We start from the raw sequence: 144,179 nt of genomic DNA on the forward strand, positions 1-144,179 counted from the left end.
AAATTTCTGATTTTTTTGTAATTTCAATGGCGGTTGCCGGGGTTGCTGGAGAATTCTGGCTGGGGAAAACCCGAGTCCTACTTCGCCCAGCAGCAATATCAGCAAAGGTGCCAGAAACAGATTCTCGGCCTCTCATTTACATATATAGGGAAGGTGATGGCCGAGTGATAGCATCACTAGATCATTAATCCAGAAACCCAGCTAATGGTCTGGGGACCTGGATTCGAATCCCGCCACAACAGATGGTGGAATTTGAATTCCATAAAATATATCTGGCATTAAGAATCTACTGATGACCATGAAACCATTGTCAGAAAAACTCATCTGGGTTCACTAACCTCCTTTAGGGAAGGAAATCTGCCGTCCTTACCTGGTCTGGCCTACATGTGACTCCAGAGCCACAGCAATGTGGTTGACTCTCAACTGCCCTCCAAGGGCAACTAGGGATGGACAATAAATGCTGGCCAGCCAGCGACACCCATGTCCCATGAATGAATAAAAAAATGTAGGGGGCCATTTTAGACTATCACTGATGGCACATAGAGCATAGAAACCCTACAGTGCAGAAAGAGGCCGTTTGGCCCATCGAGTTTGCACCGACCACAATCCCACCCAGGCCCTACCCCCATATCCCTACACATTTTACCCGCTAATCCCTCTAACCTACACATCTCAGGACACTAAGGCGCAATTTTTAGCATGGCCAATCAACCTAACCCGCACATCTTTGGACTGTGGGAGGAAACCGGAGCACCCGGAGGAAACCCACGCAGACACGAGGAGAATGTGCAAACTCCACACAGACAGTGACCCAAGCCGGGAATCGAACCCAGGTCCCTGGAGTTGTGAAGCAGCAGTGCTAACCACTGTGCTACCGTGCCGCCCACCTTATCCCAATCAATTTAGCAATGGCCTGAACATAGACGTAGATTGGGTGCGGGTAGTCTTACTGCTAAATTGTTCACTGTTGCTTGTCCATGTATTTCAATCTCCTTATCCTTCTTTCAGAGCCATAATAAAACCCACCTCTTTGACCAAGTCTTGGGTCACACCATCTAACATCTCCTCCTTGACAAAATGAAATTTTACATTGGGTTATATATTTGGGAATGCCTTGGGACAGTTTACTACATTAAGGTGCCTTTTGACTGCAAATTATTGGAAAGAAATCATTTAAAAATTAGATATTTTGCAACCATATGACAGAGAGCACGCTGAGCTCATCTCGGTGTCAAATATAGAATCCATAGAATCACAGAATCCCTACAGTGCAGAAGCAGGCCCATCGAGTCTGCACCGACTCTCCAACAGAGTATCTTATCCAGACCCTATCCCCGTAATCCCACACATTTACCCCCCCGTAACCTACACATATTTTTAAAAGTTTAATTATTAGTGTCACAAGAAGGCTTACATTAACACTGCAATGAAGTTGCTGTGAAAATCCCCCAGTCGCCACACTTCGGCGCCTGTTCGGGTACACTGAGGGAGAATTTAGCATGGGCAATGCATGTCTTTCAGACTGTGGGAGGAAACCAGAGCACCCAGAGGAAACCCAAGCAGACACGGGGAGAATGTGCAAACTTCACACAAACAGTGACCCAAGCCGGGAACTGAACCCAGGTCCCTGGCACTGTGAGGCAGCAGTGCTAACCACTGTGGTGCCCTTAATTGGGACACTAAAGGGTAATTTAGCATGGCCAATGCATGTAATCTGCACATCTTTTGACTGTGCGAGGAAACCGGAGCACCCGGATAAAACCCACGCAGACACAGGGAGAACGTGCAGATTCCAGACAGTCACCCAAGGCTGGAACTGAACCTGGGTCTCTGGCACTGAGGCATCTGCGTGGGTTTCTTCCCACAGTCCAAAGATGTGTAGGTAAGATGGATTGGGCATGCAGCATTGGACTGGGGTGGGCACAGTAATAAGTCTCACAACACCAGGCTAAAGTCCAACAGGTTTATTTGGAATCACGAGCTTTCGGAGCGCTGCTCCTTCATCAGGTGAGTGGTTTTGAGGAAGGAGCAGTGCTCCGAAAGCTCGTGATTCCAAATAAACCTGTTGGACTTTAACCTGGTGTTGTGAGACTTCTTACTGTGACCTCCTGTGATGATTGACAGGTGAGCCTCTGACGTCACAAAGGGACTGATGATTAATTGCACAAGGATCAACACCTTGACAGAAGCTATACTGAGTAGGAAAGATCTATAAACTATGCTAAGTGGATACAGTTGGATTGTATCTTTAAAAGGATACAGGCAACAGACACAATGCAGCAGCACGGCCAACCGCTGACGTCACAAAGGAGAGCTGATAATTGACAGGTGAACCCCTGACAAAGGGGCTGATGATTGACAGCTCTGACATCACAAAGGGGGGGCTGATGATTCACAGGTGAGCCCGACGTCACAAAGGGAGCTGATGATTGACAGCCCTGATGTCACAAAGGCGGCTGGTGATTGACAGGTGAGCCCCTGACGTCACAAAGGGGCTGATGATTGACAGCCCTAATGTCACAAAGGGGCTGATGATTGACAGGTGAGCCCCTGACGTCACAAAGGGGGGCTGATGATTGACAGGTGAGTCAATGACCTCACAAAGGGACTGATGATTGACAGGTGAACCCTTGACGTCACAAAGGGACAGATGATTGACAGGTGAGCCCCTGACCTCACAAAGGGACTGATGATTGACAGGTGAACCCTGACATCACAAAGGGACTGATGATTGACAGCCCTGACATCACAAAGGGACTGATGAATGACAGGTGAGCGCCTGACATCACAAAGGGGGCCTGATGATTGACAGGTGAGCCCCTGACGTCACAAAGGGGGTTGATGATTGACAGGTGAGCCCCTGACATCACACAGGGACTGATGATTGACAGGTGAGCCCCTGACGTCACAAAGGGGTTGATGATTGACAGGTGAGCCCCTGACGTCACAAAGGGGGTTGATGATTGACAGGAGCCCCTGACGTCACAAAGGGGGCTGACGATTGACAGGTGAGCCCCTGACGTCACAAAGGGACTGATGATTGACAGCTCTCACTTGCCTCCAACAAGCCGCTGTCCCTCTGATAAACGGAGACGAACTCGGAGCCGCTCCACACGCAGAGGCGGCCTGTAGCGGCCAGAGGCTGCAGCCCTCCCCGGGCCGGCCCCACTTTAATCTGGTCCAGGTACCGCACCGCTTTGCAGCTGGATCCCGCCATTCCCGAGCGGCGCGCCAAAAGCCTTCGTCCCGCCAATGGGCTGGAGATCCGCCCTACGGGTCACCGCGGAGGACAAAATAATGCAATAAAAATCAGAATAAAAATGCAAAGTGTTGAACTGACGGGGTTCCATCATCCACCCAACCCCTCAAATAAACATCTAAAATCAAAAGCAGCTGCAAATGCAGCCAGTCTGCAGAACTGTGGATTTTGAGCTTGTTCCATTATTTTTCTTTTTCCCCTGCATTGGTCAGGATATTTTATTCGCTAATTATTATTAAAGCTCGTGGCAATCTTTCACAAAGGAATTGGAGTGAACAAATTGGGATATTTTGGAGGATCAAGTTGCCTAGAACCCCCCCCCCCCCCCAAACCACAAGACTCCAGAGTCCCACCATAGAGTATTTGGAATTTCTATGTATTTATATAACACCTCCCTCAGTGCTCAGTAAAGTCACTACCTATATGCTCAAGTCAGTTTTAAATCATCCAAAAATGCTCGGTTTTTTTGGCTGATTTATCTTTCCTAAATAGATTTTTAAATTAAATCCTTTAAAAAGTTTGTTTTGTGACAATGTGAACAGAGTTCGCCCTAGCCTAGGGTCTAGCCAGCTTGACAGCCAGAGACAAAACTCAAAAGATGCCAATTTCTTTGTGCCAAAAGCAAAACTATTTTATTTTTTGTGATTTTCTTTCCCTCTAAATTTCTGGATGAAACGCTCCATTAAACCCTTTGCTGGACAGTTTTCCAACAGCAGATATTTGACTGAAGAGGTGAATGTGTGTGAACTTAAGTCAGAGAGCCTTTTTTTGGTACTCTATTCCTAATCAAAAACGCCAATTAAATTCAGAGTCCCAACACAGGGAACAAACTGGATCAAGCAGACAAGACAAGAATATACATCCTTGGGCTTGATCAAACAAGATCCAAGCTGGCAGGATGTGGCTTACATCCCATCCCAGGCTTGATCTGAGCTTCATCTTAGTCAAAAGGCTGAGATGGCTTTGAAAAATTGCATCAGGTAAAGCCTCGGCTTAGCACTGCTGCCTCAAACTGCCAGGGACCTGGGTTCGATTCCCGGCTTGGGTCACTGTCAGTATGGAGTTTGCACATTCTTCCCATGTCTGCGTGGGTTTTCTCCGGTGCTCTGGTTTCCTCCCACAGTCCAAAGATGTGCTGGTTAAGTGGATTGGCCATGCTAAATTCTCCTTCAGTGTACCCAAACAGGCGCCAGAGTGTGGCGACTGGGGGATTTTCACAGTAACTTCATTGCAGTGTGAATGTAACTTGTGACCAATAAATAAACTTTACTTTATTGGCTACCCTGATCGCTTGCTCTACCCTAGCACAGGAAAACCATGATCGCAGGCATCAGCACACCCCCTGTGCAATGGGCTAGCCACGTCCCTGCCTGATCTGGTTTCTCTCCTGCCAGGTAAGTATGCTTTTGGCAGGATTTGTTGCAAAATGCAGCAGTAAGACCTGGGTGCTTCAGTTTATAATGTGAGTGTGTGAAGCCATTAAGTGGCAAAAATTGTCCCTGCCTGAGGGTGATGCGCTAAATTATTCTCCAAGTGCCTCTTTCCTAATCCAGAATGACATTGCAGAATCCTGAAAGTGGATCATTCTCCCACTCAGCTGCAGATGAGTGGTGAGGAGAGAGACACAATGCAGAGAGAAGATAGACTACTTAGTCCCTCAAACTCACTCTCTGCCACTCATAGGTCGCTGAAGAGAAAATATAAATATTGAAACAAAAATTATATTTTCTAACAGCAAAAAAACCATGCATCAAAACAGTTCAGATTGGTGACCAATCTGGCGTGGCACGGTAGCAGTGGTTAGCACTGCTGCCTCACAGCACCAGGAACCCGGGTTCGATTCCCGGCTTGGGTCACTGTCTGTGTGGAGTTTGCACATTCCCCCCCGTGTTTGCGTGGGTTTCCTCCGGGTGCTCCGGTTTCCTCCCACAGTCCAAAGATGTGCGGGTTAGGTGGATTGGCCATGCTAAATTGCCCCTTCGTGTCAGGGGGATTAGCTAGGGTAAATGCATGGGGTTATGGGGATAGGGCCAAATGGCCTCCTTCTGCATTCTATGATTCTATCACTGTGTGAATAATGAAATGTCGATTGCAAACTGTATCCACAGTAGTACAGTTTCGGAGATTTTCTCAAACTTATGCAGAACCGGCATTTTGAAAGCAATTTAACAAGATGTATTGAAAACTGGAAAATACACATCCAGTTGTAAAGCTGCATATCTTAAAAATCTGATCAATTGATTTCACAAAGACAAATAAGGGATTTGTTTGGAGTTCTTTGGTTCTGATAAAAGAGAATTAAATGTTTAAAGGTCCTTTACAAGAAATGCTATAATTTACTTCATCTAAATCTTTCTGCAGTGTTCTATAAAACCACAAGGCATAGAAGAATAAGTAAGTTAAATAGAATGAAACCTCACTGGGAACAAAATAGTTGTCTTATTTTATTAGTCTATTGGGTGGAGGGGAGTGACTGAGAAGGCCAACATTCATTTCCCATCTCTAATTGCCCTTGAATAAGTGGTGGTGAGCCACCTTCTTGAACCATTGCAATCCTCATGCTGTAGGCTCACCCACAGTGCTATTAGGAACAGTGATATATTTCCAAGTGGTGGTGTTCCCATGCATCTGCTGCCCTTGTCCTTTTAGGTGGTAGAAGTCACAGGTTTGGAAGGTGCTTTCCACTTTTTTTTATTGAATTCAAATTCCACCATCTGCCGTGACGGGATTCAAACCCGGGTCCCCAGAACATTAGCTGAGTTTCTGGATTCATAGTCTAGCGATAATACCACTAGGCCATCGCCTCTCCTTAATTGTATTAAAATCATAATTATTTGGCCTTTTCTACAAATTTCAGCTGAGTGGAAAGTAATCAGTGCAAAAATGAGAACTGGAAAAAACCTGTGGCTGTGGTTTGTTTTTCCACCAAGGCATAAAAGAATGATTTTATTCAAAGCACCGTCACAAAATAGCACTTACTCAATAATTTATTCATTTAAATATACTTTCAACATATGTTTGCATTCTTAACTGGACACAAAGGATGAAATGAACACTCCTCTGGCAAGGGAAGTTTAAAGAGAAATTCCTTGCCTTATCATTGAGCCAAAAATAAAAAGAATATATATATTTTTAACAGACATTTTGCTTCTACAGAGGGAGTATTAAAGCAGCAGTTCTGAGCTTTTGTGATGGCGATCAAATATCTTTGGTTAATACAATGAAGCATTTTGAATCTGTTAAGTTTTCTTTTGCTTTTTTCTTGCTAGTTCATCACACACATGTGCACATACACACACGCACACAAACACGCACACACACATGCACACAGTTAATTCTAATTTCTACAAGTCATCATAACCCAACCTGGTTCCCGTTGAACAAAAAGGAATTCAATATGTTTATCCAATACAGACGAGTTGCTGGAAGTCAATTTGTTGAGTAGTTTTCTCAGTAGCCAGCTATCCAATGAGCTAATTTACAAATTATTCAAACATGCTGCGTAATGGATTCAAGGGAAAAGATGAAAGTCAATAAGACCATAAGATATAGGAGCAGAATGAGGCCATTTGGCCCATCGAGTCTGCTCCGTCATTCAATCATGGCTGATAAGGTTCCCAACTCCATTCTCCCACCTTTGATCCCCTCTCCAATCAAGAACTTTTCTATCTCTGTCTTAAATACACTCAATGACCTGGCCGCCACAGTCTTCTGTGGCAATGAATTCCATAGATTCACCACCCTCTGGCTGAAGAAATTCCTCCTCATCTCGGTTCTAAAGGGTTATCTCTCTATTCTGAGGCTGTGATTAAGGAATGGAGTAGTTGATAGAAAGGACTGGGCATTAACATTAAGTTGGGTTTCGCAGGTCTTGGGGTTTAGACCATGATTGGTTCTAATGACTTGGGACTGAATTTTCCCAATTTTGGACTATCTGGGTCCTGACGCTGCTCATTGCCGCATTGTGCCCACTAGCTTATAGTTATGGGAGGTGGCCAATTAGCAGGGTGTTGGGTGTCACTGTCTAATTAGGAGGAGGTCCAGAGCGTCCAAAGTGAAGAGTGGCCCGTATGGGAGTTGGAGTCAGCTGTTAGCAGGTGGAAGTGTGGGTCTGCTTGATCAAGCATAAGTAAGTATTGAGACCCACGTCTGGGTGCGGTTTGTGGTTAGGGAAAATAAGGATGCTCACATAACATTGTGTTCTAAAATGTCAAGGACTCTGTACATCTGCGTGTATAGCGATAAATATGCAAATTAGGGATTGAAAAGATGCTGAATTGTATTGGTTGAAAGTGCACACCAAACTGTAATGTTATTGGTGTTTTAACTGGCGTGTATTGGCTGCAAAATGTTATACTTGAAACTCTTTTATGGAACCTGGTCAGAACATCATAGTGAGACACATTATTTTGTTCTCCTTGTGCACAAGAAATAAAGGTGTCGTTTTTGAGTACTCACTCTGAACCGTCTGGTTAATTCTTGACACCAGTAGGCCCGTTGTGATGTCCATGTGGGGCTGAACTGCACCAAGAAGGAGAGTACAGCACACAACAGAGGTGTGATATTGATGATAACACTGGCAGTCATTCCCTCATGTCCAGCACTTATCTGCTGGATCCGGTTGCAGGTGAAACACATCGATTTGTGAGTCTTTGCAGGATCTCTTGAGAATCTGGTCCCTCAAAGTGAACACTGCATAAGCATCTCATGGAGTTCTGAGTGCCAGCTGTGCTCTGTCCCATTGTGTGAGTAGGTGAGCTGTGGACAGAGCGGGGGTCCCATACATCACTGGTAAAATTCAAATCCCTTTACAAAATGCCCAAGAATTGGCTAAGTTATGAACTCCATTGGCATCCTGTTGCTGCCAAGCGGATGGTTGAACCCGCAATCAAGAAAATCGCAAAGAGGCGAGATGCCCCATGCTCTTTGCCCCAAACCTCCAAATCCCTCTCCATAAGGCTGAGAAAAGTCTGCCCTTGGAGTCTGAAACCCAATGCAAATTGATAAAGAAAAACACTGTAGACGCTGGAAATCTGAAAGGGAAACGGGAAATGCTGCAAGTACTCAGGAGGTGTGGCAGCATCTGTGGAGAGAGATACAGGGTCAACATTTCAAGTCAAATATGACTTCTTCAGAACTGAAGGAAGGTCGGAATGTGATGGGTTTTATGCCTTTGGAAGGAAGGAGGGAGAGGGAAAGCAAAGGGAAGGTCTGGGATTGGGAAGAGAGACAGTCAAGAACAAGATGTCATAGATACACGCCGGAATTCTACCGCCCTGCCCGCCATGGAATCGAAGCGAGCAAGAGGTGGAGGCCGTGAAATCCCACCCATAGAGTATGGGGAGGTAGATTCAAAACTGAGATGAGGGGAAACTACTTCTCTGAGAGGGTTGTGAATCTGTGGAACTCACCAGCCCAGACTGCAGTGGAGGCAGAATCAATCAACAGATTCAAGAAAGAAATAGACATGTTGCTGATGAAAAGCAGGATAAAGGGCTCTGGGGACAGGAAAGTGGAGTGGAAACCAGGATAAGATCGGCCATGATCATGTCAAATGACAGAGCAGGCTCAAGGGGCTGAATTGCCGACGCACATTCCTAATTCCTATGTTGCTATGTCAGGGAACAAAAGGCAAAAGGAGTGCTAACGTTTGCAGTAAAGAAACAAATCACTTGTCCAGAGTAGGTGTGAATGACAGAATAGTGAGCAGCTCTGTCTAAATGTAGAAACATTCAGACTGGCACATAACAAAAAAGAGGCAGCATCAAAACGGGGACAGCCTTCATGGTCTGAAATTGAAAACTTAGAGTTGTGTTCAGAAGGCCTAACTGGAAGATGAGATGCTGTTGCTCGAGCTTCATTGCAGTATTGCAGCAGGCCAAGGACAGAAATGTGAGTGTAAGAGAAAGATGGTGAATTATAACATATTAATATAACATAATAAAATAATATAAGTTATATGCAGGGCCAGGCTTGCAGACTGAGTAGAGGTATCCCCGTAAAACTGTTACCCAGTCTGCGTTTGAATCATAGAAGCATAGAATCCCTACAGTGCAGAAGGAGGCCATTTGGCCCATCAAGTCTGCACCAACAACAATCACACCCAAGCCCTATCCCCTTAACGCCACATATTTAACCTACTAATCCCCCTGACATCCCCCTAACACTAAGGGACAATTTAGCATGGCCAATCAACCTAACCCGCACATCTTTAGACTGTGGGAGGAAACCGAAGCACTCAGAGGAAACCCACGCAGACACGGGGAGAATGTGCAAACTCCACACAGTCACCCAAAGCCGGAATTGAACATGGGTCCCTGGCACTGTGAGGCAGCAGTGCTAACCACTGAGCACCGCCCACCATGCCAGATAAGAACAGCACCACCTTTGTCAAGAGATTTGGTAGCAATATTAGGGTTAACCTGAGAGAATGGAGAGCAGCAAGTTCAAAGGACAGGTTCAATTGAGTGAGGGAGCAAAGGGGTTAAGATGGCTGGTGTCACATCAACACTTCTCAAGTTCTGCTTATTTGAGTGGGCTCAATAATGGCAGATGCAAATGAATGAATTCTTCCCAAATCCTACCAGAGCCTTACCTTTTCCCTCTGCAGCTGGGAGATGTGATGGGGAGTGTACAATGGAAGCTACCAGGGTTAGAATGTGAATCCCAGTATGCAGCAGGGCCATCAGCATCTGAAGAAAGAGAGAGAGTTGAATATTTTATGTTGAGACGTTATGCAGTTCTGTCTCCCGATCTGAGACATGGAACTCTCTCTTTACAGACCTGGCCTGCTGCATATTACTAGTATTTCAGCGCTAGCGCATTTTTCTTTATTTCTTGAACAAGAGCCAAAGCTGGGATAAAATATTGATGTTCCTAATTGAATGTACAGTATTTCACTGCAAAGCTACTGGGCATCTGAGTAATTTGACTTCCTGAAATATGGTTTTGTTTAACTGTGAAAACTGCAGGCCTGGCTATCCAAAGCTATTGAGTTTATTAGCGTCAGGAAAAAAAAGAAAAAGTGACCTTCTTCTGCACTCATACTGCAGAAATAACACATGTCACATACCTTCCAATGAAAGAAATGACTGTTCTGTACAGATAAAACCATATGAAAATAGATGTACTGACATAAATGATGAAAGGCCATGAACAATATTCACAGCCCATCCATAGACTCTGTCTACACTTCCCGCTGCCTCGGCAAAGCAGCCAGCATAATTAAGGAGCCCACACACCCCGGACATTCTCTCTTCCAACTTCTTCCTTTGGGAAAAAGATGCAAAAGTCTGAGGTCACGGCTTCTTCCTTGCTGCTGTCAGACTTTTGAATGGACTTACCTTGCATTAAGTTGATCTCTCTCTACACCCTAGCTATGACTGTAACACTACATTCTGCACTTTCTCGTTTCCTTCTCTATGAACGGTGTGTTTTGCCTGTATGGCGTGCAAGAAACAATACTTTTCACTGTATACTAATACATGTGACAATAATGAATCAAATCAAATCAAAAAAGCTATCCCTTACGTGATGAGTAAGTTCTCTACATTGCCATGACATATACCAGTTGCCATTCTTGGCAAAACGTGCCAAAGCTTTGAAAGCTGACACCCAAAAATATTAACTTAATGCTCATGCGCCCTATTACTCACAGAACAAGTACTTAAGAATAGGGAGCCGAGAACAAAGGAGCATCCGCGCAGATAGAATAGTGAGAATTGACCCTGCATTTACTCCCATTACGTGTTCCTCTTGTGGGATCGATCCCCTTGTTTAGATTCAGATATCACAGATGCTGTATTGCAGCGACACACTGTGCTGAGACTGCGAGGGCCCAAAGCTAATTAATATCGGGATCTGCTTTTACCGATATTATAATTATTCCGATTTGGGAGCAAAATGGGATGTTTAGCAAATTTTCAGCTTGGAGCAGTGGTAAAACAGGGGCTGCTGGTGGATGGAGGTTCCAGCAAAGAAAGTTAAGGAATGTATTGAGTGCGGGGGCTGGTGGAGGGGAGGAATCAGAATGAAAGCTGTACAATGAGGCAGTAGGAATGATTGCGTCTTGCAGTAGCAAGACTCCCACTGTGATTAATGGATCGATGTTTCCGTAGGAATATCTGGATACTATCTAATTAACTCCAGCCCTGGTGCTAGCCTATTCCCTTGTACTCACCCTACTCCGGTCCCACACAAAGCAAAGGAAGATAATATTTCTTTCAATGTGAATATACATCTTGAAAGATGCTTCACATTTCTTGATACACAATGCTGGTTTTTTAATATATACTCCTGAAATTGATTTTCATTGCACCCACATTACAGCTACAATGAGGTCCAATCTCTACAGATTTAGCCTCAGAAGACGACCAAACAGGTTGATGAGCGTTTGCCATAAGCCAAAAAAAGGATGGATTCTGTTGTGCTGATGGTGAACTGAAGGAATAGTACAGAACTTGAGTATTGCTGAAAAAGAGACATGTCGTCGAAGCTCTTCATCTTGCACTCATCAGGACAGATCCAAAGAGTACTGACAGTGAAGGGAACAACAACTTATACTGCATGACAAGAGAGTGCTAATCAGCTGTGTCAATCAATGAGCACTTTCTTCTATTGGATATGAGTGGGACTTTTCTCTTTGTCGCAATTTTAAAAGTACACATTTATTATATTTTCATGTGGGACTCAGAGATGTTACTAGAATCCTTTGATGAGGTCAGGGTAGAACATAGAACATAGAACAGTACAGCACAGAACAGGCCCTTCGGCCCACGATGTTGTGCCGAGCTTTATCTGAAACCAAGATCAAGCTATCCCACTCCCTATCATCCTGGTGTGCTCCATGTGCCTATCCAATAACCGCTTAAAAGGGTAGAATATAATAAAGTGCAGAATCACATTATACCCTGTGTTCAAAGCTAATGTGTATTTTCTTCCGAATTTTTGCATTGTTTTTTTTTTAGACTTTTTGTTCATTAAAGTAACCCCTGTTTGCCTGTGTACTGGCTTGTTGAAAATGACGGCAGATTAACCTTATCAGACAAAGGTAATAACGAAAGCAAATTGCAAGATAACAACAAAATGATGGGTTGTTCAATTAAAATGTGACTCCTCGCTGGGAACTCTACCTTCTTTGGCTTACTTGTGCCAAAAACAGCCTGCGATCACACGTTCCTTTGTGATTCATTCAGTGACCTTAGATCATGCTGCAATTATTTAACTACCTGAGCTTTACTTGTGCTCCGACTCCATCTAAGTACATCCAAAATCCTGTTACTTTGCTCTTTGAGGAAGGGATGAGAGTACATGACTAGGATGGGAATAGAGGGATATGGTCCCCGGAAGCGTATGGGGTTTTAGTTCAGTCGGGCAGCATGGTCGGTGCAGGCTTGGAGGGCTGAAGGGCCTGTTCCTGTGCTGTAATTTTCTTTGTTCTTTGTACAGAAAATGTTACTGAGAATTGAAAAACTATAGAATTACTGTTTAAAAATCTATCTCTCTGGAAAACTAAATGATTTCAGTGTTTGGGTATCTTTTCCAGCTGCTAACACCTGTTACTTTCACTACATTTTTTGATCTATTGGAGGTACAAGTTCTAATGAAGAAATGGAGGGCCAATTTCCGACTGAGTGGGTCCAATGCCTCATCAGCGACTGGAAGCACCCTGCACCATTTCAGGTAATTCTCATTAGATTGTGGAAGTCGGGCGGTACAGTGGCACAGTGGTTAGCACCGCTGCCTCACAGCGCCAGGGACCCGGTTCAATTTTAGCCTTGGGTGACTGTGTGGAGTTTGTACGTTCTCCCTGTGTCTGCGTGGATTTCCTCCGGATGCTCCGGTTTCCTCCAGAGCTGTGCAGGTTAGGTGGATTAGCCATGCTAAGTTTCCCCTTAGTGTCCCAATATGTGTAGGCTAGGGGGATTAATGGGGTAAATATGTGTGGTTACAGGGATAGGGCCTGGGTGGCATGCTCTGTCAGAGAGTCGGTGCAGACTTGATGGGCCGAATGGCCTCCTTCTGCACTGTAAGGATTTTATGATTCTAATGAAACGTGTACCATCACATTAGTTGTCAGCAGGATTCAGACATGTTGCACTTTAAACCATGGGATTTATATTAACGTCAGTGGGTGGACCAGTAAAATGGTTCAGGTCATTTACCCACCTTCAAGCCAGGAGGAACCGACTTGGTGACTTTTCATTGCCGGCATCCAGGGCACCATCCCAAAGCAGAGTCCTGTGCAGCTGTGTGGCATGGTGGCACAGTGGTTGGCCATGTTGCCTCACAGTGCCAGGGACCCGGGTTCAATTCCAGCCATGGGTCACTGTGCATGTTCTTCCTGTGTCTGCGTGGGTCTCCTCCGGGTGCTCCAGTTTCCTCCCAGAGTCCGAAAGACATGCTGGTTAGGTGCCTTGGCCATGCTAGATTCTCCCTCAGTGTATCCGAACATGTGCCAGAGTGTGGCGACTAGGGGATTTTCACAGTAACTTCATTCAATGTAAGCCTACTTGTGACACTAATAAATAAATCAACTTTATTTAGGTGGATTGGCCATGCTAAATTGTCCCAAGGTGTGTCGGTTCGGGGGATAAGCGGGGTAAATATGTGGGGGTTACAGGGATAGGGCCAGGTTGAGATGCTCTGTCAGAGAGTTGGTACAGACTCGATGGGCTGAATGGCCTCATTCTGCACTGTAGGGATTCTATGATTCTCATGATGGGTCTTGGTGACGTCACTGGGACCAGGCTGCAATTCTCCCTTATAGGCCTAAGCGAGAAATGGAAACAGGTTTACTGTCCTGTCCTGTCCTGGCCTGGCATCAAATTGCAGCAGGAAGAGACTCCAAAAAAATGTAAGTTGATGATTTTACTCCTAATTACTTTGTGAGACCAGGAGAAACAAGAATACTTCTGTGGCTCCCACCTGGAAATATAAGACCTCCACAATCTTGCCCTGTAGTCATGCAGACCACCACAGAACGGCCCAGCCGTGGATTTACTGGCTTTTCCCAGTTGATCTTCAGGCTGAGTGAATTTTTTGCCACTTTGCTGTGAACAGATGAGACGACGACAGGCCACATTTAGGAGATGCCGACAGGCCATATTTAGGAGATGCCGACAGGCCACATGTAGGAGAGGCCGGTAGGCCACATTTAGGAGATGCCGACAGGCCACATTTAGGAGATGCCGACAGGCCACATTTAGGAGATGCCGACAGGCAACATTTAGGAGAGGCCGACAGGCCACATTTAGGAGAGGCCGGCAGGCCACATTTAGGAGAGGCCGGCAGGCCACATTTAGGAGAGGCCGGCAGGCCACATTTAGGAGAGGCCGGCAGGCCACATTTAGGAGAGGCCAGGGACACTCAAGGCCTTCTTAGCTCCAGCGGGGCAGTTTTGAACTGAAGTCAAAATTCACCTGGCCAGAAACCAAATACCGTTAAAACCTGGGCCATGACTTTGCGAACAATGTTAATAAAGACCAAAGAAACAGAACCCTGATTCTCAGGGGAAAATACACGGCTGCAACGTTGAGCATTGACCACGTATCCACTTATTCTATTTTTTTAAAAATTGTTCATGTCAACATTAAACATCTTAACACTGCAGACAGAGCCTGGGAAATCAGGCATAGAAGGAGTCACTCGCAACCAGCAGCTGATGTCTATTCAACAGCAATGACAGTAGATTTATTGACTGTATATGATACAATGAAAGTATGTTGGTAGGACTAACATTGGCAGAGGAACACAATACTTCTTGGAAGTGTAAGAGGCATTCTCGCTTTAAGTAACTGCAGCTGAAGCCAGTTACATTGGAATATTCTGGCAGAAATAACATCCATCTAGCAAAGCATTCCTTACACAAAATTTATTTATACTGAATGCATTAAATGATGGATGAGAAAATGCCCAATTTAGAGGAACTTCCCATTGATCAAGTCTCTGCAAAAGATGCATCAATTGTACTAACACGTGATAGAACGCACAAAGAAACTTTAAAAGTCCGAATAGTTATTTGTCAAGAATCAGCAGCGTCTGGTTTTAGATTGACGGAGTTTAGGTGCTAGGTTTGACAACTTGCTTCTTCACTTTACGGACCACGACTCGTGTTCTGCGGGGCCCATCGCTGCCCAGCTTCTCGTGTGTGGACTGGACCCGCCTCTCACCAATGCGGGTGGCATATCGGGAAGCCTTTAGCTCATCCACAAACAACTCGACTCCCTCAAACTTGTTGGTCAGCTCGATCAGTCTCTCTTTCAAAGCATTAAACTCTTTGTAGAGGTCATCAAGTGCTTCGGAAAGTGTGTGAATCCTGCTCGGGAACAAAGGAAAAGGGGGAAAAAGTGTTGTTACTATTCTGAAAGAGACTGAAAACACAACTCTGGATTAAATCAATGTTTTAATCTTTGTCAAAATGAACTTGAATTTTGTTGCAATATATTTAATAAATTAGTGCTATTTGCCCTTTCACTTATCAGTTGTATTATTGCTGGATGGAAAAGGAAAAATATACATAAAAGATGGACTGACTGTAGACTGGGCATCATTGATGACAGTGATTAATGATTTCCAAATTTGATTGTCAATAGGAATTTCAGTTTCCAATAAATTAAGTAAAAACGTAAGCATAGCTCCCTCAACTGATTGGTAGATAACTTTTTTAAAAATTCTTTTGTGGGACATGGTGTCCCAGCCACGGACATGGCTAGCCAGCATTTATTACCCATCCCTAGTTGAGAAGATGATGGTGACAACTGAATGGTTTACTAGGCCATTGTAAGTGGGCATTTGAGAGTCAACCACATTGCTATGGCTCTGGAGTTACACGGAAGCCAAACCAGGTAAGGATGGCAGATTTCCTTCCCTAAAAGGACATTAGTGAACAAGATGGGATTTTCCAACAATTGACATGGTCTTCAGTAAATTCTTAATTCCAGATTTTTTTATTACTGAATTCAAATTCCTCCATCTGCTGTGGCAGGATTCGAACCCAGGTCCCCAGAACATTAGGTGAGTTTCTGGATTAATAGTCTAGCGTTAATACCACTAGGCCATCACCTCCCCTTCAATGATGTGGTTCTAATCCAAACAGATAATGCCAGGTTCAGTCCCTACTTTAGGCTCAATTGGTCAGATTAGTTTCCGTACACTCAGACTAGGAGTATACCAAGGATTAGCTGGGGACCTGCTCCTATTTATTCCTCGAGCAGTTCAAACTGTGTGGATCCTTAATGAGACCAGAATCATGCTCAGTCTCCTGCTGTGCTCCAAGCCGCTATTGGGTAGCCAACCAATCCTGGCTGCCTGGGCTCACGTGCACCCAGAATGGACATTCATGCACCAAAGCCCGGGGCAGTCTTGAGAACAGTGCCTTCAGTGCGAGGAGAAAAGATAAAGGAATATAACCGTTCAATAATTGTATTGTAACTATTTTCTCGATTATTTGTTCATGAGACCTTTTTAAACAAAAATTAACCACCGCTATAGTTTGACAAGATTTAATAAGGCATTTCCTGTAATGATTAGGCAACACCGATGCCCCCCTCATGGAGTACACTCTGGCAACGACACATCTCTAATAAATCTCAGGCATGCCTGTTCACCATGTGATTAATGTGCACTGAATTTTTGAATCCAAGCTTCATCTTTTGATTTGATTTGATTTATTATTGTCACGTGTATCAGTATACAGTGAGAAGTATTGTTTCTTGCACACTATCAAAACATACCGTTCATAGAGTACATAGGGGAGAAGGAAAGAAGAGGGTGCAGAATATAGCCTTACAGTCATAGAAAGATCAGCCTATATTGCGAGGGGGATAGAATATAAAAGCAGGGATGTCTTGATGCACCTGTACAGGGCATTGGTGAGGCTGCAGCTGGAATACTGTGTGCAGTATTGGTCCCCTTATATGAGGAAGGATATATTGGCATTGGAGGGAGTGCAGAGAAGGTTCACCAGGTTGATACCGGAGATGAGGGGTTTGGATTATGAGGAGAGGCTGAGGAGATTGGGTTTGTACTCGTTGGAGTTTAGAAGGATGAGGGGGGATCTTATGGAGACTTATAAGATAATGCGGGGGCTGGATAGGGTGGAGGCGGAGAGATTCTTTCCACTTAGTAAGGAAGTTAAAACTAGAGGACACAGCCTCAAAATAAAGGGGGGTCGGTTTAAGACAGAGTTGAGGAGGAACTTCTTCTCCCAGAGGGTGGTGAATCTCTGGAATTCTCTGCCCACTGAGGTGGTGGAGGCTACCTCGCTGAATATGCTTAAAGCGCGGATGGATGGATTCCTGATCGGTAAGGGAATTAAGGGTTATGGGGATCAGGCGGGTAAGTGGTACTGATCCACGTCAGATCAGCCATGATCTTATTGAATGGCGGGGCAGGCTCGAGGGGCTAGATGGCCTACTCCTGCTCCTATTTCTTATGTTCTTATGTTCTTAGTATAAGACAGGTACATTCAAAAGTCTGATGGCAGCAGGGAAGAAGCTGTTCTTAAATTGGTTGGTATGTGACCTCAGACATTGGTACCTTCTGTGGTAAGGGCACCAGGAGATATGGAACCAATGTGGGTAAATGGAATGGAGATACGGCTCACAAATGATCTTAGTGAAGAATAGGTTCAAGCAGGGCAATCCTGTTCCGAATGTTTAGCCTCCATTACAGGCACCTCACAACAGAGGAGAAACAGCGCAAAAGCATGAATAGATTGTGTAGTGATAGAGGAATTAGGATTCGAGAGTGGGATTGGTGATTTTACTTGTTGTAGCTTTCAAATTGCCATGTCAGACAGACAAATCTGCGGTGCCAAATAAATGGGAAATGTGATTGTGACCAAATGTGAAAACAGCTGAATATCTTTCTAGATGTTCGCATGTTTGAATGATGCTGCAACTACGTTAGCCTTCCGGGATCCACGGGATCCATTGGTAAGTAAATCAGATTGAACCAAATAACAACAGTCAAAAGCCTGGCCTTACACTGGTGGAATTGACAAAACATATATTAAATAAAGCAGTCTATAATATGAAATCAATAATCTGTAAATTTAAATATTAGTAGAAATAAATGTGGAGTACGATACTGAAAGTAGTCCAACTGTTTCAAAATGCTATTGGAAACACAGGCGGCGCAGTGGCACAGTGGTTAGCACTGTTGCCTCACACCGCCAGGGACCTGGGTTCGATTCCCAGCTTGGGTTACTGTCTGTGCGGAGTCTGCACGTTCACCCTGTGTATGTGTGGGTTTCCTCCGGTTTCCTCCCACAGTCTGAAAGATGTGCAGGTTAAGTACATTGGCCATGCTAAATTCTCCCTCAGTATATCCGAACAGACACTGGATTGGAGCGACTAGGGGATTTTCACAGTAACTTCATTGCAGTGTTAATGTAAGTCTATTTGTGACACTAATAAAAAAACTACGATGTTCTATTGAAGTGGTGATACTGTGAGGTTGTCTCTTCTTGTGGGGGAGACTAGAACTAGGGGACACAACTGGTGAATAAAATGTTTCCCTTTTTAGATGGAAATGAGGAGAATGTTTTTCTCCTAGAGTGTGATTAATCTGTGGAATTCTCTTCCCCAGAAAGCAGTGGAAGCTGGGTCATTGAATATCTTCAAGACTGAGTTGGACAGATCGTTGATCAATAAGAGAAACAAGGGTTATAGGGGAGGCAAACAGGAAGGTGGAGTTGAGACCACAGACAGATCAGCCCCCATGATCTTATCAAACAGTGGAGCTGCCTCAAAGGGCTGAATGATCTAGTCCTGCTCCTAAGGATCTGTTCCTATGTATGTTCCTATGTTTGCCAACCTGTGACATGTAGCTGTATTTTGACATGTGCAGTACTGAGAAGTGTAAGAATATAAATGTCTATCATGAAAAACAGATATTTAACATAAATCCAGGAAGCTGAATTATTACTTCCATTCAACACTTCATAAATATTGGAACTGAGCCTTTTAATGTTAACGTCATCAAATTGATGAAGTGAAAGTCAAAAGGCCATCCTGAAACTCTCAAAAGTCCTGACTTTACAAGGTTGGTTTTCCCTTTCATCTTCCCTCCTACTGCGCCTGTTCACCAGCTCATCTCTTTTCCTGTCTGCTGTGGGGCACACGCAGCCTCCACCAGAACCAGCTGAAATGGCCCAAATGGGACTGAGTCCATTTCTCTTCCTTTCCCTTAGTGATTCATCACAGTAGTGAACTTCGAGTGTTCCTCTAGCTGTCCCAGGACAGCTACTTTGCAAAAAACTTGGCTGTCCTGTTTCCCTGGTCGGGGTGACTGGTTAGCCTTCAAAAGTACCTCATTGGCTTTGTGAGCTTTTGGGGCAGGGGTTGTGAAACGTTCTACAAAAATGCAAGTTATTTCTTCCTTTGCTAAACACTTACCGTCCATAGTCTGGCAGCACGGTTTGATGATCGTACAGGAGCAAGTCTTTAATCTGGGTCATGATAGCAAATTTCCAGTTGTCCAGAACATTGGTGAGGTTTGCACATCCTCGTATATTCACTTTCTTGGCTATAGATTAAAAGCACAATGTAATTAGAGTTTCATTATTTCTCACAAGGTCACTAAGGTCGGATCCACTCATTCCAGTCTCCCATTCACTTAACGCAGAATCAGAGAACGGTTCTGTGATCTAAAGCCTATGTGTAGAAAATATGATCAAAAAGAGAGACTCTGTCAAGCCAGACAGATAATGTTGGGGAAAGGAAGAAAAATCCTAGTAGGTTAGAGAAAATTTTAAACTATTGGACATTTAAGATACTGACAGAACTCCCAGCATTAAGGTAAATAACAATAGGCTAACAAGGGAGCAGTTTGCACACATGTGAAATGCAGTAAGAAATTTAAACAAGAGGTAATGATTTAAAACATATATGTTGATATTTTGAATATATTAAATTACTTTCTAAACGTATTTTATAAAAATCATTGTTCACTTTAGCCAAAGGCAGATTGTGGCGAGGCATGATGGTAAAGGGCATAAGGACAAGCACCACATTCTAAGAAAACAATGAAACCTTTAAAATGTGCAAGCTTTATCAATAAAGTTTCTAAAGGCAGAACATTCAAGGCAACTTCATGAATAGGACCAATTCACTGCCCAGATAAGATGGACGCAGGATCATGTGTTAGTCTGGTGTGGCAATGACCTGGAGGGGAACTTGTGGGAATGTTAACTTTGAACTTAGTGGCCAGGCATCTGGTTGCTAAGTAATACAGGAGGTTGAGTTAACCAAAAGGGAAGGATAAATCCAGATTCTATGGACTAATGAAATACCTTTATATCAGAGGGTAAGGTGCAATTGGCTGAAGTATGTGCCAGGTTATTTTAATGATTTATGTATATTGAAGATGATTGATTCAAAGTTAATGAAAGGTGAGAGAATTTGATAAGAAAAGTATATAATTGATCTATCTTGAACTGTATACATTGGAACTTATTGGAGATGTCTGTCTGCTCTATGTCTGGAGGGGTCCAGGACTCTTCAATAATTTCTCCCAGTGATCGCTGGTCAAATAAAAGATACATCTTTGAAGTGGGACACTGGCTTTTGTGAGTCTTGTATTGCCTGAAGTTTCGGTGATACCCAGCCATACTTCGCTACAGGTAACCTGGTGCCAGCACTCCTGCTATACTCCTTTAGGTTGGTTGCTTGGTGGTCACGAAGAGAAAGTCATCTTTCTCTCCCTGAGGAAGCACTTTGGGATTATGTGGTCGAGCTTTCCAATATCCTGACCCAGAACAGGACTATAATCCATTTGACCAACCAGGTTTGGAGTTCAAAACCAGAATAAATCCTTGCTACCTGAATCCCTCAACTGATTTGCTCATTAAATGCCTGCCTAACTCTTTCTTGTTATTGGCCTCAATTACTCCCCTAGATAGCCATAGAATCACAGAATCCTTACAATGCAGAAGGAGGCCATTCACTCCATTGTCCAGTGACTCTTCAACAGAGCATTTTACCCAGGCCCTATCCTCGTAACTCCATGTACTTATCCAGATAATCCCCCTAATCTACACATCTTGGGACAATAAGGGGCAATTTAGCATGGCCAATCAACCTAACCTGCACATCTTTTACTTTAGAATGGACCTACCATATATTAAGCCGATCTTTCTCTACACCCTAACTGTGACTGCAATGCTATATTCTGTACCCTCTCTTTCTCCCCATGTACTCTAGAACAGTATGTTCTGTCTGTATAGCGCGCAAGAAACAATACTTTTCATTGTATCCCAATACATGTGACAATAATAAATCTAGTCAAAAATCAAAATCTTTGCAATGTGGGAGGAAACTGGAGCACCCGAAGGAAATCCATGCAGACATGGGGTGAGCGTGCAAACTCCACACAGTCACCTGAGGCTAGAATTGATCCTGGGTCCCCCGTGTTAGAAATGGGTTAACTGCAACCTTCCACTTTGGATCTAATTTGTATGTTAATTGTTTAATAATACTCATTGGGATATATAAAGGGGGCACTGGGTGTTGGGTTTGGCGTTGTAAAAGTTGTGAAGAAGCTGCACTTGCATCATCTTTTATTACTGGACTGCAACTGAGAAACTTAACACCTGGTGCTGTGAGGCAGCAGTGCTAACCATTGTGCCACTGTGCTGCCCATACCAAATGTTCATTCCAAACGTCCACCACACTTTGTATGAAATAATGATCTGGTTCAATCCATTGGCCGACCCTCTTGAAGCTCCATTTCAGACCCCCTTTGCTGTCATTCTGCGAGAATCTCAGGGTTCCGTTATGGAGAACAAGTAGGGTAGATAGAGAGTAAGTATTTTCACTGTCTGGGGTGTCTAGGGCCAAGGGAGCAGAATCTAAAAATTAGAACCAGACCTTGCAGGGGTGTAAGTCTGAAACCGGTCTGCACACACAGGTAGCTTAAAGTTTGCAACTCCCTTCCACAAATGGCGATTGATGTTCAATCAGTCGATAAATTCAATCTGAAATTGATAGGCTTTTGTTATCCAACATTACCAATGATGTGGAAATGCAGGTGTTGGATGGGTGGGCACAGTAAGAAGTCTCACAACACCAGGTTGAAGTCCAACAGGTTTATTTGGAATTACGAGCTTTCAGAGCGCTGCTCCTTCATCAGGTAGCTCCGAAAGCTCGTGATTCCAAATAAACCTATTGGACTTTAACCTGGTATTGTGAGACTTCTTACTGTGCCCAACATTATCGAGGGATAAGACCAAATATGATTATAATTATACGAGGGATAAGACCAAATATGATTATGTAACAACTCAAGATAGATATGTAGGCAGATTTTGGCAAGGTGTAAAAGTAACAGGGTTGTAGTGGTGGGAGATTTTAATTTCCCCTATATTGACTGGGACTCACTTGGTGCTAGGGGAGTGGATGGGGCAGAGTTTGTAAGGAGCATCCAGGAGGGCTTCCTGAAACAGTATGTAGATAGTCCAACTAGGGAAGAGGCCATACTGGACCTGGTACTGGGGAATGAGCCCGGCCAGGTGGTCGATGTTTCAGTAGAAGAGCAGTTTGGGAACAGTGACCACAATTCAGTAAGCTTTAAGGTACTGATGGATAAAGATAAGTGTAGTCCTCAAGTTAAGGTGCTAAATTGGGGGAAGGCTAATTACAACAATATTAGGCAGGAACTGAAGAATGTAGATTGGGGGCAGATGTTTGAGGGCAAATCAACATCTGGCATGTGGGAGGCTTTCAAGTGTAAGTTGATAGGGATTCAGGACCAGCACATTCCTGTAAGGATGAAGGATAAGTATGGCACATTTTGGGAACCTTGGATAACGAGAGATATTGGGAGCCTAGTCAAAGAGAAAAAGAAAGCATTTGTCAAAGCTAGGAGGCTAGTGTGGAATACAAGGAAAGTAGAAAGAAACTTAAGCAAGGAGTAAGAAGGGCTAAAAGGGGTCATGAAAAAGCATTGGCCAGCAGAATTAAGGAAAATCCCAAGGCTTTTTATACATATATAAAGAGCAAGAGGTAGCCAGGAAGAGGGTTGGCCCACTCAAGGACAAGGGAGGGAATCTATGCGTGGAGCCAGAGGAAATGGGCGAGGTATTAAATGAGTACTGTGCGTCAGTATTCACCAAAGAGAAGGACTTGGTGGGTGATGAGTCAGGGAAAAGATGTGTAGATAGTTTGAGTCATTTTGAGATCAAAAAGGAGGAGGTATTGGGGTTCTTGAGAAACATTAAGGTAGACAAGTCCCCAGGCCCTGATGGGATATTCCCCAGAATAGTGAGAGAGGCAAGGGAGGAAATTGCTGGGGCCTTGAGAGAAATCTTTGTATCCTCACTGGCTACAAGGGAGTGTACCATCCACCAGGTACACGGTACATACTCTTGCAATTCGGCCAACGTTGTCTACCTGATACGCTGCAAGAAAGGATGTCCCGAGGCATGGTACATTGGGGAAACTATGCAGACGCTGCGATAACGGATGAATGAACACCGCTCGACAATCACCAGGCAAGACTGTTCTCTTCCTGTTGGGGAGCACTTCAGCGGTCACGGGCATTCAGCCTCTGATATTCGGGTAAGCGTTCTCCAAGGCGGCCTTCGCGACACACGACAGCGCAGAGTCGCTGAGCAGAAACTGATAGCCAAGTTCCGCACACACGAGGACGGCCTCAACCGGGATATTGGGTTCATGTCACACTATTTGTAACTCCCACAGTTGCGTGGACCTGCAGAGTTTCACTGGCTGTCTTGTCTGGAGACAATACACATCTTTTTAGCCTGTCTTGATGCTCTCTCCACTCCCATTGTTTCGTTTCTTAAAGACTGGATTAGTTGTAAGTATTCGCATTCCAACCATTATTCATGTAATTTGAGTCTGTGTCTTTATAAGCTCTGTTTGTGAACAGAATTCCCACTCACCTGAAGAAGGGGCTAAGAGCTCCGAAAGCTTGTGTGGCTTTTGCTACCAAATAAACCTGTTGGACTTTAACCTGGTGTTGTTAAACTTCTTACAAGGGAGGTCCCAGAGGATTGGAAAATAGCCAAAGTTTTTCCTTTGTTTAAGAAGGGTAGCAAGAATAATCCAGGTAATTACAGGCCGGTGAGTCTTACATCAGTGGTGGGGAAATTATTGGAGAGGATTCTTCGAGACAGGATTTATTCCCACTTGGAAATAAGTGGACGTATTTGTGAGAGGCAACATGGTTTTGTGAAGGGGAGGTCGTGTCTCGTGAACTTGATCGAGTTTTTCGAGGAAGTGACGAAGATGATTGACGAGGGTAGGGCAGTGGATGTTGTCTACATGGACTTCAGTAAGGCCTTCGACAAGATCCCTTATGGCAGACTGGTGCAGAAGGTGAAGTCGCATGGGATCAGAGGTGAGCTGGCAAGGTGGATACAAAACTGGCTCGGTCAAAGAAGACAGAGGGTAGCAGTGGAAGGGTGTGTTTCTGAATGGAAGGCTGTGACAAGTGGTGTTCCTCAGGGATCATTGCTGGGACCTTTGCTGTTTGTAATATATATAAATGATTTGGAGGAAAATGTAACTGGATTGATTAGTAAGTTTGCGGACGACACAAAGGTTGGTGGATTTGCAGATAATGATGAGGACCATCAGAGGATACAGCAGGATATAGATCAGTTGGAGACTTGGGCGGAGAGATGGCAGATGGAGCTTAATCCGGGCAAATGTGAGGTAATGCATTTTGGAAGGTCTAATACAGATGGGAAATATACAGTAAATAGCAGAACCCTTAAGAGTATTGATAGGCAAAGGGATCTGGGTGTACAGGTACACAGGTCACTGAAAGTGGCAACGCAGGTGGAGAAGGTAATCAAGAAGGCATACGGCACGCTTGCCTTCATCGGCTGGGGCATTGAGTTTAAAAATTGGCAAGTCATGTTGCAGCTTTATAGAACCTTAGTGAGGCCGCACTTGGAATATAGTGTTCAATTCTGGTCGCCACACTACCAGAAGGATGTGGAGGCTTTGGAGAGGGTACAGAAAAGATTTACCAGGATGTTGCCTGATATGGAGGGCATTAGCTATGAGGAGAGGTTGGAGAAACTTGGTTTGTTCTCACTGGAGTGGCGGAGGTTGAGGGGAGACCTGATAGAAGTCTACAAGATTATGAGAGGCATGGACAGAGTGGATAGTCAGAATCTTTTTCCCAGGGTGGAAGAGTGAATTACTAGGGAGCACAGGTTTAAGGTGCGAGGGACAAGGTTTAAAGGAGATGTACGAGGCAGATGTTTTACACAGAGAGTAGTGGGTGTCTGGAACTCGTTGCCGGGGGAGGTAGTGGAAGCGGGTACGGTAGTGACTTTTAAGGGGCGTCTTGACAGGTATATGAATAGGATGGGAAGGGTAGGGGGTTTTAGTTAAGTCAGGCAGCATGGTTGGTGCAGGTTGGAGGGCCGAAGGGCCTGTTCCTGTGCTGTAATTTTCTTTGTTCTTTGTTCTTTTATATGCTTGGTCTTTTTTTAAAAAAATCTTCACCTGCTTCCCCAGTCTTGCATGAAACTGCTTACGGTCCATCAAAATACTTCCATTTGAATCTGGAAACACAATGTACCTCTGCTACTGTCGACCTGATTATCTAAGATTGAAGGCAGGGAGCAAGCTTTCGAGAAGAAAAGGAAAAGCCTTTTTGAGGGGGACAGAATGAAAATCAAACAAGGTATTTAGCCTCCTGGATTTTCCATGACACACAGGAATGTCACATGGATGTGATTACAAAGTGTAGGTGCAGTGAATGGGTTAGAGCAGCTTCAAGGATTCAACTTTTTTTTTTAAACAGATGTTGAAGAATGATGGTCGACTTCAGACATAAAGCACAATCTTCCAGCTGCACTATATTAAAAGCGGAGGCAACTTGGCCCAAACGAGCAGTTTATGCACCAACCTGTCCCAGAAAAAGATCAGCAAATGCAACCTGAAATGAGATTAAATTCCAGAGAGCTGCTGGACTCCTTTTCAGGAATGTGATATTCTGTTTAGCCAATAGGTCCATCTTCCTTCTTTAAAAACTAAAAACAACCCAGGTAGAAATTGAAAGCATTCCCCTCGTGCACTTTAACCTTTTCATCTATTCAAGCCATCTGGAACTTGCATTGCCTGCTACTAACTAAAGCAAAAAGCAAGGGCAAGCTTCAAGTCAGTCAGACTGTGGGACAGCTCAAGTCCTGGTAGAGACATTTTCACTTTTCAAAGCATTCACCTCTCATCTTTTCGGGAAGATATTAGCCTTTCTGAAGGGGGCAGGAATCAATCAGAGCTAGTGAAAAGTGTGGAAAAGTTTATAGAGAAAGGTTCCACACAGAGGGAGAGATTCCCCCCCCTCCCCTGCCAGCAGCATGTATTCTCATGGTGGAGATGGCTCACCATGGCTGCTGGTGGGATCTTCCCATTCATTGAACATAGAATAGAAGATCATAGCATCCCTGCAGTGCAGAAGGAGGCCATTCGGCCACCAAGCCTACACCATCAACAATCCCACCCAGCCCCTATCCCCGTGACCCCACAAATTTACCCTGTTAGTCCCCCTGACACTAAGGAGCAATTTAGCATGGCCAATCAACCTAACCTGCACATCTTTGGACTGTGGGAGGGAATCGGAGCACCCGGAGGGAACCCACACAGACACGGGGAGAATGTGAAAACTCCACACAGACGGTGACCCAAGCCGGGAATTGAACCTGGGACCTTGGCGCTGTGAGGCAGCAGTGCTAACCACTGTGCCACCATGCTTTTATTTCAGTGCTTTCTCTGCTCCAGCGGTTCCATTGATGTTTACGCCATTTTGCGTGGCTCGCCTGGCCCACCACCAGCCACAGAGGGATTGCCTTCAATAGGACCCGAACAGCATCAAGGACTGGGAAATGCCACCCTAAATGTTTATGTCTTTCAGATCCTGGCTAATTTGGTGTATATTTCTACGTTTGACTATGGGGGGAAAACATTGTAGAATAACGAGTTAATGGTGATGTTAATAAGGTCATGATGATATTCATAAAATTATGGAATTCCAACAGTGCAGAAGGAGGCCATTCAGCCCATCGAGCCTGCATTGACTCTCTGACAGCCTCTTACCCAGGCCCACTCCCTGCCCTATCCTATCTCTGTAATGCCACACATTTACCCCGCTAATCTCCCAACCTACACATCTTGGGACACTATGGGGCAATTTATCATGGCCAATCCACCTAACCTACACATTTTTGGACTGTGGGAGGAAACCGGAGCACCCATAGGAAAACTACGAAGACATGGGGAGAATGTGCAAACTCCATACATACAGTGACCCAAGGCCGGAATCGAACCCGGACCCTGGTGTTGTGAGACAGCAGTGCTAACCACTGGGCCACTCCTTTAACAATGTAACTGTGACATCAGGGCCATGATTTTACAAGCCCTCTTGCCCAGTGGGATATTACAGCCCCACTGAAGTAAACCGCAATTTAAATGGACCACCCCATTTGCCCGAGGGCGACACACCATGGCGGGGCCAAAAGATCCTGGCTCCAGGAGTTATGTGACTAAGAGGCTCAAAGAGAGATAAGCACAGAACAGTCTGTGTCCTGAAGACCATGTCTTTGTAAATTGTTCTTAATAAACCATTTGCAGTTCAACTTTACCGACTATCTCAAGTGTGCCATAGCAGAAGCAAAGCCTCATCAAGGCACAGTAAGCCAAGAGGACATGGTAACAGTAAAACCTCACTCAAGCTCAGCAGCAACACCGAAACTAAGATTTTACTCCCATCCGTAGAAAAATACTAAAGAATTACGATCATACTCCAGGTGTCAGGAGGTGAAGCAGTTTGTCTCGCTATCAGCCCATGTCTACAAACCAGGCAATAACAAAGGTGTGGTTGCTTGTTTTAAAAAAAGCAAGTGCTCAAACTTGGCCACTTTTAAGCTGGATTTGTTTGTTCTTTTGAAGCAAAGACACTAGAAACTTGAATCAGAATTGACTCATTGTTTCAGTGGAATGGCAATCAATTAAAATGATTTAAATTTAAACCCAATTTAGTGGCATGGGGTCGATACTCATCAGATCCAATCGAATATCCAAGTTAATGACAGACTGGTTCTTCCTTACTGAAATAATGTCACCTCAGCTTTAAATTAATTGTTAAGTTTTAGACTTACAGTGCTCTGATAAACCATGGCAGAGTTCTTCTGCAGTTTCAGAGATACTAATAGAATTGTCCCTTCAATCCTCAAGGTCCTGGCCAGAACCACCTCAATCCAGGGGACCACAAAGCTCTTTCTCACAGAGTAATAGCCTCCAACCATGCTCTGCTGCAAGACTAAAGCCACAGGACAAGAAGCCCCTACCCTGGGTTTGTTAATCTCTGATGAAACTTTACTTTGTTTTATGGAAGCCTCTGCAAAACTGGAGTTCCGGAGTATTCAGATCCTGGTTTAGCTTGTGGCCGTTGCAGTCGACTGCTGTTGAATTTAAGTTGCGTTGTGCTAAATACAAGAGGAATTTTGGCCTCTACATTGTTCAGTGCTTTTCTTCTAATTATACTGGCGAAATAGAGGTTGCACTCTGCAGATTAAGTGAATGGACATTTTCTTCTAGGAACTACTTTATTTTTTTAGGTATGGGGGTTGTTGGTTTGAGTGATGTTTTATGTTAATGGACCAGGCCGTTAAGGTCCGACATGTGTCAACCTACACCTTGTGGTACTCTTATACCTGCCATTGGTTTCATTGCATTGACAAGCAGTGGGGACAAAATTGCTCAGTCACCTGGCTACAGATGGGGTTTGCCCCATCATGAAGTAAAGTATTGGATTCTTCATGTGGTGGACTCTGAACTGATGATGCCAAGGTGACCTGTGAGACTTTCACATTACGCCATATTGTTTTACAATTTGATTATAAAGGATTGATTGAGCCACTACCTCTGCCTTCACATCATGACCTGACCCTGGGGGTTTTCCTGTTTTACACACACATGTCAAACCATTAAGATAAAACTTGAAAGCAGTGAAACTACTCAGATTGGTCTTTATACATTTTTCCTTGAATAATCACATAAAGGATCACAATTAAGGTTTGACTTTTCCTGCATGGGTTGCACATGGAGTACTTCCAGATGAAAAGAAATAAGAAAGATTTGAATTGGTTTCTGTGGCTTGTTTGAGAGCCTCAGGGTTACGGACAGAGGTATCGCATTCATCTTCGAGTTAGCAGAAACCCCACTTCCAAAACCTAAGCGCACAATCCATGCCAACAATGCAGTGCAGTGCAGTAACATTTTGTTATCCGTCTCTCTCTATTAACTGATATTTCGAGGTCGGATCTGTTCTTTGACCGGGTTTGTGAAACTCACTGGCTGGAAATCTTATCACCGTTCATGCCAGCGGGATTTTCCCATCCCGCTGCAGTGAACGGAGATTTGGCTGGCCACCAAATGTGCCGACCTTGCTGTAGCCGGAGTGTGGCATGAACGGCAGGTAAGATCGCGCCTACTGGTAATGGTTATGAGCGACCTGTCCTGGTGCCCCAGCCTCAGCCTCCCATTGTTCTACAGTGCAATCTCCCCTCAGCACCACTCACTAGATTTACACGTTCATGCAACTCTCGAGACCTCAATTGCTACACGATCATCCTGGAGTTTTCTCACTGAATGAAAACGGGGAAGTCACCTTACATCTCAGTTAGCCAACATATTTTGATTACCCCGCACCCCCACATTCCCAGAGCATCGGGGGAGTGCTGCAGTCTTGGAGGTGTCATTTTGCAGATGAGGTGTTAAGCTGAGTCTGCCCTCTCAGATATTGTAAAAGATCCTGTGGCACCATTTGAAGATGAAAAGGGGATTTCTTCCAGTCTTGACCAACGTTTATCCTCCAACCAATACCCAAAACCATGATCATGCCAGCCAGTGCTCTCTTCTCAGGCAGTATAAATTGTTGTTTCCTTTCTCACCATGGGCGGCACAGTGGCACAGTGGTTAGCATTGCTGCCTCACAGTGCCAGGGACCCAGGTTCAATTCCGGACTTGGGTCACTGTCTGTGCGGAGTTTTCTCCCTGTGTCTGCGTGGGTTTCCTCCGGGGGCTCTGGTTTCCTCCCACACTCCAAAGATGTGCGGGTTAAGTGGATTGGCCATGATAAATTGCCCCTTAGTGTCAGGGAGAGTAGCAGGGTAAATACGTAGGACTGTGGCGATATGTTCTGGGTGGGATTGTTGTCGGTGCAGACTTGATGGGCCAAATGACCTCCTTCTGCACTGTAGGGTTTCTTTGATTCTTTGAGATTTGGTATTCTTGCAAATTTGTCCTGATGAGTACAAAATTGAAAGCTTCGACAGCATGTCTCATATCAGAAAATTTCAAATACTTTTTAGGGATGGAGCATACATTGAAATGTATTTTTTTATTACTGAAAATTTCCCTGAGTTCAGGATCTAGAGGGGTGCAAAATTAGCATTGGACCTGCTGCCAGATAAATAGAACACAAGATTAGAAATTAATGTAATAATATTTCACACACCGTGGCATTACATGTCAACTCTTAGCTCCTAAAGCTTTGAAAATCCAAATCAAAACAAATCCATTTAAAAAAACAAATCTGTTTTTCATTCTGTACATGTTAGACAACTTTCTAGCCAGTTGGTTGCTGGGTCTTAACTCTCGACCGAATAAACATTTAAACACATACTTAAGAAAAACAAATTATGCAGCCATAACAAGTAAATCCGAAACAAATTTAAATGTTAGTTCGTGATCAAAGAGTTTATAATAAATGCTGCAACTATTACATTTCAGGCAGCGGTGTGGGGTTTATTAAGATCAACTCAAAAAAGGTGATTTTAACAGGAATAACTTTAACAAAACCACGTGGACTTTTAAGTGCAAAGTTTTGTTCAACATTAAAATACCAGGAAAACCATAATAATACTGTTGATACAGCCAGCTTGACTCAAAGTTTATTTATTAGTCACAAGTAGGCTTACATTAACACTGCAATGGAGCTACTGTGAAAATCCCCTAGTCGCCACACTCCGGCGCCTGTTCGGGTACACTGAGGGAGAATTTAGCCTGGCCAATGCACCTAACCAGCACGTCTTTTGGACTGTGGGAGGAAACCCACGCAGACACGGGGAGATCATGCAGACTCCACACGGACAGCGACCCAAACCGGGAATTGAACCCAGGTCCTTGGCGCTGTGAGGCAATAGCTCAGATAATATGAATTAAAATAAAGTCTAATTGTAATTATTTATTTTGAAGTAAATTGTCTGCCAAACATAACTCACTGGAAGGCTTATCCAACAAATCTACTCTCCCAGTTCAGTTAAAGAAGATCCTCACCTCCACTTGATACCTCTTAAATTCAGTATGTGGGTAATCAGAGGGGAGAACCCACATGCTACCAGCCTGACATTCTGCTTAATCATATTGATGTTGCATTAGTCTATGTATTGCATACTATGGGGGTTATCCTATTAAGTCCTAAATATGTAGCAAATTGGAACTGTAAATGATTTTTCACTTCTAATTAGCATCACAGTTGGCAATAAGATTAGCATTCGCCCCTCAAGGACTAAATGAGCAGACACATGGTGTTTTTTCTTCAATGTGTGAACTCCCTCCCGTTTTAAAAGGGATCCGCATAAAATTATGAAAATTATGCAGATCTGGATATTGAGATTTTAAAGATATCTAATTTATTTTAATCCTTATCGTAAGTGCCCAATCCCTATCGAATAGCATGGGGAGTGCAGAACAGTAGTCTGCTAAGACACACTTGCTCTAACCTCCTCAATGTTTATGCCAGTAGTCCCATGTTCAATGTTCCCATTCTGCTCATTACTAAACTACAATAACACAAAAATAAAATACATTACATTTTGATTCATTTTCTTGGTATTCCAAAGCAGACCTGACGAATGACCCCTCTTTAATATTTCTTTAACCCTATTTCGAAATCCACCCACAGGAGGAATCCTTACATTAAAGGATTTTGGTGATACCAATGTTACCAATTTCCAGTTCCCTCCCACAGCGGTGTGAGGGTGAAGTTATTCAATTGCTCGTGTCTTTTTGTTCTGGGACTAACATTTCCGCTGCACAGAGTCAGAGGAAAATGACTACCCCCACAGCACTGCCACTGCTCTGTAAAAGTTGACAGTGAGATGTCTCTTACCATCTGATCTGTAGTCCCATTCTCGGCTCCTTCGGGCGGAGGCGACTATGGCCAACAGCAGAAGCAGGAATAGCAACTTTTCCATCTGTCCCTGTGTGTGTGTGAGAGAGGGGGGAACAGCTCGGTTCAAACTGTGTCTGATCTCTCTCTCTCAATCGCTTCGCCACACTCATACAGGATCGCCAGTCAGCAAATTAACATTGACTAAAACCGAGCGCCTCCCCGCACCGTGAACCGAACTCAATCACCTTCACCTTTCAGAACTCCCCCGAAAGTCTGCCCTTTAATTATTCCACCTTTGAAATTTTTTTTTAAAGAAAGGGAACTTATTTGAATAGCACGGTTCTGCTCTGTAATTCTTCTCTCGCCACCACTAAACTGTTTTTTTAAAAACAAAATAGCTGGCAAATAATGACAGCCCCCTGCAAGTAAATCACAAACAAACCCCGGCTCCCACTGAGAAGATGTCAGGGAGTTAATTGCAGATCTCTTTCCCTGGGGCTTCTGTGAGCTGCACCAGTCCCGGCTCCTCTCTGCCCGAGTCAGGCACTCCCCCTGCTTTGTTTCCTCTATTCAGATGGAGGGTCGCCAATGTTAATATACCCACTGGAAAAGAGATGAAACACGTGTCTCCAAAGGGCCAAGTACCGAGGCAATGTTTCTTACAGCTCTTTGGAAATTAATTCCAGCATTAATAAACCGTCCCTATAAACCAAGGGGGAAAATATAATCTGAGCTTGGTCAACAGATCTGAAACATGCTGTGAGGTAGCATTAAGTTTGAGTTTATTTATTAGTGTCACAAGTAGGCTTACATAAACACTGCAATCAAGTTACTGTGAAAATCCCCTAGTAGCCACACTCCGGCACCTGTTCGGGTACATTGAGGGAGAATTTAGCCTGGCCAATGCACCTAACCAGCACGTCTTTTTAGACTGTGGGAGGAAATCGAAGCACGCAGAAGAAACCCGCACAGACATGGGGAGAACGTGCAGACTCCGCACAGACAGTGATCTAAGTTGGGAATCGAACCTGGGTCCCTGGCGCTGTGAGGCAGCAGTGATAAGCACTGTGCCACCATGCCATCCCTTACTATTAATAAAATCCTCATGACTCAGAATATTCAATACAATAGGAATAACATCAAACTCATCGATCTATTGCTTTTGTTACCTTTAGACTTGACTATTCCAACATACTGCTTGCTGATCTTATTCAGCATGCCCTGTCGAAAACTGAAGTCAACCCAACACTCTGCTGCCCCTGCCCTCGCACCATTTTCACCATTCACTGCTGTGCCCACTTACTCCTATTGGTTCCCACTTAAGCAGCACCTCAATTATGAAATGATCATCCTTATTTTCCAATTCCTCAATGGCCACATCCCTCCCTATCTCTGCAATCTCCTCCAACCTCCAATTCTGATCCACATCCTGAATCCACTATTGGTGACTTTGCCTCAATTTGTGATTTATGATATCCTAAGCACTGGAATTCCCTCCCTATCTGTATCACTCTTTCCTCCTTTTAAATCCTCCTAAAATCCTGCCTCCTCTGTCTGCACTTTTGATCATCCGCCCTATCATCCCTTTACATGGCTTGGTGTTAACTTTTGCTTTATAATGTTGCTATAAAGTACCTTGGAATGATTTATGTTAAAGGTGCTTTAAATGAGAACATGCTGATCCTGTTGGACTTGGGGAAAACCCCCTGAAGTAACTTTTTGGAAATCTCTTTTGATAAGAATTTGTGATTTGCTTTTGCTTGATTTAGCCTCATGGTTCCTGTGTTCCTGGAGAATATGGAAAAGAATCCTCACACACTGCAGCCAAGGAAACAATGCATTAAAGACATTATTGTTAAGGTTCGCACTTTCAACCGATGCTCTTTGCCTTCAATTCATAGTGAAAAGCACACCTGCATCTCCTGTGTTCAGAAACTTACAACCCTATGACTCTGGCACATTGAAAAAAATTACTGCTCTTCACCTTTTCATTTAGTGTTGAGTAGTGGAAATCCAGCTGTTCTTCTCACCATGTGCTCCTGAAGGGTAGAAAACATGAAGAGAACGTGTTCTTCAGGCTAAAACTGTCAATCGTGTTTATATAAATTTATAGAGAAGCAAATAATACAAGTATATAATCTGTTGTCAGCTATTTGACTTACACAACACTTGCAAGTGTCCTCATAATAACAAAAGTCCAAAACCTTAGTGTCCTTTCCAAATGCCTTTAACAGTCTCTTTATGAAGGGAAGTCAAGGGTTATGGGGGGCAGACAGTAGAGTGAAATTGAGGTCACAACCAGATTAGCCATGATCTTATTGAAATGTGGAGCAGGTTTGAAGGGCTGAATGGCCCACTCCTGCTCCTAATTCCTATATTCCTATGAACATAATGCGGGTAAATTCAGGGATAAATTAAAAGAGTCTCCCATTGCCACAGCACACGTGCAGGCAATGAGACGGGGAACTGGAGAGCAGGGATAATTATCACCACTTGCACTAATCCAAGAAGGCTGGAACATGTCACATTCAAAGCAGTTTGTTCTCTAGACAGGGAATGTTCTTGTGATTATTAATCAGTTTAACCATTAGTCAATGCGGCAGACTTCTGGTCATCTCGGTGGGCTGATTGCATTTGACATCTGATTTGGATTCCAAATCGTGTGGATCCATCAAGACCCTGGAATGTCTGACAGACATCTGGAAGATTTACACGCCCTAATATTTCAAAGATATGAGCATATTGCTGAAGCGATTAACAAGTAAGTATATGTAATGACTTCCCTCCGTGCCACTGGCTAATCACTTCCTTTAAAACAGGTAGCCATCTGTCGGCAGATTTGTCTGATGATTTACATTCCTCACATAAAGCTGACAACATACAGCTCATAGAATCCCAAGCATAAACTTAATATGTTGACACATTTTAAATGTCATATGAAAGAGAGAATGTGTATTAAGTTTGTATCTTTCACAGCCTCAGACCATCCCAGAGCACATTACAGTCAATGGAATATATTGCATGTATTGTCATCGGCAGTCAATTTGCACTTAGTGAAGTACCACAAGCCGCAATATGATAATAGCCACATAATCTGTATTTTGTGATATTGGGGATAAATATGGATCAGGAGAACTCCCCTGGTTTCCTTCAAAATCGTGTCATGGGATCTTTTACACCCACCTGAAAAAGCAGACAATGTCTCAATTTAAGATCCCACCTGAAAGATGATACATCTGACAGTACCATGCCCCTTCATTACTACATTGACATGGCAGCTGCTTCATATTATTTGAAGGAGTTATAATGCACAGAGTTATCTGGTTTTGTTATCCATTTTACATCAGGACACTTGAATTAACTTCCTTACCACACTCTGTATAAACTCTTGCCCTAAGGATATTTCCATAGTTCTTGCTTTCAAGGAGAAACGATAGCAACTGTAATAACATGAAATAATCTAGATAGTATATTAAAAAATCTAATGCCTGCAGCATGTCTTGTCATTTTTGTCTGCAATGGTATCACCAATGGAGAGTGTAATTACAGAATTACATGTTTGTATAGGTGGTTTTTCAAAAAATAAGATATGCACATAGTAATTTGTAATAGCAATGTACAAATAAGGACAGAATGTATTTTTAAAATGGGCACTAAATTATTTCAGTGTGTTGTGGGCCAATTATCCCCTCTCTTTTAATATTACTTCACCTGAAGACAACACTTAGTCGTAACTTTTCAAAGCCAATTTCCATCTCCTTACCCTCTCGGTTAGCACGGACAGGACATTAGTGAGACATACATCTTCCAAGAATGTGTCAACTTTCTGCATGATATCTGTCCATCGTGAATATCCAATTCACCATAAGACAGTCAATACTTCCACTCAGAGCCTGGCGAGTGCCCAGTAAATGTGTTTGATTGAGGTCCTATGACATTGTGAAGACCCAAGTGCTATTTTTGTGTCAACCAGCTCTTCTTCCTCAACTCATTCACAACTCATGGGTGGATCGGAATAAGCCTTAATTAATCACTAAGTACCCACTAACTATTTATAGCTTAGAAACAGGCCATTGAACCCAACAGGTACATGCTGATGTTTATGCTTCAGATGGACCTCCCCATATTCATCATTCTTTCTATATGAGTTATAAGGAAAGGCTGGATGGACTGGGACTTTTTTCTCTGGAGCGTAAGAGGCTTAGGGGTGATCTTATAGAAATCTGTAAAATAATGAGAGACATAGATCAGCTAGATAGTCAATATCTTTTCCCAAAGGTAGGGGAGTCTAAAACTAGAGGGCATAGGTTTAATGTGAGAGGGGAGAGATACAAAAGGGTCCAGAGGGGCAATTTTTTCACACAGTGGGTGGTGAGTGTCTGGAACAAGCTGCCAGAGGTAGTAGTAGAGGCAGGTACAATTTTGTTTTTTAAGAAGCGTTTAGATAGTTACATGAGTAAGATAGCTATTGAGGGATATGGGCCAAACGTGGGCAAGTGGGACTAGCTTAGTTGTTAAAAAAAAGGGTGGCAAGGACAAGTTGTGCTGAAGGACCTGTTTCCATGCTGTAAACCTCTATGACTCTAACCGCATCACCATATCCTTCTATTCCGTTCTCCTTGTGTTTTATCTTGAGCTGCCATAAATGCTTCCAATATTCACCTCAACTACTCCTTGTGATAGCAAGTTCTACATGCTAACCAAGCTCAAGTTAATGTGGCTTTTCTTGAATTCTCTTTGGAATTTGTTAATGATTATCTTATGTTTCTGGCCTCTCATTCTGGTTTCCCCAAAAGTGGAAACAACTAATACATTATCGATCCCGTCAAACTATTCCATAGTCTTTAAGACATTGGATCACCCCCCCTCAATGTATCTGAATATCATGGGTACCCTACCTAGCACTTGGCATTCTTGACTTCCCATGCAGCAGTTTGTTTCACTCTCTATACATTAGCCATTGCACAGGAACCATCTGAAGAAAACACTGTTTACTGTAATGATACATATGCTTGAACATGATGCTTCAACAGCCCGAATTCTCCACCTCACCCGTGGCTGGGATTCTCCAGTCCTGTTGCAGCGAATGGAGATTCAGCTGAGCACCAAATTCTCCATTCCCGCCAGCAGCGTGGCAACATCAGAAATTTCCAGCCAATATCTATTTCTACACAGTGATTTTAAAAAAAATCCTTATTTCCTTTAGTCGGTCTGCATGTAATAGTAAGGGAAAAACAATATGGATACGAGGTAACCACAAGAGACTGAGTGGGCAATAGGCATTATTTTAGGCACGCAGGATTGGAGTTTCATTTTCAGCCCAGTAAGGTCCCAAATTCGGAGTTGCTTCAGAAGTCAGTCCAACAACATGAGGTGAATCTCTGCAAACTCACAGACCTGGCTCATATATTCAATATTTCAGAAGGATGGATTCATATAAAGGCCTCTCAGTCTGATGCTAATTTGGAATATTAAATTCATCAGGAATTCCATTCCTCCCTCCACAATGTACATAATTATAGGAAATGACAAATCTGGAGAACAAGGGCAGATTATCAAGTAACAGAGTGAAAAGAAGCAAAGTTTTAAATTAACCTTTGCAGCGATCAGAGATGTTTAAATGCAATTTGCATTAACATATAGATCTTTTCTGAAGGAAGTTGAAATATAGACTTGATGGTTCTATCTGGGCAAAGTCCATTCATTAGTCACTTATATATTTCTATTGTTGTTTTGTAACTATCTCCTTTCAGGGTGCTTTGGTACATTTCCAAACTCTTTGGCACCCATTCTTCATAGAATCATAGAATCCTTACAGTACAGAAGGAGGCCATTGAATCTGCACCGATCACATCCCACCCAGGCCCTATTCCCGTAACCCCACATGTTTACTCTGCTAATCCCCCTGACAGCCCACATTGTTGTGGGTCTGGAGTCACACATAGACCAGACCAGACCAGGTAAGGACGATAGATTTCATAAGACATAGGAGCAGAATTAGGCCACTCAGCCCATTGAGTCTGCTTCACCATTCAATCATGGCTGATATTTTTCTCATCCCCATTCTCCTGCTTTTTCTCCATAACCCCTGATCCTCTTATTAATCAAGAACCCATCTATCTCTGTCTTAAAGACACTCAATGACCCGGCCTCCACAGCCTTCTGCGGCAAAGAGTTCCACAAATTCACCACTCTCTGGCTGAAGAAATTCCTCCTCATCTCTGTTTTAAAGAATTGTCCCTTTAGCCTGAGGTTGTGCCCTCTGGTTCTAGTTTTTCCTACTAGTGGAAACATCCTCTCCACAGGTCCATTCTATCCAGGCCTTGCAGTTTCCTGTAAGTTTCAATAAGATGAATTCACATTAGTGAACCAGATGTGCTTTTATGACCGTTGACAATAGTTTCATGGTCATCATTAGACGTTGAATCCCAGATATTTTAAAACTTAAATTGGTGGGATTCAAACCCAGGTCCCCAGAGGTCTCTGGATTACTAGTCTGGTGACAATAACACCACACCACCGCTTGCCCTATACTGGATGATTGTTAAAAAACCCCATCCTATTGGGGATAGATGTCTGCTGTCCTTATCAGGCCTATATATGGTTCCAAAGCATGTAGAGAAGACTGTTCACCACCATATCCTCAAGGGAAATTAAGAATGAGCACTAAATACTGGCCTTGCCAGCAACACTCTCATTCCATGAATGAAAATATAATAAACCTCGCTAAGGTGTTTGGAGGCTAATTGCAGCTCCCAACTATTACTTCAGCTGGGATTAACTGATTTAGAATAGACCAGGCACTGAATTTGGGACATTCTGATGGAAATGACTGATGGCATCTACTCAGCCTTTATGCACTAGGCATGGCATGCTGTAACTTTTCAAACTATTTTAGTATTGTGTCTTCAGATTTCACTTCTAGCTCTTTCCCACAGAATGGATGGAAATGCTTTTCTAAACCCAGTGATATGTCAGTATTGTGTCCAAGCTGGGACCAATGGTAGGTTATATTCCACTTTCTGGAAATGTGTTTAAAAGATACTCTAAGAGGAGCATTCAGAAAGAGATTGACTCTCAAAATCTCATGTGACAGATGGGGAAACAGTTCCAAATAACAAATTACTTGCAAGGAACTGTGCCAGGGGGAGGAAGAAAGGATGAGGTCAATTCACTCTGCTCAGAAACAAGAAGCTGCAGGAACACTGGGAGCCAGGCCAGGCTGGAATGGAAGTCTCTTCTCACTGTTGACTAAAAAAATCTTAGGCAAAATGAGTTTAGGAAATATGGTTTATATGGATTTTAGCAAGGCGTTCGATAAGGTCCCCCATGCAAGGCTTCTCGAAAAAGTGAGAGGGCATGGGATCCAAGGGGCTGCTGCCCTGTGGATCCAGAACTGGCTTGCCCAAAGGAGGCAGAGAGTGTGTATAGATGGGTCTTTTTCTAAATGGAGGTCAGTGACCAGTGGTGTGCCCCAGGGATCTGTTCTGGGACCCTTGCTGTTTGTCATTTTCATAAATGACCTGGATGAGGAAGTGGAGGGATGGGTTGGTAAGTTTGCTGACGACACAAAGGTTGGTGGGGTTGTGGATAGTCTGGAGGGATGTCAGAAGTTACAGAGGGACATAGATAGGATGCAAGACTGGGCGGAGAAGTGGCAGATGGACTTCAACCCAGATAAATGCGTCGTGGTCCATTTTGGCAGGTCGAATGGGATGAAGGAGTACAATATAAAGGGAAAGACTCTTAGTACGGTAGAGGATCAGAAGGACCTTGGGGTCCGGGTCCATAGGACTCTAAAATCAGCCCTGCAGGTGGAGGAGGTGGTTAAGAAGGCGTATGGTGTGCTGGCCTCTATCAATCGAGGGATTAAGTTTAGGAGTCCGGGGATAATGATGCAGCTATATAAGACCCTCGTCAGACCCTACTTGGAGTACTGTGCTCAGTTCTGGTTGCCTCATTACAGGAAGGATGTGGAAAAGATTGAAAGGGTGCAGAGGAGATTTACAAGGATGTTGCCTGGATTGAGTGACATGCCTTATAAGGATAGGCTGAGGGAGCTCGGTCTTTTCTCCTTGGAGAGACGTAGGATGAGAGGAGACCTAATAGAGGTATATAAGATGTTGAGAGGCATAGATCAGGTGGACTCTCAGAGGCTTTTTCCCAGGGTGGAAATGGCTGCTACGAGAGGACACAGGTTTAAGGTGCTGGGGGGTAGGTACAGGGGAAATGTTAGGGGGAAGTTTTTCACACAGAGGGTGGTGGGCGAGTGGAATCGGCTGCCATCAGTGGTGGTGGAAGCAAACTCAATAGGGTCTTTTAAGAGACTCCTGGATGAGTACATGGGACTTAATAGGATGGAGGCTTATAGGTAGGCCTAAAAGGTAGGGATATGTTTGGCACAACTTGTGGGGCCGAAGGGCCTGTTTTGTGCTGTAGTTTTCTATGTTTCTATGAAATGGTTTGGAATAATTCATAGAATCCTACAGGGCAGAAGGAGGCCATTCTGCCTGTCGAGTCTGCACCAACAACAACTCCATCCAGGCCCTATTCCCAGAACCCCTCACATTTACCCCACTAATCCCTCTAACCTCCACATCCTGGGACACTAAGGGTCAATTTTAGCATGGCCAATCAACCTAACCCACACATCTTTAGACTGTGGGAGGGAACCGGAGCACCCGGACAAAACCCACACAGACATGGGGAGAATGTATCAACTCCACACAGACATTCCTCCCCTAAAACTGCAGACTCTTGCTGTTCGAAGTTCCACAGGCACTGTTTGGCTTGAAGTGCCTTCCACCTCGCAGTATGCCCGGCAATAGATGGAGTTTCAGTAAGCTGTTTCACCATGCAGGCAACATAGATCAACCCAATCCTGTTCCCACCTGAACAACCATACAAGGTATTTTTCAGCAGAATGCCACTGAATGGCAATTGGGAGCAGTGACTCAAGTTAATTGTCATTCTGCCCGAGCCAGGAAGTGCTGTCAGTCATAATATCCTGCCAGCTTAGTTGCACACAGGCACCTGGGACGTTCTGTAGCTTTGGCACTACAATGGACAATGAATGCCTTTAGTCAAAGAGGACATTCAATTTTTTTTTTAAATGTCGAAGAGCTAAAAATGTTCCCATTTTTAAAGTAATTTCTCTGTTTTTTAAGCTTTGAAATTCCTTATAGACAATGAGTAAACTCTCTTGTTTAGCCCACCTTTCCCCATGAACTCTCATTTACAGATTAACCAGGGAGACATAACAGCAAACCTGTTGCTGTATTTAATCTGGAAATATGGCCAGGTTACGGCTGGCAGAAACAAGCAGCTCAGCCTCCATGTCCTAGAACAGTATGAGGTACTGATCCTCAAAATATTTTCTTTGTAAAACTCATGACCAGGCATGTAACATGTACAAGTGCTGCTGCTGTCTTTTATATATATATATATATATATATACACCATGAATTTTTTAAAAAGAGTCGAAATTGACCTGCTCATTCAGGCGACGATCTGAATTATACATTTGTCTTTGGCCCTTGGCTGGATAGGTTAATAAAGCTGGAGCGCTACAATAACTTCAAAATTAAATCAAGATGTTGATCATTGAGAAAACACACAAGTTTAAAAATAAAAGAATGATACTTGTGCATGTTATTGTAATGTAATGCGCCTGTTTTATGTGGTGAAAAACACATTCTTGAACTTAATCGTCACAAACTTCTGCCCATCTGCTTGTTGCATGATCTACATACTCCACTTGGCTCAGTTGGTAACATTCATTCCCTGAAGCAGAGGTTTTGCATTTAAGGCCCACCCCAGATTTGAGTATATAATCTGATGCTGACACTCATGCAATAATGAACAATGGGCTAAATAGCCTTCAGTGCTGTAGTTCAGGAGATTTCAAACAAAGGATCCCATTACACTGAGAACAGCACAGACTTCTTCTGTTCTGACTAACATTCTTCCAAAATCAATTTGTTCTTCATTCAAACCTCCCTGCCATTTGTTGAATCTTTGCACACAATGTCTATGTAAGGAGGGGAGACAGTGGCATTGTTGCCCAGGGTAATGCTCTGGGGACCCGGGTTCAAATCCCACCATGGCAGATAATGAAATTTGAATTCAATAAAAATCTGGAATTAAAAGTCTCCTGACGACCACAAAATCATCGTCGATTGTCATAAAAACCCATCTGGTTCACTAATGTCCTATAGGGAAGGAAATCTGCCATCCTTACCTGGTCTGGCCTTCATGTGACTCCAGACCCACAGCAATGTGACTGACTCTTAAATGCCCTCACGGATGGTCAATAAATTCTGTAATAAATGGATGCCCACATCCCATGAATGAACTTCAAAAACAATTATATAATTGACCTCAGCTGAAGAAAGTTAATAGGCCTATATGCACTCATCCCAATTGTTGCTGGATCACATGCTCATGCACCAACTTTTGCCTTCCCCACCTCCTGGGAGGGATGAAAAAAATATTTTGAAATGATAAAACATTAAAAAGTCAAACCTTTCCCTTAAAAAGTTGGGTCTCTTATGGGTAATAACCAGAATCGCTTGCATAACTATTTTAACCAAATTAGTTCAGAAAATGCAGCCAAGACCAGTCCCTTTAAAAAAATTACTGCATTGTTTGAATAAGCATAAAGGTACTTTTTTTGGGGGGGAGCCAGTATCTAAAAGAACTGAGCAGCAATTACAAAACTGCACGGTTAAAATTGAGGGCGATTTTTTAAGAGCTAAAAATCTGCATACAAACCTCATCAAATCAGTCAGGGCATTGAACAACACTTCACACCAGTTTAATAAATTATTTTCTGAAATAACTTTACATGAATTAGGCAAACGAGGCATCCATTTTGCAGAGTAACATTTCACAAATAATTTTAATGGTGAGATAGGTGAACTCCCTCCTCTTCAAATCGCGTCTATTCATGTTTTATATCCACGGGAGCAGGCTGAAGACTTCTAACAATGCTGCAGACTCTCATTGTGCACCGACATGCCAGTAGAGGTTATGTGCGCAAGCCCTGAAGGTCGGTTTAAACGCAGACTGGTGTAACACATGGACTAAGAGCTATGTCATCAAGACCAACAATTAAGAGGAACAGAACATTACCTAGCAGCCACGTTACACTCCTTTTTGGGATGTATACATAAACGTTCATGTTTATTTTAAAAAAGAAAATGACACTGAGTGGGATCGGTCTATCCCTTAGCAGTTCAATGATTGTCGCATTATTTCCAATCACATAGTATACGTTGTGGAGGAATATCAAAGCGATTCTCAGTAAAAGGTATATCTCAGGCAATAGTTTCCCCTTGCTTCTGCTGTACTCCTAAGTTCCATTCTTGGGCCCTTATTGCCCAACGATACAGTGCTTCCTTGGCAACGTTGTCAGTAAGTATGAGGCTGTTAAGCATAGACGTGCTGAGGGCAGTCGGTTTTACCTTTCCACCACCACTCAGTTCGGATTGCTGCAGTCCTGTCTTAAATTGAGGATGAGTTAATACCATCCTCCACTAAACACTGGGAAGTCTAAAGCCATTTTATTCACCTCATACTCTCATCGTACAGGAGTGCTTAAACCCCCTCCCCGTTTCACACTTGAGCTAAATCCGACTCTGCATAATCTTGGTGTCCTAAATTAAACTTTAAAGCCAACACCCTGTCGCCAAAGCCGCCCGTTTTCCATTTCATTAAATTGCCTCCTCTGTCTCTACCTCATGCCAATCATTACAACCTCAGCCACGTTTCCATTACCTCAAAACTTGGTAACTGACGAGTATGATGTTTGACCCAATATAAGGGCATCTAAAAAAGAGATACTGAACTTCAAGTAGCTCCTTAATCCTCTCCACAGAAAGATCACCCCATTGTAGAACTCTACATGATAACCAAAACTGCCCAAATTTATCCGAGGTTGTTGGGTATAGGATCAGTCAGTGATTCAAAAATTCATCTCTCACCCATTATTGTATATCTTTAAACGTTAGAGGCACAGTTATAATAAACATAATATCGCAATGCGTTTTGACTACTGCTGTCAAGGACAAGGTGACTGCAGCAGACCTGGCCACATTAATGGCAAAATCTTTACATCCTGCAAATCTCATTTAATAAATGAAACTGGCATTTGGGGCTATTTTCCAATATTTCTAATGTGGTCACCCATCTCTAACTGGCGTAATAGTGCAGCGCAACCACGGCAGGGACTTGTGCAATCAAGGAAGAACACGCAGTAACCTATAAGGCAATGGACGACCAAGAGTTGGAAAGTGGGGTCAGCTTGAAGGCTTGTTTAGCTGGTCCAAACAAAATGGGCTGAATGTCATCCTTCTGCGCAATGAATTTGCTGTTTCTACGTACAGGATTTATAATGTAACCATACATTTTGTAATTGTTATTTATATATTTATTAGCAATGAGGAGACAGACTGGGAAAGTGAAGAGCATAGGGAACACAAGGAAGAGTTAAATATTACATGTGCATTAAGGTACAACTATTAGAAGCCATTTTATGGTGTCATTTACATTAACTTTAGCATCACTGGAAAAAAAATGTTGGTCCCATTCAAATTGATGGCATAGATCCCATGGCATTATTTCAGAGTAGAGCATTTCTCTCCAGTGGCCTGACCAATACTTATCTCAATCTAACATCACTGAATTAGATTATTTGGTCATCATCCCATTGCTGTTGGTGGGGGTTTGCTGTGCAGAAATTGGCTGCTATCTTCTATTCTACAAATATATATCTCTGGCTGTAAACCACTTGAGATGTTTTACAGGCTGTGAAAGATGTTATTTAAGTGCAATTTTTTTCAACTAATTGGCAGTCTAAAGTGTAATAAAGACAGAAACCATCGAAGGGAAACTTCATACTGATTTTTTTTTATTACTTTGTTTTACACTCAGTCACTGCAGAAGCACAACTTCAGGTGGCAGTGTTAAATACACCTGGGTGCAAAGTGAGAATGTCCCCACATTTCATTAGAGAATAGCAGTGTCCAACTTTACAGGGTTTTATGCTTCAGATCATGTTGTTTTGACACTTTCGCTAGTTGAGAGATCACTTTAATTTTTATTGCGCATATCCAATATTTTAACTGCATAATATAACACTCTTCACTCCAACCCTACAGTTGTTACTCGGAAGCAGTCACAATTTATTGCACCCTTAAACATGCTCAGAGGGTTAATAGCAGAAATCCATTCTGGGTCCTTGACAATCCCCCATACTGCCTTCTCCTACTGAAGGTTCTTGACACTGTGCAACTGCCTTTGTTTGGCAGGACGAGTAACATCATTCAATCCTCAGGAGATGAGGGCAAATATTTAACTGGACATTCAAGTCAAAACCATCCATTCACAAGTAAACTTTTGAGATCCATATCCTGGATGAGATTTTGCAGGGCAAAATTGGGTTAAAATACATGACTAGACAATTTGTGTCCTCAGCAGCACTGGGATTTGTGTAAGCACCTAAACATTTAAGTTGATCTTAGAAAACTAACTGATCTCCAATGTTACTCACAGGGATTGGCGATAGCAGGATGCCAACATGTTGGTGCTCGTCTCTGGCTGCAAGGGCCTATATCTGCAGAGGGTTTAAAGATCATGAACAGGGAAGAGGGCCAGAAGATCTCTCAGATGAAGATAGATTAATAGGAGCTCCATGATCGAGAAAAAAAATCCAAGGGTAGAACTTCTAAGGGGATGGAAATGAATTAATTGTCAGATGTAATGAAAAACTGCATTGGCAAGTTGTGCAGAGCTAAAATGTTACATGCATTTACCATGTTTCATTATTATTTGTGGAGTTACTGTCTATTCCATTTCAGTCAAAATTGCTAAACTCAAATGAGGCTAATTTAGATTGAAATTGGACAAAGATGCCCATGGCACTGTTCAATTAAAAGTGCTTAAATTGTACATCTGGTTAACGCTCAATTGTCATGAAAAAGATAACTTTGAATAGGAATAGAGCGTCCAATAACATGGATAAGCAACATGACCACTGGTAATTTTTCCAGCACCTTCAAGCAAATGAGTTATCTGGAAGTGCATCATATTTTTGGATCACAGATATACCTGGAGTGTAATGAATGCAAAGCTTGTAATTATATAGGCAGATGAGCAATTTATACTTAATTTTCTAATTATGCATAGAGATCCCTCAAAATTGCGCTGCAATTAGAATGAGAAAGACATATTTGAAATTAAAGTTGTTATAAGGGGGGAGGGGGGTGTGGTTATGAAGATTAACTTCAACTGACCAAAATGGCATTATTTGAATCAAATGAAACTTCTACCTCCAGGATATAGGTACCAAGTATACAGTCGTCAAATAAAACAATGACACAGTGCATTATTATAAAATGGATCCTACTTAAATCGAATGCTGACCTCTTAAGTGTTAAAGTACTGTTCTTTTTCGAAGAGGTTAAAGTTTCAGCTCCACACGCTGACAATGGAGTGAGGGCTGATTTATTACTCTTGTAAATGATGGACATTACTTTTTCAATAGATGGGAAGCTCTGAAATACTGAACTTATCCCTAAAAGCCTGCGTACAATGGAAAACTTCCAAAACAAAAGCTGGAAACACACCTGCCATCAACTTTATTTGAACTCTTAGTTTCAATTTGTTGTTCTACTCAATGTCTTATACCTGCAAGCAAGTGAATTACCTATTAGAGGGTGTTACTGACAAAAATATACAAACTAGCCGTCAACTATCACTGCAACAGATACCATCTATTGTGCCAGTTTTGTTCACAAACAAGGAACTCCCACAAAACACAGGCAAATATCCCATTTCTTGTTCATTTTCCACATATTAATTATTGCAGCCTCAAATCATTTTAAACACCGCATACTGCACCCACCTCTTCTTACTGGTCTCAAATAGTACTGAAAGTCGAGCAGTGATCGAAGGGAATTTCAATCAGCACTAGAATGGAGTCTGGAGGTAGCCAATGTATTTAACATATTTTAATATACATGTATTTATTGAGCCTGCTAGAGGCTGTACCAATTTGGAAGAAAACGCTAAAATTCATTTTCTCTGCATGTTATCTATCAATGCTGGGGGAAAAAAAAGTGATCTTTCTCTCCACCCCCCCCCTCAAAAACAAAACAAAACCTTCCGTTTACCCCTCATCCAAGAGGTCTGATCTAATTTGTATCAGTACTGATTTTGGAAATCAAATAATAATCCTCCGGGAAAACATCTACTGCCTGAGCACTGAAACTGTCAGACCACTAAATACAGCAAAGTTTGGGAATTGATTTTACCCTCACGTGTCCATCTATCCATTTCACTCTGCCTTTAAAAAGATATTCTGGTTAACCTTTTTCAGCAATCAGCAAGGAATGCAGGCAAGAAAGGTTTCGATGCGAATGCCACAATATCTCAATTGACAGGCACCCTGGTCAAAAAGTGGCAAACGATGGTTCTCGAACTGTAAGGCAAAATATTTTGTATCCTGAAATGCAAAACAAACTAACACAAGGGTAGAATCTTACCTTATACAAGGTGGCCCTAAGTCTGACATGGAACATCATCCCTTTCTATACTCTTGTCAGTGGGAAACATGCACCGTAGCGCATCAAATTTTACTCCTCTGGAGATATTTGCTATACATGAGTCTACCTGTCTGAAAACTCTCTCAAATCATGTGGGAAATGGATTGAAGTGGCAGACACAGTCAGGGGTCTATAGCATCAGGGCTGTGTGTAGGGAGAATCTTATCTACCACTTTACTGGGCCAGATTATTAAAAATAATTTTTATCCTGCTGGGATATTAAAGCAGCATCACACTTTTTTTTGACATCATGCTCAGATACAGAATTGAAAATAAATAAATAAAATGAAGTGCAGGTTCATATCACAGCTTTAAAAAGCTGTAGTCTCCATGAAACAACTAATTTGTTACAAACCCCTTAAAAGAAAGCCAACACTGAAGCTAATTTATAAAGCATGCTTTGGCAGGTGAAAGTGTAGGGAAATACAAGTCATATGGCTGAATTGAAGTTTGCAATGATACATTTGTACCATTATTTGTTGATGTGCATTCTAGTTGTAACAAACAATATTTAAATTCTTCTTGTATTTGAAGTTGTATCCCAACACTCTCAGTCCAGGTCACCGGTACAGTATAAAAATGGATATGCATCAGAAGGCAATTGGACAGATTACTTTAAAGCAATGCAACTAGTTTGGAAATACGAGTTAAATATTTCTCATATTTAAATGCCACATCTTTGCAAGTTCTATTCCACAGAAATACATTTATCTGCACATACTCTCAGACAGCCATTTGTTTCTTAAAACGTTAGTTCTCTGATATTTGTCATGGGAAAAGGAGGGAAAAGGCATGGTCACAAAACTAATTATTGGATTTCAAGTTGCTTTAAAATTCATTGTCTGCTCCAAACACTGTGGTTACCTCAAAATCATAAAGGCCAACATTCAATTGCAAGACAGTTTTAAGACCATCAATGAAAGGTGCTAATGTGAAGGCTGGGGAACATGTCGCAGATTAGCAGAGTAACACGTATGAAGTAAATATCTTCAATGTTTAACCTATCTTGCCACTGCCCAAAAGGACAGCAGTAACATGTTCACACAGCACAGAATCTTCAGCGTGCTGGGCCTTATCCTCAGAGATAACATTTGACACAGCGTAAAGCAAAACCTGCCAAACTCAGCAACTTTTGTTTTTGGTACTGTTTTTGGGGGCGGTCACAGTTTTACACCACATATTTGAGCAACGCAGGTGACTGGTTAAATTCACCTCATTTGAATCCCTTCACATTTGGTGAAAGCTAATCTTCACCAGTTGTTCCCAAGCTGGATGCGAGATTTTGCTCTCCAGAATGAACAAGGCAAGTGTTTCATTATTACCCTCCCCACCCCCCCAATAGAATTTGTTTTGTACAGAGTGAAATTTTCTCAAAAACCATTCAATTAAAACGTGGAAGAAATTAAAAGTCCTTGAAAATAAAAGGTGTATTTAGTAATTTTTTCATTTTAATCTCAATTAATAAAGTCCAGGCAGATCTCAAGAGGACAAGTTCACTTGTAGAATTTTCTTGCTGCATCCAGAGTGCCCTGGCAGCCTCCTTGTCTTCCCAAATGGACAAAGGGTCAAACGGTATGGCCAAATCCGGCTTTCCTTTGCTGCTGGCTAGGTTCTAGGAAGGTTGCACATCTCACATTGGTCGGTGCCTGGATGGTTCATAAAGGTGCAGTGTCTACAGGACCACATAGCAGTGGGAGCAGACTGCTGAGATCCCCCCAATGCACCATATTCTGAAGTACTGTGTGGCTGAACACCCACTGTACCTGTAAATAGAGAGCAAACGGATCAGTATGTAGGCCTTAAAGAATAAAAACACAAGTGTACATGAGTAAGTGCACTCAACGTACAAGTTCATTTTGGTGAAGTTAAGCATGAGTAAGATGGTTACGATGAGAGACAGTGTGACACAGAAGCACACCAACCTCCAGAATTGGTCACCAGCAAGTCAGGAGAAAAAGACCCAGCCGTCCCACATTAACATTGTGAAAGCAATTCGGATTCTGTTCTCTTGTTTACTTTCTGTTACCAAGCAGCAGTACAGAATCTATGAGGAGGGTTATTGTTCCATATTCAGCAAAAGGGGACATGACTGGACATCAATATGAATCTAATCATATGGCACCGATTTTAGCTTTGTGTAAACTGAATGTCATATAAATCTTAAGGGAAGTAGTGTGTTTAAAGTTTGGTTAGGTAAAACAATATTTAGACTTTTGGGTATATTCATCATATTCTAACATATCTACTGTTACGTGGAGAAGACATTAGCACTCAGAAAGTGAGGCAAAGTTTATACAGAAAATTCCTGCATGATCAGCTTTGCAAGACTTCCATCAATATCAGACTTACAAATAAATCTGTGCTTCAAAAGATTTACTCTTGGGCTGAAGTAACTCTGCATTGGAAGAACATATCCATCTCACATCACACCTACAAACTAGTTCACAGATATATTAAGAATTGATAAGTTGCTGATCTGCCATCTCAGTTACAGAAAGTATTTAAAGTGAGGTCCACAAGAAGAGAGATCATTTTGGAAAATAAAAGTTAATTACAAATGCTAATGACCACTGGTCATTCTCTCTAACTAGCAATTTCCCCTGTTATCAAAACCCTGACCCTATGTTAATGAGATTTTAAAAATTTAAATGTGGGTAACAATGGCAAGGTTTCTATGTTACAAGTGTTCCTGCAATGTGAGCATCGCTGGCAAGGCCAACATTTGTGGTCCATTCCTAAATGCCTTTTTCAACCACGGTAGTCCACGTGATGTAGGGACATCCACAAAGGGAATTCCGGGATTTTGATCCAATGGCAGTGAAGAGACAGCAAGTGCGCGGCTTATAAAATACTTCAATGGTTGTAAATGGCTTTGGGGAGATGTTGTAAAAGGCGCTACATCAATGCAAGTTCTTTCCTTCTCTTTTACCATTTATTGCCCTTCCCTAGTTGCCTTGATAATTAGCAGCAATTGTTTTTAAACTGAGTGGGCATTCAGCATCAACTATGCAATGTGGGCCAAGAGACAGGTGTATAACAGGCTGGGTAACAGCGGCAAGTTCATTTTTCCTAAGCAACACCAGTGAACTAGCTTTTCTAGCAATTCTTTACTTACAGGCCACAAATTAAAAGGAATTGGTGAATTCAAGTTCACAACTTGCGATTGTGGGATTTGAGGATCTAACTTTTGGACTGCTAGTTGGGTACTGTAACCACTATACTACCTTTCTCACACCTTCCCTTATCCTGAAGGCATTCATTCTTTTGTGAAACCCTCTGAAATCCTTGCCTGGCAGACATTATTTAAGTTTGAGTCTCACCATTGGGGGAAAACGTTCTGATTCAGTCAGGTATGGCTCTCAATAGATCTTCACATTCAGCAGTGATAACATAATTATTTTTCCCTTTCTCATTTAAATGTGTCAACTGAGATCAGGCTTTTAAGCGGAGACCAAGGATCAAGCCTATTAGATGCTTGCTTCCAAGTACTCAATGTCCAACTCACTAGTGACATGCTTTTTTTAAAAAAAAGTCTATCGTTTAAAATTAGGATTCAATTGCTAAAACATCAAGTTGCTACAACACATGTTATATTCACAAACTATTATTTACAGGCCTATTTTAAATGCAGTGTGTCAGGGGCTAAGACCTCACTTTATATTTTTTATTAAAAAATTATATAAATTATGGCTAATTTATACATTTTAAAAACTGGACAAAAGACTTTAAGACGACTGAAGCCCTGGCTGGCCCTAACTCAAAACAAAAATAAATTTCTGGTATTCAGAGAAGCTGATACCTCGTTATCTTTGAAGAGGCACTAATGACCCCTGTGACTACAGAGATAAAATTCAAAGGGAATAACACAAGGGCCATCTACATTTCCTGGGCCAAACCTGGCCAACAGAGATGGCCAACTTGCTAGGACAAAGGACTCTGAAACCTCTTTCGAAATTCTTAATAGCTGAAATATTAACAACCTTAGGAATCCAGACCCAGGAATATACATCCTTTGTTAGAGTAGCAGGAGTCATGTCACACCCCCCCCCCCCCCCCCCCACCGGTTGGGGAGCCAGTTACCCTGTCTTGCTGTACTGCCCTTCAGTTTGCCATGTTCCACCTAGCTAGCAACAATTCAGAATCAGAGCTCTGTCCAAGTTTAAACACCTGACTCCATTGACACTGTTTCTACTGGAACCTCTTAATTTCTACACAGAATTTTTGTGCACACAAGACAAATTTATTTCTTTGTGCCTATCCCATCGTGTAAGTCTCGACTGGAATAGTGAATTATCCAGCAGTCTTCTGCCCGCTGACTCCGTGAAAGACTACACCATTGGACTTTGATTCTAGACTCAGGTGAAACAATAATTCTTTACTTTGTGATTTTTGCCCAGTAAATCAATATTTTTTGATTTCCCCTCCTTTTATTGTACATGTAAAAAAAGGAGGCCAAGTTGTATGGTTGAGTGAGTTTGAATAAACTACCCATCTCAAATGTGTTTCTGCAAATCTGGTGTCAGTTGTTTGGACCACACCAAAATTGAGGGGTTGAGAAAATATACCACCTACAAATGAGGAAATCAAAATTCTGCTATTGGATGGGTGATTAACCTCCCTCCTGTCCATAACAATTGCTCAATGTGAAGACTGGGCAACAATACCAGTAAAGACCGCTGTGTAACTGAAAGTATTCAAGAAGTTGGCGTTCTATATGATGGCTGCAGACATAATAACAGATATCTAGCTGCAATGTCCGAGTGTTAACTTTAAGGTCTACTATTAGTTAGCAATAGTTTGACAATTCATATACTGTTTTACATTACTGTTTAGTTGCCACTACCCATCCCCTCTTTTTCTCCTTACTGCAGAGCTGTTCAATGGTAGCCCATTGCTCCGATCTCTTCCAGGTCTGGGCGAGTTCCTCATTCCGTGTTTTCACTGCTTCCAACAACAAGTTGATACTATCCTGTTAGAGATAAGCAGTGAAGGTTACATGAGAAGATACGTAGAATGGTCATTTTGCAGATCATTTGGATGCAACCTATTGCACAAGAATGAACACCTTTGAACAAGAGATGAGAGAGGACTTTAATTAGGCCGTTCATAACAGCTTCAACAGAATCCATTTACTTCAAAGCCAACTTTAGATAACCAGTGGAAACTAGCTTTTAATTCCAAAGTGTCATTTGAATGTTATTTTTGAACGGAAGATTTGATCCAGCTGATGTGTTCATGAGGTAATAGATTAAAAAGAAACAACTTGGGACTAAGATAAAGCACATAAATAACAGCACTGAGTCATCTATTTGTCACCTTCATGCCAGAAATTCTAGTTTACACAAGTACTCATTGACATTCGAGCACGATCTCTGCTCAGACTCTTACATAACCGTCCCTCAGACCTCTAGCAATGGGACCACTTCATATTTATCAAAAACACATTAATTTTTTTTAAAATACAAAGGATTATTTGTGATTTGAAGAGTTTTATGAATGTGTATATACACATAAGAATTGTACAGAATAGATATGTCCCAGTCAGAATAATAATTATTTTGAAAAAAGGTGCTGTACCCATTTCTGTATAAAGGGCAGACTTTGAAGAAAATACAACTTGACACTTTTGACATAATGGCTCAGTTACTGAAACGTTAGTTAAATGTAGTTCACATTAAATAAAAAGAGTATAAATATTTCATTTGAACATCAAGAGATTTTCAATACGACAAATACACTTTGTAATGCCTTTCAGTACCTCACACTCCAGGTAGATGTACTCAGGCTAAGACATCAATGTTTGGATATTTTGCCAAACACTCAATAGTGTGTGTAGGATTATGGAAAACAATTTTGTTTTTAGATGGCAAAAACTATAAATTCATCAAGACCACCAAAATAATGTATTAATCTAAAGGTAAGAAAAATCACATTATTAACCCTTTCATTCTTAGGAATGAATAGTTAGATGACGAGGCACAATGGTTTTTATATTGACACTAGATTTGCAGAAACAAATATCCATACTCAGGAAATATAATACCATGATTGGCAGTAGTGAACATCAACTCGCATTACATCCAAGTTTTCTCAGTATATTTTGGAATATGGCTCTGTTAAGTCTTTTACTAGGTACAATTTGCATCTCCTCGCATCTGGCTCTCTGTGATGGATACCGAGCTGTAAAAGGCTTGTTATGAGGATTTCATAATGTGTAACTAAACCCATTAGGATACTATAGCCCAATGCTTTGAGAAGTATCAGTGGTTAAGAAAGACATGTCAACCCTGCTCCCAAAATTAGGGAATGTCCCAGTGGTCCAAAAGCAGCCTTATCTAGCATTGCACCAGTTAAGGGAATTTCTTGCTTCAAGCATGATTTATTGTGTTCTGATATGTTTCTTCATGATATCCTACTTCCTTAGGGGAAACTTACTTGTGGCTGGCAGATGCCAGTCATAGTACATTTTGAACAAAACCCTTGATTATATCAGTATACAACTGACATCTTTCCGCAATGAGAATTAGTTTTCCTTTTTGCTTTAAACACATCTGCCTTCAATTAAAAGATATTACTTCCAGATATTTTCAGTATTTAACACTAATACAAAAGGAACTTTCTGTATTCCTTCATTCACTGTAGTCCCTCAATAAATGAAAATGACTTTTATCTTCAAACGTGCAATAGTTACACTTTTATGCAAACCCAACTTGAACATAGTTCTAAGGTGTTTTTAAAGGGGTTTATTCTACAGTTGAACAATTTGGATGACAGGTTAAAAAAAAAAGAAAAACGGATTTAACTGCTGCACAAGATGTATGCTCGATCTTAAAATAATTATTCGACACAGCATTTCCCTTATCTTGGTGATTCAGAATATTACTTGCATCATTTTACTAAATTTCAAGAATGCTTTGCATGACAAAATAAATCTGTTAACAATATTCCAAACTATTGATAGCTTTCCAAAATCAATGCTAATTTAAGTTTGGCAAAATCATAATAAGGCAAAATTTACAATCTATATTGAGAACGTTAAATTCAATCCCAAATGGGATGATACATCTTGAAATATCTTGTATTGTGGCATTTATTGATATACAATTGCACCCTTCAGTGTGCCTGTCAAGGTTAATATTTTAAAATGTGATTCGTATTTTTATTGCTAAAGGTGAAAATTAACATTAATTGTAATATTCATCACGAGATAGAACACATCAATGACTGATTATTTGAAAAGGAAGACAAGTACCGAGCCCTAATCAAATGCATGATAAGACAATGCTCCAAGTCCCAAGCAGGTCAATATTTTGATTGATCCTGATCTCCAGTTGATCACTGCCAACCAAACTGCTCTACACACACACGCGCACACTGTGCTTGCTGCTGAGCTAAAAGGTGAGGTCTGGAAATGATCTGAGCAGATATTCATTTGGTAATATGCCAAGATAGCAAGCTGCTTCCGACTCAGAATCAACTCTGGGTCTGCTGCCCTGCCAAAAATATGCACGCAAACAATATAGTAAGAGTGTTGTATCATATCTAGGTTGCAAAGCAATTCATTACAGTAAATATTTGAAGTATCCAAGGAACCTTAAACCCCCCAAAAAAGAAAACGCAAATTATTATTGGTGGTCAAGTAAGCCAAAAACTACAATAAGATTTCGGGAATAGTTTTTTCCTGGAGAATACACGTCAGTGTAGAGCAGGCAAATTTTTCTAAAGGAAGATGAATGTAATAGTGAACAGCAAGATCAGAGGACAGGGTAGCTTTCTACATATTGCTAACAATATTAGTGTGCACTTAATTTATTCCCTTTTGCAGCTTATTTGTATAATAACACGTTCAAGTAGTAAATATGTTTTTCATGGGTGTTGCTAAACAAATTATGCAGGCAATTTTTCTATCATACTGAAATTGGCAGAACGGCCACTCAGAAATTTGCCCCGTCCACTTCCAATCCCAGACATTATTACATTCTGGCTTTCATTTGTTTTCACTGATTTCCTTATTCCAACCCAACATCTTGATTAAACAAATAATAAGGCTGCTTTTAGGTATGGGCACAATGTCAGACAACATAGCACTTTAAGTGGGGATTCTAAGCTGTTAAAATATGTTCAGGGGCTGTTAAGTGATACTCACCCTGAGTGGCATAACATCATTGGTTACCAGGAACAGAAGTAGGTGGAAATCGGAGATGACATCAAGAAAAACAGAAGATTGATTCTGTGATAAGTAGGTGGCCAAAGTATGAAAATCCTACAGAAAACAAAATAAATCACTGTGCAATCATATAAAAGGATCAGAAGAATAAAACTTGTGCTGAACGGTATTTATTTTCTGAAACTGAGAAAAAAAATCAGTGTGCAGTGGGTAACTGGTGTTATACAGACCAGAGTGGTTGGAGGTTCATACACTTGTCTGAATGGGTTAGCTGTTCTGAACCAGAGAACAATAAGAATGCTATGATAAGAATTGTTCTTCTGCTCACCATATCATGGCAAAGAAACAGCCAGCAAGGATTTCTATTCCCTATTGCTTTTGAATGGTTTGTTCTGCCAAGTGCATGTGCTTAGAGAGTGGGTGAGGGCAAAAAGGGCTCTGCCACAATACACTCCATGGATAAATAGTATGGAGTGAGGCATTTAACCTGCCTGGGAACATTCCTCAGCAAGAGTCAACACCTTCAGGAAGGGAACAAAAGATTGAAGGTTCCACTCTTCAGTCAAGAAAATTAGACTGACAGAAATTTTAATTTACATGATAGAAGATGGTGGTTCTACTAGGATTATCCAGCTTCGCTCAAAGGTCTAGTTAAATATCATAAACACCAATGCAGACTGTGCAATTAAGACGTTTATATCATAGCTCACCCTGAAGAATCATCACATAAAACTGACATTTTCTGCTAGAAATCTGCTAATATTTTATTTCAATATAAACTTGGATCACGCTTTTATAAACTTGGATCACGCTTTTATAAACTGCTTACGCAAAGTCAATTTAAATTAGACCATCAGTTCAAATGATCATTTTTAAATGAGATATTAAAACCAAAAGAAATTCTAAACATTTAAATTTGATCCCAATTAGCAGCCTCAAGGAGAATTCATTCCCATGCAGGATACCACGTAGCTTAAAGAAACACAAGCGTATTTTCCAGCAAGATTTATTCAGGTGAACCATATCATCAAACACCACTGCAATCCTTAGGACAATAAGCACGGTATAAATTCCTGGTATGGGAATTAAATCCCACTGTGTCAAGCTGAAGTAGCTTGACGGAGTTTATAAGATCAGAAAGCGGGACATAAAAATCCAATAGATCATTGAGCTGAAGGAAGAGGGGGAGGGGAGAATAAAAATAATGAGAAGATGAGATGTTCATATTGTTGTGAAGCTGCAGAGCTTTATGCACTAAAATTCATGCATAACAGTTCTCTATGACATTATTAAAATAGGATTGGTAGTTAGAGTTTGGATCAGCAATAAACGCTGTTTTTTTTGCCAGGGCTTTGCATTAGTTTTTGTTATACTGCAATTATTCCCTTATTTATATGTGACCACTAATTGGCTGCATCCATGTGCCTTTGCCATTTCCTACCACCTTTTTGGCAGAGGGGTTTGTGTTCTAAAGTCAAACACATCAACATCAAAAGCAAGTGAACTGAGGAAATGCAAGAAACAGTGGATGAGGCAGGTTATGTTACACAGAAATTGTTCTACAAAATGCTACTAATTGTTCTTGGAAGAACGCCAGCCAGTTTCCCTCCAGCAGCTCAATAATCCTGTAATAAAAGTCAGCGGCATAGCAAATAAAAATTGAAAATAATTTACTCGTCAGTAAAACTTCAACCCATGTGTTGGCGTTGCATTTTGTGCTTCATTCGTCTCAACCACATACAATTCAAATTTTAACGCAATGCTAAATTGTTCATTACAGCTGCGAGACACTTACCTGTGTCTCTCCGACAACATCTCTGTTCACAACAGAAAAAGGGTGTGGAGATGAAGCAAAAGTGTAAACAGGATCCTTTGGAAAAGTTGTGGGAATCTATATTTGAAAGAAAAGAACGGGTTGTGCAGTCAGAGTTAAAGATCAGATTTATGATTATAAAAACAGAAAATTGCGGAAACATCTAGAGAGAGAAATGCAGGCTGGTGTTTCAGGTATAGACCATTTGTCAGAACAGTTCTGACTAAGTCTACACACAAAACATCACGTCACCTTGCAGTCATTGAAGCACAGGAGGAGGCCATTTATTTGATCCATCAAGTCCTCGCCAGCTCTCTGTAGAGCAAGCCAGTCAGTACTATTGCCCCACTCTTGCCCTGTAGGCCTGCACAGTTTATTGTCAAGTGACCATCCAATTTCCTTTTGAAATCAGGCATCGCGTCTGTTTCCACCATCTTTGCTACAGATTCTCCTGCTCTATCTTTGTTCCAGAGTCCAAAACTTTTACTTAGTTATTTTTACAGATAAATTTGTTTCCATATTTCAAACAATCTTGTAGAAAATGATCTTTAGGAATGAGACAGACCAAATTTTCTACAAGACAGTAACAACTTGCACATTTATAGCACTTTCAACATGGAAAAGGTTCCCTAAGGTGTTTCACATGAGTGCAAAAGAAAAGGATGCCGAGAGAAAGTTACGGGTAACTAAAGCTTTCGTCATGAGATGGGTTTCAAGGAGCATCTTATAAGGAGGGGAGATGGATGGATTTAGCACAGAAATTTTAGAATGTGAAACCTTGATGGCTGAAGACAATAGCTGCCACCAATGTGTCAAACATAAGTGGGATGCATCAAGTGTCAGTGACAGAGGAGTGGAATTTTGGCCAACATGTGAGGGCTTTCAGGTTGGGGAAGGCTGCAAGGATAGGGGAAGGCACAGGGAAACGCTGGATTTAGCCCAAGGGAGAAAATTTTAAGTTGAAGGCAATAATGGATCAAGAATTAATAAAGGTGAGCAAAGCAGGGGTGATGAACGAGTAAGATACAGGCAGTGGAATTCTGGATGAGTGGAAGTTTACAGATTGTAGAGGATAGGAGGCCAATCAGCTGCGTATTGGAAAAACCGAACCTGGAAGTGACAAAGGCACGGCAAGGTTTACATAGGAATAGCAGGAGGCCTTTCAGTGTTTTGAGCCTGTTCCATCAGTTGGGCTGAGGCAGGGCAGGGAGCACTCTGTTCCAGAGGTGGAAGTAGGTGGTCTTTGAAAGAGAGATGAAAAATAACTTCCATTAATATAGCACTTTTTATGACCACCAGATGTCCTGAAGTACTTTACAATCAATGAATTTCTTAAGTATAGCGAGTATTGTAATATAGGAAACAAAACAGCCATCTTACAACAGCAAGCTCCCAGAAACAGTAACATGATAAATCTGTTTCTGTGATGTTGATTCAGGGATAAATATTGATCAGAACATTGAGGATAATTCCCTTGCAGGTCCTCAAAATAATGGCATGGGATCTTTATGTCCACCTGAAAAAGCATATGGAGACACAGTTTAATGCTTCATCCAATAGTGCAGCACATCCTCAGTACTTCACTAGAGTGTTAGCCTTGATTTTTGTTCTGAAATCCTGGAATGGGACTTGAACCCACAACTTCGTGTCTCAGGAGTGTTACCAACTGAGCTAAGGCTGACACACATGGGGTCAGAAGCTCAGCCTGGAGTCAAATAGCACAGCAAAGGTGTGAAAGGTTGGGTTTCAAGGAGATACCAGCTGTGAAAAGGGAAGAAATTAGTAGTGAAGATATGGATTTCAAGGTGAGGGCAAAGATAATGGTTAGTCTTTCCAGTGCTTAACTGGAGAAAATTGTAGGTCATCCACTGCCTCCACCGCCTCCTCCTGTATCCTTTGATCCATTTAGCTCCAGGTATAGGTGTAGGTCTGATCACACTCAAAATCCTGCTGTTAGTATAATGGATATCGGAAAAGCAGTCTGACAACATTCAGGCAGTGGAGGGTTCAAGAAAGGTGGTGAAGATGTAGAGCTATGTGCCATTAGTGTGCTGCTGAAAGCTAATCCCTCGTCTGTGGATGATGTTGCCAAGGGCAGCTTGTAGTGGAGGATAGCCATACTGTGATTGCTGGGATTTGATATGGTAATCCCCAAGGTGCTGTACTAAGGCCTCAGCTTTTCATTATATTTAATCACTGTAAAATGGATTTTAATTGCTCCACTGGCTGCTGTGCTGTCAGCTGCCTAAGCCCTGGAATTCCCTCTGTAAACCTCTCTGCCTCTCCCTGTCCTTTAACATGCTCTAGAAACCAACCTCTGAGCAAGTTTGTGCTCACCTCTCTTCATATTGCCTTATACAGCTCAATGTCAAACTTTGTTTGATAATGCTCCTATGAAATGCGCTATACAAAGACAAGTATCACATTTATCAATGACATGAATGGAGGAATAGAGAACTGTTCCATATATCCAAGTTTGCAGCATTGGGAGGCACAACAGCTAATACAGCTGGTAGTAGGAGGTTACACAAGATGATGAGACAGATGATGAGTGAACAACATGTAGTAAATGAAGCTCAAGTCTAAATAAATGTAAATTGGAATATTTTCTTAATGGTGAGAAACTAAGCACTGCAGAGGAACAAAGAAATTTGGATGTCCCACATACACCGAATCACCAAAAGGTTCATTGCCAATTACATAATTTACACCAAATGTTGTAAATGCCAAGAAAGGCATTATTACTTCCCTCAAAATAAAGGTAACAGGAATGGAGCAAGCATTATTAAGCAGCAAGTATAAATTGAGATATTCTGCTTGTAATGGAATCATAAACCCTCTCATTAGTTGTTTATGCTGCACAAATTCTGAACTACTCCCAATCATAAAACTCTGCATGCTCAAAAGAGTGACCAATCTGGAGTTTATACTGGCAGCATTATTTTACATGTGATCAGACCTACACCTGGGGTTAAAGGGATCGAAACATATGGGGGCAAATCCGGAATAGGTTGCTGAATTGGATGATCAGCCATGATCATAACGAATGGCGCAACAGGCTCAAAAGGTCTAATGGCCAACTCCTGCTACCATTTTCTATGTTTACAAATGACAAAAATTAAATTGAAGGGCAAACTATCTTGGAACGGTTTTACTGAACTCAGATTAAGCTGACTTAAACTGTAATTTTGTATGCCTCCGTGCCCTTTATTCTACAAAGTGAAGCTCCACAAGTCATATATAAAGTACTAAGCAAGAGCGAAAATTTGCATGTTCCAAATAAAACATTCAATTGGAAGTTTTGGCTTGCCCTAAACTATTACATTAAATGGATCTGTTGTCAATTGCCAGGATCACTGCTTGCAGTTGTCTGACAAGTTATATGCAGAACTTATATGGTGGGAGATATAGGAGGGATGTCCAAGGTACGTTCTTTACTCAGAGTGGTTGGGGTCTGGAATGGACTGCCTGCTGTGATAGTGGAGTCGGACACTTTAGGAACTTTCAAGTGGTTATTGGATAGGCACATGGAGCACACCAGAATGATGGGGAGTGGGATAGCTTGATCTTGGTTTCGGACAAAGCTCGGCACAACATCGAGGGCCGAAGGGCCTGTACTGTGCTGTACTGTGCTGTACTGTTCTATGTAACTCTCATGTGGATGAAAAATAACTATCCATGGAAAAGACTATTCACGTCCATTTTTATACCTGAATAAACATAAAGGGTGTAATTGCAATCTATGTTTCATTAGAAAAGCCCCACAGAAGCAGGGCCACAAAAATTTAACTTAAAACTCAGAGCGTTGCTCTCCACGGAAATCTTTACTAAAAGGCAAAAGATTTATACGATCTGAAGAGAAACCGTAATTTTAATAAATGCTCCCTCTAGTCTGTGCACGAACCCAGAAGGAACTGCACAGGACATTCACAAGTCGTACCCTTTAAGATACTGCACCTATGCAGGTGCACAAAAAAAATATTTAAAAGGTATCAAGCATTGAAAATAACAGGCTATTCAAAATGACAAAAAAATGAGAAAGCACAGGGACCATAATTATTTTAAACCATTGTTTGCATGGATGAAAGGCTTTCAGAAAGTTGTAAGCAATTATTGGGGCACACTATTGCTAATGCAAACCAGCATTTTCAACACCTGCACAGGAAGCAGTTTTACATTCTAAATATTTCCATGAACTGGCAGATGCTGGGCTGTCTATCCATCCTGTTTCATTTAGATTTTACTGCAGTTCATTGCCTTGGCTACTGTATTAATAACAGTGCTGACACATTGTATGCCTCTTCATCTGTCACTTCTCATGAGATTAATCAACTTGTTGGGTCGGTTACCAAGGAGTGGAGTATAATTTTAGGCATCCTTGATCATTTGACATCTGTATATTCTTTACAATTGATGTTCAGACAGTAGAATAGAACTGTGTTAAGCTACAAACATTTCTAACAACACCTAATCACCTCTCAATGATATACAATGGCATTTGCACTACCAAGGCCCCCCATCAAAATCCAGGGATGGGGGTGGGGAGGGAGGTGGTGTGTGGCTTCACCGTTGCCTAGAAATTCAATGAGCCTGCTACTTTTCTCCCTTTTGTTCTTTCCCACGAACACTGACTCATTGTTTGGGCGAGAGTGCATAATTGCTGGGTTCTCCAACAGCCATTTTCACCTGTGACCCCCCCAACGGTGAGTATTAGTCAGGATGTTCAAGCACAGGGTGCATCATTAACAAGCCTAATCATGTCCCAGGAGCTGGGAATCTGGTCAAATTTCTTCTTCTCTAAGTAGCCTGAAATGTTGAAACTAAGTGTAGTACTTCAACTGCCACTTGACTGGCAGTAACCCATTCAGCACAATTTGCAAATTGGGAGGAATACTTTCCTAGTTTGTGTGGCTCAGCTACTCACCATCTTAACCAGCCTTAAGTCATCTTCAGCCGGAAACTCTCCTAATCTAATTTTTTAAAAAAACTTTTTAAAACCAGACACAAGAATTGGTACATCATGTTGCAGCTATATAAAACCTTGGTTAGGCCGCATTTGGAGTAGTGCATGCAGTTCTGGTCACCACACTACCAGAAGGACGTGGAAGCTTTGGACAGAGTGCAAAGAAGGTTCATCTGGCTGTTGCCTGGTCTCGAGGGCATTGACTATGAGAAGAGGTTGAATAAACTAGGATTGTTTTCATTGGAAAAATGGAGGCGAAGAGGATACGTTATAGAGGTCGACAAAATTATGAGAGGCATAGTGGCTAATCAGAGGCTTTTTCTCAGGATGGAATTACAAGGGGCACAGGTTCAAGATGAGAGGAGGAAAGTTTAAGGGAGGTGTGCAGGGCAGGCTTTTCACGCTGAGAGTGGTGGGTGCCTTGAATGCACTGCCAGATGTGGTGGTGGAAGCAGGCACGTTAGCAACAATTAAGAGGCATCTGGATGGGTACATGAATAGGGAAGGAATAGAGGGATACGGTCTGAGTAAGGACAGATTTTTTTTTAGTTTAGTTAGGGCATCATAGTCGGCACGGGCTTGGAGGGCTGTATTGTTCCTGTGCTGTACTTTTCTTTGTTTTTTTTCAGACACACAAATGTTTGGTAAAAGTGCTTTATTAAAAAAAGCAATACGGATTCAGAGTAAATTAAATATACTTTATTTTGGGAATGTATTCCAAATTAAGGAAACTAATTTAGGTCCTTATATATGCTGCCTGCATTTAATCTGTAGGTCAGCAATTGAACGACTTAGGGGGAGTGGAGTGATACCCAACTCCCACATATCTCTGGCCTCAAACTTAACCAACATACATGCCATTAATATAATTAAATCCATTTCAGGACACGATACATATGTACAGGCAAACTAGTTTTTAATTACTTTATGCAATTTAATTATTTTTATATTGCAGTACCGGCAAAGGCAAGACAAGTATTAATAGACTCATGGTGCGTTCCTGTGCCATGCTTCAATGCTCCCTTGCTGCATTCCAGGAAAAATGAAATGCATCGATGATCAAAATCAGGATTAAAAATGTACCTTAGCTTATACTTACATCTATGATCAGGTACTCAACCGGCAACGGCCTTGCTAACTGTGTGATTTCATTACCAAACTTGTCTATGTCCTACAAGAGAAATCACAAGAACAGTTTACATGTATATATTCACTTCACCATGTGGACTTAATTCACTAGAATATAATCATAGAATAGAATAATAGAATAGAATTCCTACAGCATTGAAATAGTTGCATCTAGAGGTAACAAAACCATGGTTGAGGGTTCAGCAGCAGCTCAAAAGGGTGAGGATACGTATTGATGCGGTGATAGTAGTGACCTTGGTGACGGACAGGTTATGGGCTTGGTAGTTTGGTTCAGCGAATGGGACTTCAAGGTTGTAAACAGTCTGGCTCAGCCTCACACTGGAATGAATACCCAAGATATTTTGAGTGGAAAAAGACCTCTACTAGGTCTTTGAGCAACAACTTTTCTCAAACATGAACAGAAAATCAAACATTACATCAGCAATAGATCATAGAATCCCAACAGTGCAGGAGGCCATTCAGCCCATCGAGTCTGCACCGACCACAATCTCACCCCTCCCCTTTCCCTGTAGTCCAATGTATTTACCCTGCTAGTCCCCCTGACACTCAGGGCCAATCAATCTAACCCGCACATCTTTGGACTGTGGGAGGAAACCCACGCAGAGATGAGGAGAATGTGTCAACTCCTCATAGACAGTGACCCAAGCCGGGAATCAAACCCGGGTCCCTGACGCTGAGAGGCAGCAGTGCTAACCACTGTGCCGCCCCACATAGTTGACAGACTCCTTTGGAAGCACGTATTTTGAGACGGTTTGAAACTCTATTTATGAACTCTGATATAGTTTTCTTACTTGTTTTGAATAAAACTGACTGAAGCCTACAATGTGAGTTGTCTCCATGCGCAATTTATCATACAAAAGCAGAGTGTCACCAGCAATTCTACCAATATTTAATGTCCCAATCCCAGGGGACCAAAAAGTTCAAATTCTGAAAGCTTTCCTTAATACAATTTTCTATTAAAGAGGGAGAAAATTAAAAAGCAAGTTGTTTCCGTAGGTAATTCATCAGGGTGGAGAATTATTCACAGTGGCTAGTGTTTCCCTTCCTTTTCCAGGAGCTCAAAAACAGACTCAAATTTGGGCATTTTTCCTCTAACAACACATCAGGTTCCGATGGGTTATCCAGAGGAGCTCCGATGCCTAAAAAAAAATATGGCATTGGCACAGAACTGAATTTTAGTTCTACTCCCAAATTCCAACCCTGAATTTCTCAACTTTCTTTCTTCATTTGCTCCAACACAAGACAGTGGCTTCGTTCACTTCCACACAATGAGTGCTGCCTGACTGTGAAGAGTGCTTTCGGAGTTGGGTGAAAACAGGAAGTTAGGAACAGGCAGGAGAGGCTACAAGGGAGAGTGCTGATTGGTGTTATTCTTGATTCTCTGAAACCGACAGTGAGTTTGGACCAAAACAAGCTTAAAACTGACATCACAGGAGGGAGCCGTGATTTAATTGGGTAACAGAGAGCTGTACTAAATTTGAAAACCCATTTAAATTACTGGTTAGACATTGTGTTGAGACTGAGGTAATAAGGAGATATATAATTTTTTAAAAGATAAAATAAAAAAATTTAAAACACAAATTAAAAACTAATTAAATAAAATAGAGATAAAGGGTCAGGTGATGTGTTGTTCATGCATGATGTGGGAGCTGGTGGACCCCATTGTGGTTCCCAGTGAGCATGTCTGTAGTAAGTGTCGGTTGCCTGAGGAACTCCGACAGAGTGGATGAACTGGATTCTGAGCTTCGGACGCTGCGACACATTAGGGAAGGGGAGAGATGGCTGGATATTGTGTTCCAGGAGGCAGTCACACCCCTTAGATTAAATACCTTGAATTCAGCCACTGGCAGGGACAGGAGGGTGTGGCTGCAAGTGAGGCAGGTAGAGGGATCCAGGAGATAGGGTTGCAGGAGCCTCAGTCGCTGAACTTGTCCAACAGGTTCGAGATCCTTGCTCCCTGTGTGGACAGGAACGGGTACTGCAGGGAGGATGACCACGGCACCATGGTGCAGGGAGCTGCCCAAGTGGGGGGAGAATTTTTTTTAATAAAAAAGGTTTGTTTCCTTTGCTTCCAACCTAAAATACCCCACTGCCTTTTCTCCTTTCTTTCCATGACTTATAAGGCTGACCATAGTAGCAAACAAGGAGGAATAATGAACGTGTAAAATTAATCTGAACTATTTGTATTTGTCAAATTGTATGATAGCACGTAATGTGTCATAACACGGTCAGTTAGGTAGTTACCTTATAGAAAACATCAGGGACATATTGTTCACTAGAAGACTCCTTTACATATCCCAGTTCTGGTGCATCTCTGCATGGCAGAAAACAGTCATCGCCTACGAGAGCCATACACTGATTGGAAACCTGGTATCCTTCAAAATGAACCTGATTATCTGGGCCACCTAAGGAAGGGAAAAAAGCAGATTTGCAATGGAAAATATGCATGATGCTTAGGTGTGACAGCAGACAATATTGTTTCAAGATTCCAATCCTACTCACTTCCTTAAATAAATGCACTTGCTTATTCTGTGTCATATTTCCGATCCACTTAAAGAAAATGTGAAAGTATTATCTTTGCAAAAACATATGTTTGTTCTTCATGCAAGTTGACACCTTTTCCAAACCTGGACATATGCAGCCACTGTCACAAGACATGCAAGATTTTCACCAATGCCTGGTTCATTTCCAGTGAAGCAGCCAGAAAGCAGGGAGCTGCAGGCAGCTTCTTATACTAAGAACGTGAAAATAAACTTTCTCCAGGTGTTATCCTGGGCATCGGGCTTAGTGGGTAAATTTTGTTCGCGTTAACACGCCTACTAGAAGTGGTGCAGACTATATTCCCCGTTCTGCATTATAAACTGAGATTTTTGGTCACAATCCCTATCAGCCCATACCTGTTGCCAAGACAGTAACAAACTTGGATCCAAAATGATTATCGGGAGATAGGCGGCAAGTGTTGGGGTGCTTGTTCTGGAAATCTCCTGCTGTGATGCACTCCTCCGCACTTAGGAAATGTGCATCCTGATGAAGAAAAATAGCTTCATTAGCACTTCAAGCATTCCAAGCATAGATTATCAATAGCATAAGTACAGCTGTTCTGAATTTTCCTTTGAATTCCAATATCAAATAGCATCATGCTGTAAGCTCAAACCAGTAGAATTATCATTTCAACTCACTTAGTTCAGGACCAGTAGCTGCTTGAGAGAGGGGCAGTTGCTCTCTCTCTTCGCAACTCCCTAAGAAGCTATTCTTTATTCAGGTTCGAAAGTATGATAGCGACTCGACCACATCTCCAAAGGATCTAGAAGGCCAGTCAGCCTTGTGTGTCTGCACTAGCTCCTTGGTAAATAACTTTTTTCACTATTCTCTTTTGCTTTCTATTTTCCTTTATTGCAAATGTTATCGACTTTTCTCTTGAAAATTTAATGGTCTGTCTCAACTATCCCTCCTGGAAAAGCATTCAATTTCAGTAACCCTCGAGTAAAGGTAGTTTCATTTTCCTTTTTCTCAGTACCAAATGTTAAAATCAATAACTGCCCATCACAGATTCCGAACAAGAGTTGTTCTATGTTGACCTCCTAGCCTTTCCTTTCCCAGGAAATAGTTCCAAAATTTTAAGTCTTTCCTCCTAACTGAAGCTGCTCATCCTTGGTGGCTTCCAAGTAATATACTCAGTCCCCTACTGTACTTCTTATACACCTGTGACTGTGCGGCCAAATTCCCCTCCGATTCGATTTTCAAGTTTGCTGACGACACCACCGTAGTGAGGCGGATCTCAAACAATGACGAGACAGAGTAGAGGAATGAGATAGAGAATCTGGTGAACTGGTGCGGTAACAATAATCTCTCCCTCAATGTCAACAAAATGAAGAAGATTGCCATCGACTTCAGGAAGCATAAAGGAGAACATGCCCCTGTCTACATCAATGGGGACGAAGTTGAGTTGAAAGGGTCGAGAGCTTCAAGTTTTTAGATGTCCAGATCACCAACAACCTGTCCTGGTCCCCCCATGCTGACACTATAGTTAAGAAAGCCCACCAACGTCTCTACTTTCTCAGAAGACTAAGGAAATTTGGCATGTCAGCTACGACTCTCACCAACTTTTACAGATGCACCATAGAAAGCATTCTTTCTGGGTTGTATCACAGCTTGGTATGGCTCCTGCCTAGCCCAATACCACAAGGAACTACGAAAGGTCATGAATGTAGCCCAATCCATCATGCAAACCAGCCTCCCATCCTTTGATTCTGTCGACACTTCCCGCTGCCTCAGCAAAGCAGCCAGCATAATTAAGGACCCTACGCACCTCGGACATTCTCTCTTCCACCTTCTTCCTTCGGGAAAAAGGTACAACAGTCTAAGGTCATGTACCAACCGACTCAAGAACAGCTTCTTCCCTGCTGCTGTCAGAATTTTGAATGGATTTACCTTGCATTAAGTTGATCTTTCTCTACACCCTAGCTATGACTGTAACACTATATTCTGCACTCTCTCATTTCTTTCTCTATGAACAGTATGTTTTGTCTGTATAGCACGCAAGAAACAATACTTTTCACTGTATGTTAATACATGTGACAATAATAAATCAAATCAAATCAAATGTTTAAACGCTATTAATTAATGCCTTTTCCAGAATGGGATGTTCTGAACAGCACACAGTAATCTTTAACTGTGGTCTAAATACTACTGCAGCAAGTTTCTCTCTAGTACTCCATGCCTCTGTTTTTGCCACCTCTCCACAAAATGGCACAAGATCACCACTCTATCTTTCCCAATATCAATGCAGAACGTAGTGAATGTAAGAGATTAACTTAATTCATTGAGGTCGTGAACTTGTTTTGAAACTTTACTGGAGCATACGAAAGAGATTTTTAAAGAACGTACATAATTTTACTTTGTAGTATATAATTATGGGTTACAAACACTTTTTTCATGTTTTGGACTCTGTAAAATCAAAGTAGCCCTTTCCAATAATCTTAAAAATACATTTTTCAGAAGGTAAAGTAAATATCCTATGCAGTTTTGTGCTTGACCGACACTTCAAAATTCAAGCAGAGATACGAGTTGATCCTTCTCAATTGGGGAAAAGATAAAAACATAGAAAATAGAAGCAGGATAGGTCATATGACCCTTAGAGCCTGCCATTCATTTTGATCATGACTGATCATCAAATTCAATATCATGATCCCGCCTTCCCCCCATATCCCTTGAGCCCTTTAGCGCCAAGATGGGCATATCCATGTGTGTTTGCACTGATTGTTATGATTTCTGTCTGGGAGAGATTTCTGGAATGCAGCATACATCTTAAGGGGAAACACGGTTGCAAACTTTTTCTGCACTCATGCTCACCTAATTGATTTTGCACTGAAAGCATTATACATGTCAAATACACATTTAAAAAAAACATTTTCCTGTTATGTTACCTAGCTTAACGTGGTACAGACATAACTTTAATATCTAAGAGTTTATTGGGAATGACACTGAACAAAAACAATCAAATTTGGAAAGTTGATTGAGTATTAATAAATTAGCAAATCTGCAATCTAGCACCTATTCCTAATACTGCTCTTTATTATCAGCCAATGCAGTTGCTGTCCCAGATAATATTTTTGAAAAGTAGAAGTCAAATGGATTCTTCTGCTCTAAACCTGCATTTATCTGATGGCTGTGGTATCAGTGTGAGAGCTTCACTTTACACCAGAACTGTATTCAAGTGCAGCCAGGGTATAAATTCAGACTTGACCGTATACTACGAGGAAGCAGAATAAGATTCTTTGAGGGAGGAGTTTCACTCCATTGAGTCAATATGATCCCTCCGATCTGCTTTACCTGCCAAATTTAAAGCTAGCATGAAGCTCTTCTGGCTTCATAAGTTAAACTATGGCAAATCTCCAGGTCTGAATAAATTGTGTCCCAGGCTGTCGTAGGAGGCAGGGGAGGAGACTGCAGGGGCTTGGACCCAAATTTTTAATTCCTCTCTGGCCACAGGCGAGGTGCCAGAGGACTGGAGAACAGCTAATGTGGTTCCACTATTTAAGAAGGGTTGTAGAGATAAGACAGAACTACAAACCAGCGAGTCTCACATCAGTGATAGGTAACCTATTGGAGAAAATTCTGTAGGAGAGAGCATCTATCTCCAGTTGGAGTAGCGAGGCTTGATCAGAGATAGCCAGCATGGCTTCATCAGAGAGAGGTCATGCCTAACAAATTTGATTGAATTTTTTGAGATGACGACTAGGTGTGTGGATGAGGGCAGTGCAGTTGCGTAGTTTATATGTATTTCAGTAAATCCTTTGACAAGGTCCCACATGGGAGACTTATAAAGAAGGCAAATGCATATGGGATACAGGGTAATTTGATAAAGTGGATTCAAGATTGGCACAGTTGCAGGAGACAGAGGGTGATGACAGAAGGCTGTTTTAGTGACTGGAAGCCAGTGTCCGGTGACGTACCACAGGGATCTGTGCTGGATCCCTATTATTCATCATTTATATAAACAACATAGATGACTATGTAAGGGGATAGGATTAGTAAGTTTCTGAATGACACAACAATTGGCCAGGTGGTTAACAGTGAGCGAGTGTGTCTTGGGCTATAGGAAGCCATAGACGGGATGGTGAAATGGTCAGATAAGTGGCAAGTGGAATTTAACCCTGAAAGCGTGAGGTGATAGACTTTGGAAGGAGTAATTTGACAAAGAAGTATTCAATGAATGGCATGATACTATGAAGTTCTGTGGAACAAAAGGACCTTAGCGTGTTTTTCCATAGATCTCTGAAGATCAAAGGGGTTAGTAGAGTGGTGCAAAAGGCATATGGGACACTTGTCTTTACCAACTGAGGCATAGATTACAAAAGCAGGAAAGTCACGTTGGAGTTGTATACAACTTTGGTGAGGCCACAGCTAGAGTACTGTGCGCAATTCTGGTCATCACATTATAGGAAGGATGTGATTGCACTGGAAGGGCTGCAGAGGAGATTCATGAGGATGTTGCATGGGGTGGAAGATTTAAGTTATGAAGCGAGGTCAGATAAGCTTGGGCTGTTTTCGTTGGAGTAGAGAAGACTGAGGGGCGACCTGATCGAGGTGTACAAGATTATGAAGGGCATGGACAGGGGGGATAAGGAGCAGCTGTTCCTCTTAGTTGAAAGGTCAGTCACGAGGGGACACAAGTTCAAGGTGAGGGATAGGAGGTTTGGGGGGGGGTCATGATGTGAGGAAAAAGAAAATTATCCAGAGGGTGGTGACAGTCTGAAATGCGCTGCCTGGAAGGGTGGTAGAGGCAAATTGTCTCACATCCTTTGAAAAGGATGAGCACTCAGCACATCATTACATTCAAGGCTGCAGGCCAAGTGCTGGTAAATGGGATTAGGTGGGAGGTCAGGTGTGTCACGTATCGGTGCAGATTCGATGAGCCAAAGGGCCTCTTCTGCACTCTATGATGTGAATGCTCCATAATTCAGTGGAAGATGGATGAAGAAGGTGGAAGGACAGGAAGGGGAGAAGATTAAAAACACGTTCAGCAGTAGAGTGCGATGTATTTGAAAAAGCTCAGCAAGGTATTCAACATAAAAGTGACAAGTACAATTACAGTTCAAGTGTTTCTTCTAATTTACTTGTTTTTGAAATTAGTGGGAAGAGTAAAAACTGAAGGAAGAATAATCAAGAATATTGCTAAATAGTTTGAAATTAAATGCATGTTATGTCAACTACATGCCAGATCCCCCTAAACAATGGAGAAAAAGAAAATTCCTGAAGCAAAAAGAAATGTATGATATTGGAACAAGTCAGCAGCCCAATTTTCTCTCAGAACTGCAAACACATTTGAAATACTGCTTAACTTCTAAAAAGTTAAAAATGCAACAAGAGGTAGTTCTAAATGGCAAAGCTGTAGTAATCCTAAAAATTCTCTTCAATGAGCATCAAACTCCTTGCCTTATTCCTGATAAATTTGACAGTGCCTTTCCTCGTGTCCTCTGATAGGAGGTCTGTGAATATCCAGCCAACCTGAAACAAATAATAACACAGCAAGTCAACAAGTCCAAATGGTGAGAGTTGAGTGTTTTGATGTTTCCACCATATGCTGTAAACTTCCATTTAGCTTTCAATTAGAAGTCCAGGACAAACTGTGAGTTGACTTGCTAACCTCTTTCCCAGTGCTCTTTTGTGCACGGCCAACAGATGTACTTATAAACATTGCAAAACTAATAGTGCCAGATTTTTCTTACCCATCTGGACTCATCCTGTGAGCAAAGTTAGGAGCCCCACGAAGCAACACAGCCACAAAAGCAGTAACTGAAGTTGGCACATTTGGTATTATTCTAAATCAATATTTTGTCTGAACTAACAGAAATGGCTCTTTTACTGAAGTACTGATATTTGAAAAAATTGAAGTATATTTCACTATCTATTGCTGAATTTGACAGTGTGGACACACTTTACAGGCTAATAAATGCGAAAGTATTCAATTATGAAACACATATTAGAGTTACAACTGCACCTTCTACTGAAACATCATGGGAATAGTTTTGGAGGAATATACACCCCATCCCACTATCCAGCTAATGGAGAGGGTGCAGTGGGATGAGGGCAGCTTGGGAGCATAGAACTGCAAAGAAAAAACTGCCAGTCGAGAGTGTTTTTCTTATTCTGTTTGTGTTTTTGTTTTCACAAGTTTGTATTTTTTTTCTATATTAGAAACTGTTTTTGCCAATAAAATGCAAACTGAATTATCTATTTTTAATACATCAGAACACTGCCAATTTTAAAAATGCACTTCTACTTTTCCGTCAAGAATTCCACACACAGACGCAAGTTTATATTTGGTGCCTATTACTAAATGATTATTGTCCAGAAAACGTTTCTATTTAAATTCAGGAACACAAATCTCTCTGAATTTAAGATCTTCCTTTTTCCACTCACATAGGCCTGGAAGTTAAATAAACTTAAGATCTACTTGCATGTAGATCTTATGTGTCATCCTGTCCATAGCAGCTGGAAAACATTACTCCATTTACTGTAAAGCAATGTTCCACATCTGTTAATTGTTAATATAAACAGAAAAACAACGCAAGCTCCAACTGTTGGAAGAAGATTGTTTTTGAAGTGCAGGGCATAAAATAAACTTGCTTTTTAATGAACAGGTTACTTAAAAATGAATTAGCACTATTTTTAATTTTAAAAACAGCCAACTGACAGCAAATCATAGTTCCAGAGAGATTGTTTGGTAATAATTAAGACGTGGCATGCCATGAAAATTTCACTTAGGCTTGAATGAACAAACCTAATCTTTTTTGGCAAATTTAGTCAGTATCTAGTGGGTTAGTACCACAACTTCACACCCTTTCTGTGTTTGAATGGCAAACCGCTTCAGAAAGTATTGATGCAATAAAGCTTTTGGAGAAAGGCAACTTGGACAGCAACATCCCAACTTTCGCATTTAACATTTGTGACGCCGGAAATTGTTGTCCGATTGTACTTAATGACGGTGACTGTTTATAGCCTCTCCATTATTCCTGCAGCAAAACCTGGGCCACTGACTCACCTTCCTCAATCCAAGTTTCGAAGCAATTTCATCTACAACTTCAGCTTTTGGGTCTTCCAAAAATTCTAGGCTGTTTGCTGTACCAATCTACAAAAAGAGGAAAAACCAGTCAGAAAGCAAACAATATTCAAAAGTTATGTTCTTATTTAGTAACTTTTTAAGGAATCTAGTCACTCGTTCTCTTGTTTCTGAAGTTGTGAATGAGACAGTAATGGAATATTCCTCCATTGTATTTGGTGCAACAGCTCAAATACTGTATTGGAGGGGAAACTTTAGTTCATTTTCTTTAGTTTAGTCCAAAAAGACAACTATGAGCTCAATTTAGATGTAACCACCTTATTGATCTCAGATATAGCTGCCCCAAATTAATCTGAACTAGAGTCACAGAATACCAGTACCGTTTGCCATTTACAACCTTATCAAACTCGATTTCAGCTGATAGGAGGGATGGTCTAAATGTCTCACTAAACACCACTGGAGGTGGTGTTTCACACTCTCCATGTTATCTTGATTCTGTGCCTTTAAGAAATGTGATTGTCATGATTCTTGTCATGAGAGAGAGTGGTGCCTCTCTTTTCCTCTCTCTGAAGTTGCAGACTGGAATCTGCCAGGAGCTAAGTCTCTTCCTCTGAGATTCTGCTGTATGAGAGTGGATCTTTCTCTGAGAATTGCTGTCTGGAAGCTGAGAGATATCCCTTTCTGTCTCTGAAGTCTGGAGACTGGGAGCTGCCAGAGAGTAGGTTTACTTCTTTGAAGTTCTGCTGTTTGAGGATCTATCCTTCTCTGGAAACTGCTGTCTGGATCTCTGTCCAGAAAAAGTTAAAAGGCTGGAAATCTAGCATACTTGTTGCTTTACGCTAACTGATTCTGAAGAATGATGTATGTCTGTGGGGATGTTCCTATAAATTGGAACTACGGAGTTAGTTGTTAAGAATTATACCCTGTCATGTTTAAGTATTTTAATTGGTAAAAGTTATGCTAATTCTTTTTGCTACATTCTCACTGTGCTTTTAAATAAAGTTTGTTTTGATAAAAGTTTCTTAGTGGGTCAATTGGGGGGGGGGGGGTTGAAGTGCATGTCTACAGGCCCTTGAAGGTCGTAGCACCAGTGGACAAGATGGCCAAGAAAGCACATTGAATGCTTTCCTTTATTGGGCAAGGTATTGATTGCAAATCTGTGATGTAATGATGAAACTATATTAGGCCACAGCTGGAGTTGTGTGTCCAGTTCTGGTCACCACATTACAAGGAGGATGTAATTGCTCTGGAGAGAGTGAAGTGGCGATTTACAAGATTGTTGCCATGCCTCGAAAGTTGTGGCTATGAGGAGAGATTGGATAGGCTAGGGTTGTCTTAATTGGGATGTACAAATTTATCAAGGGTCTAGATGGGGTAGACAGGAAAAACTTGTTTCCCCTAGCTGAAGGGCCAATTACCAGGGGGCATAGATTAAAGATGATTGGTGGAAGGATTAGAGGGGATACGAGGAAAAACATTTTCACCCAGGCGACTGGAATGCACTGCCTAAGTTGGTGGTTGAGGCTCAAACGTTCAACTCATTTAAAAAGTACCCAGATCTGCATCTGAAGTCCCGTAACCTACAAGACCATGGGCCAAATAATGAAAATGTATTTCTCTTTTTTGGCTGTCCCGGACACAATGGGCTGAATAGCCTCTTTCTGCAATGTAACGGTTCTATGGAGTTAAATTGTCCAGTGTCTCAGAGTGGAGCCAAACAGAGCCCATCTTGCTTGTAGGCATCTGAATGTGTGCCTGTCCAGAGGTACATTGATTTGACAATGCTTCTGAGTTTCAGTTAGGTTCCTAAATGTGGTGAAAATATTGCCACCGCAATCCTTGTACTAGTGAACACTTTCACAATGCACGTGTGACAAGAAACCTATGTTTTTGTTTAAACTTCATTCACAGAATCTTTGGTCAATAGTTGAAGTGTTCATTTATTCTAAATTGCTTAGGGTTAGAATGGGCCAATAACAATCATGGCATAGTGGCTACATTACTGGACTAGTAATACAGAATTCAGGACTAATGATCCAGAGATACGAGTTCAAATCCCAGCACAGAAACAGGATAATTTAAATTCAATTAAACAAATCTGAAATAAAAAGCTGGTTTCAGTAATGGTGATGCTCGATCGGATGAACACGTGGCTGAGGAACTGGTGTAGGGGGCAGGGTTTCAGATTTCTAGATCATTGGGACCTCTTCTGGGGTAGGTGGGACCTGTACAAGAGAGACGGGTTACACCTGAACTACAAGGGGACCAATATACTTGCAGGGAGGTTTGCTAGTGTTATTGGGGAGGGTTTAAACTAGATTTGCAGGGGGATGGGAACCAGAGTGCCAGAGCAGATAATGGAGCAGGGGTGAAAATAAATGATGTTAATAGTTCATGCAAAATCACAAATAGAAGGGTTGTGTGTGGTGGTAATAATCTTCTGAGGTGTGTCTATTTCAATGCCAGGAGTATTGTGGGGAAGGCAGACTAGCTGAGGGCGTGGATTGACACATGGAATTATGACATTATAGCCATTAGTGAAACTTGGCTACAGGAGGGGCAGGACTGGCAGCTCAATGTTCCAGGGTTCCGATGTTTCAAACGTGATAGAGGCGGCGGCGGCGGGGGGGGGGGGGGGGGAGAGAGAAGGGGGCGCGCAGGGGGGGAGAAGGGGGCGCGCGGGGGGGGGGGGGGGGGGGGGGCATTGCTAGTCAGGGAAAATGTTACAGCAGTGCTCAGGCAGGACAGATTAGAGGGCTTGTCTACCGAGGCCATATGGGTGGAGCTGAGAAACAGGAAAGGTATGACCACATTAATGGGGGTGTATTATAGACCACCCAATAGTCAGCGAGAATTGGAGGAGCAAATCTGCAGAGAGATAGCAGACAACTGCAGGAAACATAAAGTTGTGATAGTAGGGGATTTTAATTTTCCACATATAGATTGGGACTCCCATACTGTTAAAGGTCTAGACAGGTTAGAGTTTGTAAAATGTGTTCAGGAAAATTTTCTAAAATCAATATATAGAGGTACCAACTAGAGAGGATGCAATATTAGATCTCCTATTAGGAAACGAGTTAGGACAAGTGACGGAAGTGTGTGTAGGGGAACACTTTGGTTCCAGTGATCATAACGCCATTAGTTTCAGCTTGATCTTGGATAAAGATAGATCTGGTCCTCGGATTGAGGTTTTAAACTGGAAAAAGGCCAAATTTGAAGAACTGAGAAAGGATCCAAAAAGCGTGGATTGGGACAGGCTGTTCTCTGGCAAGGATGTGATTGGTAAGTGGGAGGCCTTCAAAGGAGAAATTTTGAGAGTGCAGAGTTTGTATGTTCCTGTCATTAAAGGCAAAGTGAATAAGAATAAGGAACCTTGATTCTCGAGGGATATTGGAACTCTGATAAAGAAGAAGAGAGAGATGTATGACATGTATAGGCAACAGGGAACAAATAAAATGTTTGAGGAGTATAAAAAGTACAAGAAACTACTTAAGAAAGAAATCAGGAGGGCTAAAAGAAGACATGAGGTTGCTTTGGCAGACAAGGTGAAGGATAATCCTAAGAGCTACTACAGGTATATTAAGAGCAAAAGGATAGTAAGGGATAAAATTGGTCCTCTTGAAGATCAGAGTGGTTGGCTATGTATGGAACCAAAAGAAATGGGGGAGATATTAAATGGGTTTTTTGCATCCGTATTTACTAAGGAAACTGGCATGGAGTCTATGGAAATAAGGCAAACAAGTAGGGAGGTCATGGAACCTATACGGATTAAAGGGGAGGAAATGCTTGCAGTCTTGAGGCAAATCAGAGTAGATAAATCCCCAGGACCAGACAGAGTATTCCCTCGGACCTTGAAGGAGACTAGTGTTGAAATTTCAGGGGCGCCGGCAGATATATTTAAAATGTCGGTATCCGCGGGTGAGGTGCCGAATGATTGGAGGATAGCTCATGTTGTTCCGTTGTTTAAAAAAGGCTCAAAAAGTAATGCGGGAAGTTTGACGTCAGTAGTAGGTAAATTATTGGAAGGAGTACTAAGAGATAGGATCTACAAATATTTGGATAGACAGGGACTTATTAGGGAGAGTCAACATGGCTTTGTGCGTGATAGGTCATGTTTAACCAATCTATTAGAGTTTTTCGAGGAGGTTACCAGGAAAGTGGATGAAGGGAAGGCAGTTGATGTTGTCTACATGGACTTCAGTAAGGCCTCTGACAAGGTCCCGCATGGGAGGTTAGTTAGGAAGGTTCAGTCGCTAGGTATACATGGAGAGGTAGTAAATTGGATTAGACATTGGCTCAATGGAAGAACTCCCACTCACCTGACGAAGGGACAGCCTGTTCCGAAAGCTAGTGGCTTTTGCTACCAAATAAACCTGTTGGACTTTAACCTGGTGTTGTTAGACTTCTTACTGTGTTCAATGGAAGAAGCCTGAGAGTGGTAGTGGAGGGTTGCTTCTCTGAGTGGAGGGCTGTGACTAGTGGTGTGCCACAGGGATCAGTGTTGGGTCCATTGTTGTTTGTCATCTATATCAATGATCTGGATGATAACGTGGTAAATTGGATCAGCAAATTTGCTGATGATACAAAGATTGGAGGTGTAGCGGACAGTGAGGAAGGTTTTCAAAGCTTGCAGAGGGATTTGGACCAGCTAGAAAATTGGGCTGAAAAATGGCAGATGGAGTTTAATGCAGACAAGTGTGAGGTATTGCACTTCGGAAGGACAAACCAACGTAGAACATACAAGGTAAATGGTAGGACACTGAAGGGTGCAGTAGAACAGAGGGATCTGGGAATACAGATACATAATTCCCTAAAAGTGGCGTCACAGGTAGATAGGGTCGTAAAGAGTGCTTTTGGTACATTGGCCTTTATAAATCAAAGTATTGAGTATAAGAGTTGGAATGTTATGGTGTGTAAGACATTGGTGAGGCCGAATTTAAAATATTGTGTGCAGTTTTGGTCACCTAATTCCAGGAAGGATATTAATAAGGTTGAAAGAGTGCAGAGAAGGTTGACAAGGATGTTGCCGGGACTTGAGAAACTGAGTTACAGAGAAAGGTTGAATAGGTTAGGACGTTATTCCCTGGAGCGTAGAAGAATGAGGGGAGATTTGATAGAGGTGTATAAAATTATGATGGGTATAGATAGAGTGAATGCAAGCAGGCTTTTCCCACTGAGGCTAGGGGAGAAAAAAAACTAGAGGACATGGGTTAAGGGGGAAAAATTTAAAGGGAATATTAGGGGGGGGGGCTTCTTCACACAGAGAGTGGTGGGAGTGTGGAATGAGCTGCCAGATAAAGTGGTGAATGCAGGCACACTTTTAACATTTAAGAAAAACTTGGACAGGTACATGGATGAGAGGGGTGTGGAGGGCTATGGTCCAGGTGCAGATCAGTGGGACTAGGCAGAAAAATGATTCGGCACAGCCAAGAAGGGCCAAAAGGCCTGTTTCTGTGCTGTAATGTTCTATGGTTCTATGAAACTACCAGATTGCTCATTAAAACCCATCTGGTTCACCAGTGCCCTTTGGGATGGAAATCTGCTGCCAGATCCTGTCAGGCCAAAAAGTGACTCCAAACTCACAGCATCGTGGTTGACTCTTAACTGCCCTCTGAAATGGCCTAGCAAGTCACTCAATTGTTTTTTGGGCAAGAAATGTTGGCCAGACAACAACGGCCAATGAATCCTGAATAAACCATAAAAGAAACACACCCTCCCCCTAAATATAAATCTGCTCAAAAGTAGCATGGAGTATATGTATTGACACATCAATAAAATATCCATGTAGAATGAATAAGATCTCAAATTAAAATGCAACTAATATATAGCTTTTAAAAAAACATTCGTATGTTCTAAACGAAAATTGAATTCTATATGGTTCAAACCGGCATGATAATGCAGCAAATATTTATCACAATGTTTCATTTACTGTGAATATATTTACTGCTTAAGAGTAATCAGTTCAAATCATACAAAACAGCATTCCACTATTTGGAGAACAGGCAATGTGGGGCCATCTAGTGGATCCAAGCTGCCTTCACTGGGCCATTGGAAGTTTAATCAACACCACACAAGTCCTCTTCTAGAGTAAGTGCACACAAAGGCAAATAACTTTTTATCCTCTGTAACTATATTACATGAAAAACCAGGTTATATTCCCTCTTTCACATGAAATAGCAGTTTATAGTATTTAAGACTTCACAAGCTATGTTGTTATATATTTGCATTTAATGACATTTAGATTCGAGAGTATTTCATATTTCACATGTTCAACTCTCTTCCTGTAAAGGTTCTAAGCCCCTGTAGTAGAAGCACAAAAGTACCAAATACAAATTAAATAGGAAATGGGTACCATAAAATACAAACACTTCACAGACAAAGCGATTCATTCTTATGACCATTAAATTTTGCTGATAAACTGAGTTTAACATTTCTCCTGCATCCTCAAGACATTTTTGATCACAGGAAACTGTTTATTTCTCCACTCACTTTACCTGTTCTTGCAAATGATCCCACTCTAAAAAAGTGTACAGATGTGAAATATTGTTGAAAGCACAATGAACAAAATGCCATATCTATTATAGAATCATAGAATTCTACAGTGCAGAAGGAGGCCATTTGGCCCATCGAGTCTGCACCAACCACAATCCTACCCAAGTCCTATTGCATTTACTCTAGCTCATCCCCCTGACACTAAGAGTCAATTTAGCACGGCCAATCCACCTAACCCGCATATCTTTGGACTGTGGGAGGAAACCGGAGCACCCGGAGAAAACCCACGCAAATACGGGGAGAATGCGCAAACTCCACACAGTGACCCAAGGCTGGAATTGAACCTGGGTTCTGATGCTGTGAGGCAGCAGAGCTAACCACTGTGCCGCTATGCCACCCACCTATTAATAAAATAAAAAAACAGATCTCTTACCTGTGGAGGTTCATAGATGGCAGCAACCTCTGCTCGAATGCCTAGAGGAATGTCCGTGTGTTCAGTGTAGCGACCATAAAGGAATCCAAGCCGTTGGTTTCCTGTTTGACGCCAAAAGTTGAGGAAACGATCTGCTATTGTGTGGTTTTCAAACATTATGTTATCCACATGTCTGTATTTCTGTTCAAAAGATAATTACTACATAAGAGATCTTGGTAATAATTTCCTAATTACAACTGCTGAGGCTCTTAACATTCAGAACTTTATAACAGCACTAATATGCATGTCAGGAGGCAGCCATAATGTGCTATGTACAATCTTCAACTCACTTTAATTGCAATACTCCAATGCAAATAAGGTACACAGTCTCATCCTGAGAATTCCAAATATTGGATCACGAATAATTTTGAATAATTAGAATTTTGAATTATCAATATATTTGCAGCACTGGGGCACAGTGGTTAGCACCGCTGCCTCACAGCGCCAGGGGCTTGGGTTTGAATCCCGGCTTGGGACACTTGGCTACAGGAGTCTGCACGTTCTCCCCATGTCTGCGTGGGTTTCCTCAACATGCTCGTTTCCTCCAACAGTCTGAAAGACATTCTGGTTAGGTACTTTGGCTGTGCTAAATTCTCAGTGTACCCGAACAGGCACTGGAGTGTGGCGACTAGGGGACTTTCATAGTAACTTCATTGCAGCGTTAATGTAAGTCTACTTGTGACGCTAATAAATAAACTTTAAATTATATTTAAACAGTATAAATTTAGCTTGTATTTCCAAGCGTAGAAGAATGAGAAGTTATCTAAGTAAGCATTTAAAAGATTAAATGATTCAATAGGGTGGACAGAGAAATTATTCTCCCTGGTTAAGGAATCTAGATCAAGAAGGTACAAGTTTAAAATTAGCATCAGACCATTTAAGAGTTTTTAAAAATTCTTTCATGGGATGTTGGCAGCACTGACAAGGTCCACACTTGTTACCCATACCTAATTGCCCTTGAGAAGATAATGGTGAGCCACCTTCTAGAATTGCTGCAGTCCATCTGGTACAGGTACCACAATAGTGATTTTAGAAAGGGAGTTCCATGATTTTGACCCAGTGACAGTAAAGGGATGATGATATAGTTCCAAGTCAGGATGGTGCTTAAAGGGGAGCTTTTTTCACATAGAGCACAGTGGAAATATGGAACTCACTCCCACAAAAGAATTGAGAGATGTTGGCTCAATTGAAATTTTTAAGAACAAGTTCAATAGTTTTCTGTTAGGTAAGAGTTGAGGTACAGACCCGCTGTGATTTGACTGGATGATGGAACAGACTCAAGGGGCTGAATGGTCTACTCCTTATGTTGACCCTGTTTTGACAGATTTATAAAGCTTATCTTCATTACAGTAAAGCACCTCTGGGCTTAAAGGAGCTGGACAGAAACCAAATGTATTTGGAGGGAAGCAAAGACAGAATTTAAAAATGTCTTAGACATTAAAAAGGTGCTGTGTAAATATAAGTAGTTGTTATTGTGAAAAGTCCCAAGGCACTTCACAAGAGTGTTATCAAACAAAATTGGGCAAAGTCACAGAGAAAGGTATTAGGTGAAACGATCGAAAGTTTGGTTACAGGTAGATTTTATTCAATGTCTTAAAGAGAAAGGTAGAGAGGCAGAAGATGCTGAATTCTGCAACTTAGGATCGAGACAAGGAAAGCCACAGCATCAAAGGACAAGAGGCAGAGAGATCGCAGAGGGTTTTAAGGTATGAAGAGGTGACAGGGAAAGAACAGGTCGAAACCATTCAGAGATATTGAAACAAGGATCATAAATTTAAATTTGTGTTGCCACACCAGGAGCCAACTAGTGGCGAGGGGGTGGAATGGGTGGCAGTTACTTGGTGCAAATTAGCCTAGAGGTAACAGTGCTTAATTCAATGTGTATCTTTGCTGGAGAAAAGTTAATTAGCCAAGGGATCAAATTAAGACATTTTAACAAAATAGTACGACAGGCATTTTTATACATAGCTTCAATTTGAATTAAAAATAGACTACAAGATTGGCTTTTTTAAATTCCCTGTCGCTACCTCCACAAGAATTAAACAAGATGATAAATGACAAAATGATGGTTTTCTCAGTTTCAAATCTGACCACATTGCTCCAAAGGGCTGCCAATGTTTGGTGTCGTTTTATGGTAATTTGTAACAAACAATCGATTCTATACTTAAATTATTTAACTGGATCAAAAGTGCTTCCCACCCCTCACCGAAACATCCAATACTCACAATGAGGTTTGCAAATCCACACAGCAACAATGAATTCATACTTGCCTGTCTGTTCAATGTTATGGCACTCGGCTGGCACTTTGTACAAATTCCATCAGGCCATGGGGGATGCCCTTCACACCCAGATTTGATTTTGCAGCTAATGTTCTCCAAGGCAACAAATTTGCCTCTGTGAGCAGAATGACAATCGTAATTAAACATTTCAGCTTTCCAATAAGGTTGGGAAGTCCAGAAACATGAACCCTGCACATCACTGACATGTAGTAATTGAAACAGAATAATTAGCAACCTCAATCCAGATATTAATCCTACTGGGCTGATGATGAGCTCATCAGTTTTAGTAGAGTCAAAAGGTCAAGCTAATAGAGGACCCAACATTGATGTAGGCAAAGAAAGTTAAATTTGGTTGTTTTAACGATGCAAACAGATTAACCTTTAAGGATCTGGCCACCTGATTAATAAAAAGATGCTTTTGGATGATTTCTAGTTCAGACATCGAGTCAGTTCTATGGAGGCATTAGACATTGGGTTGGTAGAGATGGAATAATTTGCCTTAATGATCCCAGGTTTTGGGAGATGGGGAAGAGGAGAGAAAAAAATGGCCAGTAACTAACTTCAGACCAGGAAGTAAGTCTGACTCTAGCCTCAAAATTTAAAGTTAAAAATTACAATTACTTCAAAATTCTATTCTCAATATGAATGGAATTCTAACATTTTTTAAATAATTAAAATCAGAGAAGCTATTGTACAGTGTTAATCACTTAAACACTCGCATCTAGTTTAATAGTCATTTTCGACGCAATGAATGAGTCAAAACCACAACTCATGTCTTTGTAGATGAATGGACCATTTGTTGGAATATAGACAGGTCTAAACTCTTTTGTATTATTCACATCTTAGAAAATTAACTATACACATAGGAAGCAACTTTATACCTTTGAATATGCACTATTTCAGTGTGGTCTAAAAGTACTATTGATCATTTGCCTCCATTGAGTCATAATTCATAATGCTATTAAGTAAATTGGCCCAAAAATGCAGCATAGGAGTCTGGTGTTTATTTTGCAGCACCTATAAATTTTAAAATACTGTAGATTGGAAAAAAGTTTAAGTCAAAGTTAAATAGTAATGTAGGAGGCACAGAACAGGCCATCAGTGTGCAGTTAAATTAAGGTAGTGGCTAAGATATTGTGCACATAGTAAGTAGTCTTGCCTCTCAAATTACAAGCAAACTACAGGGTATTCCCAAAAGGAGTAGATTTTGAGGCAGAATTTCAGCAATATCACTTTCATACACAAATATCATGCAAGATTGTCTTTAGGGTGTAATGGAGAGAGAAGTCAAACACCGCAAGATAGATTACAAGGAATTTACCTTTTGGAGATTTGGATCTATATCTCTAACATCAGTTTACATGGGTCAATAATAGCATCTAACCAGCAGAATTGATCAGGGCGACAAGAAAATTCAGAACTGAACTGACAATCAGGAGCAGGTTGCTTTGAATAGATATAGATTGTATCAGGATATTCTGGATAAAATAAAAAAATCCACTACTTCGATAACTTCATCTAGTTTGCCCCACCCACTATCATGATACTATGGCAATTTTAAACCAGCACACCTGAAAATAAGGTATGAATCATAGGCTCGATTAGAACTACTTTTAGAAAATAATTATTATGGAAAATCTGAGAATCTTTTTTTCCAAAGAGTACTTACTTGTCAGCACCACCGGTCAGTTTTCGGATGTATGCATGGAATGACATATGTTTAACAGGGGGGTCCAAATGATTGAGATAATCCTCATCAAAAGGCTAAAGAATAAAAAGCATAGTCCAGAAAATAGATGAATGCAAACTACAGCTCATTTCCAAAGGATAAGAAGTGTGTGTGTGTAGAACAGAATAAGCTTTCACATTTTTCATAAACCACCATTAGACAACTACTGAAATGTGCTTAGTGCAAATGGGGATATTTTCAATTAAACATAGAATATTTTAAGTGCCAGCTTTGCCATAAATGTGAAAATATGTCAGATACACAAGTGTTTTATTTATAACTGGAATCACACCGTGAAGACAACAATTATTGTATCCATTTGCTACTCATCACAAATACAACACATCTCTTTGGATAAATCTGCCAATCAACCTATGCTTCCTATTTTAATGTTCCTGATTCGAACAATTCAGAACTAGTATAAATATAGTATCTGTCTGAACAGTATTGGGATTTTCATTTTATTTTTAAGGTTGTTTGATCATTAACACTTAAAATATTAATATAAACTCACTCACCCACACACTAAACTACATAATACACCTTTCATATCTACAGAAATTTTTAATGGGGAAATTAGAGACTGGAGCCATAACAGATAAAATAGCCCTGTATCTTCGCCTGCTTCAAATATTCACTCATTATTTCCTTCAAAGATGCAGTGGTCTTTCTCTCTCTCTCACACAAATGTTCCCCGAGGCAGAACATTGCATGCTCCCATCTCCCTCTGCATCAGAAAATTCTTCCATCACAGCAACAATTTCACATTGTGACCTCCCATCATGAAATCCCCAATCAGAGGAAACAGTCTTTCCCCAGCCTAGTTAACATATCAAAATCTTTTATAAATTTAAAAACGTCTATTAAATTTTCTTGTGTGGCTTTTTCTGCTCCAATAAGATCATAAGATAAGAATGAGAAAATTCCCAATACCCAAGCCTTTCAATAATGGTTTTATATCTCTGGTATCATCCAAGTGAATCTTCATTGTACACTCACTTTCGCTGTAATGTCCTTCCTCATGATGAGGCAGTAAAACTGCATTCAGTGCTCTTATCTGTGCTTAACCATTACAGGAAAAAAATTATTTTTGCTCATCATTTATTCAACTATTTATAAAAACCCAAAATACTCTTGGCCACATTTGTGCCGTTAATATCCAACTGCTTTTTCAAGGAATGCGTGTTTGAACACCTTGGTCCTTCTTGTTGAAGCACACTCTCAAGTGTCTTTCCACTTCTTGGTGCCCCTCCCAAAATGCCTTTCTATGCATTAACTTGTACTATCAATTGTTCAAGGCAGTGTACCCAAGCCCAAGTCCGCAGCTGATTCTCGCCTCTATCATTACAGCCCTTGCTCAAGCCAAGCAAAACCCACTAACCCTGTCAATCAACTTTCTATCCTGTTGCCTTATCTCCTTTCATACTACATATCTGAATTTCGCAACAAGCCTGCGAGACACCTCTTCAAATGTTTTCTGAAAACCACATACACATCTGCTGACTTAAATATTTCTAATTGGTCATTGCTTTTAAAACACACACACGCAACTCAAATTTGTCAAACACGACACAGGCCTCTTGGTCTTTGGACACCAATACTATGCCAACCAAGCTCAGTAATAGGGTGTCGGCCTTCTCCTCAGCACTTTATTGCTCTCTAGCATCTCAGAACCTTGAAACAGGGAATGTGGATCTGTGGGAATTCTGGAGCAACGAAGGCAGATTAACACACGTGCAGATCCTTTGTTTTAACACAGAGGTGGTGGAGTGCCAGCGGCATCAGTCTGTTTCTGTTCTCTTTTCTGGATCTACTGTGTGCGTCATCAGCATTTTTAATTATAAATTCAGACACCCAACATCGAATTTCAGACGTTCCCTCCAGCAATCCCACCTTCTCTTCTTGTTATAAGCTTTTTTCATGCTTTCTACTGAGCTACCATACATTTGGCCGATATTCTGATGTATTTTCGTTGCTTATGATTTTTCATATTAACACACTAATTTCTCTATTGTTGTTAAGTAATGTGACCATTATTTTTTCTCATTTATAGAGTATCTCTTGTCTTCTCTCCTCACTGTTTTTCTTGTCTTCCACCCAACAAAACTGCTCGATTATCTTTGAATTTTTACTAATCACCCTTCCGGATTCTGCTTTTATTCCCCTTAAGATATTGTCGTCTTTTGAGGGTTTGTTCCATCCCCCATTTTGTTCTTGATACCAATCTTTTTTCCATGCCTTCAAAGAGATTGACAGCATGCACAGCAAAGGGGGTTTAGGAATAAGGACAGATGTTTTTTAAACCAAGTAATGATGAATTTTCTACTGTGCAGGTGAATGACAAAGAAAGATGTAAGCGTTTACTATAGTTTGCTTTTAGCCGAATTGAAAACAATGGAACATTGAAATATTATACTTCAGGTTGATAAATATCCAAGCATGCCAATAAGGAATTTTGTTACACGTACTTGAAAAACCTTGAAGAACAAGCTATATCTATCATAGGACACTTAACAGATATGATAGCCAAGACTGCATTAACGGTTTATTAAATTATGTATTACAATCAATTGTTCACTAAATTCCATTACTATAAAAAAGACTAATATGATGGCATCAAAATCCCTGAGAAGGGATTGATTTTCCATTTTAAACTGATAGCATGTGTCTGCACATAGCGCTGTGAGAAACAAAATGCAAAGAATCGATTTGTAAAGGGGGACGATAAGTGCATGCTAACTGAATAACAAATAAAAATGCCAAATGCACAGCACTCATAAGTGGTTTTGCAATTATTTTGCCAGCACATCACAGAGTGCCTGCAATTAAAAGTTAAGTAGATAAGAAGCGTGGGCATGTCTGTGCTACAGACTAATGAGACAGAAGGAAAATGCCCAGCCTCCATTCTTATGGGACCCTGTATAGCTTGCATGGTTCTAAATACATGTGTACAGTAACATTATGGTCAATGATTATCCTACGCTGATTGGTCTTTTTAAAACTACAAGATGCAAATACTAATTTAAAATATTTATTGTACTAAAAAAGTTGAGTGTTCTTTAAGATTCCACATGTACGCTGACATCGCTAGAAATGTTGGTTTGAGAACCCAATGTAAATTAACACACTTCTGAATAAGGACCAGTCAGCAAAAAAGTTTTTAGGCATTCATACTAAAAATATCAAAACCTACAAATCTCTTGTCACTGGCTGATCTTAATAATGCCCATCCTGTGATAAAAGCATATTATATTAATATATCTGGGTTCTAATATTTTCCATCATTCCACTTGTTAAAAATAATGATTTTAACATACTTGATTTCCAAAATATCCCCCCCCCCTCTATTGTATGAAAATAAAAATGCCACATGTAGTTACAGTAATGCTTTCAGCTGGACTGCTCTGGAAAGAAATTTGATTTCACGCTCAGTATTAACAAATCAGGGTAATGAGTTAAGAGTACCATATAGTCAGAATGTCCTTTCATCTGTCCACTATGTCAAGCAGCACAAACTGCCTCGATCAATATTCTTGGACAATAATATGCAATGATTTCCAAACAGAATGATAATACTGCTGTGATGTCCTTACCTCCAGTGGAACACAATGAACACATTTGCCCAGCGCACCATGTCGACACCTAACAAAAACACAAACCCAAAAGAAGTTTAACAAAGAATGTAATTCTGAAAACAAAACTGAGTTCTCGGTCTAGATTCCATCTTTGTGACAGTGTACAAAAGGGCAATTGCAAATTGGCAGCATATTTTGTATATCCCTCCATTATTTATGTTGAGCTCAGGGGAGGTGCAAACCAGGCTGCCAATGCACTATAACTTGCTATACACTACCACACAAAGTCATGATCATCCCCTTATGTTTTAAAAGTTTTCCACAACAGAACAATAGCTATTTATCACTAGGATCTTCTTTACCATTTTCTTGTGGATTGTAAACACAAGCCTCACTATTATTTCATCTGTGAGAACCTAATAATCGGCCAAGTTATCAATACCAGCCGATGACAGATCAATCAAGTTTGTTAACTCTTTAGAGCTACCCATCAATTGAGAGAATTCTCCCGATCACACTATAAACTAACTTCATAAAACACTTTCTTAAAATCCATGTGGATAATAAAAACTGCATTCTTCTCATCAATATGCTGTTACATCATAGAATCCTACAATGCAGGAGGCCATTCAGCCCATTGAGCCTGCACCAACAACAATCTCACCCAAGCCCTATCCCCATAACCCCATGCATTTACCCTGCTAATCCCCCTGACACTAATTTAGCATGGCCAATCCACCTAACCCACACATCTTTGGACTGTGGAAGGAAGCTGGAGCACCTGAAGGAAACCCACGCAATCACTGGGAGAATGTGCAAATTCCTCACAGACAGTGACCCAAGCCAGGAATCGAACCCAGATCTTTGCCGCTATGCGGCAGCAGTGCTAACCACTGTGCCGCCCTTATCAAAAATTCAATTAGCTTAGTCAAACATGATTGGCTGTTAATAAATATATGCTAGCTCTCCTCAAACCTCTTCAAGTGTCTGTTAATTTTTTTTCTTCGATTACTGTTCTGAAAGCATACCAACCATTGATGTTATATTGACCAGCCTGTAGTTACTACAGATGTCCTATGCCCTTTCCTCAGTAAGGGTGTCACAGGCCAGTCTACAATTCATTGGCAATTCTTCTGTATAGAGCGAAGATTGGAAGATTATGGCAAGCACTTCTGCTATCCCCATTTCTCCCGAGTAACCTGGAAGGCAAGCCATCGCAGACCAGGTACTTATCCATTCTAAGCATATCCAGCCTTTCCAATGTATGGTGCCTATCAATTTTCACCTAATCCATTACCTCTGTTGTCTCTGCTTCTACGAACATTTTTTCACTGACTTCCTTGGTAGACAGTGATACAAAGTACTCATTGAGTTTTCTAGCCCTGCCCTATGCCTCGTTTTGGCCCGAATATGCCCCATCCCTCCTCTTCCTACCCACTTATTATTTACGTGCTGGTAGAAGATTTTTGGGCTCACATTTATGTTTATTGCCATCCTATTCTCATATTCTCCCTTTGCCAGGCTTACTTTCCTCTCTTATTGTATTGGACTGGTTCTCAATTGAAGAATTTAACTGCCAGGCATCATACACTCTCCTTTCCTTAGTTTCGTCTTATTAATTTAAATTGCTGACCAAGGAGTCTTGATTTTGGTTCTTGAACCTTTCCATCCTTGTTGGAATATACCTAGTCCGTACCCGAAAGAGATCCTCCTTAAAGACCATTCACTCTTCAGCTACTGTTTTGGTTTCATTTTACCCTGACTAAACATCTTCACATCCCATGGAAATGAATCCTCTTCCAATTTACGTCAGATTTTTTCCCCTTTCTCTTCTCATATACCAATCTAAACCGTATGTCCCAATGATCACTCTTAATCAAGTGTTCACCCAAAGGCATTTCATCCACTTTATTCCCCAGCACCATTACCATTATGGAACAAATAACCAACCGCCTTAACTTAGAAACTATTTTATTTAATCTCCTCCTGTTTAAATAGGATGTCAAACCTCGTTTAAATTGTACATTGCATCACATATTCATCTTGCTCCAGCAGAGCTATTTATTTAAGCTCTCACTGTATTGGGGCTCAGGGGTGCAACATGCAACAGAACCATCATGGAAGTAACACTGAACACAACTAAAATTATCTCAGTTCTGTGCAGAAACATTAAGTGCAAATCAGACAAAGGCACAAACCAAAGGAATGTTTGGAGCAGAGACTTGTGCAATTGTAGACTACTCACTGAAGATTTCCCAAGAATCAGTTTGAAAACCATGGGATTGATCAAGGAGCAGGTCGCGTAGCCTCTTGGATATGGATAAAAAGTTAAAAGAGGAAATAGCTTAGAGGGAACATTACCCCTAAAGAAGTTCTTTGGTTACAGAAGGTTTCCACAAATGGCTTGCGCTTTAAGAGGTCACCTCTTACTAATTTATAGTGATGTGAACGCAGTCAATGCTATAATTTATAAAACGTACATAATTAATACTATTCTATCGATTTCTGATCAAAAAGTCTTACTGTTGCTGGTCCCTGTTTCTGTATATCTTTCCATCCTGTTTCATTAGATACTGGTCAATGTCATCCTCCACAACAGGCACTGTAGACGTGGTTGAAACTCGTGACCCTCCAGGAGCTTGGGCTGTAGTCTCCATAATTTGAGTGGAAGTTCCAGCGTCGCTTGATGGAAAGAGGAATAGCAGGTCTCCATGTCTAAAGCAGAAGATGTTAAGGATAAATTACTGGGCTTACAGCTGTCAAAATGTTGAATACTGAAACCAAGGACATATCAAAGTCACGTTGCATTAGCCCAAATTAAAGCATTACTGCTGACAAAGCAACCGTTGATATTTTTGGGAGCCTGAGTATTCCTTCAAACAGCCATACTGGCTTGACACTCAGAGCTGACGAAGGGTCATCCAGACTTGAACCATTGGCTCTATTCTCTCGCCACAGATGCTGTCAGACCTGCTGAGATTTTCCAGCATTTTCTGCTTTTGTTTCAGATTCCAGCATCCGCAGTATTTTGCTTTTATCTTGGTATTTAACTCATTGCCACTTCTCCTCCAGGAATGCCTTCCCTGAAAAAGTACTGCTCTTCTCTCTGATAGAATTTCCATTTGTCTCTCTCACCCTGTGCACTGTCACTGCTTTCCAATTCCCTCCTGGTGTTTGACAAGGTATTTACTCGCTTGCAGAGCCATTTTTCCTTCCTAAGTCTCTGTCTCACCCCACCTGGATTCCAAATGAAGCTCCAACCCATCTTTCGAATCCACCCAGGATTACAGGTATCTCTAGGACATACAACGCTCCTCGGACTGCTGTTCTCACTGCATCCTGAGATCCACCCTCAGTGCCATGCACCGCCATATGCACACCCTCGATATCTCTCTCCAGCAGTACCGACTCATTCTTTTCTCAGAGCTTTCCTGGCCCCCAGTTTCACTTCATTCTTTGTCTCATATGACGTATTAACGGGATGCAAATTCCAACAACTCATCAATACCAACACCCATCCAGGACCCTCCCCCCGTCCTTTGGATCCCATCCCTCCTAATCCCAGCGCTTGCCACTTATTCACTATGCCCTCTGACCTTCCCCTCTCTGAGGCTGAGCGCGCTGTACTCAAAAGCTTCGTACCCTTACGTCCTCACCTCAACAAATTTCGGGCTCGACATGATGCTGAACTCATCTTTCACCGCCTTCGTCTCCATGCTCATTTCTTTGGGCAGGAGCCCTCCTCTCTAATCAGCAGATCCTTTCACTCACCGCCAGCATTCCCCCTCCACCTAGACCCCTCCCTCTGGCCTCTTACCCGCTCTTCATCTTTTCATCAACTATCTGCGTGACATCGGCCATCTCAATTTCTCTGCTCCTCTCAACCACTCTAACTTGTCTCCTTCCGAACTTGCTGCACTTCTCTCAGGTCCAATCCAGGCCTTCTCATCAAACCCGCCAACAAGAGCAGTGCTGTTGTTGTCAGGCGTATGGACCTCTATCTCGCAGAGACTGAGCACCCAACTCTCGGGCGCTTCCTCCTACCTCCCCCTGGACCATGACCTGACCATCAAACATCAAACCACTGTTTCCAGGACTGTCAATGCCCTCGTCGCCTCCGGAGATCTTCCCTCCACAGCTTCCAACCTCAGTCTCCCAACCCCGGACAGCCCGCTTCCTTCCCAAAATCCACAAACAGGACTGCCCCAATAGGCCCAATGTGTCAGTCTGTTCCTGCCCCACTGAACTCATTTCCTCCTATCTTGACTCCATTTTCTCTCCTCTTGTCTATTGCCCAGTCCCTACCCACCTATATCTGTGATTACTCCAATGCCCTACGCCATATCAACAACTTCCAGTTCCCTGGCTCTAACCACCTCCTCCTCACCTTGGGTATCCAATCTCTTTACACTCCCATTCCCCACCAGGATGGCCTCAAAGCTCTTCGCCTCTTCCTCAAACAGAAGTCTGAACAATCCCATCACCACCACTCTCCTCCGTCTGGCTGAACTGGTTCTCTCACTCAACAATTTCTCCCTTAATTTGTCTCACTTCCTCCAAATAAAAGGTGTGGCTATGGGCGCCCGCATGGGTCCCAGTTACACCTGTCACTTTATGGGTTATGTGGAGCATTCCCTGCTCCAGTCCGACTCTGGCCCCCTCCCACAACTCCTTTCTCAACACATTGATGACTATTTTGGTGCCGCTTCATGCTCCTGTCTGGACCAGGAAAAATTTATCAATTTTGCTTCCAATTTCCGCCCCTCTATCACCTTCATATAGTCCATCTCTGACACTTCTCGTTCCTCCTTGACCTCTCTGTCTCCATTTCTGGTGATAAACTGTCCACCAGTATCCATTACAAGGCCACCAACTCCCACAACTACCTTGACTTGCTCTTCACACCCACATCCTGTAAGGACTCCATCCCATTCTCTCAATTCCTTCGCCTCTGCCATATCTGTTCAGATGATGCCACTTTCCAAAGTGCTGCCAATATGTCTTCCTTCTTCCTCAATCGTGGTTTTCCACTCCTGTGGTTGACAGGGCTCTTGACCACATCTGATCCATCCCCATGGCCACTGCTCTCACCCCCTCCCCGCCCTCCAGAACCAGGATAGGGTCCCCTTTGTCCTCACTTTTCATCCCACCAGTCTCCACACTCAAAGGATCATCCTACACCATTTCCGCCAACTCCAGCATGATGCCACCACTCAACACATCTTCCCCTCACTACCCCTGTCAGCATTCCGCAGGGACACCCTGGTCCACTCCTCCATCACACCCAACACCTCACCCCCTTCCCACAGCATCTTTCCATGCAATTGCAGAAGGTGCAACACCTGCCCCTTTATGTCCTCCCTGCTCACCATCCCAGGTCCTAAACACCTCTTTCAGGTGAAGCAGCACTTCACATGCACCTCCTTCAATTGCATTTGCGGCTCTCAATGCACTGTACTCTACATCGCAAAGATCAAACGCAGACTGGGTGATTGCTTTGCTGAAACGTTGGCTCTATTCTCTCTCCACAGGTGCTGTCAGACCTGCTGAGGTTTTACAGCATTTTCTGATTTTGTTTCAGATTCCAGCATCCGCAGTATTTTGCTTTCATCCGAAAACACATCAGTTCCACATGTAAGCAGATGATACCCAGCTTTCCCTCGCCACATCTCTTGATCCCTCCACTGTCCAAATTGTCAAGCTTGTCCAATATCCAGGACTAGGTTAGTAGAGATTTCCTCCAATTAAACCTCGGGAAAATTGAGGCCATTGTCTTTGGTCCCAACCACAAACTGCTCGCCCGCCACCGACTCTATCCCTTTTCCTGACAATGGACTGAGGCTAAATCAAACGATTCCTAAACTCATATTTAACCGAGAGGTGAACTTTCAACCACATACACACACATCTCAAAGATGCCTATTTTCCCCCTCTGCAACACTGCTCAACTCCACCCCTGCCTCAGTTCATCTGCTGCTGAAATCCTCATTCATGCCTTTGCTACTTCTAGACCAGACATACGCTATGCATTCCTGGCTGGCTTCCCATGTTCTAAACTTGAGGCCAGTTGCCTAACTCACAGCAAATCCCATTTGCCTATCATTGCTATGCTCACTGGCTTACATTGGCTATTAGCTATGCTATGCAACACTGTGATTTTAAAACTCTCATCCTCGTTTCAAATCCTGTCATGAATGGCCCCTCCCACTTCACAACTCTCCGAGATAAGTTTAAGTTTATTTATTTATTATTGTTACAAGTAGGCTCACATTAACACTGCAATGCAGTTACTGTGAAAATCCCCTAGTCGCCACACTCCGACGCCACACTCCGGTGCCTGTTCGGGTACACTGAGGGAGAATTTAGCATGGCCAATGCACCTAATCTGCACATCTTTGGACTTCCAGAAATTCAGAATACTTGTAACTACTGAGTAGGAACTGCTTTTCTTTGTGAACCAACTGTCTTTTTAAATATTTTTTCGACTTACAGAACACAATGAAAGCTTATCGCTCAACAGCGGCAAAAAAATCCCCTTCAGCTGCTTACTCATTCTTCAACTACTCCACCTAGAAAAACAAAGTAGTCTACCGGCACCTATTCCTTGATACACAATAGAAGTCAAGTGTTTCCATATAAAGTTAAAGTTTATTTATTAGTCACAAGTAGGCTTCCATTAACACTGCAATTAAGTTACAGTGAAAATCTCCTAGTCGCCACACTTCGGCGCCTGTTTGAGTACACTGAAGGAGGATTAAGCATGGCCAATCCGCCTAACCTACACATCCTTGGATTGTGGAGGAAACAGGAGTACCCGGAGGAAACCCATGCAGACACAGGGAGAATGTGCAAACTCCACACAGACAGTGACCAAGCCGGGAATCAAACCTGGGTCCCTGGCACTGTGAGGCAGCAGTGTTAACCACTGTGCCGCAGCAGTGTTAACCACTGTGCCACCATGCCACCCTGATCATGGAAGGAGAGCAGAAAACCAAAAATAAAATCGGGCACCTTATTGTCTGTATTCTCTAGGGCAATCTCAGTTGGGCAAACCTTTTGTCTTTTCCCCCAACTACATAATAATTTGACAGGAAATTTTCTAAGTAGAGCCATTCGTTTGTAGAAATTGAGTGAAGGAAAGTCTTTTTTTTACGTAGTTTTTCTGTTTATGTTTTGGTGATTGCATTCCACAATTCTGCAAATTTTCTAAGAGTTGGAAATGACTAACACCACTCTCAATTTCCGGTATACCGCTTACTTAACTGATGCCATTGGAATAAAGCTACTTTCTCATCGATGGTTGTCAAGTTTCAATAAATTCAAAGCCTCAAATGACTAAGGTAATCAGAGAGATCTATGTCCACTTTGACATTGCTTATACGTTCAGCACCAGGAACCCATCCATTTGTTTGCATCTCAAGCCTCCCTTTCCCATTCATTTCTTTTCACAATGTCTAGACATTGAAAAAAGTGTTCATTACTATTAAAAATGGTTAAATACCAGTACGTACTTAATTTTAAGCAAAGAGAGTGATTTACTCGTTGGGGAGATCTCTCCAGTTTTATTTCTGTTAAGGTATACAGAAAAGCCATTGTTAGAACAGCCAAATTCCTTTGCAACCTAAAAAGAAAAACAAAATTAAATTATAATTAGAACGTGAGAAGTAAAAACTTCAGGATTTCATGCATTTTGATCTAAATGTGCAGTTACTGATCAATATGTGACCGCTCTACCATTCCTGAGTTGTGACAATAAAACAAGAAACAAGCTTCCTCTGCGGGTTGAATAGGTATCAACCACCTGACGTAGTCATACTCACTGAATCATATTAATCAGCCAATGTCCCAAACTTCTACATTGGTATAACTGCCCAATGGCAGGACAGACCCACCAGAGGCGGAGGAGTCACAGCGGTGCACATCATGGGAGGGGGTGTCTGTGGGAGTCCTCAATAATAACACTGGATCCCAAGAAGTTTCAAGGCATCCAATGAAATATGGGCAGGGAAATCTCTTGTGGATCAGTCTCTCCCAGCTGATGAATCAGTACTCCTCCATGTTGAAGAAACAGAAGGTAACAAGAGAACCGACTGTACGCTGGGTGGAGAACTCCAATATCCATCACAAGTGTGGCTTGGTAGCACCACCACAAAGCTGAGGAGTCCTGAAGGACATAGTTACCAAGATCGGGCCTGCGTCTGGTGCTGAGAACACCATCACAAAGGCAAAACCTACTTGATCTTGGAGGTATTGGTAGGAGTGACCATCGTACACAAGACCATAAGACGTAGGAGCAGACGTAGGCTATTCGGCCCATTGAGTCTGCTAAGCCAATCAGTGATATAATAATCATAAACTCCACTTTCCCGCCTTACACCCATTACCCTTAATTCCCTTATTGATTAAAAATCTGTCTATCTCAGCCTGTGTACAGTCCAGTGGAGATGAAGTTCTATTTTCACAATGAGGGCACCATCGATCAGGCTGTGTTACACTATCACTGTGTCAAACGAATAGGTTTCAGACCAGATCCAGCAGCTCAAAACCATGGCACCCAAGAGGTGCTGTAGCTATTAGCAGCAACAGAATTGTATTCCCCTACCATTTACCCAAGTACTGGTATTACCATTAAGTCAGGCTCAATGAGGAGTGTAAAAGAGCATGGCAGGAGCACCACACAGGCTACCAAAACATGAGATGCCAATGTGGTGAAGCTAAGCTGCAACTGGACTACATGCATGATAAACAGTGGAAGCAGCCAGCGATAGGCAGAGTCAAATAATCCGACAACCAACAGATCTAATCAAAACTCTGCAGTGCTACCACATCCAGTTGTGAATGGTAAATGACAATCGAACTGAGAAGTGAAGGCTCCATGGACATCACCAATGATGGTAGAGCCCAGCACATCCAACCCAGCAAAAGACCAAAATGCTAAAGCATTCACAACCACCTTCAACAAGAAGTGTCAAATGGATGAAGACCCCACCCTTCACAGAAGCCAGACTTCAGCTAGTTTGATTCATTCCATGTGATGCAAACAACATTCTGGCTGTAGTGCTGAAGACTTATTCTCCACAACTAGTTGCACCTCTTGTCAAGCTGTTCCAGGACAGCTAATGACGCTGGCATCTGCACAAAGTGGTAAAGTGCCCAGGCGTGTCCTGTTCACAAAAACAGGATAAATCCAAACCACTCATTTTGGCCCCATCAGTCCACTCTCAATCAATCAGAAAAATGATGGATAGTGCTATCAAGTGGTACTTACTCACCAATAACCTGTTTATCAATGCTCATATTAGGACACTCAGGCCTTAACACAGTGTTCCTCCAAAACTGGACAACACAGCAAAATTGCAGAGATGGGATGAGAGTGGCTGGCCTCAGTACAAAGGTAATATTTGACTAGGTGCAGCATTCAGAAACCCTAATAATATTAAAGCTGAAGGGTATCAAAGTTTGGAGTCGTATTAACTACAAAGCAAGATGGCTGTGGTTGTTGGGAAGCTAATAACCTCAGCCCAGGACATCATTTTAGGAAGTCAGTGTCCTGGACTCAAAGATCTTCAGCTACTTCATCAAAGACCTACCCTCCATCATAAGGTCAGAACTGGTTTGACCTCAACTGGAGTAGTGTCCCTAATTCTGTGTACTGCACTTTCAGAAGAATGTAAAAGCATTAGAGAGGGTGCAGAATATATTTACAGGAATGCTTCTGAGAAATTTCAGTTGTGTAAAAAGACTGAAGGTGCTAGGGTTGTTCTCCTTAGAGGAGGCTGAAAGAAGATTTGATAGAAACATTCAAATCATAAAGCGTTTTGGGCAGCATAGACAGAGAAAAACTATCTCCATTGATAGAAGGGTCAAGGACCAGTGAATAGATTTAAGGTGATTGGCAAAATAGGATGAAAAATTTATTTGTGCAGCCAGTGGTGACAATCTGGAATGCACTGTCTGAAACAGTTTAAATGATGACTCTTGAAAAGGGGATTGGATAAGCACCTGGAGGGAAATAAATTAAAAATCTATAAAGAGCAGATGGTACCAGCCAAATTGTTCTTGCAGAGCTCTGGCATAGACATGATGGGTCAAATGGTTCCTTCTATGCCACTGTATGACTCTAAATAACATGTTTCCTGATGATCGCACAGTTCCATTCTCAGCTCCTTAGATAATGAAGCAATCTATCTGCCTGCATTCAGCAATACCTGGACAACAGTCAGACTTACACTGTAAGTGGTTAAGGGACATTTGCACCACAAGTGCAATGCAATGACCACCTCCAAAAAAGAGAAAAAAGTCTAACCACCTCACCTCAACATGCAATGGCATTACCATCATTGAATTCTCAGCACTGTGGACAATGGGAGAGTCATCACTGACCAGAAACTTAACTGGACCAGCTACATACATGCTTTGGTTACAGATCAGGGGTGGGAATTAGGCGACAAGTAGCTCAGCTTTTGACATACCAAAACCTTTCCACCAACTACGAGACGCAAGTCATGATGGAATACATTCTCTTGTCTGGACTGTGGGCTCAACCAATAATCAAACTCAATACCATCCAGGACAAAGCAGCCCACCTGACTGACACTTTACCTATCACCTTAAACATTCACTTCCTCCACTGTTGGTGAGTGAGGCTGCGGTGTGTATAGTCTACATATTTCTAAGCTGCAACCTCTGCAACCTGGAAGAACAAGGGCAACAGGTGCACAAGAATACCATCAGCTGCAAATCCAACCCCCCACCCATCCCCTCCCAAGTCACATGCCTTATGATTTGGAAATTTATACTGTAACTGGGTCAAAATTCTGGAACTCCCTTTCTAACAGCACTGTGGAAACACCTTCATCCCACAAACCACAAGGCAGCAATTCACCACCACCCCGTCCAAGTCACAAATCTAGTGAATAAGAATACATCCTTCCTCACTTGCCCAACTTCCTGAAGTCTAACACTTGTCCATCATATCAGTAAATGCAGATCTTGGCCAAAACCTATCACAACTCAGCTGACAGATTTCAACTTCCGCAGGTCCTGAGACCTATACTTCAGGATTCAAAGAGGGCAGGTCCCTTAATTTCAAAGCAAATTAGACATGTCCTTATTTTCCATTGCTTTTCTGCATTTTCAGCCGCACTCTCTCTCATATCAGAATTTTTAACAAAATGTGAAATACCAAATAATTGGTTTTCCATTAAATCTATATTTGAGATGATAAATTTGAAGCTTCATAGAATGGTCCATGGGATGGAAGGGGGGGTGTGGGGAGAGGGTGAGAGATTCCAAAGACATCTTATTCTGTGACGTCAATTCTCTTACCAATCTGCCTCGTGGCTGCTATGCAGAAACTAAATAAATAACTGAATTCAATATTTTTCTAACTTCTATTTTTGTTTCAAATAGTGGAGTAATATCTCTTAGAATGGTAAACAACCTGTGATATTCAACAGATAACACGATTCAAGAATAATCTAGTAACTATATTTTCCATTTCTTTAAAAATGGCATAATATTTTAGTCTTTCTTCCTTTTCACCAGCAGTATGAACTGGAGCAGGATTAAGCAGTCTGTGAAGGAAGGTAGGGTGTGTAAAACGATATTCCCCTCCAGCAGCCCTACCAGGAAGTGATATCTCTGGTGTGCTAAGAAAAACACAGCCAAAGCCACAAGGTGGAAAGCTTTTATCGGTGAGCCATTTGTAGTAAAATTCGCTTCTCGGCCTTTTGGCTAAGATCAAGTGTAGCATGGAGAGGATGCTGCACTTGGTTGAGGTCATTAGGTTACGCTGAGGCTTCATATGTTTCATATGAAGCAATTTTTAAAAGCGGCACCTCGGCCTTTTGGCTAAGATGCAAATGAGCCCAAGTCTTGGAGGAGGAACCTCCCCCTTCTCCAATCAGCTTGGCTCATGTAGATCGGGCCCAGGACAAGGTGGTTTGGTCGCCTGCCCTGTCTTGTCAGCCTGGATCGGAAATGTCTCAACTTGTTGAGACTCTGAATTGGATTTGATTTGATTGAATTGGAAAAGTATTAAAAAAAACATAAGATTAATTTTATCATTTCGCTGCAAACAGAAGAAAGCTTTCTTCAAGAATCCAGAGGTTTGACCATTGTTCTGAGCCATGCCATTGCTAATAGTCTTGCCTAAGCCATCAGTGGTACATACACCGAGTGGTCACAGGCATTATTTTTCCATTGGTGAACAGAATATTTGTCCCAACTTTTGCACACATCTGGAATTCATCTCTGTGCTATTCCATAGGCTCAATTTCTTACAACTACTGCTGATTGTAATCTGAATCAAGATAATCAAACCTTGGGAATACTTTTCTAAGTTGCATTTTCTCAATCTTCTTAAATATTAGTACTGATTTATTACTATATTTAGTTCATGTTCTGATACTATAATTGTAAAACCTGACAAATCTTGGCATGTTTTAAAGTTTCAAAGAAAGTATTTTATTCAGAGTTGCCATAATCTTAATTGTCTTTTCATTTACAGATGCTGATTGACTTGCAGTGCATTTCCAACAGCTTGTGCGTTTATTTCAGATATCCAGCATTTGCAGTTTTCCTTTTTGTTTTACAGCTTTAGATTGAGGGAATAGGATGTAATGCGCAATGTATTATGTAATGGGAGGAGAGTTTAGGTCCTCATCCTTTCCGCACAGGTGTAATGAGATAGTCCCAAGGAAAGCTCGCTGCGGCCAAGGCAAGTCTGTGTTGTGTGTGTGATGTAAATCGACACATCCCAAGATCAATTGTCCCAAGCTGATGCTGAAAGAATTTTGTAGATTGGCAGCTGCATGCAAATGTGTTACTCCTCCCCTCAGACAGGCTACCCGTTCATCATTTGATATCCTGTTTGCTCAGCTGTGGTATGTTGCTGTTTTATTGATGTGGCTTCAGCCACAGGCTTGCATCTTGGAAGTACAATTTCAAATGTACAGATGGGACCAAAATGAGGCACGTAGTTGATACACAAGATAAACCACAAAGACATTAATAAGCTTGCAGAATGAGCATGTATGAGTGAGGTAATATACATGTGCCTAAATGGGGTAGTGGAACCAAGGGATCTTTGCCCTTTCTTTATTCTCCAGTGGGATGTGGACATTGCTGGCAAGGCCAGCATTTATTGCCTACTCCTAATTGCCCTTGAACTGAGTGGCTTGCTCAGCCATTTCAGAGGGCAGTTAAAAGTCAACCACATTGCTGTGGGTTTGGAGTCACATGCAGGCCAGACCAAATAAGGATGGCAGATTTCCTTCCCGAAAGGACATTAGTGAACCATATGGGATTTTTCAATAATCAACAGTTGTCATGGTCACCATTCTGTCAACTTCCATGGTGGGACCTGAGCCCATTGTCCACAGTAATAACCTAGGCCTCTGGATTCTCTTAAAATCATTGAATCCCTATAGCGCAGAGGGAGGCCATTCGGCCCATCAAGTCTGCACTAACCACAATCTCACCTGGGCCCTATCCACATAACCCCACATATTTACCCTGCTAATCCCCTGACACTAGGGTCAATTTATCATGGCCAATCCACCTAACCCGCACATCTTTGGAGTATGGGAGGAAACTGGAGCACCCAGAGGAAATCCATGCAGACACGGGGAGTGTGTCCACACAGACTGTGACCCGAGGCCGGAATTGAACCTGGGTCCCTGGCGCTGTGAGGCAGCAGTGCTAACCACTGTGCCACCGTGCCGGCCCAGTTGATGTCACTGGATTCTAATCGAGTGACATCAACAACACCCCAATGATCTGGGGTTACAGATACATGAGTTACGACAAGAAGCAATGTAAGTTAATAAAGACTTGAAACAAAAAGGCAAACCACATTGAGGATCATTTCCAGAGGGATAGAATTCAAAAGTAGGAAAGTCACTTTGTACAGATAAGTACTATGCAAGGTTCTGGTCTCCATATCATAGAAAAGGACAAAGGCATTGGAAAATGTGCAAAAGTGATACCAGAACTGAGGGACTACACCAACAGGGAAGATTGAACAGCACATACATTCTAATTAGGAGCCCCTCAAGGCTGCTCTGCCATTCAGGAAGATCATGGCAGATCTGATTGTAATCTCAACTCCATATTCCCACCTACTACAATAACCTTTCACCCCCTTGCTTATCTACTTCTGCTTTAAAAATATTCAAAGGCTCAGCTTCCACCATCTTTTGAGGAAAAGTTCCAAAAATTCATGAACCTCTAAGAGAAAAGAATTCTCCTCTTTGTCTTAAATTAATGACTCCTCTTTTAAAATGTGACCCCTGGTTCTAGATTTTCCCACAAGAGGAAACATTATTTTCACATACATGCTATCAAGACCCCCTCAGGATCTTATGTCTTTCAATCAAATATATTTTCAATCAATAGACTGGGGCTCTTCTTTCTAGGAGAGAAAAATTAGGGTGACTTTATAGAGCTCTGTAAGATTATGAAGGTTTTGATAGGTTGAACATAGAAAGGACTCACCATTTGCAGGTGAGACTATAACGAGGGACCATAAATATTAGATAGCCATCAACTTTTTTAGTCAGAAAGTGAACTGTCGAGACAACAGCATAGATGCATTTAAGGGGGGGTTGTATAAAAGGAATTGAAGGATACGTTGATAGTATTAGTTGGAAGAAAGCTGGGAAGAGACTTGTGTGGAGCATAAACACTGTCATGGACATATTGGGCTGAATGGCTTGTTTCTGTGCTGTTAAGACTTTGTAATTGATGCTACAAGATAGACTTGCTAGATACAAAATACATATATAATTATCAGCAGGCTTCAGTGCAACAAGTTAGACAAAACTATGTGGAATTGGGGTCCTAAAATCATGTAAATGTTAGAAAGGAACAAGAATTCACAAAGAGAATTCAGTTAACAGCAATAAAATAGCTGGTGAAAGTGACCTAATTCTTTCAACATAAAACTTACCGAAAGTACTCAGGTCAAACTAAAAAACTTAAAGGATAAAAAAATACATTAAATTTAAACGAAGTTTTCAGAAACAAACTCCCCTTGAAGAAATTAGCTCATTTACCTTTTTCAAAAATTGGGCTCCTGTTTCTCGTTTCCCCACGTTAATCCGTTTCATACCATGCGGTGACTGGATACGAACAATCTAAGAAAAGGTTAAATAAATATTTTCATTCTTTTCGTATCCATTTCAGCCATGCTTACAGCTGCCAACATATATTCTAACATGTCACAAGCACAAAATAAAAGGGTGCACCATCATATTAAAAACCATTCCTAAAATAGAGACATAACAGAGTTTAATTCGTTCCCACAATTATCAAATCCCGATATTATAAATGTTTTTTAAAAAAGTCTGAATAAACTCTTATGTCCCCAGAATTGAATTCTAATGTATGAAATGTTTAGCCATGGTCTGACATAAGCCACCATAATTCTGTGACAAAGCAACCCCACTCGGTTCATTTTTAATAATTGACTGTTGTCTGCCGTGTAAGCTTTAAGAACAAATAAAAGTACGTGACAATGCCACAGCTACAATGCTTGACCAATCAGCTCCTCCCAACTGTAAAAACAACTCAAATTCCAAGCCTTTCCCTACATTGCGAGTGTGTCAGTTCACATTGGATTATAATAGGAGGCATCACTTCTTAAGCCATTCTGTATGATACTCAGATCAAGAAGATAGTGACAAGATCTGTAAAACACTCATCAACTAAACCATCATAATTTGTAACCAGTGGGGAAAATATGGATAAAGGCAAAATACTGCGGATGCTGGAATCCGAAACAGAAACAGAAAATGCTGGAAAATCTTAGCAGGTCTGACAGCATCTGAGGAGAGAGAATTGAGCCAATGTTTTGAGTCAGGATGACCCTTCGTCAGAGTTCTGACGACAGGAAAACACGGATCTGGTTTCAGAGACAAAGGTTGCAGAATTAGATCTTAAACAAATGTTGCAGTACTGCTGCTGTAAGTTACGCCAATGATCGAGAGTGAATTATCACCGAGAATTGTCCAGAAATGTCAAGTGGCTCCCCATACCCAAGAAGTTAAATAAATCAGCCTGAAATTTGCACTAAGGATAAGGCTGACACTAATAGCATCCACAACTACTATGGAGCAAATTGGACAGCATCATCCAGCCTTCGCACTTGCAAAGTTAAATGTTGAGATCTGCAAGCGATTTAATTTGCCCTGCTCAGCCAGACAGTGCTCCTATGTTACCTCACCAATTCACTCAGCACTGAAGTCTATGAAAGGGTGTGCAAATGCTGTACTTATCCACTAATTAGCCATTAAACATGCCAGAAAATGTTAGGGCTGGCTGGGGTAGGGGTAAGTGATTATCTGATGGCGTGGCAAGTCTTAACTGTTGCTAGAAAGTGTGGAGTTTCATTTCTTCAGAATTCACTTATTGCTAAGAGTTTAAAAAATATATACTTTTTTAAAAAGCTTGGTTTCTGTTATTCTTCTCCCTAAATATTGTATTTCTTTCCCTTTCCATGTTACTTTCTCACACATGACCCAGATCTCCTGTTAAGGCATCATGCTGATAAGAATCACAAGTAATGGTAAGTTTCCGCTCAAAGGCAGATGTAAAGGCTGTAGGCAGCTTAAACATGATGAAAGGCAATCATTGTCCCTTTACCACTGACTGCAAAATTTTGGACCACTGTACTGGCAGAACAAACGTGTCTGGTTTTGAGATTACGTGCATGGCAAGCAACAGATAAATACAACGAAATAAAAATTATATTTTGCAGAAATATTTAAAAAGTGCATATGCACTTATGCAGTGTAGACTCTGGATTGCAGCGTTGCAAGATGAGTAGAACTGCAGTCAAAATGTCATCAGTTAACCATTACCTAACAGTTGATAGATCACAGGCAGACAGCAGGTAGCCAGTGAGCAAATCCTGTGAAAGTGTTTAATAATGCATTAAATTCTGCATTGCCTGAATAAAATGCAGATAAAAGAGCAGCAAGTTAGGTTGCATCGCTCTAAAATGGTTTCCTTGTAGTAAGTAAAAATGCATTTATTACAATGTTCTCCCTCTCCTGCAACTTCTTGTACAATATTCAAATCTATGTTATTCAGTGATTCAACCAGTCTCTATTATTGGGTTTGAATGTTGAAGTTTGGAAAAAAAAAACAAAGCTTACACTCAAGAAGAATTCTTTCCCTATAATTCAATCTGTCAAAATCTTGCAATTCAACAGTTTATAAGCAACTACAACAGAAACAAAACGGTGGCCCAATATTTAACATTGCACTGGCTTCTTTACTTGTATCATGTAAAAACAGTTTCACTCACAGAATAACATCCCAAATTTAATTTGATACAAATGCCTTCGATGTTACACACTTTAGTTGCTTTTTTTCAGGTTGGTATCCAAGGGAGTTCGCCAAGCCATTCAATTCAAATACAAACATCTTTTGAGATTTGTTCAATGTTTAATTGGCAGCTTTACTTTGAATTCAACTGTTATTTAAATTTCTTTGGTCCCAGATACCTTCCAGCTATTTCACATTATTAAGAGAAATGTAGCCAAGTCAGATTGCTCCATAGATGGTGGGAAATAAAAATCCACCACAGAAAAGAACAGATTACAGGTTAACACAGCAATCACAACTGTTTCTAATTTTCTACTTAATCAAAGAGATAACAGTTAAGTTGAATAACTGCAAATTTTATACAATGATACAATGGTTTCCTTTTCCCATCAATGCTTTTTTTAAAATTCATTTGTGGGACATGGGTGTCACTGGTGGCCCAGCATTTATTGCCTATCTCTAGTTGCCCTTTTGGTGGTGAGTTGCCTTCTTGAATCGCTGCAGTCCATGTGTTGTGGGTTGACCCACAATGCCATTAGGGAGCGAATTCCAGGATTTTGACCCAGCGACTGCAAAGGAATGGCCATATAATTCCAATAAGAAGTTTAACAACACCAGGTTAAAGTCCAAGAGGTTTATTTGGTAGCAAAAGCCACATAAGCTTTCGGAGCTCCAAGCCCCTTCTTCAGGTGAGTGGGAATTCTGTTCACAAACAGAGGATATAAAGACACAAACTCAATTTACATGAATAATGGTTGGAATGCAGTAATCCCCAGAATACTCCCAATGCCACATGCAAGTGAGTACAGGTTATGGGAGCAAGGCAGATGAATACGTGACTGGAAAGATGGTATAGAAAGGAGGGTTTTAGATTTCTGGGACTGGCTCTGGGGGAGATGGCACCTGTACAAGCCGGAAGGGTTTCACCTGAACAGAGTTGGGACAGAGTTCCTTGCAGAGTGTTTTGTCACTGTAGTGCTGTCGGAAGGGCTTTAAACTAATTTGGCAATGTGGGGAACCAAGAGAAAACATCAGAGAGGAATACCAGGATGCACAAAATACTCAGGAGTGACAGAAAAAACTAGTATAGAGAATAGTAAGTTAACAGGTGAAATCAGAGTAGAGAAGAAAGTAATGACGCCTAAATCAGGGACACTGTGCATGTATGTGAATGCACAGAGTATAGTAAATAAGATCGGAGAGTTACAGGCACAGATTGCATTGTGGAAATATGATGTTGTGGAAATATGATGTTGTGGCAATAACAGAGACTTAGCTCAAGGAAGGGCAGGACTAGATGTTAAATATCTTCAGGTGCAAAGTGTTCACAAAAAGATGGGGAAGGAGGAGGGGTGGCGGTATTGGCTAAGGAGAGCATTGCAGTGCTGGAGGGGCAGGATGTCCCAGAGGGTTCAAGGACAGAATCAATTTGGCTAGAATCACAGAATCCCCACAGTGCAAAAGGAGGCCATTCAGCCCATTGAGCCCTCACCAACAACAATCCCACGCAGGCCCTATCCCCGTAACCCCACATATTTACCCCGCTAATCCCCCTGACACTAAGGTATGGCCAATCAACCTAACCCACACATCTTTGGACTGTGGGAGGAAACTAGAGCACCCGGAAGAAACCCACGCAGACACAGGGAGAACATGCAAATTCCACACAGGCAGTCACCCAAGATCGGAATGGAGCCCAGGTCCCTGGTGCTGTAATGCAGCAGTGCTAATTACTGTGCCATGTTGCTAAGGAATAAAAAGGATGCAATATACATTGCTCAGTATATTCTACAGACCGCCAACTAATGAGAAGGACGTAGAAGAATAAATTCGCAGGGAAATTATCAAGAGATGCAAACATTATAGTTATAATGGGGACTTTAATGACCCAAATGTAGAGGGGACAATGGTAATGTAACAGGCAGAGAGCGGCAGAAATTGTGTTCTGGAAATTTTTCTACAGCAGGATGTGCCCAGTCCAATAAAAAAGGGTGCACTGTTGAACCTGATTCTTAGAAATGTTCTGGGCCAAGTAGATCAAGTGTCAGTGGGGGAACATTTAGGTCAGTGATCATTGTATCATAAGGTTTAGGATGATTGCAGGAAGGATAATAGGTAATCCAGAGTAATTCACTAAGTAATTAACTAGGGGAGAGCTGACTTCAATGGGACAAGAACAGAACTGGTCCAGATAGACTGGAATGAAAAGACAGCAGGAAAAACTAGTTGAACAATGGACTCCTCAAAACAGAAATGATCCAGTTACAGTCAAGGTACGTTCCCTTAGAAGGGGAAGATAGGGCAAACTAATCCAGAGCTTGCTGGATGAAAAAGGAGACTGAGATTAAGATAAGGAAACAAATGTGCTTATGACAGGTTTCAGATAGAAAATACAGTTGAGAACAAAGCAAAGTACAGAAGGTTCACAGGGGAGGTGAAAAACATATTAGAGAAGCGAAAAGGGATAATGAGAAAATACTGGCAGCCAACATGAGGGGAACCCCAAAGTCTTCCAAAGACATATAAATAGTAAAAGGTTGGTAAATGGAGGAGTGGAGCCAATTAGGGACCTAACAAGAATTTACAGATGGAGGATGGGGCCATGGCTGAGGTATTAAATTAATACTTTGCATCCATCTTTATCAAGGAGGTAGATGCTACAAAGACCATGGCGACAGACGAGGGAACTCTGTCCTTAGAAAGGTTCAAAATTGATAAGGAGAAAATATTGAATAGAATGGTGGTACTTAAGGAATATAAGGCATCGAGACTGGATGAGATGCATCCAAGGATATTGAAAGAAGTGAGAATGGAAATTTCGGAGGTGCTGGCCATAATCTTCCAGTCTTCTCCAGACTCAGCGTAGGTGCCTGAGGACTGGAGAATCACAAATGTTACACCCTTTTTCAAAAAAGACTAAGAATAGCCCCAACAATCACAAACCAATAAGTTTAACATCAGTGGTGTGCAAGTTTCTAGAAATAATTATTCAGGATAGAATTAGTCCCTTGGAAAATGTGGGTTGATTAGGAAGAGCCCGCATGGATTTCTAATGGGGAAATTGTGTTTAACTAACTTGCTGGAGCTTTTTGAGGAGGTAACAGAAAAGGTTGATGAGGATAATGCTGTTGATGTGGTGTACATGGACTTTCAGAAGGTATCTGATACAGTGCCACACAACAGATTTGTGAGAGAAGTTATAGCTCATGGAATAAAGGCAACAGTAGCAATGTGGATGCATGATTGGCTGAAAGATTGGAAGCAGAGAGTGACGGTCAATGGGTAGTTTGTGGGCTCGAGGAAGGTTTGTAGTGGCATTCTCCAGGGGTTAGTATTGGGATCCCTGCTTTTCCCAATAGATATATTATTGATCTAGTAGAGCTTGGTGTGCAGGGGACAATTTCAAAGTTTGCGGTTGATATAAAACTTGGAAATATTGTAAACTGTGAAGTTATTTCAAAAGGCATAGATAGGTTGCTGGAGTACGTAGATGGGTGGCAGATGAAGTTCAATGCAGAGAAGTGCAAGGTGATGTATTTTGGTAGCAAGAACTTGGGGAGACAATATAAAATAAGGGATGAAATTCTTAAAGGAGTACAGGAGCAGAGGGACCTGGATGTATATGTGCATTGATCATTGAAGGTGGCAGGACAGATGGTGAGAGCAGTTAATAAAGCATATAGCATTCTGGACTTCATTAATAGGGACATAGAATACAAGTGGGCCAAGTTGGCATACAAGTCGCCACCTCCTGCACCATAACAATAGTGTTTCTATGAAGTGCATAGAATACAAGTGGGCGACACGGTAGCACAGTGGTTAACACTGCTGCTTCATAGCTCCAGGGACCTGGGTTCGATTCCCGGCTTGGGTCACTGTCTGTGTGGAGTTTGCACATTCTCCTCGTGTCTGCGTGGGTTTCCTCTGGGTGCTCCGGTTTCCTCCCACAGTCCAAAAATGTGCAGGTTAGGTTGATTGGCCATGCTAAAATTGCCCCTTAGTGTCCTGAGATGCGTAGGTTAGAGGGATTAGCGGGTAAATATGTAGGGATATGGGGGTAGGGCCTGGGTGGGATTGTGGTCGGTGCAGACTCGATGGGCCAAATGGCCTCTTTCTGTACTGTAGGGTTTCTATGATTCTATGAAGAGCAAGGAGGTTATGCTGAATTTATAAAAGACACTAGTTAGACCTCAGCTGGAATATGGTGTAGTTCTGGGTACCACATTATAGGATGGATGTGAACACATAGGAGAGAGTGAAGAAAGGGTTTACAAGAATAGTTCCAGAGATGAGAAATTTCAGTGATGAGGGGATAGATTGGAGAGGTTGGGACTGTTTTCCTTGGAGAGAGAAATGCTAAGAGAATATTTGGAGATGCTCAAAGTCATGAGAGAGCTGGACAGAGTAGATAGGGAAAAACTGTTCCCACTCATAAAAGGATAAGGAACAAGGCACAGTGATTTACAAAAAAAGTGATGTGAGATGCACACAATGAGTTGTTTGGATCTGGAATGCACTATCTGGAAATATGGTGGAGGCAGGTTCAATCGAGACATTCAAGAGGACATTGGAATAGAAACAATATGCAGGGTACGGGGAAAAGGCGGGAGAATGACACTAACTCATGTTGCTTGTTTGAAGAGCCAGTGCAGATTCAATGGTGCAAATCGCCACCTCCTGCGCCATAACAATACTGTGTTTCTATGAAGTGCAATCCCTCTATGTGATATATGAAAAATGAAGTGTTTTCTCTGCTAATGCTGACTTTAAAGGGACAATCTTCCCATTGGCACAAATTTTAAAACTTCAAATCAGGGTAGCAACTGTTCTGGTGACAGTTAAATGCACTTTTGTTCCAAATGCTTTGATTGCCTTTGATGGCTCCATTAAGGAGTATAATTGCCTGATCAACATTGCAACTTGCAAATATGCTATTTACTTGGTAAAAATGTGTCAACACATGAAATGAGAAATCCAAATAAATGAAACAACACATTATATTGTAAATAATAGCTTAGCAATCAAGTATACTTACACAAAACAACTTAGGCTTTATGTCAACTAATTATTCTACATATTTGTGAAAAGCTTGGAGCCATATCTTTTCTGGATTTTTGGTGCAAGAAATTTTGTAAAGGTGAATTAGTTTTAAGATCTGCTACATACGAAATGCTGTACATTACATCTAACCAACCTAGAAACAAAGGGTTTGTATTTTTATATTTTACTAATTCCTCACAACAAAACAGCTGTGTATTAGAATGGACTGGATTTTGCAATGAACAGGGGATTCACTTGAGTGGTTCTTTAAATTAATTTAATTATGCACTGATTATTTGGTCTTTATTATTGACTCCCTTGATATGACCTTTTGGGAAACACCAAATGGAACAATATCTTCTGTGAAGAGTTTAAGGCTGAAGATGACCACACTGCAATGACAAAGTCACCATTGTAAACATATTGTTACTGATGTCAATTTATCTCCACTATTCGCTGTGTTCAATAATCTTCACAGCCAGCTCCCCAATAACATCAACACTCTGTTTGTATATTCAAAAAGATGTTTTCTTGCCTAAAGAAGTATATATTTTCCTTAGAGGGGGTTCATTTGACTCATTCTTGGAATGAAAGGGTTATCCTATGAGGAAAGGTGGATAAAATGGGTCTACACTCTCGGATTTAGCAGAATGAAGGATCTGATTGAAAAGTAAATTTTGTTATTTAAGAGGGATTGTCAGGGTAGATGTAGATACATCATTTCCCATGGAGAGTCTAGAACAAGATGTCACAATCTCAGAAAAAGGGGCGCAATTCCAAAGATTCACAGCTATTTGGAATCCTATATCCTCGGAGAGCTTTGGTAATCAAGTCAATTAGTATGTTCAGTACAGAGATGGATAGATTTTTGGGCACTAACGAGAAGAGAGATATATGGGGATATGATGGGAAATTGAAGTTGATGTAGGGATCAGCTATGACCTTACTGAATAGTGAAGTGAGTTTGAGGGATTCTGTGCCCTACTCCGAATTCTTGTTGGTGCACATGACTTTTTTTAAAGTAATGAAAATTGCCTGATTTCCTGTAAACAAAGACTATTCAATACATGCACTGACCAATTCTTTGACCCGCGTTTATGCCTAACCCTAACCCATCTCGAGATGTCTCAAAGCATTTGACAGTGAATGAAGCTTTTTGAAGCATAGTGACTGTTGTAATGTAGGTGAGCAACAGCCAATTTGCACACGACATGTCCATGTACAGTTAATCAGTTTTGTGTGGTGTTGATTGAGGGATAAACATTGGCCAGGACACCAGACATAACCTGCCTGTTCTTCAAAATATTGCCATGGGATCTTTTACATCCACACAGACAGGCAGATTTAACAGTTTAACAGCTCTCTCAGGACTTCAATGGGGTATCACATAGGTTTTTGTGCTCAAGCCCTGGAGTGGGACTTGAACCTAGAAGCTTGTGAATCAGAAGCCAGAGTGCTCCCAACTGGTGCTCCCACTCCAGCTGTTGGTGCTGGAGTGCCTATGTTGCACGTTTCCCAACTTCTCAACTTTTATTGCGGACACTCGAGCTCCATTTCCTGCTTGCAGTGTTTTGATCTTTTTAAACAATGCAAAATCAAGGTATTATGCAAAAGCAGGACTGCATCATGTTGAAGAATTCCCAGCTGAAACTTTAACTTGTCTATTATCTCCATGGATGCTATTTGACCTATTGAATGTTTCCAGCAGTTTATATTTTCTGCTATTGGATTCCATTTCTGTGCCTTGGTACAATTGCCCCAGTTTCTCTTGCACCCAATGTCACAACTGCAAAGCTGCAGCATTCTGACTATTTATGCTTTCAACTTCCTTTTACTCAAACATTTTAAAATTTATTTGCCCCCCCAGCCTTCTAAGCCACACTGATGAACACATACCAGTCTATCAACTGGGGAAACAGGTTGCACTGGGCCATTTGTACTGTGTAACTACTACTCTCTTCCATGGAAATTCAGAATATAGTGTTCCCAATCTCCCAACTAACTCATTTTTTTGACATTTACCACTCCCACCCTAAAAACCGCATGGAATGGCAGCTAAATCCAAAAATGACTACGTATGAATCTAGCACCTTTAAGTTAAATGCCCCAACGCATTATAAAGAAAAACTATGAGCCACATGAAGAGATACAAGGGTGGATGTCAAAACACTTTGTCAAAGAGGCAGGTTTTATGGAGCGTTGTAAAAAGGAAAAAGAGGCAGGGTGGTTTAAAGAAGGAAGTCTAGAGCTTAGGGTATTGAATGCATGACTACCAGTGTTGGAGCCGTCAACATCAGGAAGTGCTCAATAGACAAGAATAAGGGCAGTGCAGATAATTCATTATAGAAACTCTGGATAATCATCTTTATACCCATGCAGGATACAGGGAATGGGTTTACCGAACTGCTACTGCCTGAAGTATGCAAATACACACAGCACTTTAGATTGAAAGCAATTTCTTCACAACCTTTTTTTAGATTGTCTTCAATCTGCAGCCTCCTTCCAAACGCAAAGGCAGCTACAAGATTATTTTTAAAAATAAAGCAGGTTGTCCTAATATCACTGCATTCTTCATCCTCTGGCTTACTTCCTCAAACTGTGCAGACATATTAAACTGCCACCCCACCCAAAATTGCTAACTCATGCAGGGGTATGGATCCACAGAAGGCAGCAGCTCCAGCACCTTTACTCAAGCCAACATTCATGTTCACATCCAAGTAGGCCGAGATCAGCTAACTTAGTAAAGACCAGGCACCCAGGGCCAACATGACTCAGTACAAGCAGTTACTGAGCAATCAGATGAAGCTTCGAATGTCAATCCCACAGGAAAATGAAACGAAAAAAAAAATTTAATGAGTCAGAGGCGCAATTCTGAAAACTGGCACTAAAAAAATTCCCCAAAACTATAATGGTGCTGTTAAATGTGACCCTTCCTTCTGTTGCTCAAAGTTTGACTTTCCAGCAGTGTCTACTTTGTATTTTCCTAGTTTTCAGCAGAGGCCCGAAAATACAGGTTTTGTCCACGTAGAACCCAGTGCCTCATTCATACAAACAACTGCTGACAGTGTACAATGGGTTTTTTTTAAAAAAAGGGATTAGGCAGTAACAGAAGGCTGGATTCTCCCAGGCCAGAAAGTTCAGTGGTGGTCAACATAATGGGGCAGTGACAATCGTGAATAGACTGACTTTAAGCAGAGTGATCGTGTCAAAAGCTGGGCATATTGATAAGATGTCCCAACGTTGCTGCAAGTCACGATGAAGGTTGTTAATGTCGTGGTATTTGTTTTTTTTTAAAGAAGGGATCCCACGTCTTTCCCCAGCCCCCCTCCTCTCTATCTCCCTGGTTGAGGCCCGGGGGTGATGATTGGGGGGGCGGGGGGCGGGGGGGGAGAGAAGAGAGTCTGTGCCCAAATTGCTGCCTCATTGCCCTGAACACAGCAGCGTTCAGGGAGGCCGGGAGGGAGAGAAAGGAGGGGGGGAGGGGGTGAATCTGTCCCCCCCCCCCCCCCCCCGGGCTCCTTCCCATCCCGCTGCCCGGGCCTGTCCCGGGTTCTCACCCCGGGAGACCTGACTAGTCTGAGTGACCCCTCGGCCCGGCGGCAGCAGCGCCGTGTCCCGGGGAGGGGGTAAAGGGACGGTCCGCCCGGGGTGGAGAGAGGAGGGGGGGGGGGTCTGCCCTCCAGCTGAAAGGGGTAAGAGGGGAAGCTGAGCCGAAGCAGTTACTCACGATGTTCTCCGCCATGTCGCTGCCCCCCTCGAGCAGCTCCTCCGCCTCTTTACCGAAAATTCCCTCCCCCACCTTCCAATTCCTCCGCGTGTCACCGCCAAACCCGTCCGACGCTGCGCACCAGAGCTGAGTAAACAGATCCGCCGCACAAACTGCCCCCCCCCCCTCTGCACAGTGCAACAAATCACATTGCAAAAAAACACACACAAACTCTGCCCAGGTACAAACTGTAACACACTCATTGCACACAATAATTACATTTGCCTCATTTATCCATAAATATTCTAATTTCCATTTAGCTTTTCCAGACAATTATAAAACAGCATATGTAATTTTTTTTAACCTCCAAATCTTTGACACCCACCATACACTATTTGATAAAAATGGGCATATGCTAATATCATGTTTCTCTCCAGCTGGGTGTGCAGAGTAAAGTTAAAAAGATGAGGCTTGGGGATATTCCACCAATGGGGCTACCTCCTGTGGATAGGGTCGATGGAAAGTGGCAGGCTTAAAAAGTTGTGCTTATCAGAGATAGGCACAAAAAGACAATATGGGACTGGCTGAAGCTGCCAAGTTAAATACCCCCAATCGTTGCAAAGCTTTTAATAAGAATTATATATTTCCATTAATGCTTAATTTGTAGAAATTATAGCACAGAAACAGGTTATTCACGTTTATGTTTTATTTATTGATGTTTATGCCCCACACAAACCTTCTTATTACCTTACTTCATCTCATTCTATCAGCATAGCACCATTATACATTTATCTAGCTTCCCCTCAAACACATATGCTATTCACTTTCAACCACTCCATGTGCCAGCGAGTTTCACATTCTCACCACTCTCTGAGTAAGTACATTTCTCCTGAGTTCCTCATTGGATTTGTGATTGGCTACCTTATAGTCATGGCTGTTGTTTTGGACTCCCTCACGGCCACGTGATTTTTCATAGTTTTAAAGACCTCTGCTTTTGAATTCTGTCCCTCTTGAAAGTGCTTTGTTTGTATTCTGTAACCTTGATTAACACATTGCTACTTTAAATGCTTTGTGAATCTCAATGCCTCCATCTCTATGTGCGTTTACCCCATTGAATCTTGTTAGAAGCAGCAAGTTGCTTCCATATTTGTCCTGGCAAAATCTACCACCTCAAACTATTTTGTATTGAAATTAACTTATCATTTACCTGCCATTCTGCAAGTTTGTTAACATCTTGTTTATTATTGCAGTCTCCCTCAGTATTAATTCTAGCCTGCAGTTTGATGCATCTACTCCGAGTCCAAATCAGCTATGTAAATGGTGAGCAATAGTTGTCTCAGCACCCATTCCTATGGAACACTCTTCCCACCTTCTGCCAACCGAGTAATATTTACTGAACTAATCACATTTTTATTAAATTGAATTGTATCCTCTGACTTAAAATCTGAAGAAAGGTGTAAAAGATCAAAGGACTGGAACCTGAAAATTAACCAATTTTTAATACTGTTTTATAGAGTCATAACCCTCTGTGGTTTGCTGCAGTGCAAAGATGACACCAGAAGATCAGAGTAAGGCTGAGTCAGGAATGCATTAATCTGTTCAACCTCTCAAAAGCTATTTACCAATTGAGCTTGACACTATTTGTCCTATCTGATTGTGTAGCCAAACCTGATATAAAAATGATCTGGGACCTCCTGGGCACTTTATAACCTTAAACGGTGATTTTTATATATGTTTTGAGAAATTTCAAACAATTACTGTCGAGACATTTAAAATTCATCACAGAGAAGCTCTCTTCTGGGATGTTGGATGTGATGCAGCCTGTAGCATAACTCGGGTGTTGCCAGCAATGACCCAAGCTCTGCAAGTCTCAGTTTCAGAATTGCAGCCTAAATTTAAAACGGCTAGAGATGCTTTTTGATTGTTTTACAGCTGCAGAAGTTGGACAGTTTCCATCAAGGTGCCATGTGTAGGACGTATAGTTTGCTCTAAATCAGATTAAACTGCTTTCTCAAAACTGCATTCCCCTGAGGATGCTCAAAGGAACTGTGCTAAGTGACCCCTTGCTTATCTATTTAAAAACGGCACTAATGTCTGGGATTGTTCCTATGAACTGGTAGAGCCTAATTCTGTACTTCTATTGGGAAAGATAAATATGTCAGAAACAGGGCCATCAGCTTGACATCAGTTGTTGGAAAATTACTCAAAGAGGCCATTCGAGATACTCTGTAAGGCTACCTTGACTGAATGGGTAATTAGAGGCTCACAATATGGGGTCTGGAAAAGAAGCTTACATTTCAACAATCTGGTTGGACTTTTCAATTAGGCTGATGGATGAAGGTAGTCCGATAACAATGGACTTTTAAGAAAGGTTTCTGACAAAGTGGCAAACAATAGCTCGTAATAGAAAACAGACTCATGTAGAATTTGTGACTGGATGGAAAGGGAATTGGTTAGAGGCAAAGATTTATTATTAATGGTCGTGGAGACTGTTACTAATCCTGCAGAAATTGGTTTGTGACTGTTACTCTTCACAATCTGCATCAATGGTCTGGTTTGAAGGTTTTGGGGTCAACAGATTGTGCCAGTGTCAGAACCCTAACTGAGAAGAGAAGAACCACAAATAGTCATTTGGTGTAGTACCGAACTTGAGCATTGCTGAGAAAATACATTTTGTCAAAGCTTTTTGTCTTCACTCATCAGGACAGTCACAAGAATACCAATGTCATGGAAACAACAACTTTATACTGTATGAGAAGAGAGTGCCAATTGGTTGGCAAATGGACTCTAATTGGTAGAGGTGTTGCCATAGAGAATGCAGTTGATGGTGACAGTTAACTGCTGAGCATTGTTTGAAAGTTTAAACAGCTTGATCCTGATTGGTCAAGGCATTGCCCTGAGGAATGAACCAGCACATGACTATCACTTGTTTTGTTTAGTCGAAACAGGTACAATATGTGTACATGTTCTTTCTGTTGCAAAAAACAGGGCACTGCGTATTATTAATATATGTAGCTTTCAGGACACTCAAATGCACCACACTGCAAGCCCAACTAACAATTTTAAATTGGTTATCAGTGTAATCTGATGTAGGCTGGGCACTTTTCAGGCCTGATCGTGATGGCCTTAGGCCCGATCATGAGTTTGTGTGCTAAACAACATGAAATGATCTGATCAGGATAGCTATTATCCTGCAGGATGTCTTTGTGCCCTATTTCAGCATAAAACTTGCATGTTGAGCAAACAACTTGGGCCCTATTTACAAAGTCACCATAAGGCCATATGTGTGTGGAAATGTAAATATCCCAGTGAAATTAAGTGTGGTAGAGAACCTCCCAGCAAATGGAGCTTTATTTATGGGGTGGTGTTCCCTATATAGCTGTTTCTTCATTCTGGCAGTTTTCACATGCTGGCGACCTATGAAGTCTCTTCTGGCGAATACATGAATATCGTAGGATCCTTACAATGCAGAAGGAGGCCATTCAGCCCATCAAGTCTGCACCAACTCTCTGACAGAGCATTCCACCCAGGCCCTATTCCAGTAACCCCACATATTTACCCACTAATCCTCCTGACGTGCTGGTTGGGTGCATTGGCCATGGTAAATTCTCCCTCAGTGTATGAATGTGGTGACATCTGTAGGGACATCTGTTGAAGGTCTTTGTCTTTCTTTTCTGAAACAATTTATAGCTCTGCATTGATAGTGTTGGCCTAAACTGGGGTGAATCAGTTACAAATTTTGGGGTGGCACGGTAGCACAGTGGTTAGCACTGCTGCTTCACAGCTCCAGGGACCTGGGTTCGATTCCCGGCTTGGGTCACTGTCTGTGTGGAGTTTGCACATTCTCCTCGTGTCTGCATGGGTTTCCTCCGGGTGCTCCGGTTTCCTCCCACAGTCCAAAGATGTGCGGGTTAGGTTGATTGGCCATGCTAAAATTGCCCCTTAGTGTCCTGGGATGTGTAGATTAGAGGGATTAGCGGGTAAAATATGTAGGGATGTGGGGGTAGGGCCTGGGTGGGATTGTGGTCGGTGCAGACTCAATGGGCCGAATGGCCTCTTTCTGTACTGTAGGGTTTCTATGATTTCTATGATTTCTATGATATCTTGGGACACCAAGGGGCAATTCTGCATGGCCAATGCACCTAACCTGCACATCTTTGGAATATATTATGCTTAGTGCCGCAACCAAGATTCAATATTAATATATAACATGCTCCATTACCGCCCCCCCCCCCTCCCCCACCAACACCCCAACCTCCCCCCATCCATACCCAACAAGAACACTCTCAGTTGCTGCGCTGCTGACCTTTGGGCAGCTTTGTGGTTTTCTGGCAGGATTTTTAAAAAAAAATCTGAATCATGAAGCTGCCCGAAGGTCAGAAGTAGCAGCGCAACAACTCAGTAACTCACCTGACAGACAGACTTTAAAAAGAAATTGGACCTGTCAGACTGACATTTCCAATTTTTTTTAAAGCCAGTCTTTCAGTTCTGTGGCTCATTTGAACAATAACAAGAACTCCATTTGAAACACTGAACTTGCCCAACCCTGTCCCCAGGTTCTGGTGTTTAGCATTGTCTGCACCCCCTCTCCCAGCCCGGCCAATCGCCCGGCCAATCAGGCAAATATTCCATAACAACCCTGACCTTTACTGTATAGGATGTGGAGAAACTTTGAGTCAGCAGCCTGCCCACACCCACAAAATATCCAGTCTCTGAGGAGAGGAGAGATCTCCAATGAAGCAGTATTGTCAGGTTATAAAGAGAAAATAACATGGTTAAGAATTCAGTCATAATTCACAAATGATGACACATACCTGCCTTTACTTAGTCATATTTATTGATATGAACAAGGTTGTGTAAACATGGAAGTATCTTGTCTGGATCACGTGTTTGACTTTAAACATGATAAAAATTAAACATTTTTAAAAGGGACAAATTTAGCATGTCAGAAATATGAAAACAATGGATGTGTGGATGGAATGAATACATCATGCAATAAATAGCCTTAGAAGACAAGAAACAGAAACGTTATTTTCATTGAAAAATGCAAGCTGTGCTTAAAGAATTCTGCAAAATAAATAAAATGCAAGTGACATAAAGCAGGATGTACCAGAAAATGCTGCATATGAAAATGTGGGGGTCTGGGTCTGAAATAGACTGAGTTACGAAGATATGCCTTTTGTAGATACAAGCTGGAATTTGCCAACTCCCCCCCCCCCTCCCCCCACTCCCTGTGTAACGTATGAACGGTGGTTGCAGCCTAGTTTATGTTTTGAGAAATAGTTTCAATAATTCATCTTGTTCTTTGTTAAACTTGTGAAAACCTGGCTGGACAATCCTTTACAACCTCAAAACATAAATAACGGGACTTCATTGGCAAATCACAGCTTTCTAAATTCACTAAAAATCCTTGTTTCAGTCAAACATGGGATGGGAGAATGGGGGGCGGGGGGCGATATCATTTCACCGCTCCTCACATAGTTGTAAAAACTGACATGAATTAGAATGCAATGAATTTCAAATGACTTGAACTCTGAGAATAAAGGGAAAAAACAATTGTAACTTTCCAAAAATGCAGAAGCTGCTTTTTAAACAGCATTCAGGCAGTTAAGTGGAGCAGGAAACATATCTATGAAGATTAGGTGAAAGGAAAATAAAAACTGATCGAATTGCTGCATGTTTCTAAAATTTTCTCCATTTATTTCTGAGGTTATTGTACTGACATTTAAAAACATTGAAATTGCTGATAGAAATCCATCAAGGAGTCAACACAGGAGCTTGAATTCGGAACGTAGGGTTGAAATACGCACTTAAAAAATCCAAAGCATGTCAGTGAAAAGAAGCTCATGTACTACAAAGGGGAATGAATTTTAATTATATGTTAAAATAAAAGGGATATATTTTATCTAGCCATTAAATATTCTTCACAAGTGGACACAATGAAATATTCCAGCAGTTACACATAAGCAATAATATTCATCCTCCATTATGGTTGATAATGACATGTGGGGTTTCATACATTGCCTCTCAATAACATGAAAGAGATCTTGGCCCGAACCCTCCGATTTCATTCGCCCCCCCCCCCCCCCTACTGATGCCAGCCAGAACAGAGAATTTGACGCTCAGCCAGAACTTCATTCACTGCAGCGGGACCGGAGAATCCCAGCCGTGGGTGAAGTCAGAGAATTCCGGCCCTCATTTTTATGCAAGTATATTTTTCCCTTTTAGGAGTAGAGTGTGATGTGCCAAACATTTAAGCTCCAATCACCGATACACTATCATCTCTGCTTGAGAAAACGGAGTGCTAAAAGCACAGTGACAACTGCACTGTCGCCAATGAAGAAATAACAACAATTTCTTCATTCCCATTTAGCAGGTCCAATTACTTTATTTACTGCTTTGAAAAGTCGTCATGGTGTCCCGAAGTGTTGCATCACCATAACTTGCGGCAAATCAATTGCAACGAACTGAAAGATGCATTTACACTGTAAATTTCCAAAGTCAAGTCTGATTCATTGCCACAGGAAGTAGTTGATACCAAAACATTGAATATATTCAAGAGGCAGCTATATATAGTATTGAGGCGAATGGCATCAAAGATTTTGGGGAGAAAGCAGGATGAGGCTATTGAGTTGATCAGCCATGATCGTGATGAATGGCGGAGCAAGCTCGAAGGGCCAAATGGTCTCCTCCTGCTCCTATCTTCTGTTTTTCTATCTAACCTGAGCGAAATAAAGTAGTCTGACATGAAGTATATATCTTGTGAGGTGTCACACCTAATTTAGAAAATAATCTGGTTGCCTGACTACCTGAGCACATTTTAAATCAACCTTAAATGTTCAGAGAGTGCACATTCTCTCCTCGCCATTTGTGTCTGGGCAAGAGAATTTGATTTCCAGCCAAGCAGGAACCAAACTATGTATATGTGGTTCCCCTGAAAATGCTGACACCAGGACCAACCTGGTAAACACTCGCTTATATATTTACACAAGAACACAAGAATTGGGAGCAAGAGTAGATCATTCGGTCTTGCTCTGCCATTCGATAAGATCATGGCAAATCTGATTGTGGCCTCAACCTCACTTCACTGTCTGCTCCCCTTGACTCTCTTGTCGATCAAAGAATTATGTAACTCAGCCTCGAATATATTCGATGGCCCAGCTTCCACTGCTCTCTGTGTAAGAAAACTCCATAGGCTAATGAGACCCAGTGGGAGGAGTTCTCCAGTCCCACCCACCATGGGAATTGTCACAGGCAGTGGGGTGGACCATGCAAAAGTTCATTGACTTCGGGCAAGATTTTCCAGTTTTGGGTCAAGCACGGTTGGAAAATCCCACTCAGTATGTCTGGTTACGTATCAACTATACAATGAGCGAGTTAAACTTTTTGTAGTTGTGGTACATCTCTGAATTTGCATGCAGTGCCCACAAAATGCTGTATGTTCATGTTACCTCATGGGGAAACCTGTTATCCTCAGAACTGATGTTTATTAATCTTCTGCAAGATATGACATTGATTCCACTGATTGGATTAGTATCCTATTCAATTGGTTCTCAATCTATATTCTCAGAAACTAGTTGTCTGGGGAAATGACAATGCAGACCGATTCCAGCACAATTACAGAGCAAAATTAATAAGTAACTTCAACGGATCGTGCCTTGCAGATCACAAAAATACTCATTTAAAATCACTTTTTCACTAATTAACCTACAAATGTTAGAAGTGCCTGGACCATAGAGTTCAAAATACTTTTATTTGTTTGTTGACTGCGTCTGAACTGTGGAAATATTTATCATATGTCATGACTGGCCAGGTCAATACTGTGATGGAAAACAAAATGAAAATCAGATTGAATTTTCTCTTTTGTTTTTTTGTTTAAAACTAGGCAAATTGTTTATTGTCAACACTGTATAATAAGGGATGACACAATAGCAGAAGAGAACTATAATACAATTACGTTTAAAAAGTGAATGATTTAACATATTATCAAAATTCATAGCTATAGTATTATTTCATGGCACTATATTGTTCTTTATAAAATTGCAGTGACTTTGCTATTATCATCAACCCTTCAATTATCATTCTCTTCTCTCTCTCTCTTCAGGTACCAAAGTCTAAGTGGATGTTAGCCATCATGGACTTCCATGAGTTGATCCATGGAAATGCTTGGCAAGATGTGGCAGAGATTTGCCGTCATCATCTGCAGGTTCTGGCTGATCAGGAGATTCTTACGCTCTTACTGCCTGCTATTGGCATATTAGAAGGATTTACAGGTTGACACTCAACCCATTCGACCATGTTATGAAAGCACCTTCCATGGCCATCAAGTCTTTGTGTGGGATTCCGGCCTTGGGTGGCTGTCTGTGTGGAGTTTACACATTCTGCCCCCTCCTGTCAGCGTGAGTTTCTTCTGGGTGCTCCAGTTTCCTCTCACAGTCCAAAAATGTAAAGGGTAGTTGGATTGGCCATGGTAAATGCATGAGGATGCGGGGTTAGTGTAGGGGAGGTGGGGGCCAGGAGGGGTGGGCCTCGGTAAGATGCTCTTTCAGAGAGTCAGTGCGGACTCGATGGTGTGGTGATATAAACAGGGCCTAGTTTTAAGACTGATAAAATTGGATATCCTAAATTAAAGAATTGGGCACATTGAAATCAAACACAGTCAAACCTCAGGCAGGCCAATTGTACAATACACAAATGTGTCTGGGCCTGACCCATCAACCACCCATCAAAGGTCGTTACACTCTACTTGAGACTTAGCAGGAGATCATGGCACCTCATTGAAATGCATCGGTCTATTGTTAGAAGCCCAGATCAGGCCAGACTTTCTGTCACCAAGAAACCTTACCTGATAACAAGTTCAACAACATGGAGGTAGACACCTGGGGGGCGGACCCTGGTGTCCTGTCAGGCAGACATCAAGAAACCTGGGGGGCGGACCCTGGTGTCCTGTCAGGCAGACATCAAGAAACCCACTGGGTATTGGAACCCCCTCCTGGGACCTCATTGGCCGGAAGCCAGAGAAGTTTCTGGAAAGGCAAGCAGGCTGGGGATAAAGGGACACACTCAGAGGCACACTGCAGCGAAGACTCGACAGGGGAGACAGCCATGACCATTCGGAAGACTGACCAGAGAAGGAAGGAAGGAAGAAGCGGCCATCGAGACTCACCTTCGTGACGACAGACCAGAGGGACTCAGAGAATCGGGCCTGCAGTTTAACCAAACCACCTTTACAGATAGTATACTTGAATCTGGGGTATCCTCTTGTTTTATGTGGGTAATTTAAGGGTTAATAGTGTTATTATTAATAAACTTGTTGAATCTTTACTTGTGTTTGTCCTTTGTCCACCTTGCAAATAAGGGCACCGGGGTAAAACCTTGGAGTAAGTAAACTGATTGAAAGTATCTGAGAATTAACAGGTACAACAGTGGCACCCCAGATGGGACTTCGATAAGAAGTAATACGTTGCTCCGAAGTCGAACCTTCAACCCGGTATTCTCCAACACTCCGTCTGAGCCTGAATTAAGAGGGCAGCTGCCCCACGTGACGGCCAGTCTTAAGTGAGTGAAGGACTAATACAGATTCAACCAGTAAATTGGGCCATAAACCCGGTGTCTGTAACACAAGGTGGACAAACTGTGTAGTCAGAACTCGAACAGTCTAGGGAATTTGGGTAAAATCTACGGGAGGGAATTTAGTACCTTACCTATACTCAAGTGACGAATCCTAAAAGGAAATAATCATGGCCAGTCATGCTGCATGGGAGGACCTCTGGGATTGGGGTTCAAATGTCCAAATCCACCCATGGGTCCGCATTCTGTCACAACTGGCTGTAACAGGAATCCTACTTATGATAGTGTACCTTACCATCCTCACATTTAAGTGTGCCCGATGGAAGACCGCGCGCATACAACAATTGGAAGGGGAGGTAAGCACAGGAGAAGAAAGGAACCAGATTAACATGATACACATGAGCCAATTCCAGGCTCAATGTGATAAAGCCTGCCAAAAGGCACGGTGTGCTGTCCGTGAGAGAGAGGCTGCGCTGCAACAGGTAGAGGAAGTTAAACGAAAATGCAGCGACCTACAGGCTGCAGTAAAAGTTTTGCACCAAGCAGGAAAAGTAAATACAGCCCGCGCAACAGACCACTCCAAATGCCTGCATGAGATTGAAGATTTAAAAGCACAACTAGCCATAAAAAGGGGGGTAATGTGTGCATACACGACCGAAACAGGGGATAGTGACCCAGGGGTAGAGTGGGGGGATTTAGAAGAGGATGCCTGCCATTATGCAACAGCTAGCGTCACTGCCGACTGGGGACCCCCACCTCCCTTCCCGGTGATGGAACCAACGGCACCACCTAATCCGGCCCCCATCTGGGGAAACTCAGTCTCAGCTCCTCGTCCTTGTACCATCCCAAAAAGCCCAGTCACTAATCTGGTTCCTGTACCGATGAATCCGGTCACCACCCAACGACAGGACGGACAGAACCACAATGTGACTTATGTAACTCCATACACCATGACCCAGCTCACTGACATAGCTAAAGCGATTGGGGTATTTGAACCCTCCGGGGATCCACATGCTCTCTTTGACCAGGTTACCCAATATCGTGTTTTAAACGGTCTAGATGAGGCAGAAGAGGTTAAACTTATTCTGTTATGTTTAAGTCCTGCCATCCGTTCCGCCCTACCCGAACCCCAGAACGTGGCCGGGGGAACCCTACCAGAAATGAAGGCGGCCGTTCTGGCCGCCATAGGCTACAATAGGGATGACCCGGTACAAGGCTTAAACAACTGCCAACAAAAGAGAGGGGAACACCCGACAGCCTATGCTGGCCGACTATGGAACCAATTTGTTGCGGTTTTTGGCCAATTAAATCGAGTCCAATTAAATGCACACCACCGGCCCACATGGATCCGGACCCTGATAGCACACGCCACCGAGGAGAGTCGGAAAGCCTGTGAGAATTTTGATCCCGATGATAATACACACACAGAAGCCTGGGCCATCCGCAAAATGACTCGTGTGTGGGAACGGGAAGTCAGACAAACAGACACCCCCAAGCCCACAAAACACGGATTGATGAACCCAATCCACACAGACCTGGCCCCGGTTTGGCGTAACGAAGGGGGAGGTGGAAACAGGGGACTGGGAAACTCACCCCCATATACCCCTGCCAATCATCGATACAGAAGACCGCAGCCCCGCGCAGAACCCCGATATATTCCCAACCCCAGGTACAGGGAACAAGATAAAACCAATCCCAGATATGCATCCCACAAGCACAGTGTTATAACTGCGGGCAACCCAACCATTTTGCCCGGGACTGTAGGGCACCACCAAATTTCAGGGGACCAGCAAACCCCGAATACCCATACACTATTGCTGATCGCCAACACAGGGAACCACAAGGCCGCACAGGACATAGGCCCAACCCCCGACACCGAGAACGATATAGAGCTGAGCCCAGAGGCCCACGCCCACAAGCACAGTGTTATACCTGCGGGCAACCCAACCATTTCGCCCGGAACTGTAGGGCAGCACCCAACTACCCCACACGACCATCTCAGCGGTTCCCCGACGATGGACCCTGACCTATGCCCCTTGAAGGACCGGCCCGACAAGCATCTATAACCCCCACATTCCTGGCAGACAACCTAACCTACGGCAGGGAGCCCCATAAATGCCAGGTTCCGGCAATAAAAGACCCCAAGGGGCTATTTTTGCCAAAACAAAAGGGGGGAGGAGCCTGGGGAATCAGTCAAACCCCGGCCCAGGGGACCCCGATGGAAAGGATGGGGAACCCGCAAACCTTACCCCCTGTGGCGCCCCTGGTACCGGGACTCCCAGAACCGTTTGACCCGGCGCTCACCACCAGAGGTGGTAATGCAGTGGGTACCTGGCAGCCAAAGCCTGCCCATACAGGTTCCCTCCACTAAGAAAGAATCAGGACATCACAGTCCAAATTGTAAATAGCTTTATCCGTCCACTCCACACATCACCCAATTGAAAAGGGTTTCTTATCTGCCCACATTATACTGCGTCATAATCTACCGACACACCACAGTTTGGTTGTGAGATGAAGAATCTATTGTTATACTGTGCCATAGTCCTCCAACAAGGACACATGCCACAAACCCAACATTTTATTTTCACGCTCTGCAAACTCCTTACCCCACTACCCTTCGTATGACACGATTGGGCCTTTATTATTCCTTTACTTATTTCTTTGGGTTTATATTATAAAAAAAGAGGAGTCATACGACATTCTAGTAAAGAAAAGGAAAAGAGAATCAGATATTAAGACGAATTAACAGGTGCTACCTTGATCTTCCCCAGAATGAACTACATACTTCCCTGTTTTCTGGGACTCCTCGTCTCAGACCGAACCACAGACACCACACCAACCAAAGACCAGAAGATCAGCCTACGATACCCCGGATATATGTGGTTCACCCCACGCCCGATGGAAGTACACTCGTCAGAGGTCAACCTTTTGGCACCCCTTAGAAACTTTCTGGAAGGGGACTACAGAACAATATCTAAAGAACGTAAACTCTTGCAGAATAAAATACTTGATTTAGATTCAGCAAAAGCAAGACTGAAGAAGGCAAAGGTCTCAGAGGCCCGTTCAGCAGCAGAACAAGAAATGCGAATTACACAAAGTGAATTTGATCGCCAGGCAGAGATCACAAGACTTTTGCTTGAAAGAATTAGCAGTACACATGCTCATCACCTTCGTTGCCTGCATGACTATGTTGATGCCCAGTTGACCTACTACGCTCAGTGTTACTATTGCTTTGTTTTGTATATACCCAATTGACGTATTGTTTCTTGTTGTTTTTAAAATTATTTTACTTCATTTTGTACTGTTTATTGCTTTGTTTTGTATATACCCGATTGCTTATTGTTTTTTTAAATTATTTTACTTCATTTAAATTTGTTAGTACTATTGTGGGTTAGGGATGATACTGTCAACTCCAGATTCGGGGTACTTGCTTGTTCAGATGGTTTGGTGAGAATTGTGTGATCCGGTTCGCTGACGCTCATTGGATCAAGAGGAGGGAATGTGGTGATATAAATAGGGCCTAGTTTTAAGGCTGATAAAATTGGATATCCTACATTAAAGAATTGGGCACATTGAAATCAAACACAGTCAAACCTCAGGCAGGCCAATTGTACAATACACAAATGTGTCTGGGCCTGACCCATCAACCACCCATCAAAGGTCGTTACACTCTACTTGAGACTTAGCAGGAGATCATGGCACCTCATTGAAATGCATCGTTCTATTGTTAGAAGCCCAGATCGGGCCAGACTTTCTGTCACCAAGAGATCCTGTAGAAACCTTACCTGATAACAAGTTCAACAACATGGAGATGGACACCTGGGGGGCGGACCCTGGTGTCCTGTCAGGCAGACATCAAGAAACCCATTGGGTATTGGAACCCCCTCCTGGGACCTCATTGGCCGGAAGCCAGAGAAGTTTCTGGAAAGGCAAGCAGGCTGGGGATAAAGGGACACACTCAGAGGCACACTGCAGCGAAGACTCGACAGGGGAGACAGCCGTGACCATTCGGAAGACTGACCAGAGAAGGAAGGAAGGAAGAAGCGGCCATCGAGACTCACCTTCGTGACGACAGACCAGAGGGACTCAGAGAATCGGGCCTACAGTTTAACCAAACCACCTTTACAGGTAGTATACTTGAATCTGGGGTATCCTCTTGTTTTATGTGGGTAATTTAAGGGTTAATAGTGTTATTATTAATAAACTTGTTGAATCTTTACTTGTGTTTGTCCTTTGTCCACCTTGCAAATAAGGGCACCGGGGTAAAACCTTGGAGTAAGTAAACTGGTTGAAAGTATCTGAGAATTAACAGGTACAACAATGGGTCAAATGGCCTTCTTCTGCGCTGTAGGGATTCTATGGTTCTATGGTTCTATGCAACTCCAACTTGGAGCTTCTGGCTCAGGGGTAGGGATACTATTCACTGCGCCACAAGACAACTTTCGCTAAAGGAAACAGAATAACACAGAGATTGTTGGTGTCTACCGTCACACTCAATTTTAATAATACAAATGATTTGACTAACGTGTAGTGGAAATCTTAATCTTCTGAATTTACCTCAGGGCTAATAAATTTTTTAATTTTCGAGTTTATGACGTCCCCCAAATCCTTCAACTAGATTATTATTCTGTAAGTGGTCCAAGATGTTCATCAATCTCCATTTAATTACAGTAAGTAGTCTCACAACACCAGGTTAAAGTTCAGCAGGTTTATTTGGTAGCACGAGCTTTCGGAGCGCTGCCCCTTCATCAGGTTCATCCATTTAATTAATCACTGAATACATTTGGATTCCGAAGTCCCTGAATAAACCTTGTGGATAATTTTCACCATCACAACTCGAGCAGCAAACTAAGCAGAGCTGATCGCCACTGGATCGAGAACCTGCCCGACCCTTATTTCCAGTAATGTCAATGGAATTGAAAACTGCCTGGGTTCTATATGAGTCAGTCTTTGCTGATCTACTGCTAAATCCATGAAGGTTAAAATTGCACATACACCCCCCCCCACCCCATCACTGTTTTTGATCTTTGATCGCTACTTTCCCCTTTTATCCAAATGCATACACAGCAATGTGCACTTTGCTACTTGTTCCTTTCGATTTGCATGTGACTAATTTATTGTGATATACTTTGCATCTCGACTTACATCGCAAATGTTAACTTTTTGCCTGCACGCTTGAAGAAATAGTACCTTTCCTTGCATTTTTTAAACCAACTTTCCAAAGGCCTCTGTCATTGTGCATTGAATGGCATTCAAATCTCAATTTACTGAAATGCTTGCAGTTCCCTTGTATCGCCACTCAGTGTCAGTGCAGTCAGCTTTATAAATTATGGCACCTTGAATGAGTTTCAAACCAATGACGTTCATCAGTGTTCCCGGGCAACCTTTTGGTGCATTTCAGCGTACTAGCTCCTGTGTACAGTATGGATCAAGTTCATATACACTCCACGTCACGTACTACAATGGTACTTCATCGGCTGGGACATTGAGTACACGTTGGGAAATCATGCTGCAGCTATATAAAACCTTGGTTAGGCCGCATTTGGAGTACTGCATGCTCACCACACTACCAGAAGGATGCGGAAGCTTTGGAGAGAGTGCAGAAAAGGTTCGCCAGGATGTTGCCTGATCTCAAGGGTATTGGCTATGAAGAGAGGTTGAATAAACTAGGATTGTTTTCACTGGAAAGACGGGGGCTGAGGGGAGACCTACAAAATGGTCTACAGAGGTCTGCAAAATGATGAGAGGCATAGACGGGGTGGAAGTCAGAGGCAAAAACAGAAAATGGTGGAAGATCTCAGCAGGTCTGACAGCATCTGTGGAGAGAGAATACAGACAATATTTGGAGTCTGGATGAACCTTCTGGAAGCACAGGGAGGGGTTCCAATGTTGCTTAGAGAAAGCCCCTGCAGCCATTCCTGTCAGTGGCTAGTTGTACATTCTCAGCCATATTCAGTGGCTGTGTCCATTTATAAAATATAAAACTCAGGTCCTTTCCAAAGTCCAAAATTTCCATGTATAATTACAGATTTTTCCCCACCATCATAACACAGTATTCCCTACATTACAATAGTGACTATATATAGGGGGCTGGATAGGGTGGAGGCGGAGAGATTCTTTCCACTTAGTAAGGAAGTTAAAACTAGAGGACACAGCCTCAAAATAAAGGGGGGTCGGTTTAAGACAGAGCTGAGGAGGAACTTCTTCTCCCAGAGGGTGGTGAATCTCTGGAATTCTCTGCCCACTGAGGTGGTGGAGGCTACCTCGCTGAATATGTTTAAAGCGCGGATGGATGGATTCCTGATCGGTAAGGGAATTAAGGGTTATGGGGATCAGGCGGGTAAGTGGTACTGATCCACGTCAGATCAGCCATGATCTTATTGAATGGCGGGGCAGGCTCGAGGGGCTAGATGGCCTACTCCTGCTCCTATTTCTTATGTTCTTATATCAAAGTCACTATATATCAAAAAAGTAATTTGTTGGCTGTAAAGTACTTTGAGAAATCTGGTGGTTCTGAAAAGTGCTATATAAATGCAAGTTTTTTGTGCATTCACTGTAGTGTATATATTATAATAGTGTCTACATTATATTGTGTATGATTATGATAGTATTTTCCTGCTTGAACATGTTGCATAATAGAAAATTATCTTTCAACTGAGCCTGTAGTCAATTGCCCTGAAATGCTACCATCCATACAGTATAAATTAATAGATGTATTACTCATTCTAAATTATACCATGTAATCCATAATGTATTGGAAGGCAGAGCTGTTTTTAACATGAACTTTCCCTTTGCAGTCACAAAGAGTAATAGCTGAAGGCATGCATGTGAGATTAATGGCCATTTGAGAGAAAATAAGAAGTTTACAGAATAGCATTTCTATGTAAATTCCCAGCTCCAGCTCAGAGGAATCCTGCCTCAAATGACAGCCAATATGTTTTTGACGATTTGAAGTGTGTACTATCTCCCGTGTAATCTATGAAGTGTAATGGACTCAAAGCCTTCATATTTAACAAATGTATCTCCAGTGGAATTGCTCGCGGAGAGATGGATGATATTGAGCCCAAAAAACCATAAACGTGTTCTGCCCCCACAATTCCAGAGAATCGCTAATCCGTGAAAGAAAGAAGTGTCTGACCCTGTCTGATATCTCACTTCATGCCTATCTGATATGCCAGGGACAGGCAATTTGAAGGTTTTTGCTAGGTCCCCCGCTTTGTTACCAACACAGTAAGTTAGGTTGGGGAGGGTCAGGGAAAGGCTGCAGTTGACAGGACTTGTGTGATGACATGGGATTTCGGCTTTGGATGGTGGACAGAGCTGACCTGTCCAACTGAAGACAAGGACAAAAACCAGAGACCCTGGAAAGGCCAAATTCCCAATGGCAGCATTTGTTTCTCTTCAGTGTTCCAGACCATGGCACGGTAGCACAGTGGTTAGCACTGCTGCTTCACAGCTCCAGGGACCTGGGTTCGATTCCTGGCTTGGGTCACTGTCTGTGTGGAGTTTGCACATTCTCCTCGTGTCTGCGTGGGTTTCCTCCAGGTACTCCGGTTTCCTCAGTCCAAAAATGTGCGGGTTAGGTTGATTGGCCATGCTAAAATTGCCCCTTAGTGTCCTGGGATGCGATTAGAGGGATTAGCGGGTAAAATATGTAGGGATATGGGGGTAGGGCCTGGGTGGGATTGTGGTCGGTGCAGACTCGATGGGCCGAATAGCCTCTTTCTGTACTGTAGGGTTTCTATGATTTCTATGATTCTATGGCCACATAAGCTGCCAGAAATCAGTTCGAATTTCACGGAAGAGCACACCATTCCTGCCAGTTATATAGCAACATGGAAAATAGAAGCAGGGGTGGGCCATTTGGCCCTTCGAGCCTGCTCCACCATTCATTTTGATGATGGCTGATCATCAAATTCAATATTCTGATCCTGCCTTCCCTCCATATCCCTTGAGCCCTTTAGCCCCAAGAGCTATATCTAACTTCTTCTTGAAATCACACAATGTTTTGGCCTCCACTACTTCCTGTAGTGGGGACCAGAATTGGTGGGAATTCTAAGAAGTAACATCGAAATACCTGTCCCACCTCCCTTTATTACTTGAAGCTGGGAGGCAGTTGTAACAACAGCCGATCTTCACACTACAGGAAAAGACCAATTACAACAGGATGGAGAACCAGTGTCATCAGCTCCTTCCTTAACTTCTTTCACAAGGGTCTTCAGTTGCCCCAAATTCATTGAGAAGAGGTTTTGGGGACCAATGTTTTACAAGGAGAGGAACATTACACCATGTGGTGCACAGTGTACTATTCTGCTGCTAACTTGTGACTGTATTTGAAATGGCCTGTCTTTTTAAGGTCACCAAATTCCATTCCTGTAATCCTAAAATCAATTTGAAGTTAATTGTTACTTGTAAAATCCTTGCAGCTTTCAAACTCACAAGGCAAATTTGGATAAGGGAGGTTATTGAGCTCATATTTACTCACCCATTAATTCACTCAGAAATATGCTGCACTTCTCCCATCAGGGCATCAAGTTGTTCAGTTTTAAATGTTCCAGGACTTTTGCATCAAATAGTGTCGCAGGTAGTTAAATTCATGCGTTGATCAATCTTTGCGTAAAGCAGAATATCCTGTGACGCACATATCATTTGTGCGTCACCTTGCCCTATTTTCACAGTTTACCTTGAACTAATTTTCAGGGTCTACTTGTTACATACAATTAATCATCACATACATCCATAATATAATCTTCGTGGTACTTGTGGGAATACTTTGGATTTTTTTTTTTACTTTGTATATGTTTCATTTTACAGTTAGTCAAATGAAGACAATAAGCTCACATCGCAAAATTGCATTTAATAGTCTGCTGTACGGAAAGCAAGTTAGTAATTAGCTTGGTGAAAAATTGATGGAGACAATGAGAATAATCCTATTTGTTCAGCAGAGATTGCTGCAGTAGCTGGGGATGCGAAGAGGTGGTTTTAGATTCAATGCTCTTTACATCAGCAGTGTTTTAAATCAATAATTTTGTTAAAATTTCCATGCTACATTATAGTTGATGAGTGAAAGGCAATGGTGTATTGGTACTGGGCTAGTAATCTAGAGACCCAGGGAAATACTCTGGGCACTTGGGTTCAAAACACCACCACAGCAGATGTTGACATTTGAATTCAATAAAAACTGGAATTAAAACTCTAATGACGACCATTGTTGTAAAATCTCATCAGGTTCACTCATGCCCTTTAGGGAAGTCATTGGACTTTTGCCAAGTTTGCAGATGACACAAAAGTAGGCAGGAAGGCAAATGACGAAGGTGACACAAAGGGCGGAATGTTACCAGCACGTTCGCCCGAGGTTCATACAATCTCGCCCAAGGCCAATGGAAAATGCCACTCTCCAAGCCTCGCCCACCCCCGGAATCGGGGCGGGCATGCCGGTAAAATTCCGGCCAAAGAGTCTACAGAGGGATGTAGACCGGTTAAGTTGGTGGGCAAAAACTTGGCAGGTGGAATATAATTTAGGAAAAAGTGAAGCTATGCGCTTTGGTAGAAAGAATAAAGGAGCTGAATATTATTTAAACAGAGAAAGACTACAGAAAGCTGCAGCATCGAGAGAGATTTGGAGGTCTTTGTGCATAGATCACGAAAAGCTAGCATGGAAGTTCAGCAGGTAATAGGGAAGGCAAATTGAATATTGGCCTTTATTTCAAAGGGAATGGAGTATAACAATAGGGAAGTCTTGCTAAAACTATACAAGGCACTACTTAGACCACACTCGGTATGCTGTAAACAGTTTTGGTCCCCTTATCTAAGGAAAGATATACTGGCATTGGAGGCAGCCCAGAGAAGGTTCACTAGGTTGATCCTGGGTATGGAGCCATGATATGGAAATGCTGGTGTTGGACTGGGGTGGGCACAATATGAAGTCTCTCAACATCAAATTAGAATTCAACAGGTTTATTTGGAATCACAAGCTTTCAGAGCGCTGCTCCTTCATCAGGTGAGTCTCAACCTGATGTTGATCTGGGGAATTAGTTAATCTCCTCTGGGACTGCTTCAAGTCAGTGGACTGGTCAATGTTTAAAAACTCAATGATCAACCTGAACAAGCATGCCACTACAGTAACTGACTTCATTAGTAAGTGTGTAGATGATTGTGTGCCAAAGAAGCAAATCCATGTGTTTCCCAACCAGAGGCCATGGATAAACAGGGATACCCACTGCTTGCTGAAGCCCAGGTCTGAGGCGTTCAAGTCAGGCGACCCTGACCTATACAAGAACTCCAAATATGACCTATGGAGATCCATCAAAGATGCCAAAAGACAGTACTGGACCAAGCTAGAGTCCCAGGCTAGCCACATGGATTCCCACCGACAATGGCAAGGTCCGCAAGGCATCACAAGGCATACAAGATGAGGGCATGTAAAATCGCCAGCACCAACACACCCCTCCCTGATGAGGTCAACGCATTCTATGCTCGTTTTGAGCAAGAAGTCAGCGAGAGTATGACTTCCACCCCGAAGCCTCGGCCAAACTGGTATCCAAGGTCACCATCGCAGACATCAAATCAGCCTTCTCAAAAGTCAAACCACAGAAAGCGACTGGCCCGGATGGGGTACCCGGACGAGCACTCAGGTCCTGCACTGACCAGCTGGCGAGGGTGTTTGCAGACATCTTTAATCTCTCTTTACATCAATCTGAGGTCCCTATTTGCTTCAGGAAGACGACTATCACCCCTGTGCCAAAGAAAAGCCAAGCAGCATGTTTTAATGAGCATCATCTGATGGCTCTGACATCCATCATTAAGAAATGCTTCAAACATTAATCATGGCACGAATCAATTCTGGCCTCCCAGATCCACTACAGTTCATCTATCGCCGCAACAGATCCACAGCGGACACTATCTCCCTGGCCCTACACTCAAACCTAGAATACCTGGATAACAAAGGCACTTATGCCAGACTCCTATTTATTGACTACAGCTTAGCTTTCAACACCATTATTCCAACAAAATTCATCTCCAAACTCCATGGCCTAGGACTCAGCGCCTCCCTCTGCAACTGGACCCTAGACTTCCTAATCCACAGACCGCAATCAGTAAGGATAGGCAACACTGGTGCCCCACAAGGCTGTATCCTCAGCCCCTTACTATAATTCTTATACACCTATGACTGTGTGGCCAAATTCCCCTCCAACTCAATTTTCAAGTTTGCTAATGACACCACTGTAGTGGGTCAGATATCAAACAATGATGAGACGAAGTACAGGAAAGAAATAGAGAATCTGGTGAACTGGTGTGATGAAAATAATCCCTCCCTCAATGTCAACAAAATGAAGGAGATAGTCATCGACTTCAGGAAGCATAGTGGAGGACATGCCCCTGTCTACATCAATGGGGACAAAGTGCAAATGGTCGAGAGCTTCAAGTTTTTAGGTGTCCAGATCACCAGCAACCTGTCTTGGTCCCGCTACGCCAATGCTATTGTTAAGAAATTCTACTTTCTTAGGAGGCTAAGGATATTTGACATGTCTGCTACGACTTTCATCAACTTTTACAGATGCGCCATAGAAAGCCTTCTTTCTGGTTGCATCATAGCTTGGTATGACTCCTGCTCTGTCCAAGACTGCAAGAAACTACAAAGAACGAAGCCCAGTCCATCATGCAAACCAGCCTCCCATCCAATGACTCTGTCTGCACTTCCAGCTGCCTCAGAAAAGCAGCCAGCATAATCAAGGATCCCACACACCCCGAACACACTCTCTTCCACCTTCTTCCGTCGGGAAAAAGATACAAAAGTCTCAGATCACGTATTAACCAACTCAAGAACATCTTCTTCCTTGCTGCCATCAGAATTTTGAATGGACCTACCTCATATTAAGTTGATCTTTCTCTACACCCTAGCTATGACTGTAACACTACATTCTGCACCCTCTCGTTTCCTTCTCTATGTACACTATGCTTTGTCTGTATAGCACAGAAGAAACAATACTTTTCACTGTATACTGATACATGTGACAATATTAAATCAAATCAAATATTGATACGATATTGAGGAAAGATATTAGCACAGATAATGTGGAATCTGTATGGGTCGAGTTAAGAAACACCAAGGGGCACAAAACATTTGGGGGGGTGGTATACAGACCACCAAACTGTAGTGGTAATGTTGGGAATAGCATTAGACAGGAAATCAGAGATGCATGTGATAAAGGGTGATTATGGGTGACTTTAATCTGCGTATCAATTGAGTGTGTCAAATTAGTCACAGTACAAAATAGGAGGAATTTCTGGAGTGTATATGGGATGGTTTTCTGGACCAATACGTTGAGGAACCAACAAGGGAACAGGCCACCTTGGCCTGGGTATTGCACAATGAAAAAAGATGTATTTGGCAATCTAGTAGTGAGAGAATCTTTGGGGATGAGTGACCATAATATGATAGAATTCATTATCAAGGTGGATAGAGAGGTTGTTGATTCTGAGACCAGGGTCCTGAATCTGAATAAAGGTAAATGTGATGGTATGAGACATAAATTGGCTATGATAGAATGGAAAACATTACTGAACGGAAGGACAGTGGACAGGTAATGGCAGACACTCAAGGAATGAATAGATGAACTCCAAATGTTGTTTATTCCTATTTGACAGAAGAATGGAAGGGGAACTGTGGCCAAACCATGGCTTACAAGGGAAACTAGAGATAGTATTAGATTCAAAGTAGAAGCATAAAAATTGACAAGAAAAAGCAATAGAACTGAGGATTGGGAGTAGTTTAAAGTTCAGCAGAGGCGGACCAAGGGATTGATTAAGAAGGAGAAAATAGAATATGAAAGTAAGCTAGCAGTGAACATGAAAACTGAATGTAAAGGTTTCTATAGATATGTAAAGAGAAAAAGATTGACAATAACGAATGTAGGTCCCTTACAGTCAGAAATGGGGGAATTCATAATAAAGAAATGGCTGAGGAACCTCAAATTCATACTTTGCTTTTGTCTTCACAAAGGAATACATGAATAATGTACCAGAAGTTCTGAGAAACACAAGTTTTGGTGAGAAGCTGAAGGAAATCAGTATTAGTAGAGAAATGGTTTTAGGGAAAATAATGGGATTGAAGGTGAATACATTTCCAGGGCCTGATAATCTTCATCCCTGAGTATTTAAGGAAGTGGCCCAAGAAATAGTAGATCCATTGCTGGTCATTGCTGGTCAGTTTAGAGGTTAGGTCATTGCTGGTCAGTTTAGAGGTTAGGTAATGTATCCCCACCATTCAAAAATGGAGGTAGAGAGAAAACAGGGAGCCATAGACCAGTGAGCCTAATGTCGGTAGTAGGGAAGTTGCTGGAGTTCATTAGAATTTCACAGCATAGCATTTGGAAAGCAGTGGTATAATCAGACAAAGTCAGCATGGATTTACGAAAGAGAAATCATGCTTGATGAATCTACTGGAATTCTCTGAAGATGTAGCTAATAGAATTGACCAGGGAGAACCCGCGGATGTGGTTTATTTAGACTTTCAGATGGCATACAACAAGGTCTCACATAGCAGATTACTATGTAAAGTTAAAGCACGTGGAGTTACGGCTAGTGTCTTGAGATGGATAGAAAGCTGGTTAGCAGACAGGAAGAAAAGAGTTGAAATAAATAGCTATTTTTCCGATTGTCAGTCATTGACTGGTGGTGTACTGCAGGACCCCAACTGTTCACATTGTATATTAATGATTTGGACGACGGAACTAAATTTGCTATCTCCAAATTTGCAGATGGTACAAAGTTGGGTGGGAGAGTGAGCTGTGAGAAGGATGCAGAGATGCCTCACCATGATTTGGACAAGTGAGTGGGCAGATGCAGTATAATGTGGATAAATATGAGGTTATCCACTTTGGTAACAAAAATAGAAAAGCAGATTATTATTTGAATAGGTATAAATTTAGAGAGTGGATACTCAACGAGACCTTGGTGTTCTCATGAATCAATCGATGAGAGTGAGCGCACAGGTACAGCAGACAGTAAAGAAGGCAAATGGTATGTTGGCTTTCATAACAGGATGATTTGGGTATAGGAATAGGGATGTTATACTGCAATTATATAGAGTGTTGGTGAGGCCACGCCTGGACTATTGTGTGCAGTTTTGGTATCCTTATCTGAGGAAGGACATCCTTGCTATAGAGGGAGTGTAGCAAATGTTTACCAGGCTGATTCCTGGGATGGTAGGTCTGTCTATGAGGAGAGATTAAGTCGGTTAAGATTATATTCATTGGCGTTTAGGAGAGTGAGAGGGGATCTCACAGAAACTTATAAAATTCTAATAGGATTAGGCAGGGTAGATTCAGAAAGAATGTTTCCAGTGGTGGAGGATTCCAGAACTAGGGGTCATAGTTTGAGGATAAGCCTTTCAGGACTAAACTGAGGAGAAATGTCTTCAGAGACTAGTGAATCTGTGGAATTCACTACCACAGAAAGTAATTGAAGCCAAATCATTGATTTCAAGAAGGAATTATATATAGCTCTTGGCTAAAGATAACATGGAATGGGGGCCAAGGGGGGATCAGGAATTTGATGGTCAGCCATGATCGTGATCCATGGTGGAGCAGTCTCAAAGAGCCGATAGCCTACTTCTCTTTTCTATGTATGTTTTAATGTATGTATGATCTCATTGAATGGCAGAGCAAACCCAATGGGTTGAATGGCTGGCTTCTGCTCCTATGTCTTATGGTCTAAATCTGCCTGGTCAGGCCTACACGTGACTCCAGATCCACAGCAATGTGGTTGACTCTTAAATGCTCTCTGAAATGGCCTAGGAAGCCACTCAGTTCAAGGGCAATAAAAGATGGGCAAGTAATGCTGGCCCAGCCAGCGATGCCCACATCCCATGAATGAACAAAAAAAAGAAATTTCAGAAGTAGATTTATTTTGTGGTTTGAAGATCGTTATGCTGCATCTGGTCTCAGTTTAAGAGTTGGTTATTGCCAGACAGCATAACATGTATATGTCCCAGTTGGGTTTCTGATGCATGTTCAAAAAGAGAGCTCTCTGCCAACATGGTTACATATACACGCAGAGATCTTGCCACCAAAATATCTGATGGATGCGTTCAGTCTGACTTCCTGACAGTGCCTTTCAAACACTGCCAACTCTGTCTGAGCAGACAGAAACAAGTCCAGGAAGTCCAAGAAACTCCCTGGTCATTTATAAAACCCATGTCTTCCAGACCTCATCAGACACATGTTCCATTGCAATGTCAAATCTCGTCATTATACCCAACATTATCGAAGTGGGTAGAAAACAGAACCTTCTTAAGGTGAGTCTCTTTCTTTTTTCCTCACAGCATCTTAAAATTCTGTCTGGGGAGGGACAAGCAGCTCTGACTTACCAGTCTTCCCCTCCCCCACCAGCTCCATGACCACATCACTGGAAGCGGTAAGGCTGCCGAGAAGACATCAGCCACCTAGATTCCTGTCAGTTCCACTTATATTGTTCCTGTGCGATGTATCCCTGCATGAGGCAGGTATTCAAGCATGCCAGGGTTGGATTCGGGTGGGAGTGAAGCCTAGCATTATTTAAAAAGTAGCTTTATCGACAATATTTGACCACAGAATGATCAACTGGCATTGTAAAAATAGAAAATATGAAATGCTGCCTTCGCAAAAAAAAAAAGATTTTCAGCTGGTGTAGTCACAAAGTGCAACAATAAAAAAATACTCATAATCCTAACAAACCTCTAAGTATGGCACTCACACAATGCAAATGTGCTTGACCTCAGGATTTGGGATGGAGTGAGGGGTGCTTCAATGGGACTGGAAATAAATTTGCCATGGCACAGATTCCTCTTCTTGAGGAGTCCTGAAGGGGAATTTCTTATCTACTGTAGTTTGTGTAGAAAGAGCTCCCTGGAACATCGACAGACAGTAAGATGTTGAACATCTATCTGGAGATACAAGGAGGCAAGTGTATTCATTTGTTTCATTAGTAAGAGGGAAAAATTATCAGCCATGATCAAATGGCAGAGCAGACTTAATGGGCCATATGGCCTAATTCTGTTCCTCTATCTTATGGTCTTATGAAAATTCTTCATAAACGGTTTGTTTTACCCTGAAATGTGAGTGTTTCATTCACCAAAATGTCCTAATAACATGGCCAACCATGGCGACAACAAAGTTCCTGGAGATTCTTGTGAGAACTACGTTAACAGTAATTCTCAACCCCTTTCCCTCCCTCCCCACCCCTCCTCTCTCCTTCCCCCATCCCCTTCTTGCCCCACCTCCCCTGACCCCTCCCCCTTGCCCTCCATTCTCTCCCCCACCCCAAGTGGGTTTGGTCACATAAACAGCCAGGTACGTATGTGGAAGTGGTCATGTAGACATGCAAGAACAAACACAATGGGGGTGATTCTCCCAGCCTGCTGCGCTGCTTTTGATGTATTATGTTGATGATGCATTATGTTAAATCCAGAGAGATTAGTGATCAGTCAGCAATCTATGGAACATGCTTTTGGAGTTTCCTTGCCTCTCTTAAGATTAAAATTTCACTCAGAGGGATAGGGTGGGTAAACATTATGATGCACACATTGACCAAGTACAAGCCCTGTAAGTGGTATTCAGCTCACGGGGGATTTTCCTATTTGCTGTTCCACTATAGTTTTTTTTAAAGTTTATTTATTGGTCACAAGTAAGGCTTACATTAACACTGCAATGAAGTTACTGTGAAATTCCCCTAGTCACCACAGTCCGGCACCTGTTCAGGTTAGTGCACCTAACCAGCACGCCTTTCAGAATGTGGGAAGAAACCGGAGCAGCCGGAGGAAACCCATGCAGACACGGGGAGAATGTGCAAACTCCATAAGACAGTGACCCAATCTGGGAATCAAACCTGGGTCCTTGGCGCTGTGAGGCAGCAGTGCTAACCACTGTGCCACCGTGCTGCCCAAACTGGGCAATTTCCAACAACAAGTCATAAAGAACAGGAAATACTGAACAGGTCAGGCAGCATTTATGGACAGATAGGGCTAGAATTTCATGCAGTCAGGGAGACTCCATGCAGGTGTATAATTGGCAGCCGGGGCCAGATTCTGGGATTCCCAAACTCATTCCCAATGCCCCATCAGTGCGGGTTAAGGGTGCAGGCTGGTGGGGGTCGCAAGTCTGCAACCGAACTCCCAACCTGGCTGGTCCTAATGCGAGCTCAGCACCTCCTAATCCTCTGCAATTATCATGGAGTCAGGCCAGCTTTTAAAGGACACATTGCTCATGGCAGCTCAGAGGTGCTGGGGCTGGGGTTCTGGAAGAGCAGAAGGGTCCAAGGGAGAACAAAGGGTGTGGCCAGAAACATGGAGGAGTGGAAGAAAGAAAGGGCTGGTAGCCTGGGTGTGGTGAGGGTGGTGGGAGCAATCAGTCATGTTAAGAAAATGAGGGGCCTAAAGGACAGTGCCAATGTTGTCCAAATGTGTGTCCATCTCAGGCTGTTGACCGGCAGAGTCCTTACAGGGCTTTGAATTCATCTGCAGTGATTCAATGATCCCCACTGGGAGTGATTGCAGCAATGTCATGGAATCGTAGAATCTCTATAATGCAGAAGGAGGCCATTCAGCCCATCGAGTCTGCATCAACCACACAATCCCACCCAGGCCCTATTCCCGTAACCCCACATATTTACCATGCTAATCCTCCTGACACTAAGACCAATTTAGCATGGCCAATCAACCTAACCCACACATCTTTGAACTGTGGGAGGAAACCTGAGCACCCAGAGGAAACCCACGCAGACATGGGGAGAATGTGCAAACTCCACACAGACAGTGACCCGAGGTCGGAATTGGACCCGGATCCCTGGCGCTGTGAGGCAGCAATGCTAACCACTGTGCCTCGGTGCCGCCCCTTTACAATGCATGGAAGGGAAAGGTAGCTGAACCTGTGAGTTCAGTCATGACCCCCAGAGTGTCAAATATAACACAGGACACTAATGTGTACGTTCGGTAAAGAGTGAATGCAAAAACACAACATTGTTTCTGCAACAATAAAAGAATTCCCTGACTCCCTTGTAACCATCAATGCACCAATCATGAGCTGAATACATTTCGCTCTCTGACTATGCTGGTCTCAACAAATAACAAGGATGTCCACACGAATAAAGTGAAACCAATGTAATGCAAAATTTAATTTTGAAAAACCCCCATGCCATTTTTGTGCTCTCAAGCCTTATGTTACTGGTAATGGAGTTGAGCAGGAAAGCTTTGTCCCTGATTGTAGAACCTCCCTCTTTGTCCAGGAGGCTCGTTTATAGCCGGCCTGACCCCGCTGCATTGTCCGACGACAGCAGATTTCACCAATGAAAAGCATCGTCCTATCCCCCCCCCCACCTACCCGTCCCCGACCTTGAAACATGTGTTTCTGGTGCAGGCCACCAGCACTGTCAACTTTAATTGTAATTGTGTGGGAAATGGGAAAAGACAAGAGATGGTAAGTGACGTACAGGTCAGGAATAGCATGGTATTGACAAAATCCCCATGTAGGTGTTCAATTCACCTATTACTGCAAACAATTGAGCCATTAACGGAAGATTCAGAAACCTAACACGGTTAAATACACATTAAGAAAATCATAAGTTTAAACACACTTCACTATATATGTAAAATATAAAATATATCATAGAATCATAGAATCCCTACAGTACAGAAGGAGGCCATTCGGCCCATCGAGTCTGGACTGACCACAATCCCACCCAGGCCCTACTCCCGCAACCGCACACATTTACCCTGCAAATCCCCCTGACACTAAAGTCAATTTGGCATGGCCAATCCACCTAACCCGCACATCTTTGGACTGTGGGAGGAAACCGGAGCACCCGGAGGAAACCCACGCAGACATGGGGAGAACGTGCAAACCCCACACAGACAGAGACCCGAGGAATTGAACCTGGGTATATATTAAAACAAAGTGTTGCCTTGTCCTGGACGTGCTCCCACAGAACCTATATTCTCGTGCCTCAGAATCTGATTGAGACAACTCCTGAAATTGGCTTCATGGTGGGAAATTTTATTAACCGTACCTTTATACTCTGAGCAGAAATTTCACTCAATCCACAATATGATCAAAAATCCTTCGCTCCGATAATTGGTGACAAAGTTTGGGTTAGCGTAGTCTAACCTCAGGCACCAAGCCCAGGATAATTGAACTAACCCCACCAACCATCCTTCAGCATCATGTTTCTGTTATGATATTGTGCAAAGTATATCATCACGGAGGCCTGCAGTCTCCCACTTGTTCTCCCAGTTGACAAAGTTTCTTTCCTAAGCTTCTATTTTCTCTCCTGTACAGTGGGGTTTTTTTTTCCCATCAATTCAAGCCAAGGACAGTTCCTGGCTTTCATCACTCTCTGTTTCCAAACAAGCAGATACTCTTGTTTCTGGTAACCTTACTTCAAGTCATTCATTGTTCATTGTCACGTATCATATTCTCCAGATAAATATTTGGACATCTTTGGTTGCTACAATTGCACTTCAACGCAAGCACAAAACAGGCTGAGTAATTTCCCCAGCCTCCTCCTGCCCACACTCCAGCACATTTGAATCAAAACTTCTGCGAATCAAGTAGCACTTTTGAGAAGACTTTCACATGTGGAATCATATGTCAGTGAATGGCAGATTACTCATCAATGATCTGCATAAGTACAGAAGAACAATGGGAGCTATGGAAAAGCAAGACCGCCTTTCACTGAAAGAGAGTTTGATCTTCCCCCTAATCTCTTGGTGCTGACTCTCACATGATTCAGAAACTCGTGAGTAAAGGTTGAGATTTTTAAAAATGTTTTTCTCTCTCATTTACTTGCTGGCGAAACGATAGCATTGACTTTCTCTGAGTACTTGCCTTTAACACTGATCACTAATTGAATTGAACTCTGGAGGAACAGACGATGAAAATGTTCAAGTGTTTGCCTTTTATCAGGAAGAGAGATGTGGGTGAACTCAGTCCTTTGATACTCAAGGTAAAGGTCAAAATGATCAATTCAAAATATCATAATCATAGCTTTAATAAGCAGTTTTTTGATAATGATGTGCCCTTTTGCTGTGCAAATCCCGATTATTGCTTCTAGGCGAGCATTTTAATTATCACATAGTTACAATATCCCTTCGGAATAAAAACAAAAACCGCTGAAAAAAGCTGAGTATCTGTGGAAAGCGAATTATAACTAAATTTTCAGTCAATAACCTTTCATTAGAACTCCCTTCTGGGGCTTTCAATAAATGTCAGCAAAAGAAAGGAAAGACAAATGAAAGGATGTGTTCAGGCTATAACATTAGAAATAAAATTG

The 144,179-nt window shown here is 42.0% G+C and overlaps 3 protein-coding genes and 1 non-coding gene across 5 annotated transcripts in view; all 4 read right to left on the reverse strand.

Annotated features, from left to right (window-relative positions):
• The window catches only part of faap100 (FA core complex associated protein 100), a 34,320-nt gene extending 31,103 nt beyond the window's left edge, over window positions 1-3,217 (reverse strand). The window contains exon 1 of the mRNA XM_078225594.1: window positions 3,059-3,217. Within this exon, the coding sequence (XP_078081720.1) occupies window positions 3,059-3,217 (159 nt within the window). The remainder of the gene's footprint in view (window positions 1-3,058) is intronic.
• Window positions 3,218-14,924: 11,707 nt separating this feature from the next.
• LOC144501972 (uncharacterized) lies at window positions 14,925-32,984 on the reverse strand. 2 transcript variants are annotated; one of them, XM_078225996.1, is made up of 4 exons: window positions 32,859-32,984; window positions 32,414-32,504; window positions 19,660-19,789; window positions 14,925-15,575 (listed from the first exon to the last, which is right to left on the reverse strand). In XM_078225996.1, exons 2-4 carry the CDS (start codon window positions 32,496-32,498, stop codon window positions 15,320-15,322), a joined length of 471 nt encoding a protein of 156 aa, XP_078082122.1. In that variant the 5' UTR covers window positions 32,499-32,504; window positions 32,859-32,984; the 3' UTR covers window positions 14,925-15,319. The 2 variants fall into 2 exon arrangements, with proteins under 2 accessions (XP_078082122.1, XP_078082123.1); XM_078225997.1 differs by having other exon boundaries at window positions 32,668-32,879.
• A 12,315-nt stretch (window positions 32,985-45,299) lies between these two features.
• Window positions 45,300-114,452, reverse strand: nploc4 (NPL4 homolog, ubiquitin recognition factor). The gene is made up of 17 exons (XM_078225596.1): window positions 114,327-114,452; window positions 103,285-103,365; window positions 95,737-95,846; window positions 90,749-90,940; window positions 88,244-88,292; window positions 84,591-84,685; window positions 82,913-83,036; window positions 80,604-80,783; window positions 73,661-73,747; window positions 72,052-72,123; window positions 67,011-67,137; window positions 66,358-66,518; window positions 64,064-64,135; window positions 57,984-58,079; window positions 56,168-56,284; window positions 52,888-52,990; window positions 45,300-49,784 (listed from the first exon to the last, which is right to left on the reverse strand). Exons 1-17 carry the CDS (start codon window positions 114,339-114,341, stop codon window positions 49,627-49,629), a joined length of 1,839 nt encoding a protein of 612 aa, XP_078081722.1. The 5' UTR covers window positions 114,342-114,452; the 3' UTR covers window positions 45,300-49,626.
• LOC144502147 (U5 spliceosomal RNA) lies at window positions 61,760-61,873 on the reverse strand. The gene has a single exon (XR_013499285.1). It is a non-coding gene; the product is annotated as a U5 spliceosomal RNA (small nuclear RNA).
• Window positions 114,453-144,179: the final 29,727 nt, after the last annotated feature.

This window comes from Mustelus asterias, chromosome 12, assembly GCF_964213995.1.
Source record: "Mustelus asterias chromosome 12, sMusAst1.hap1.1, whole genome shotgun sequence".
In the NCBI taxonomy this organism is placed as follows: Eukaryota; Metazoa; Chordata; class Chondrichthyes; order Carcharhiniformes; family Triakidae; genus Mustelus; species Mustelus asterias.

Coding starts and splice junctions, on each gene's coding strand:
- LOC144501972 (XM_078225996.1), bottom strand. CDS start 32,498: ATGGAAAAGTTGCTATTCCTGCTTCTGCTGTTGGCCATAGTCGCCTCC. Junction 19,790..32,413: donor ATGGGACTACAGATCAGATG/GTAAGAGACATC, acceptor TTTAATCTATAG/CCAAGAAAGTGAATATACGA. Junction 15,576..19,659: donor GTGCTGCCAGACTATGGACG/GTAAGTGTTTAG, acceptor GTTCCCGAGCAG/GATTCACACACTTTCCGAAG.
- nploc4 (XM_078225596.1), bottom strand. Junction 84,686..88,243: donor TTCATTGTGTTCCACTGGAG/GTAAGGACATCA, acceptor TTTATTCTTTAG/CCTTTTGATGAGGATTATCT. Junction 49,785..52,887: donor TACCATTGAACAGCTCTGCA/GTAAGGAGAAAA, acceptor CTCTATTTACAG/GTACAGTGGGTGTTCAGCCA.